Source organism: Metopolophium dirhodum, chromosome 1, assembly GCF_019925205.1.
Source record: "Metopolophium dirhodum isolate CAU chromosome 1, ASM1992520v1, whole genome shotgun sequence".
Taxonomy (NCBI): Eukaryota; Metazoa; Arthropoda; class Insecta; order Hemiptera; family Aphididae; genus Metopolophium; species Metopolophium dirhodum.
In genome coordinates this window covers 26,547,030-26,691,208 of record NC_083560.1, presented here as the reverse complement: position 1 = coordinate 26,691,208, position 144,179 = coordinate 26,547,030, and the positions used below count along the sequence as shown (strand labels likewise).

The window sequence follows — 144,179 nt, the reverse complement described above, 5'->3', positions numbered from 1 at the left end:
TATTATATGCCGCGAACGACTAGTGGCGTATAGAATATCAGAGCGGTAAATTTACCACGGCTAGAACATTTAGAAAACAGACATTCTTAAAAGTAATATCATATTGAGAAATACAAAAAATGAGGAAACTTAACTTAACAAAAAAAAAAAGGTAAAAGGGGGATATATCCCCCCATTCCCCAAATACGACACTGGTCCCCCCTGCCACAAATGTCTGCGCACGCCTATGCCAAGTGCTTATTTTTTGAATTTATGGCGGGTTTCCTGAAGAAAAAAAACGAAAAAAATTATAGCTTTCGGAATTCACCCGGAAACCCCAACACCCCTAATAACCATTAAAAACACCCGAAACCCATATAACCCAAATTACTTTGTTTTCAAAACACCTGGATTAATCAAAATTCGAATAAAACATTCTGGTTAACCCGAAACCTGAATAATTTTGTTTTTTACAATGTGATTTATCATTTTGTATCTATTTCCTTTGGTGAGGAAAAAATTTAACGTTATTTAAAATTTAAAATTTTTTAAATACTAATAATTTGGTAACGCATATCGTAATGCGTGGCTATATTAAACAATTTTTCAGAAAGCGCGTAATCATAATTTATATTTTATTTTATTTCTCTACGGCTCAACGTACCTATGACCTACCTATTTTGAACATTTTAGTTAACTTATATTTGTCGACTTGGGAAGTGGTAAATTGTATCACACTACGACGCACCCCTTACGTAGTCAAGTTAGGAGTTATTGTTTTTTTGAATTATTTTTATTTGTTTAGTGACAAGTGTAGTTTAATTGAGTAATTGTTTTGTAATTGTCAAACCTTTTGCTGTCATCATTAATTCATCATACAATTTGTATGAATATATTTTTCATATAAGGTATCTAATATTTATAACTAGCTGATCCCACGCACTACGTTGCCAGTAATTGGGTTTTTTAAATTTAGGTATATTTTAGTTGGGCACTAGGAGCATAATAATAATAATAATGATATAAATAAAAATAATTACATTATTTATATACCATAAACTTGGTTTGAGAATCTGTATAAATATTTAAATGCGTTTGTACAATAATAATTCGCGATTTTTATCAATAAAAATGTATCTAGATGAATTCATTTAGATGACTAAAAAAATTATCTAAGATGAACGTTTAGATACCTTGTAACTATTTATCTAGATAAGATAAAAGATGAACAAATAATTATCTAGATATTCATCTAGATAAATTGATCTAGATAAGTCCGAACACTGGCAACTCAGCTTTCCTAGTAGGTAATCAGACTACGTCGGATCGCGGATCATTTCAAGTAGGCAATGTGCGATCAAAACGGCAGCCAATAAAATAATAAATATTAATTTCTACTAATATTTCTCCTATAACCAATATTAAAGTTGAGAATATTATAAAATACAACGTCAAATTTTCTCAACGAAACCTTAAAAAAAATCTCAAATTACTTACGTTGGACCAGACAAGGACTCTGGGAACGTCTCGAATAATTTAACGCACTTACCAATAGAAGAAAATCAAAAATTAAAAAATATTTTTTTTAAAAAAGCTACAGTAAGACAAAACAAATGTGAAGAATGGCATTTAGAAAGAAAAAAAAAGTTTGTTTTAATTATTTTATTATATAAAGCCGTAGTTGTATTTGTTTTTGCATAAATGTGTATATTTTTAAACTTTATATAGGTTAACAGCATCTGTACCTATTTGGTAAAATATGTAAATTCCGGGAATCCACTTCAAAATACAAAGCAGTCAAGGAATTATTGTTTGGGACTTTTACCGGCAATGCTACCACTAGGTATGGAATCCAGTACGAATACATGGCTAAAAAGCAGTTAGAAAAAGATATTGGGGAAAATATAAAAAAATGCAATTTTATTCAAATGTATCGAGTATTAAGTATCTATATACATAAACCGTAAGTATCGAGTATCTTGTATATCTCGATACTCTAAGCCTGATGTCTTAGTATCTTGTTCATTCCTGCTGAAGAATACATATATTATTAAGAAAGAAGAATCGTAAGTAGGAAAGTATAAAAATAACAGCGTAGTATATATTATAAAGAGTAGGATATAAGAACAATTTATTGCAAGTAAACATAAATTTGATAATTTTTTGATAAATAAAATATTTTAAACATTTTTTTATCGACAATAATTTTAAAAAACTAAAAAAATCGAAAATTTCATAAGCTTATAAATAGTTCAACATGAGTTAAACGATTTTGAAAATTTTTCAATATGTCTAATATTGCATTTTACCAACAAACTTTTGAATATGCAAATTAGGTGTAAAATGAAAAATGTAGTGCTAGAAGAAAATGATGATTTAAAAACTTAGGACAGTTGTTGGAAGGAATTTTCTTTCAACCCATTATAGGTACAAATTTAAATCTATGTGTTCAAATATTTTATATAAAATTAGCAGTTGGTCTTCATCTTCTAATAGCTTATTTGGTTTTAGTAAGTATTTTTTACATTGTTATTACATCATTTTTAATTGTGTCAAATATTCTGGAATAAAACCTCGCATATACTGAAAGGCTTTGAGCCACGAATGTAATGTACTATACTGTATTACACTATACTGATTCTTCATTTTTATAAAACCACACGTTTATAATGCAATAATAATAATATATTCTACAAAAAATTGATAAAAAGTATAATTTTAAATTCTGAGCGGGGCGATGATTTATTTATTATTTGTATGTCTGTCATCACCGTTTGCCATTTGGGGCAGTAACACTGCTTCAATTTTCTTCTACAGTATCTTGTTCGATAGAAAAGTGAGTCTAGTTTATGCATTAACCAAGTCAAAATTTAAAGTTCCCAATAGTTTTCAAAAGCGCCGGGAAAAACAAAAGAAAAATTAAAGAAAAATGGTAATGAAAAAATCGATTTTGGTTTATGGTCTAACTCTAAAACAAATTAACGTAGATACATGCAATTTTCACTGAATTTCTATTTTATCAATTCCTATACTTGATACAATTTTAAAATATTTTGACTCGTTTTGAGCTGTGTGTAATAATATTAGGAATATATAGGTACTATTTAATATTTATCAAAATCTAAATTGTATACAAATTATTTTAAATCACGTTCGTGGACAGTGGAACATGCTATAGCATGATTTATAAGTTTTACTTTCCGAAAAACTGTTATAGCATTTCAATTATAATCATTCATTAAACGCTTCAAAGAGGACTGATTTGTGAGGGAATGCTATTGTAGTCTTGTCTGTCAACGTGTTAAAAACATATATTTTGTGTTTTAAAATTATATTTTTTACTAAAATAATGCAATGCTTTTTATTTAAAAGCTACAAATTGATAAAAAAACAAATTCGTGATTTAGAAAAAATAACAGTAAGACAAAACCAATGTAAAGAATGGCATTTAAAAAGAAAAATGGGTTTGTTTTAATTATTTTATTATATAAAAATATATTTATGTATTTATTTTGTTGTTGCATAAATGCGTATTTCTTTAAACTTTATATAGGTTAACAGCGTCTGTAGTCGGTAAAATATGTAAATTGCGTAAATCCACTTCACGATACAAAGACACCAAGGAATAATTATTTGGGACTTTTATCAGCAATACTGCCACCAGGTATGGAATCCAGCATGAAGACATGGCCAAAGAGCAGTTAGAAAAAGTTATAGGGAAATAAATTTAAAAAATGCAGTTTATTAAAATGTATCGAGTATTAAGTATCTAAATAAATAAATGTAAGTATTGAGTATCTGGTATAACTCGATACTCTAAATCCAAGAATCTAGTATCGTGATACTGATGTTTTAGTATCTTGACCAACCCTGCTGAAGAATACATATATTAAGAATCGTAAGCAGGAAAGTATCAAAATAACAGCGTAGTTATAAAGAGTAGGGTATAAGAACAATTTATTGCAAGTAAACATAAATTTAATAATTTTTTGATAAATAAAATATTTCAAACATTTTTTTATCGACAATAATTTTAAAAAACTAAAAAATCGAAAATTTCATAAGCTTATCAATAGCTCAACACGAGTTAAACAATTTTGAAATTATCTGGTGTAGAGGAAAATCCTAATATAATTACCACATTTATAATTATAAGACTACGGTCAAATATCTATATGTAAGAGAACTCTAGTTCCCCGCGATTACCATCACGCACACCTGAACTTCGAGACGGTCCCACATTTTGGTAAACTTTGTTCGTAAGTAACTATAAACTTTTATATCTGATTTCAAAAAGGTATGAACCCACTGTCGCAATCCATTGAGCACGGTTACCCATGGTTATGTGATTTGCGTCTTCATAAGTGACGTAGTGAATTTTTGTTTCATTTAAAAGGAATTTTTAACGAAGTAGAGAATTTAACACAAAGTGAGAAGCGGAATCAATACCGCATCGTTTAGTTTGCGGATTATTTAATATGGTGCAGTATATGTTGATAAAAAAGGATGTTGGCATCAGAAATGTTATACATACGATTTATTTTAGCTATTTTATTAAATCTTCTTTCTCTATTCAGTTATTATTTATTTTGTCGCATAAAAAATAAAAATAACTCAGATTTAAAAAAAAAATATTTTCATATTATTAAGTTTTTGTGTCTAACAACTTTAAAAAGTGGTCCAACAAACTTGTTAACACATCGTAGAAGAAGAAAAATTACTCCGACAACTTTCCTAAGTTCTTAAATCACCATTTTCTTCTAGTATTACATTTTTCATTTCACACCTAATACCTATGTATATTCAAAAGTTTGTTGAACCAGTTTTTGAAGTTGTTAGACACCACAACTTAATAATATGAAAAATAAAATTTTTCAATATATATAATATTGCATATTACCAACAAACTTTTGAATATGCGTATTAGGTGTAAAATTAAAAATGTAGTGATAGAAGAAAATGGTGATTTAAAAACTTAGGACAGTTGTTGGAAGGAATTTTCTTTCAACCCATTATACAAATTTAAATCTATGTGTTCAAATGTTTTATATAAAATTAGCAGTTGGTCTTCATCTTCTAATAGCTTATTTGGTTTTAGTAAGTATTTTTTACATTGTTATTACATCATTTTTAACTGTGTCAAATATTCTGGAATAAAACCTCACATATACTGAAAGGCTTTGAGCCATGAATGTAATGTACTTACACTTGGTAGAACAATATTATTTTTTTCTCATAAACTTGTAAGCAGCTGGAGATTTATAAAACATTGAAATAGCTAAATTTTTTTAATTTTGTAACCAAGGTTTTTGTTATTTATGTAATAATTACATAGTGACTAAGGATTTTGAGTTTTTTTAAGCAAACTTTGTGTTAAGGGTCCAGTTTGTTTGGTTTTTGTTTATTGTTTAATTGTTTTTTTAAAAAACAAATTTTTGCTCTTTTCCTAGATAATAGTTTTTTTGTTTTTCATATTTTTCCAATAATTCTTCATATTGCATAGTCTTATTTTTATTAGGACTAGGAAGTTGTATAAGTTGAGACACATGATTTCGTACCTGGTGATACTGAATACGTAGAACTTCCAATGATATCAATCATCAAATTGATATTATTCATGTCAATTTTATATATTTTAAATAATACAATTCTACTTAAAAAATGTGACCAATTATTATTTATTATTATGATATATTTATTAATTATTGTTAAATTTTTATCATTATAGTATATAATTCCCAACAACAAAACAGGGGGAAGTAGGTAACTGCTCTCTTATATAGTTTGGTTCATAATTGAGAAAGAAGTTACTTTAATGCAAACTTTGAATTCAATGATAAACCATTGTATAAGAAAAAAAAATTCTGAGCAAAGACTGTCTGCCAGCCTGTATTACTAAGTATATTGTATAATATTATTGTTACTAAAGTAATTAATTTTACTATTATTTATAGAAATTATAATTATTAGACAAAATTAGATATTTTAACAAAGTGTAACAAATTTAGTTATTTTGTTATAATTGAGAAATATTATTCAGGGTAACATTAAATGTATATTTTTACATTTTATACTTAACAAATTTAATGTCAGATGTAATATAATTTACTAAATTTTCAAAAAAGTAATTCGGCTGAATTCAGCCTGCAATTGTAGCTATCCGCGGTTCACAATGGTCAAATATAATACTTGACTACAAGATGACACGAAACTAGTAAAAAGTATCATTGCTATTGGAGTTGAATTTTGAGTATGTGCTTGTCACGCACAACGTTTTACTGTCTAATATGCTAAATTAATGCTTGATTATTATTATTTTTTTAGAATGTACGTTATTTATTGATAATTTCTATGAGTTTAAAGATTAATTTATCTTTAGGGAGATGTGGCCTAAGTCCTGCACCCCTCCTTAGTTGCGCTTATGTAAAACACTAAGTTTAAGCACTCTTTAGCAATAGTCGAAATTAATAATATTTACTTCATCAAAAATTGTTAAATGTGTAATTTAATTACAGTATCGGATCTAGGGGAAGGCAATCCGAGGCCCATGCCCCAGGCACTAATCATAGAGATGAGCAAATTTAAAATTTTAAACTCATAATTTTTATTACATTTTATTTTTTTTTTAAACAAATTGAATCTTTTGTCATATTATTATAACACAAGTATTTCAAATGAAATAGTTTTTATTCAACACTGGTAAAAAGTTTTATTCAAAAGAAAAAAATCATCAATTTGAATGAATAGCTTAGTGAATCAACAAAATCCACAAACATCATCATGGATTTTGTCGGAAGTACAGCAGATCTAAAATCAGCTTTACCAACAATCAACACCACAGAATCAATCCGAAATGCATCAGATTCAAAGTCGACCACATCCACAACAACAATTAAATCAGTACCAACCACAACGTCAAGAACCAGAACCAGAAACAAAACTAAGTACCTAAGTACAATAAAAAAAGAAAAACAAACAAAACCTCTTACAATTCAAAATAAAATAAAATAAAAAAAAGCACAAATAATTTTATTTATCATTTATCACATAAATTAATTTTAAACTATTGACCACATTTATTTAAAAAAATTAAAATAAAATTACATCAAATTAAATACTTATTTAGTCAATTAATTAAATTACTCAAATCATTAAAATATAAAATTATACTGAAAATATACACAAATTAATTAAATGTTGTATAATTTATAACATGTAAGGATATATTAATAGGTACACAATATATTCGAAAAATTAATTGTATACTCAACACCATTTTATTGTGAAAATTTTATTATTTTACCAAATACTTGATGAAATCTTCATTTTATATAACGCATAAAGATTATCATACATTTCTTTGTATGTTAAGGCACAACACACGCATATATACATACATTATTTAATAAGAAAATATAAAATGAAATCATAATTGTATATATGTTTCTTCTGAAGTGGAAGATGATCCTGGATATGAAAGATTTCTGTTGGTACTGGGTTTTGAGATTATGAATCATAGATATATTTTTATTTTTTTTTCATTTTTTTCTTAATATCTCGAGATTTTATATGAGCTATTTGAGAACCTTGAGTAGCAAAATATGGATTCTTGATCATCTGATCAATTAGGACTCCCTCTTCCTACTTGAGATTGAAATGATATTCGAGGTAAATCAGCATATTCAGATTCCATACTAGATATTCTTCGTCTCCTTAAATAAATTATATCAATCCAATGAAACAAAAAAATAAAATTATACACCTTTATATATACCCAAAATTTATTAACAATAATTTTCTTACCTGTCAATTGGTCGATCTAATGAACCTCTTCTTACTTGAGATGGAAATGATATACGAGGTAAACCACCATCTTCAGATTCAAAACTAGATCTGTTACCATTTGACATTTCACTAAATTGCCGTATGTTATCTGGACTTGGACTTCTTGGACTTCTTGGAATTGGACTAGAAAAACAAACATTGTAATACAATTATTGTACATTTAAACACTTTAATAAAACAATGTTATGTAATACTGTATTTCTTACCCTGGTGTTCTGGCTATTATAGGAATAGTGTATGTCTCATGGATGCCCAGATCACCAAATGAATGATAAATATAATTAAATGTTTTCTTACATAATGGACAAGTTGGTTCAGACTACATAATAAATGTGTAAAAACATAACATTATTAATTAAGACCGTTTAATTAACTGTTTTATATATAAATTATATTAGATTTTTTTGGACGTACTAAGTTAAGACTTTAAACAAGAAATACAATTCAGTCATCTTAGTTTTTAAACTATTATTGGACCCTTTTGTAGAAATTTAAATTACCTGTGTTTTATTTCAATGTTCATTAAAATAAAATATAGTAGTAATAATTAAAGGAAATGTCTTAGCAAATAAAATTGACTTAACTTTCATATTTATAATTAGAAAAGAACAATATGTATTCCAACACAAACCGTATAGTAGAAGTCAATTTATATCTAAGCCTTTTTTTTTACAATATGATTACATAGATTCAACAATTAATAATTATTAAGGTTTAACTAAACTCACATCTGACCATCGTTGTAAACAGTCAAAACAGAACAAATGAAAACATGCATTTGTATAACAATTATTGGTTAAATCATCCAAACAAATTGAACATCGTGAATCTGGTGTTAAAGGGCATCCTGCAGTAGGTCCGTTATTAAGAATGTCCATTATTTATGATTAGTAATTGATATTTCTTCTTCGCCCTAGATGACAACTCCACTACAATGTATAGTAAACCAATTAGCTGGAAAAAAAATAAACATACTTTTAGTATGTAGTCCAATTTTAACTTTAAAAATAATTAAAATTATTTTGCCTCTTTTATAATATGTTTTGTGGGAAAAACAATTTATTATTTTTGTTTCGTTGCCCCTATAAACTGCGTTTTTACTGTGAGAAATTATGTAAATTAATTTGGAACGATACTAAATAAACTAGGTTTTACAAATGTCAAAATCTATTTTCAATAAAACATAAAGAAAAAATTAACAGCATTGAAATTATATTTTAAAATTAATAGCGGACAAGTCAAAATATATTTATTATTTGTCAGTCTATTGGCATAATTTATTTTTGCATAACTTAATGTACAATAATATTTATGGGGGACGGAGTGGCCGAGCGGATTAGGGCGTCGGTTCCGAAACGTGCAGTCGCCGGTTTGAATCTCGACCACGGGTGGCTCCTCTCTCTTGGCAGGCAACTGTCTAGAAAGAGAGGCCGCCATCCCCTGACCGGCGATCAGGCATGGCAGAAACCTATCCGGAAACGTAAAAACAGTAATCCCCATAATAGCTAATGGCCATTGTTGCCGGGCTCTAGACCAATAAAAAAAATATATTTACGAGAAGTTAAATATCAGATACAAAGTTCTGAAGTACCCAAAAAACACAATTTGAAAAATATTTATCGATAATTTGACCGCTAGACAAAATTATTAAGTATACTAATGTACGACAAGAAAATATGTTTAGAATAATAGAATACCTAAATATTATAAAATTCAGAAACTAACTTAACGAACAATTTAAATTATTTTAAATGTATATACTTACAAAATATAAGAGACGAGAAGAAGGAGACGTGTTGTTTCTAGATGTCAAAGGTGAACTAAACCAAATTGAAATTTCTCAGCTAATGAGATACGTGGTGGCGGTAATGACTCATGGATAATATTATCGTATTTACAATATGGTCTAGCGTGGTATCGGAATTTTTACATATATTTCCTGTCTGATTAACGAAACAACAATGGTATGTACAAAGTACAATCAATATAATAAAATATTTAACTGTCGTATGAAACCATCAACATTCTCTTGTAATCATTATATTTTAATCACCGTCATTAAAATGTAGTTTCTAAATAATATTATAATATAATATACCACAGACGTTCCATTATAGTAAAGCTAATGACATTTTGAAAAATAATAAAAGTGATTATTGGACGAAAAGCATAATACTAATTAAGACACGACTACTTAGATATATTTTGTCGTTATCCTAAAATGTCAAATAAGATAATAATATTTTAGATATGTTGTCAAAAAGACTACAGGACCGCAGTCCAAATGTATAACATAACTTTAATACGAAAAGACCAAACTCGTATCTTATAGCCCCATGCCCTACTGCTCCATTTGAAATAGGAAAAATTGGAGTAAAGGGACTTGGAGGTATTTAGCCACTCCAATATTAAAATTATCCCCTCCATAAATTTTTATTTTTATTGAAGCATTAAGTTCTACATAAGTCATAAATTACCTAATCTAGATAATACAGTAAATGTTGTTTGAAGAAGTTAGTTTCCAAAGTTTAAACAACGATTCATTATTCGTATGTTATCCATCATAGATATCGGATCATCCACAGAACATAATATAAGTTTAAGAATAGTAATACAAATTAGTGATTACAATACATGACTGATAATATTTCAATGTTTCTAGATTATATTCGATATAGTAATGTATTTTTACGATTGGTTTTAGTTTTTAAAAAAGTCCCATTCATTACGTTAAATAGGTTACTAAATTATTTCATATAACCTATATGTGTATACATAATGTATTACTTTATTAGGACATGATATAAATCCAAATATAGCCAATAGTTATAGCAATATAAAATAAAGACATGGGCTCAACAAAACAGTCGTATTGACAGTCGTGACCAAAATATCAAATACTTATTACTAGGGCTCGGATTTTAAAGCATAATAAATAACAGTACAAAATTGTTTTAAAAATGCAAAAATGAAGCATATTTAGTTTTTAAAAAAGCAAAAAGAAAAAGCATGACCAAAAATGTCTAATAAATATATATATATAATCATTTTTGTATTGATTTAAAGTTCATAAAACTATAAAAGAAAGCATTTATAAATTTCAAGCCATCATAAAATGCAAGGCTGGGAAAGTTAATGATTTTTTTTAACTCAGTTAAGTTAAGTTAATATGCATCAATAACAAAAAGTTAAAAGTTAAAAGTTAATTTAATTATAGGTTAACTCAGTTAATATGTAATGATACAATAATTTTGAAGTTAAAGTTGAAAGGGGGCCCACTAAGTGTATGGTGTCTCGGGGCCCAATTGATCCTTAATCCTACTATTATACTTCTGATATAAGTAGAATGTAATTAAAATGTACAAAAAATAAAATAAAATGTTTAAGATTACCTTATTATAAACAATTTATTTAACCTATCTGAAACATTAAGTGATTATAAGTAGTGATGGGCTTTTTCGATTATGATAAAAATAATCAAACAATCAAATAATTTCGATTACTTATGAGTAAAATAATCGAATAGTTCTGATAGGAGTAAAAAATCGAATTGCTCTCTAGATCTCGAATTAATCGAAATAGTTGGAATGTTTTGAATTATCGAGTGTCGGGCAAATATTATTATTTATTACTTATTTATTTACTTTATTCAGTAATTGAATTAGTATATTTTTAATATGAAAATTAGTAGGTATACAAACCCGATAATTAACTGCTAGATACCAACGTAAAATACATTTACAGTAACTATAAGATAAAGATTAGTTATATTAGATAACTAAGTATGGTCATTTGTTTTAGTTACACAAAAAACCGAAATCGATTTTGTCAAAAACCTATTTAGGGTAAAAATTCCCGGGTTTCCTTAATTTTTTTTTTTTTTCGGCGCTTTTGAACATTAATGGGAATATGGGATTTTTTACTTCCCCATACAATGTACCAACTAGATCAGCGGTTCCCAATTTTTTTTTGCCACGGAACCCTAATCGATTATACATTTTTTTGCGGAACCCTAGTTTGATAACATAAAATTATGACCTAGTAGTTTTATATTTTTATGTTTGATATGAAAAGAAAGAACAAATATAAATGAAAAACAATTATTTAATGTATTAAAAAACATTTACTGTACAAAGAAATACAATGTAACTAAGTGCCTGTTTTTATTAAAGTTTTGTTTAATTTTTGGACGGTACGCGGAACCCTTGAGGCCCTTCCACGGAACCCCGGGGTTCCGCGGACCACTTTTCGGGAATCCCTGAACTAGATTCACTTTCCCATCGAACAAGATACTGATGTTGAAAATCGAAGCAATATTTCGACTACTTGTCACATACACAAACACAAGTGAAAAATTTAAAAATTTAAAAAAATAAAAAACACATTACAAAATCAATAGGTACATTCATCGCTCCGCTCAGAATATAATATGAATTATTATATATTTATATCCATAATATATTCCCCATTTTAGAGCATATTACATTGTTGTATCTTGTATAGCTTTACTGCTATTGCAGCGTTATAATTATTATAGCTATAATTTATAATACTTACAAAATATCAAGGCTGAGCAAGTGAATGATATTTTTTAACTCGTTATAAGTTAAGTTAAGTATTTTTTTTCAATTAAGTTAAAAGTTAAGTTAACAAATAATGTTAAATTAACTTACCTTCAATTAACAAGTTAAGTTAATAATAATAAAAAAAAAAATTGCATTGAATAGGTATCAAAATAACTAATAAGACGTGTTAATCACTTGGATACTAATATACCTATGCATAAAGATACATATCATGCATATTTCACTCTGAGTTCATTTAAATTTAAATTTTAGCGTGAATGTGCTTAGGTAGTGAATAGTGTCAGAAGTAGATACGATTTTCTAAATTGTAATTTTGAATATTCAACTTAAAACAAGTAAGTAAGGTAATATAAAGTCAAATAAAAAAAATACGCTATGTACATCTACTGCCCTATGATAAGAAACATAATTATATTGAATAAAAAAACCGATGAATTAAAAAGATGGTGTCCCAAGTTACGCTTAAAATAAAAAAAACATCGATAACTTTAAAAATATTTGACATACGATGATGATTTTTTTTTCATCTCTAATAATGACACAGAGAATAAATATGTTTCTTAACAATATTTATGTCAAGTCAATTATTACATGTGTAAACCGTGGTTGATTTTATGCTGTTAAAGCTCTTAGTAAAGATCTACTTTTTAAATATGAATATTTAGTTAAGATCCCTTAAACTTACAATGACTTTGATGTGTTCTGGACCAACGCTAGTTCAATTGTAAAATTAGCCCCGCTAGAAATCCCACAGTTTTCCGGGGCATATACCGAATGGGCGGCATAAACAAAAAAATGTACAACTGACCACAATATAATACTGATCAATATAGCTATATGAAATGCAATGAAATATTAATTGTACTGAAACATTTAATATAAACAAAAACTAATTATAATAGGTAGGTTTTAAACCACAATAAAAGAAATATTATAAAACATTACAATAATTATGATTATCTAGGTACTATATAAATGTATAATTATATATAAAATACCTTTAGTATACCTACCATATAATATATAGTATACACTGTACTTTATATATATAATTTATTCAACCCCTTTGTATATTTTCAATAATCTTATGTTCCCTCCCTTATAAATTAAAAAAGATCGATGAACTTTTTTTTATATATACTTTAACCTAACTTAACTTTTTTCCCAATATATCTAAAATAATTTAAAAGTACAAATTTGATGACTGCTTACGCCTCGCTAGCAATGTGCTCACCACCCCCCCCCCCCTTCCCCCCACAAGATTGGGAAATACTGATATCATATATCGCTAGCATATAATTATAGGTACCTATTAGGTATCCAGAATTAATATAATTAATATAATATTATATACTGGACTTACATTAATTTATGAAGTGAAAACTTCTACTATATTGTTACTATGATATTAGAAAGATATTAAAAATCCTTAGTTACAGTTTTTATTTATAAACATTTAAAGTTCAAATCTCGACAAAATACGGAAAAATCACGAATATTAGCAAATTATTTTGAGTTAAGAATTCATAACAATTTTTCTTTTTAAATCTAAGATTTGAAAATGTAATACAAGATTATTCATAAGTTTGTCTACCTTTATCAAAAAAAAAAATGTCTACAAGAAAGTCAAATTTTATGAGCGTTTGAAAATCATATTTTTACGACATTTGATATTCACTCGATTTCTCGTGTAACGATTTTCTTATTTTGTTGTAATAAAAAACGTATGACAGTAGATACTTAAAAATTTCACTGAATGTTTATATTAGCATTTTCTATACACGGTAAAATTTTGAAAATAATTTGACTCTTTTTGAGCTGTTTAAGAACATTGTCAGTTTTTAATTTTTTTGTAATTTTATTTTCTATAAATACCAATAAAATTTTATTTGTTGGGTAGAAAAACGTGAAATTTTAATTCAAGGCTCCTGATATATTGTTACTATAGCTGTTGAAAAAAATTAAAAATACATATGCACAATTTTTTTTTATAAGCATTTTAAGTTCAAATTTTGACGAAATTAATCAAATTTAAAATTTAATAATTATTTTGTAGTTAAAAATTTATAAAATGTTCAACTTTTATAGCTAAGGATCGAAAATTTAAAACAAGGCTCCATGTAGATAGGTTATATATTAACTATTTTACTCACAATTTTATCATCAAATATACTTGGTAATATCTAATATCTAATATCTAATAGGCTGACTGACCGTTTTCGCTCAGAATCGTTTTTTCTTATACAACGATATTTTATCATTGAATTCAATATTAACATCATCCATTACAGTGACCCACTTGTATCCTACTGTACAGTAAAGCGACATCCACTTACCCACCTTTTTTTAATTTTTTTCTCTATAAATAGCAATAAAATTTTTTTTAAAAATACACAAAAATGCACATCTATTACTGAGATAATTTTATTTATGTTATGTTCAATAGAATAAATGGGTAAATGTTAATATAAGTAGACACACCGTTTAATTATAATTATGTAGGTTAAATAAACTATAATTATATTACATCAAATTATTTGTTTCATAAGAAATTATGAATATTCAATTATAAGTTTTTATTTTTAAAATAATATTTAGTACAAATTTAGAATTTTCACTATCATAAATTATGCTTTAAAAAATGGTAATATTAAGAAATATGCAAAAATATGCACTTTTGATGATTTTCTTGAAGTGTTTAACTGAAATTCTAGTTTTGAACAATCCAAAAAATAGCATGCAAATACATTAACTTCCGAGCCTTACTAATAACATTTAAATACAAAAAAAATTTAAACTTGAAAATCAGAAATATTTTGATATGGTATAATTTACTATAAAAATTGTACTGCAAAAATTATATGACGTTTGATTATATAGATATTTTGCAAATTTATTTTAGATTTAAATTTTATATAATTAATAATTTACACTAATTATTAGTCATGATTATTTATATTAGATCTGAATGTATTAATTTTATAATGATGTGTATTTTTTTTATTTATTAACTTTGTGTCTGACGAAACCGTTTTGAACTGTTAAAATGCTTCGATTTTCAACTTCAACAAATTTTCTAGTAGGAAAGTAAATCTAGTTGTTATTAAGAGAGAGGAGAGGGGGGAGTCAAAAGTAAAAATTCCCAGTATGTTTCTTAATAAACAATAAAAATAAAAAAATTAAGAAAAAATCGATTTTTATTTTTGGTGTGACTTAAGATAACAGTAGATTCGTGAGATTTTCACCAAATGTTTTATTATGACATTTCTATAAATCATACAATTTTCAAAATATTTAATTTTTTTGAACTAGGTTGGTTATGTACCTATAGACATAAGAACATTTCGACTTCTTTAGTTTTTTTTAAATTATTGTCAATAACAAATTGTTTGCCCAGGTCAAAAAACTTGAAAATTGTATACAAGGTTCCTAATAAGTTTTGTTAGTGGAAATCAAAAAAAAAAAGTTAAGCGTAAATTTACAAAACTTCTTGGAGTTAGTAATACATGAAAAATGTTCTTTTTAAATCTAAGAAAAGTTGATACAAGTGTCTTTAAATGTTTGCTATAGGGTTTATGTGTTTATCAATATTAGGGATTTACAAGTCATTATGCGGGGCTTTGTTGCGTTCAAACCAAGCAGCATCTGTTATTATGCGGAGTTTTTTGTTTTCTTATGTTTGTATTTTGTTGAAGTGGCTTTTAGTGCAACTGCCCCATATAGGACATGCATATAAGATAAAAGGTCTCAGTACTTGCTTATATATAATAACTAATAAGTGAGCATCTTTTATTAATAGTTGATTTATTATTGAAAAGAGAACTCCTAAGCGTTTGTGTTAGTATGCTTATTGGATAGATGAGGCCACCAGCTAAGTTTCTTACCAAGAATAACACCTAAATATTTTACCGACGATTTCCATGCTATTGGCTCGTTGTTGAACCTAACTGATTGAGGTGTGTGTGTTCTAGTAGGGAAAAAAATTCTGCTTGGCTTTTTGATGGGCTTATAAGTATTCTCCATTTTTGACACCATAATGAAATTTTATGGAAATGTTTTTGGAGTGCAGTGGTGATTATCTGAGTATACGAAGGTTTGCAGTAGATGGTGGCATCGTCGGCAAATAGAGCATTATTTATGCCCATAGTTATATTAATATAGTCTTATAATATAAAAAATGTTTTCCTGGATATATTATTATACTAGCTGATCCCGCTGGCACTTCGTTGCCCGTTAAATGTACCAATTCTATAAGACTCAAACTTTGTTCAATTCGTTATTTAATATTCGGTGTATGGTGTATGGTATTCACAGTTTATCCTAACTTTTCTGTTGCCCGGAATAAAAATTCTGATTCGCAGCAGCATTTTAACAGGTAGGCAATCTACCTGCGGTAGATCGCGGACCCCGTGCTGTTTGTACGTAAGTGTATGATTTAACTCTAAAGTATAAAAATTGTACCAAGTTTGTCATTTTTACTTAATTCCACCCACGGAGGATTAATATAATCAATTAATACAAAAGCCTAACGCGAAATAAATCCGACGAATAAAAAAAAAACAAATTTAACACTTTTTAAATTAGCCTATCTTCTTTCCAGAGGTCTAATCTACACACAACCATTCATTTTTAACACTTTTCTTAAGTTTGGTTTCACGTCTGTCTGTGATCAAATCTTGCGCGCTCGATTTGAGGCACTTTTTGAAGATGAAAAATTCTGAAAATTGGTATAGACCTTGGTCTTGGATGACAATACAATAATCCGTTGTCATTTTGGGACATGGACCAAAAAAAAAAAAAAGGATTGTCCCCACGACGTCGCCGTAATATCTCTCGCAGATATTGAACTTTCTCTCTTCCCCAAAAAAAACCGCAACCTCTTACGAAGCAAGTATAGGCGTGTCCTATCCATTATTATAATATCTATGGTAACAACGGTAATTATTACCAAATAACATTATACCGGTATTCTGATATAGGTACCGAAAACACCGGATACCGATATTCTTTAAACACTACAGTCAGCAGTGAAAATAAGAGCAACAGACTGTTCGTAACTTCATGTTCTTAATTATTTACTTTCAACTAAAAAGTAGAAAATAAAAAATAAAAAAAAAAATTTTAAAAACACACTTTTCCATAAAAACATTTAAAAAAAAATTTTAAAAATTGCACTAAAAAGACAAAAATAATTCTCTGTACTTAAAAATAATGAAAAATTTATTGATGAAAAATTTAAAAGTGTGTGGTGCATCATACAAAACATTAAAAGCCGATCTAAGTCTCACATACACTTCTTTGTTCAATCCTGTTTATAAGATAGTGACTGGCAGTATATGTCAAGTATAAGAGCAAAATAATGAAAAATTTACTGATGAAAAATTTAAAAGCCAAGGAAAGTCTCACATACACTTCTTTGTTCAATCATGTTTATAAGATAGTGACTGGGAATATATGTCAAGTGTATGAGCACCACACACTTTTAAATTTTTCATCAATAAATTTTTCATTATTTTTAAGTACAGAGAATTATTTTTGTCTTTTTAGTGCAATTTTTAAAATTTTTTTTTAAATGTTTTTATGGAAAAGTGTGTTTTTAAAATTTTTTTTTTATTTTTTATCTATACCAACAACTCTCAGCATGCCTACCCCCCACTACTACTCCTGCTGGAAAAGCCTGAGTGCGTCGTCGATTATGGCAAGCGTTATAATAGAATCATAAATGATTCATGCATCATGCCACCGTGTTATTTTAAAATCGAAATTAATAATATAATGTGTTATCGATAAAGTGTTGAGTATCCGACATCCCAGACATATCTATATATCTAGCTGATCCCGTGCACTTCGTTGCTCGTTAAATGTACCAACTCTATATGACTTAAACTTTGTTCAATTCGTTATTTAATATTCGGTGTATGGTGTTCGAAATGTATCTTAACTTTTCTGTTTCCTGGAATAAAAATTCTGATTCGCAGCAGTATAGGCAATAGGGTAAGCAATATCAGGTAGGCAATTTATCTGTGGTAGGTCGCGGACCCAGTGCTGTTTGTACGTAAGTGTAGGATTTAACTCTAAATTATTGAAGTTATACCAAGTTAATTTTGATATAATAATATAATTCGAATTGATGCCAGCTATTGTACCTGATCCGCCCGAATAACCAATGGCAACCAATAATAAATAATTACTAATTTCTACTGTAGAGTGTAACCAATGGCAACTATTAATAAATAAAAATAAAATTTCCAATTTCCATCTTGAACCTCAATGTCCCTGTTTGAGCAGCTATTTAAAATGCGAATTTCGAAAAATCCTTTCTTAGTGCGCCTATACATAGTAATAAATACATTTACTGAAAATTTCATATCCATAGCTTCAGCAGTTCCGGCTAGGCGATGATGAATCACCCAGGACAAGTCTTTTTATATATATAGATATTATAGTATTATACATACAATGAAATTTTCAAATGCAATGTTTTTGGACATACATTAATTTAACCTTCTGTATTACTAATAGTAAAATAAATTACTTTAATAGCAATAATATCATACAATTATTATTAAAATAGTAATATAGTCCGTATTAACTCAGAATCGTTTTTTGTTTGGATTGATTTATCGTTTAATTTAAATTTAACATATACATTACAGTGACCACTAGACTACCTTTTTAAACATAGTTTTCAGCATAAAAAAAGGAAATAATAAATATAGATTTTTATTTATTGTATTATGTAATAATAACAAAAATTATATAAGATTACAACTAGGTACCTACATAAATAATATATAATACAATTTATAATCGTCACCATTAATATTTTGAATGTTTAAATTTAATCTATTTTCAATTTTGTGGTCATCTTACATATTAATTTAAAATATTATATGTTGTAAAATCAGTCAGCAATTTAATGTTAAATAAGAAAAATAATTGTTATCCAAAATAAAGATTTAAAATATCATTTACAATTTATTATTCAATATTTTATGACTTAAAAAAAAAAAAAATAAGCATTTGTCTCCATTTCAAAATTAAAAAAAACAAATTTATAATAGACAACAAAACAGAATCAAAATTAAAAACTATACAAATCATATATACAATTGTTGTTATTAATATATTAACGTTTGAATTTAAATCTATTTATTTATCTTATTGGGTAGGTACTTAATAATTGAAAAAGTTATGTATAATTAGTCAGTAATAAAATACAAGTAAAATAATTGTTATCCTAAAGAAATTTTTACAATATCATTTGACCTAACTTATACTAACGTTATGTCCTAGTTAATGCGTGTGAGTGCGTGCAATTTATATATTGACCATGCTGTTCTGCACGCAATGCGTTACCCGCATGCTGCAAAATACAAGCTATTTTGTTTTTCCCCGCAAATCAGCTATGATATGGTGTTTCTGTTTTATTTGCCCTTTACCTCAGACCCTTTGCCCCCCGCCAAAAAGAAAGATTCTTAAAGGTTAAGAATCTTTTACAATAATTTTTTTAATAGTTAATTTTACATTACAATTTTGTTATAGTTGGTTTTACAATTTTGTCATACATTTTACATTTTGATTTACAATCAATTACAATCTTGTTATAATTTTTACAGTTTATAATTTTGTTATAAATATATTTACGACATTTTACAATTATAGTATCATTTACAATATTTTACTTTACATCCTTTTTTTATATTTAATAATATATAAGAGAATATTTTATTTACCTAAAATTACAATATTAGGAGTGTTAATATATTAGTTTAAGTATATAATATAAGTGTTTTTATTTCCCTTTGATTACAATATTATTTAATAATTATAAAATCATCCCCCAATTGATGTTAATTACTATATACTATATCTGTATGAATAATATAATAAAATTATTACACACGTATGTTCATATATATATATATATTGAATTATTTTGGGTAATTGAGTATGTAACTTGGGTCCCTTGTGGTTTCTATTATTTTCAATAATTCCTTACTCTCTCTTACAATGTTCTTTCATGAATAATTCATTATTTCTAGTTATTCTATTTAATTTCTTAAACTTAAATCGTTCATTTAATCATTTGTTGGCTTTTAACATATGCCAATTAAACATACTGACTCCATATTATCTCCCTTAAGTTTATAAATATGTACTTTGGTGCTTATTGTTTTTTCTGCTATATATATATATTTTTTTTCACTTATATTTATTGTATAATGTAAAATGTCAAATTAACTGGTTTGCCAAAAATTTTACTTTATATGGATGGGATTACAGTTTATACATTGTGCAAGGTCAACCACTGTGCTCAGTTAGCATATTATAATATTAATACGTAGAGTCTATTTGCGCTTTACAATACCAACTGGGAATTGAATATTAAATTTAGTTGGATATTGTAGAGTCATACATATAAATGTTTTATTATCATCTGGCAAGTAAGGAATACTTACAACATTTTTTTTTGGTGAATCAATTGAATTTTTCTGGTTTGGTGAACTAGAAGTAGTCTTAATATCTTTAATTATAAGTGGTTCAATATTATCAGATGATAATCGTTTGCTGTAACGATTAATATGTGATGATGGATGAATAAGCGACTTTGAGGAATTAATACTGTCTTTAGGGTCACCACCACAATTGTATAAAGTTGCTTTTTGTTCACATGTACCATGAGAATTTAGCTCGCTTTGATTATTTTCTATTTCATTGTGTTCACACACAACTTGGCGGGAACCAAAAATCCTTGACTCGTTTTCCACAATTTCTACATTGTCAACTTGACATAAATTTTGGAGTGAATTATCATATGTCTTAAAATATTCTTCTTCAAGTTTTATAGTATCAAGTCCATCTTTTAACTCTAATTTAGGTGTACATCGATTTTGTTTAGCTACATTTAATAATGCAGAGCCAGTTATTGATTTTGTATCATTTTTATCCATTTCTATTTCATAAGCTGGTTTTATTTCAAATTTAGACTTAATCAATTCACTGTGAGAATCTAAACTCAAATCATCATATGAGTCCAATATTATGTAATCTGTTTCTTCTTTTCCACAATCTGGTAATATTTCTTCACTGTTAGTTTCAGAAAATATTTTAGAATCTAATATATCAGAATTTGAATCATATTTATTTTTACAATTGTAAGTCATTTTCAAAGAACTTTGTAGATTTATACTTGAATGAGCAATATTTTTATTTTTGTAGAATTTGGTATTATTGTCATCTGTGGAATTTTTTTCATAGAAACTGTATTTTTTATTTTTTCTTTGTTTCTTTACATCTTTATTAGAAATCGTATCGCATATAACATTGCTTTGTTTTCTTTTTATTGAAACAGGATTAACTATTGCATCAGATGGTTCTACTGCTGCAATAAATGAACTCATAATATTGTTAGTATCAAGTCCTTCATGTTTTAACTCTAATTTAGGTGTACACAGATTTTGTTCAGCTTTATTTTTTAATGCAGTGCTAGTTACTGATTTAATATAATTTTTAGAACAGCCAATTTCATAATTATAAATTGTAGTTATCAAAGGATCAGAAAACTTAACTTTTGTCAAACGTACAAATTCTTTTTCTTCTTTAGTATTGGGAAAAACAATGGGAGATTCCAAATATGTTGATTCTTGACATATATTGAACAAGTTATACTGTGATTCCCCATATAATTTTAAGCGAATTGCATTGCTGAAATTTAAATAAGTTTAATATCATAATAAAAATGAATTCATTTCTATAAACTAAATCTTACCTTTTAAGGATATATTCTCGTAAACGTGGCAAATCAAAAGTTGGGAAACCTGGACTTGTTTTAGAAATGTGTCTTTTACAAGTCACACACATAAACATAGCTGGTTTCAATATTAAAGGAAGATGGTTTTCAATCAATACAAAATTCCATATTTTGTACATTAACCAGTCTTCAGTGTTAAATGGTGCATTTAGTTTGTCACCACAGATTTGACATGTTGACATTACCAAGATCTAAAGAAATAACAATTATACTAAACTATGTTCAAGACCAATATTTAATAAGTAGATAGTAATAAATTTTAAGTATATTTACCATATCGCTATGGATTTTACAAAGACGAAAGGGAAATTTCAAAAAGTCTTTAGTTTGTTTTGTAGATTGAACGAAAATTAACTAAAATAAAAATAGATAGTCTTATATTAGTCTTTTTTAATTTATTGTACAAAACATCAATATTATTAACTTACATGAAAAGATTCAACTGTTAAAAATAATTTTTTAATATTTTCACACTCATTTACTGTCATTTTTTGACAATAAGGTCGAGAGCATAAATGTATTGAACATCTCCTAGCTTGATTTTGATTTTTTGAAACATTTTTTTTTGCATAACGTTCTAACAATCTATACTTTTTTTCTGAATATGTTTCTTCTTTTCTATTATTAGATTTAATGGATTTATAAGTTTTTTCCAGGTCTTTCCAGCATAAATCACAAAGGCATGAATCATCACATAATGATGGCTCAACTAAAATCATTCAATTATTAAATATTTAAAATTATAAATGTACAAACATAATATGTGTTCCACTAATTGATACATACCATTTTAGATGAAGTCAGACAGACGCTTGACACAATACAAAATTAGTCATTAGATTCTTATATTTAATATTGAAAATTTAGTCATTATAAAAAAGTTTTTTGATTTATTAACATTCAAACTATAAATTATAGTTAAAATGAGTTTAGTGGCAAGCATATCTCAACAATTTGTGATATACTATTATTTATGTACCATTCTGCTGGGTTGCATGAACAATCTCTAAACATTTGCTTAATCAATAGTGAGTTAATGATCCCTTAAACATGATTTAGTGGCTCGTGATTAGTACATTAAACTTAATTGAATCATTAAATTACTACATTTTTCGTGCAAACTGGTATTAATCATTTAACATTTAATTGTTCAAGGACTTAAAAATACTTAAATTTGCATGCGCTAATGAGATAAAATATAATAAAATACAAAAGTATAAATTTAATAAGTGATTTAATATGTGTTATGAAACATATAGTTATTTATTGAGTTATGGAAATGCATTTAATGTTTCTTTAAAATGTTTGGAATTGCATTTGTTTATTTTTCAACTAACATTAATACTATTAATAGTAAATATTATGAAAATAACCAATAGCACCCCCCCCCCCCCCCCAAAAAAAAAAAACTAAATTACGCCTATGAGCCGCTATTGTCTGTAGTTACGATAAATTTATATATGGTTGTATCAAATATGTTAAGAAAAATGTACGATAGAAAATGAAACAGACATTGTATGTGTTCGGAAAAACTAATTTTAGATCAAATATTGTGAAATAAGATAGTACATATTATTATATATATTTAATTTAAAATATTCTGAACGCTTACTTTTGAAAAATTCATTTTTCTTGTTAATACTTTGTATCCGAATTATATGTGAAGGATTGTCAAGTACACGAAAAACTTTATTACATTTAAAACAGCATTCAAGGCAAATATGTGGTCCTGATTTTGGTGATAATATTTTCCTGAAAATTGTCCATACTATAATCTGTAACTTCCAACACGTAAATTATAACTGCAGGACTAGGATGTGTATGCAAGAGCATGTTTTATTTTTGTTATTCCAAATGGTGTTTTAGTAAATAATGTCACAATTTATATTATTCTGATAAAAATGGTACTATTTTTATTTTGCATGTTTTTGCATAATATATTGAGCTTAATGCATATTTTTTCAAATTTAGTATGATCATATATTTAAGCCGGTAATAATAATTAAACTAATCAAAGTATATAACTTGGTATTTTTGTCACACATACATTTTATTTGCATAAATAAAATCTTATATGGTTAAAGAGTGAATAGTTTGACGTAGAAAAATAAACACAATTAATAAAAGTATTTAGGTATCAATATAAAATCCTAGATAAGTTATAATTTGTCGGGTATTAGTGTATTACACATAATCCTAATCTTCTTAATTCTCCTAATCTAATATTGTACAAACTGTTCAGCTGTCCGTTATCATCTGTCACCATTTATTACACTATTGTTCAGTGTTATTTTGGTAAAATGATGGGAATTTTTATTTTAAAAATGCCAAATGTTAAAAATGTAAGTGCCAAATTATGAAAAATTGTTGTAGAATTGTAGACAAAAAAAAATGTGGTCGTATCATGTAGCACACATATTTCCACTGTTGAATGTGAGTTATTAATTTTATTACTAAAATAATAATTAATAAATATGCATTTGAAAAATTAATAATTTTTAATTTTTAATCTCAACTATAGTATTAATATTATATTAAGACAATCAGCCAATAACTGATGTATTTCAATAAATAATTTTTTTTTTTGTAACTATTTTTGAGTGTATTTTTAAAAAATTAAAATGCACATGTTTGCATATTTTGGTAAATAAAATGCATAGTTTACAATTTGTATTGCATACAAATCCTAGCCCTCATTATAAGTCAACAATTAAATTTAAAGATACTCACATTATTGGCAATACAGTTGACGGAAAACTTTTCTGCATACTTACAATTTTAACTGAATAAAAATAGAAAAACTCATATATAAAATGCCATAACAGATAATATAAATACAAATAATAATGTAGATTAATTAGTATTTATGTACTATTTAAAATCTTAGCAAATCAAGGAATGTATTTATTTTACGAAGACATTTTTTTTGTAGTCAACAATACTACAAAATACTAAACTAAATACTAATAAACTAAACAATTATTTAATTTTAAATATTGAGGTATTCAAGATGTTCTGGTATTAAATTGGATTTAATTTGTAATTCCTCAAGATCTTAGAGATATTCAAGCTATAGAAAATGTAAAGCTCAATTTTTGTTGTATTTATATTATCCCAAATATTCAAACAAAAAATAACAATTTTAGTTAGTAAAAAATATTTATTATATTAAAATGTTTTGATGTTCTGCATATTAGTTACGTGTTGCACACCAAATAGGCACTAGGGGAGTTCTAACAGATAACAACTTTAAATAAAAAAGTATTGGGTGGTAATTTGTGGATTACACCGGCACCTGGGACATTAAAGGCAAATTATCCAGACTATAACATTTTTTGTAAATAACTTTAGGAATAAACAAAAAAAGTAAGTCAACCCTAACAATAAGGGTAGTAATCGGACTTTGTAAGGCTATCACTATTCTTTGTGGACCAGGAACACAAACAACAAATACATTTATGATATTAAAAATTCATCACAAAAAGAAAATAGGTGCCATGGCCCATGATGCAAAATTGGCAAACTTTTGGTCACACTCAAAACCCGTTTTAGTATACCAAAATGTGTGAAATGAAATAAAGGCACATTTTGCTAAATTTTCTTAAGTCTAAGATCTCAAAGGTAAAATGTGCAAACTGTGGTAAAGCACATACTGTAAATTGGAAAGGATGATCCGCTTATAAAAATGTAATTGAAAAAGCACGTCAAAAAAATATTACAATAATACAATAGTACAATAATACAATATTACAATAATATAAAATTAAGAGATATTAATGAATCAGACATATTGGAGATTAGAAACAGGGATAGGTGGAGAAGTTTAGTGCTGCTAAAAGACTAAAATGTTTGTAGAAAAAAATAAAAATGTTATAAAATATAAATAACACTTACCGTCAACTAATTTTGTATTTGTAAATTCCTATGTAAAAAAAAAAAAACAATTATTCAGTATATAATATAGTGTTCAAAATGTTGATATAGGTATGTATAACTCATGTTATATTTAAATACAATATAATAGATTAGGATAGTTACCTGCGAATTTGATTCAGAAACATTGACATGTTTTTCATATGATGTAAAGGCTAATTCACATTTTACATTTTGTTGTTTTTCATTTTTACTATCAATATACATACAAGCTATACTGGCAGAATATTCTGAATCACTTGATTCATCATGATTTGGTAAATAATTTTCTACATTGATCTTATTTACAAAATCTTCAAAATTTTTTTCAGTAAAATAAGAATTATTTGTTGCGTGGGATACATTTGGCTGAGAACAGTTATTTAATAATCCTTCCAAGCTAGCTTCAGTTATACTACTAATATGCTTACTATCCATATTTATTATTATTATTCTTATTTTCGTCTTTAAAAAATATCTGTAAATAATAATACTCATTAAAATTATGTTTAATGATTATTTGGTACAAACATAAATTTATAATTAATACAACACATATTTTTATTTTGTTTTCTTGGAAACATATTAATATATATGTCATAAAATTGTGGTAGCCCTAATCAATAATTATGATGAATATATTTAAAGTAGCTAGTTCAGTACAAGCACGTGATGCTCACTATTTTAGGACATATAACTAAAACATTTTGGTCAAATTAAAAGAAAATAATATAATTTATAATTTATAAAATAATAAAATATTTTATTTTTGGTTTTAAAGAAATATTTAAAAAAAACCCAAAATAGGTAGACCATATGTGTTTGTACCACATTAATCTGAACAAAATTGTAGGTATTGACAAAACCCAAGTTTTATAATTTTATAGGCTCTCTCGATACAAAATAAATTGATGGCTATTGAATACATATGCTTACAGAAAATGATGGGCAAGTACTTTTTTAATTCGTTAAGTAAAATTAAGAGAACCCTACACATAAATTTGTTGTCTCCGGCTTACAAGTGCGTATATCAAATGTACGCTTAGCAGATCACTTTTGGGTCTGTTAATTTAAAAATTAGAGTGAATTATAGAGTTTCTATTATGAAACTTGATGCTAATAACATTATATGTGTTATTATGTAGGTTTTTTTTACGATAGTTCCATTTTTTTTGCAAGTTATGTGTATATAATAAAGCGTAAATTAAAAATGCTACTAACTCACTTAAAAACTGAGTTACTGTAAAAAACCCCACATAAAAACACAAATAATGTTCTTATCATCAAATTTTTATATAGGTCAATTCACTTTAATTTTTATGTTTAATATAATATTTTATGATAAATAAATTATAATATTCTGGGAATGTGTGAACTATAACCATTGTTATAAATTATTCTGTACATTATTTTGTAATACTTTTACAATTTAATATTTCAGATTATTGTTATTTTTAGATTCTGAGTGGAACGATGAATGTATTGATTTTACAATGATGTGTGTTTTTTATTTTTTTTATTTTTGTGTCTGTCATCACCTTTTAGGACAGTAAAAATGCTTAGAATTTGTTCAACAGTATCTTTTCTGATAGGAAAGTGAATCTAGTAGGTACTTTGGGGAGTTGAAAATAAAAATCCCAGTAATTTTTAAAAGTGCCGTGAAAAACAAAAGAAAAATTAAGGAAAAACGGGAATTTTTACACAAAATCTATTTTTGAAAAAAATGATTTTGGTTTTTGGTGCAACTCTTAAACAAATGAGCATGAAATTTTGACTGATTGTTTATATTAGCACTTTCTATACACCATAACATTTTCCAACTATTTTGAGCTGTTTATGGACATTTACAGTTTCTATTTGTTTATTTTTTTTTTCTATAAATATCAATAAAATTGTATTTGTTGTTTAAAAAAGCTTAACTTTTATAGCTAAGGATTGAAAATTTACAACAAGGCTCCATGTAAATAGGTTATATATTAACTATTTTATTCACAATATTATCATCAAGTATACTTGGTGATATCACAGGCTGACTGACCGTTTTCGCTCAGAATTGTTTTTCTTATACAATGATATTATATCATTGAATTCAAATTTAACACCATCTATTACAGTGACCCACTGATAACCTAATGTACAGCAGAGCGACATCCACTTACCCACCTTTTTTTTTTTATATTTAATTAATTTTCACAAAATAGGAATATAATATTTTAAATCTGCGGTTTCAAGAAAAAAATTAACTTAACATAATTGACAATACAATTAATTAACTTACTTAATTTATTTCATAACATGAAAAAAAATTTGACTTGGTACCTAAGTTACAAACTGTTTCTAAAAAAAAGTAACTTGTTATGTAGCCTAACTTAAAATGTTTAACTCGATAACACCCAGCCTTGCTTATGGGTTATAAACTATACATAGTAATCATAAGTGTGGGCACAGGGAAGGCAAATAGGCAGCTGCATTAGAAAAACGAGTGTTTACTTAACACCAGTTTTCGACAAAATATTATTTGATTTACCGGTGCTGTAATTCAAAATTGAATGACTTTAGGGGGACTTGAATTATTCACAAATAATATAGATACTAACATTTCTTAGATAAGATAACATTTTAGCATTTTATGGACCATGTTTTATTAAACAATTTTTATTTTTTATTCAGGTATGTTCATTGATTTATGTTGATAAATTTCTCGATCAAAATGCTTGAAAATGTAATACAAGGTTACTCATAAGTTGCTATAACTAGGGCTCGGATTTAAATGCTCTAAAAATCGTCAAAAAATGTCTAAAAATGTTTATAAAAAATGTATTTTATCGCAATAATGCCCCTAAAAATTGACATGTAAAATTGTTTTTATAATGCAATGTTTTATTAAATATACCTTCCTAATTTCAAAAGTAAAATACATTTAAAATAATTAACTCAACAATTATTAAAAAAAAAAAACCGAAATTTGATTAGAAGTTCTGAGTGTCTATAAATTATGATTACCGCCTACAAATTTTACTGTTAGATACATGTTTTCCATCTTTATAGGCCCAAGTTGGTAAATAGCTAACAGCAGAATTTTCGGACCAAAAGGATATTGCCATATGAATAAGTATATTGTCATATGTTTATGATAAATTTATTCTAAATACACCAGAACATTTGATTAAAAATATCCGTTTTTTACCAAAGTACAAACTATACTCATTTTCCTATCAGAAAAAATGTTAAAATAGAAAATCAAAGTTGTTTTACTTAAGGTGAAGAGTTGATGACAGCCAGAAAAAAAAATGTGGGAAAATTGGTCTGCTGTACATTAGGTGTCGTGTGAGTCACTGTAAAGAATATGTTAAATTTTAATTAAATTATATAAATTCAATGTACATGAAAAATGATTCTGAGTGAATATAGTCTACTCGCCTATATTACTAAATATATTTTTTGATATTATTGCTATTAAAGTAATTAATTTTACCATCAGTAATACAGTAGGTAGGTTGAAGTAAGTTATGCCGAAAACATTGTATTTGTTAATGTCATTGAATGTATAAAATATAATAATATACTTTAAACGTTTCAAGTAGGTACTCTCAAATAATATTTTTAAATTACTACAAAATAACTAAAATCATAATTCTTTGTTTTAATATTTAGTTTTGTCCAAATTTGAAGTAGGTATAATATCTATAAAAATAACTGTGTTTATATATCCTTTGTTTTTTTTTTCAATTACTTATATGAAACCTTGTTTTATCTAATTACCTTTTTACCTACTTCAGTACTATATTAACTATTATTTAAAAAACATAAGATTTTGGTTTTCTTAGTAATTGTTTTTCTGTAATATGATATACTTAGTTCTAAATATTTATAATTGCTAGTCAGAAATAATGTATCTACTTAATGGAAAGAATTTGATACAATAAAATAGTTAGTATTTAAAATGTACACAAATATTTGTTGATGTACAATATTTAAAAAACGTATTCATAACTTGAAAAATTATTCAAGTACAAATACTTAAAGGTACAAGACTTCAATTTAACTTTACCGATTGAAGAAGAATTCAGTAAATATAATTAATTCATAAATGTATATAAAAACAATATGTTTACAAATAATAAAAATGGGATCAGGGTTGGTCAATTAAATTATAATTAAAATATGCAATAATTTGCATTATACTAAAAGTATATGAAAAAGTATATAGCTTATGTATATCAATAGGATGCAATTCATGGTTATCACTATCCAAATTTGTGAAAGAAAATTTTTTTTTATTTATTTCCAATTTACTTAAGTACAATGTTGTAATCAGTCAAAATATCCAAATTTTAAAATGTAGAAAAACATTTTTTATAAATAAACATAAACATTTTTAAATGTCAATAATCATTATACTTAAATAATTCAATTACGCTGATTAGATAACATTTTATTTTCCAACAAAATAAGCTCGTAAAATTCATTTAACCTAGAAATTACTTTGATAGCAATAATATCACAGAATATACTTCACAAACCCTAACCGTTATTGTAAATTAATATATTATAAAATATTGTTATCATTATATTTTTTTATCATAGCTTTCCACACAAACTAAAAGTATAACTCTGGGGCGGAAAGGGGAGGAGAGATATCTGCCCAGGAGAATACAAAAATACCAGCCGACTTACTAATTTACCAAATATTAAATTTTGCATTACTATTGATTATTATACTAACAGTCTTATTACCTATATCGCTATATAACACAATACAAGTGAATAATTATTTGAATTATAAATATTACAATAATTTTATATTTAACTAGAAATATTATTCAATAATAGTATGCTTTTAGACTTGAGTATTTTAATAATTTCATCATTATATATTTCGTATAGAACATCCTTTTCTATTGGCATGAGCTAAAAGCTTTTAGTTTACTTTATGTACTACAAGAAGGAAACCAACTCACAAAATCTGAGTACATATTTTTATTTTCTAAAAAATATTATTCTACGATTTTATAAGTTAATATTTGAGCTAATTTTTATTAAAAATTTAGTATCATCTACAAACCTATGTAATTTTACGTTTTAACATTTTATTTATAGAAATGTTTATCTACATTTTTAAAATTGGGTATTTTGTCCAAGGATATTTTGACCTAGATTCATACAACCTATAATTACATTACACCTAATTTTTTATTTTTAAGTAATAAACAAATATTATTAATTTAATATAATAAAAATGTGCAAGCAGAGAAAAAAGAATGCGATAAGTTTGACGGAAGAAGCCTATTAGTGACACTACAAACATTATAATAAAAATATAAAATATAATTTTATTTAGTTAAATTTCAATATTCCCCATAATTCTTTGAGATACCTAATACTTTTTTTAAGTTTTAGTAAAAATACATTCAATACAAATAAAACAATTAAAACATGTTTTTGTCTTTTCTAATAAAATACTAATATTTCCAAATAGATAAGATGGGATGGATAAATGGATAATACCTAAATACTTTAACTCATTGTCGGTTAGATTACCAAAACTGTCTCCTCTGTGTATCGTGTCTATGATTATAGGTACTACAAACAGAATCGGTCTGGTCCAATCCAATTGTTGAAATTCATTATTTATACAGAGACTAAATTTAAATCGTGAAACCAGTAGAAGTGATTCCGGATCACGAGCCCAAGTATTTCCCAATACAATAGATCAAAACAATCATGCAAAACCAATGATTAACAATAAGATACCAAGAGCGTCCACAGGGGGGCAAGTAGGGGCAGTTACCTCCCCCCCTTGGCTTTTTCTGGGTTGATTATCATAATTATTATTGATTATTGATTATTATTGATTAATGTTCTTAAACTTAAAAATTCCCTAACCATTCTAAATAGTGCACTAAATTATTTTTATTTTTAATATTTTAGATATAAATTCTAAAATAAGTTTGGTATAAATTATGATATACATTTTAAACTTTTAAATGATTGTATACAAGTTTTACAGACAGAACTTATTATTTGGACTACTTATTTAATCTGAAATTTAACTATTTTTTTTTTCTATACCTATAGGTTTAGGCTGTAGATCATAAATTTATTATAAAAATCATGAAAAAACATGTGCACATTTTAAAATAAAATTTAAAAAAAACTTAAAAATGCTCTAAAAATCTCTAAATGCAAAAATTTAAAATCATCAAATAATTCAATGTAGGTATGTTATGAAATGAGTTTCGCGTAGCTAGATTTGGAAAACAATACAAAGTGCATCGTAATCCCAACCTCAATCATTGCCGTTGTAATATAAAATATCGCAAAATTAACTTTTTTTAAATTAAAAATAAAAACACTTTTTTTATGGATTGATTTTTATTACACTCGATTATGAACTTCAGAAGTGAAAACGTTGTTTTTATAGATTATGAATTTTCAAGTTTATGGTATCAATGAATGGTATCAATGACTGAATAAGCTAGAAATATTTAATTTTATAAATTACCTAAAATTATAAAATCAACGTTCACATTTTATTTATTAAAAAAAATGTATTTGATAGTTTAAAATTACATTACAATTAATTAAAACTAACGCTGTAAGATAAAGTTTTAACTAATCATCTACGTTTAATTCATAAATATTTTTACATTCTTTGTCTATATGAAAGAAAACATGTCACAAAAATACTTTATAACTTACAGGATAGTGGAACAAAAAATGTAAAAAGGAAAATATTTTGCCCTCCCCTTGACACATTTCTGAGGACGCCCCATGTAAGATACAATAACTGTATCTGTGGATACTTACTTGTGAAGTGGCTCAGAGTTTTCTTGAATTTAAATTCTCGAAGTGAAAAAATATTTTATACTTTGTCCAACAAGTCAGATTTCAATGGTGACACACCCTCGCCTCGGAGGTCTTTGTGGACAGGACCGCACAAATAGTGGGTACTTACTGCTTTAGAGTTTAACTGTTTACAGTTTTTATTAGAACATCGATTTACCTATTATACAACTATAATGCTTGTGGTCATATAGATTTCGACGAAAAAAAACAGTAAGGAGTTTAGAGCAATGCACTTATTCCGTAATTCACAATAGACATTGGACGCCGACAGCAAAACACATTAGGTATCAAAAATTGTAAGGTTAAAACACGATGTAAAGAAGATAAGGTGACGCCGCTCCTGTATGTTTCAATGGTACCCAGTACCTACCTACAAGATTGACGCAAGAAATCACGGCAGTTTAGTAGTTCAGAATTAAACACCAGAGTACGCCACCCGTCGCTCAAAGGCCGACTTTTATATGAGTCGTAATGGAGATTTATATTGAAATTTTATTTAAGTGTATTAAATATTAATTGTTGTTCAAATGTCAATAATCTGCATGCCAACATAATATGTTTTATGTTATATCACGTTGATGGACAGTCTCGTGGCCGCCGTCGAAAAAAAACTATCCTTAAAACGTCAATTTTCTTTACTGCTATGGCAGTAATTTTTTCATTACTGCTATAGCAGAACTGCCCCTATACATCAAACTGTGTGAAGTACGTATGTCAAAATATTTATAATACTGCTATAGCAGTAATAACAAATAAAGTTTATAAAGTTAATCTTTATTAAACATATAGGTACAACATAACAGTTTTAAAAGAAATTAAATATGCATCTTTACAGGTAAAAATTATTTTTAAACAGAAAAATATTATTTTTTTTTTGTACAAGAAAAACTCCGAAAAAAAATTATACACATTAAGAATAATAGTAAAAAAACAAATGAATTCTTTATTCCAAATTTTTGTCTATATGGTAAACTTCGAAGCATTTTCCAGCACATAATCCAACCTTCCACGTTTTGCATTGAAATGAAGTTTGTTTTCGAACTTTCTTTTTGAAACATACAACGCAGTTTTTGAAGTATTTTTTTCTTTTGTAACCTTCAGGAAGTGGAATTGTTTCTTGAAAGTGTGCATTATCTGGTATAACAATGTCTGATCTTTTGGGTTTTATTTTTTTAAATAATTGATCACAAGTTGCATCTACAGGAATTTGTATGAAATTTCTTATAAGAGAGTCTCTGAAGTCTTTAAATCTCAGATTATTGAGAGAAAAATGTTTTTTATAAATAAAAAATGTATTACATATTATCACATCTAATAAGTGAAATAAGACTTTTTTATACCACCTTGCTGACTTACGAGGGCAAGAATAGTAACTGATCATCTGATCAGCACGATCTACCCCACTCATAAATTCATTGTATTTCACGATTTCAATAGGCTTAAATCTTTCTTGACTATATTTATTTGTTGATAAAATAATGGTTGGTTTATGATTAGTGGTAATACATACTACATCTCGTTTATTAAACTATATCGACAACACCGATAACGATTGTTAATGTTGATTATTATTATTATAATATATTAATGGAAACACACGAACAGGGATAAAAATAGACAAGAGAAATTAAATTTACTATTTTTATTTTTATTTGGCTTTATTTTGACAGTGCCCGATGGTTTATTGAAATCTACTAGGGCAGAACAATATGCTCTTTCATATAAGACCATAGAATTAATTACTGCTATAGCAGTACTGACATTTTTTCGACGGTTTTCGTATTACTGCTATAACAGTAATATTTGAAAGTGTCCCCCGACATCAATTTTTGAAATTACTGCTATAGCAGTACTGTCCACCAACGTGATATTGTATAGATTATTAAAAAAAACCAATGTTTTGGAATCATATACCAATTGTTTTGTAAAAATTGTAATAATATTATGGTGTATAGCCATAACGTACAAATTTATTGATTTAAATTTAATGTATATTTATTGTTACGTCCCAACCGACGTCAATAAATACATCAACGCAGAAATGAATACGTGATGTAGGTACTAGGTCAGTGGTCTTCAATCTTTTTGAACTCGCGACCCAATTTTTTAGGCCTACATTTTTCGTCTACTAAAAATATGTATCACGACTTATAAATCATAAACTAATTTATAATAGGTATTTAATGGTAAGGTAAGTATTATTATGTTATGAATTTATAAATTATAATATATACGATTTACGTATTCGGTATTCGATAGTAATATCATCACTCATCAGTGTATCAATTTAATTGTCCCGCGGTTTTTGATATCCATTGGCACAAATAGAGGGGCTTGTCAGTTAGGGGCATGCAAATATCGGTCAAGCCCCCCCCAGTTCAAAATCTAGTAATGAGTACTAATTTTTATATTCTGTGGTACTAAGCAATATGGCCTATGGGGAGAGCGCCTATGTTGATATACATTGTTAAGTTCATATGCAATAATATATATGCGACATAAAATTATTATAATAACAATAATATATACAAGTACAATATTATAGATAACACATAACTATACTTATTATTATTTACTATTATTACTATTATACTATTATTTATTAAAATTGGCATGGCTCTTATTCAGTCAATTTTGAATTTAGAACCATAGTTGATACATCAAAATTACTTAACAGAAATAGGCCTATCCAAATATGGTGTTCAAAATAGGTGTTGCTATTAAAAAAAATAAGTTTTTACTGCGCATACGCAGACCAAAATTATAAAAAATTTGAAATGTATCTATAAATGTGTGTTTATATACCCACCAACTTGTAAAATAAAAATCGATTTAAAATAATCCGGCAGAGAAATGCAGTGTTCCCTAAATTGGCGAACACACTGTATATTATATAACTCTAGGTAACTGCTCAAAATGTATCTTCAAATATACATTTACTATTTTAGATATTTTAGCTTAGACTACCAGTAAATCTGTAAAATCAATCCATTATTGAAACATTAGTGCTAATAGATTAATTCAAAACTACAATGGTATTAAAATTTATAAGGTACAATATTAAGTTAGTAATACCTAATTATAATATTATTATATTGAATATAAGTAGGTATAAAGTATACTTAATATACTAAATATTTAAAAATATTTTGCTTACTTAGATGTTGTTCATTGCCATTAACTAAAGGAGATACACTTGCAGGTGTATTTGTTGCATCACTGGTTAAATATGAAACTTGTATATTCTTAATATCTGATTCTTGGTGGTTACTTGTTGAAGGTGGTTAATTTTCTGTATCTATAGACTGTAAATGAATTGGAAGATACAGAATTACCTGAAAAACCATATAGATTAGATAGGCATAAAGTATTATTAATTTTATTATAACAGTAAATATTCAATGTTGAACTTTTTTCATCTAATAAAAAATACGCAACTGAAAATATTAAGTGATACTTAAGTTTAAATTAATAATATGATACCTATACATATATTGTTTGTTTAAAGCAGGGCTTGAAACCGATTGAAAAAATTTCGATTTCGGTTTCGATTTTGGATACCGGTTTCTAATTTTTTCGATTTCGGTTTCAATTTTTCAATACCGGTATTATGAAATTTCGGTTTCGGTTTCGATTTTGGATACCGGTTTCTAATTTTTTCGATTTCGGTTTCAATTTTTCAATACCGGTATTACGAAATTTCGGTTTCGGTTTCAACTTTCCAATACCGGTATTAGGAAATTTCGGTTTCGGTTTCAATTTTTCAATATCGATATTAGGAAATTTTGGTTTTGATTTAGGTTTTGTATGCTGGTTTCTACATTTTTAAAAACGGATTTAAAGCAGACTTTAAGTTATAATTATAAATAGTTTTATTATACTTAAATAGTTAAATACTTAATATGATTTTTTAATTTTTGATAAAAATAAGAGCAATATTTCAATAGGAGTGATTTTGTAAAATAGGTTTTATACATCCTTCAACAGTACATATTTTGGACTCATTTGTTTCATTATTAAAAGTGAAAAATAAACGGCCAACAGGATTGGTATTCTTTTTACCCATGATTTCTTATGTAATTAATGAAACAACCTGATGTAGGTAATAGGTATCTTTATTTATAGTAAATAAATCATTTAGTAAAAATAAAATTGAAAAAGTTTTTGTCGCGGATGGACTCGTAATTATAAAGTTGCAAGTTGTACATAAAAAAAGTAAACCGATAAGGAACTACACTATAATGAACGACTAACACGCTGACTGCACTACTGCAAACACAGTACGAAAATTTCAAAATATTCTATATCGAAATATATATTATATAGGTACACTATACAGTGTATGGGCACTAGGGAAAAATTAAAAATACAGTTATTTTTAATAACTAAATAATTCTTAAACAATATTATATATTTTAAATTTATTTTTATATTAGTGTTATTATTATTGTCTCTGCTCCCCACGGCCTACAGACTGCAGTAGCGGTGATGGTCGTACGATCACTCACACAAATTAAAACCTGTGCTATTTTCAGTTTTTCCTGGTATGATTTTCTTATTATTTATATTTTATAGTTTGATTATAATAGTATTGTACTATTCAGTATTTAATAGCTTAATACTATTAAATAACAATCTAATAAATTAATAGACCCATATACGGGCCATCATCTGTCAAATGTGCTGCCCAATAAATAATTAATATCTATTATTAATATTATTTATTATTCATAACTGTTATAATAAAAGTATAAAACAACTATAATAATTTTTCAAATAATGAAATGGTTATCAACATTTTAATCATAATCCCATGGGTGTATCAATGCAATTTACGTATTTACGTACAGTTTAAAATAATTTACGTTAATTAAAAAAAAAAGCATTATTTAAAATATTAAAATTAAAAAAATTGAGTTATAAGTTATAACAACGGTTTCCAATTTTTTCCGATTTCGGTTTTGAATTTATATTTAATACCGGTATCCAATTTTTTGCGGTTTCGGTTTTAAATTATAATACCGGTATCCAATTTTTTCCGATTTCGGTTTTGACTTTAATACCGGTATCCAATTTTTTTCGGTTTCGGTTTTAGATTATAATACCGGTATCCATTTTTTTTCGGTTTCGTTTTCGATTTTGATTTCGGTTTCGGTTTTTTAACGGTTTATACCGATTTCTGAAACCGGTTTTGAAATCGGTTTCAAGCCCTGGTTTAAAGTTGATATAGCTGCAGTGAAAGTATCATCATTTTCAGATCTAAACATACATTTTTGGTAAATATATTAATAAACTTAATGGTAAGTACATTATCTGTGTTTGTTTGTGGGATTTTTATGATAGTTAATTTTTTAGTATGTTATGCGTATATATTATATTGCAAATTAAAAATGATCATAACTCACTTAAAAACTGAAATATTGTAGAAAACCCACATACAGCAAATATGAGATAATGTTCTTACCATCAAGTTTCAAAATAGATCGATTCACTCTAATTTTTAAACTAACTGAGTTAAACGTGATCTGCTGAGCGTAAATTTACTACCTATGTTATAGACTTGTAAGACGGAGACAAAACAGAAATTTCAGACTGAAATTTGCTTGAAATAGGAAATAAAAAATATAGTATTTTATTCAGCTGGAAATTCTTAAATTTTCGTCACCTACATCTTCATCAAATAGCAGTATTCGCAGTATATCTAATTATTCAATGTTAATGCTAAACGTACGTGCTCCATTAATTGGGGTAAAATGCATTTTCTTGAACCCAAATCATATTATATCCAACGAATAACACTTTCAAATACCTAAAACAATAAATATAGTTATAAATTAGTTAGACTACATATTACATATTAGAAGGTTACTGAATTTTTCCTTCGCCAATAATAAAATATAACAATAATCAATTTTAGTTTGCCTACTTTTTCTTCAGATGATACTGGTAGTTTATCACTGGATATCAACTTAATTACTTGTTCGGATGATATGGATAGAAATTCGTTTATATTGAAACAATTTGTAGGACACAGTTGTGCTTTTTCACGAGCAACGTGCATCTTTTTGTAACTGCAAGAGATTTACAGCTGATAACAAAACCTTGAGAAATAAACAATATACTATTTAAAGAATTTAGTTTTCTATAATTAAATCAACTGATAATTTAAATGAACAAAACTAAAAATAAATTAAAACCTAATTACAAACGGAAAAGATTTAACAGTTGTTGGTGAATAATATAAAATACAAAAATCCTAAAATTATAGGTAAAATCAATAGGTAAATTATTTTAAAATGAAATCAAAAAAAAACTAGGTAATTTCGAAAAGCCAAAATTAAAATTAAAATCAAATAATTTATTTAAATTTTAAGCTCTACTGTTCGAATTTTTGGTTAAGTGAATTGTATAGTATAGACTTATGGTACGTAAAATTAATAACGAATTAAAAACAAGCTGATTTTGGTTGCCGCAATCACTGATCTACGGAATACTATCGAAATGAATCACATTGGTATTGTATGGGGCACAAATTAGTACTTTCTAGCAAAATGAGGGAAATAATGCACAAGGTAATAAATATATACCTGATATATGCTCACTCTATTTTTTGCTTAAATTATGAACACATTCTAATTCTTGGAATTTATACACTTGAAGAAATGAAGACTATATCTTCAAATCCTTGAGATTTTTTGTACCACTCAAGAATGACAATACAAAAATCTGTTTTTATACAAAAAGGACCCCCTCCCCCCACACCGCCGTTTTATCATTTTAAATGACTAAGCAGATTTTAGATTCTGAGCGAAGCGATGAATGTATTGATTTTACAATGATGTGTGTTTTTTTATTTTTTTATTTTTGTATCTGTCATCACCTTTTAGGACAGTAAAAGTGCTTGGACTTTCTTCAACAGTAACTTTTCTGATAGGAAAGTGAATCTAGTTGGTACTTTGGGAGTCAAAAGTAAAAATTTCTCAGTAGCTTTCAAACGCGACGTGAAAAACAAAAGAAAAATTAAGAAAAAATGAGAATTTTTACGCAAAATCTGTTTTCGAGAAAATCTTCAAGCTTTTTTACCCAACAAATAAAATTGTATTGATATTTGAGGGGTGACAATCCAAAACGTACTATTGGTATTTTTGACGAAATTGAGTTATACACGAAATCATATTGTAAAAATAGCGGGAAATCGATTGGTGTGATAAAAAATAAGAAAAAATGATTATTTTCGGTATAAATCACTATGTGAGAAATAGCAATTAGACCAAAACGTACTATTTACAGCGATTAAATCTTACAATTTATATATTCTCCAAAACGTACTATTGGCTATGTTAAACCATAGATATCATTATAAAAGTTAGAGCAAAATGAACTATTGGCCATATTTTTTCCAAAAGGTACTATTTCCACTGTACGTCAAAACGCACTATTTCCCATGTTAATATACTGCCAACAAGGTTTCATTAAGCCAAAACGTACTATTTCCTAAGTTTATACTTGGCAATATTTAATATTTCATTTAAGTAAGTAGTATTAATTAAATAATATTCAAAAGTTAGGGGAAAATTATCAACAATTAAAATGACATAATTTTGGTTATTATCAATAAGAAATTATTTTTCTTATCTATTTACTAATGATATCAAATTGTGTTTGAACGTGGTTATCACTACCTACTATAGTATATAAATAGCTTATAAATAACTATTATTGCAATGTAATCATGATAATCCAGTGTCAAATTATTCTGCAGTGTCAATCCATTACAGAGTACAGTGTACTCAGTATAGAAGACTAATATCGATTTTCATTAGTTCTGAATTTTTTTTAACTCTTTATTATTTAAATTTGCAATGGCAAATAAAAGAAAGCGATGCGAAAAGATGTTGGAAAAAGCAACTGGAAAACAGGTAATTATATATATTTTTTTTAAACATGACCAGTAATGTGTTAAATTTTGACATATTATAGTGTAATAATATTATTATTATTATCATCATAAAAGGGTGCCTATTTATGCATTATTAAGTTATAAGATTTAAATAGGTACTGTTTTTAAATCTTAACACAAAACTCAGCTAAGAATCATTTAAAAGCAAAAACAAAAAATTATAGTATAATGTTTATATTATAAATCTATATGATTGAATTATACTTAAATAGGTCATAAAAACATGTAATCGTCTAAATACCATAGTCCAAAGATCACCCACTGTCATGAATGTGTTCCAGACAAATGCTGCATTCAATAAAGTTAAACATTGGCTAAAAGTATGTACCTTCTACTTAATTTGTAGATTATACCTATATATATTTATATAAACGTACCTATTAAATATTCCTATAAAATAATGTATTCATGTAGGTATATTTTATTGTTTTTGATATGGTAAAAATTCAATAGCGTCAAGAAATATTCTAACTAAATTTATTATTTTCAATAAAAAGGTAAATTTGATTTAGTTTATTTTGAATTAGGTACAAACATATTATTAAAAGTAACTAATAATTAGTGATTATTAGACTAATCAAAAATATTATTTTAGTTTACTTTGAATGCAATGGCTAATGCATTGTTTAAAGTGTTAATATTTAACAAAAAAAAAAAAAATGTGAATCATGGTTACAAACATGTAACAATCAGTTCAATTCTTAAAATTCTTAAAATATAATTATTATTTATGATATTAAAATATCACAGGTATAAACATACACAATTAACTGAATATACTAACTCCATTTAAAGCATAAACAGTATTGTAAAGTGTATTGATTATGTTCCTATAGTATGGTATTAAACAGTGCATGTAAGAATATACAGTTACATTAGAATTAATTATTCTTATACTTACCTATTTAATAATATAATTTAATTATGATTATCTTACCTATAGGAATATAAATGTGATAATTTTCATATAGAAAATGTCTGGTATTAATATTTTGTTTAGTTTATATAGGAAATAATTTGATAACATATACAATTAATATCTAAAATATACACATTTTAGAACTGTCAATGTGTTTCAAAAAATTAATACAGACAATAACAGTTTTTAAAACCAGTGTTATTTTATATTGACAAATTAAAACAATTATAATCTAAAATCTAAATGCATATTAATACATATAATAATATATAAAAATACTATACTAAAAAAATTGTATACATTGTCAATATAAAATAACACTGGTTTTAAAAACTATAGTATAGTATAATAGTATACTATAGTACCTATAGTATAGTATTTTTATATATTAATATATGTATTAATATGCATTTAGATTATTACACACTATTTATTATCATCAAATAAATAAATAATTATATTAATTACATTAACTAATTAATTTTTAATGTTGCATTATTTTATTAGATTTTCGCATTCAATAAATTAATATAATATTATAATATTACCTATATATAAATTAATTGTATAAAATTATAAAAATAAATATATTTGAAAAACAAATTTTTTCTTACTTATATTATAATTTATGCATATATTTTTATTTAGAACTCGCCTGACTTAACATCACCAATAAAAATGGACGAACCAGATAATAAAATCATTGAACTGTTTTCACCAGCATCACAAGATTTAAAGTTGGACCTTGAGGATATGGAAATAGTTATTGGAAACGATAACTCATGTTTACATGAATTAAAACCAAAAGCATTGTTTAATGAGACTAACCCTCCAATTGTTATTGAAATTATTTCTGACCAAGTAAAACCATATTATGATCTAGGCTGCAAACCACTATCAAACTCTGAATATAATATACCTTCTGTATCTGAACCTACCCAAAGCGAAACACCAACAAAAAATAAAATAATTCCAGAAGAGTATGAACCAACTGATAGATTGGTATTAGATGAACTAGAATGTAATGCACTTTTTACACCTGAACATGAAAATACTCAAAATGAAATTCCAATAATAAACCAATTATTTCCTGAAGAGCAAGAACCAAATGTTAGATTACAATTAGGTTCATCTATTGTTATTGATCCTGAATATATTAATCCTATAGTAGTTGTTGAAACTGGGCGCAAAAGGAGCATAAACAATAAGAAAAAAGATAAACAATTAAAAAAAAATAGTCTACCTTTTACTTATGAAATTCGCTGTGCCCATAAAAATATTTCAAAAAATAAAATATGCTACATTTCAGAATTAACAAAAGATGATTTAGATGCATTTAAAAGTTATCTTTGTAGTTTAACCAGTAAAATTGAACAAGACAAATACATATTAACTTTGATGAGTATAGGCATGGCAAAACGAACTGAAAGAAAAAAAACAGACCGATCAAGTAGGATATATGTAACATATTCAATACCATCCATGTTCACTATTAATAAAGTAAACACAACTGTCTGTGCTGAAGCTTTTAGTTCAGTTACATCAATCAGCAGAAGAAGGCTTAATATGGTAAGTAAAAACTTCCAAACTTACCATACAAGTCCCAAAGAGATAAGGGGAGGTTCCCGACAAACAGATAAGGACACTGAAATAACAATATCAATAATAGAACATATTCAAATGTTTAAATGTATAAAAAGTCATCACACAAGACGAGACACAGACAGAAGCTATTTACCACCTGGTCTGTCTTGCAATTATATGTTTATGCACTGGAAAAAAAAAAGACTGGATGATAAACTGCCACTTGCATCTTTAAGTAAATATTACCATATATTCACTACAAAATTTAATTTAAGTTTCGGCCATCCTCGACAGGATGTTTGTAGTTTTTGTACGGAACAAAAAGTTAAAATTGGACAAGAAAAAAATGAAAACATAAAACAAATACTTACATTGGAGTTGAATTTACACAAGAAAAAAGCAAAACGTTTTTTTGAGCTACTAAAAGAACAAACTAATGATTCTATTAATTGTTCGTTTGATATGATGCAAACACAGCCACTTCCTAAATTGTCTGTTACTGATGTTTTCTATAGCAGACAGGTTTGGATTTATAATTTGACTTTTGTAGTGTCTGGTTCAGATCAATTGAATGATAAATGCTTTCTTTATACTTGGAATGAAGCAGAAAGTGGCAGAGGGCCCAATGAAATATGTTCGGCTTTGATAGATTTCCTTGAAAAATTAGAGTATAACTTACTCAACTCAGGTAAAAGTGTCCCTACAACACTAAACTTATTTTCAGATTCTTGTTCCGCACAAAACAAGAATCAGTACACAATGATGACTTTACTACATTACATAAACTATAAGTCTAAGGTATTTAAAAATATTAATCACATTTTTCCAGTGAGGGGACACAGTTACATGCCTCCTGACCGTGTCTTTGGACGGATTGAGAAAGAACTTAATAAGAAAGAAACAATTATTTCGCCACAAGAATACTATACAGTTTTTGAAAAGTATGCAACAGTAAACATTTATAACAAAGATTTTAATGTTTTTGATTACAAAACTTCTATTAAAACTATAGTGAAAAGTAAAAATGATTTCAAATCTACACAGCAAAAAGTATTTACTTATATTAAAGGTGAACATACAGTGGGAATTTCTGCAACATACGGAGGACTTCTAGATAAAATAGAAGTTGTTAAAAGAAATAGCAAGCTTTTATCAATGACTGATAATCTTATACAGCTTCCAAAAACAAATCACATCAAATTACCAAAACAGAAAGACGTTAAAAATCTCATGAGATTTTTTGAAGTACCTCAACATGCAAAACAGTTTTATGAAGATATATTTCAGAACGGTGGCAATGATGAAGGTCCTGATGAAAATATTGCTTTATATGAACCAGATGATGACTAATGGACTGATTTGTTATTTTTTTTTAATGATAGTATTATATTTAAATACAATAAAAAAAGGACAGTGCTATAATTATTTTGTATAAGTTTTAATTATAATTTTTTAAGATTTTACTCCATTTATATTTTATTATTTTCATTAAGAAAATTTGTGATCATACATCATATATTTATAATAAAAGTACTCTTTTGTGTAACAATGTAACATAAAATGTAACCTATTACCTATAATAGTAAACAAACATTTCTAACAACCTTATACTTATAAAATGAATACTATAATATACAACATTCTGATCAAATCAAATGAGTTTTCATAAACTAAAAAATGATTTTTGGTAATAGTACGTTTTGGAAAAAAATGGCCATTATTTTTCCAAAACGAACTATGTTAACTAATTTATTCAAAGTGTACTATTGGTAGGAAATAGTGCGTTTTGACGTAAGTTTATCTTTAGTATAGTTGATTTATTGACTTTATAACAATTTTAAAAATTGCTTTACTCCATAGGCAACCTTATAATATTTTACTGAATTTATTGATGGTTTATTGTTAAATGTACGACATTCTAGAGCTTCAAAACACAAAATTGGCCATACTGAAAAATATGAAAAATACCAATAGTACGTTTTGGATTGTCACCCCTCATTTGTGGAAAAAAAAACTAAAAAAAATGGAAACCGAAAATGTCCGTAAACAGCTCGAAATAAGTCAAAATATTTGGAAAATTTTTTGGTGTATAGGAAATGCGAGTATAAACATTCAGTCAAATTTTCTTGTATCTACGTTCATTTGTTTTACAGTTACACCAAAAACCAAAATCGATTTTCTATAATCATTACTAATTAGTGTTTATTTATTGTTGGTGCCAATAAGTTATTCGGACAAGAATGCATCAAATCGAATTTTCGCACATTGTCTACCAAGGTGGCTAAGTTGCACTTATAGCAGGTGGATTGCCTACTCGATATTTTGTCGCAAATTGTCCGTGATTATAATATTTTTTTGTAATCAATAGCAACCATTTAAATAAACAAAAAACAAAATAAAATAAATGTATTATAATTACACAATCACACATTTTCTACGTACGACTTTGTTTTATTGTGCCGATATTCTCATTAACAATACCATGCCACGACCAAGACAATCAAATACTTCACGTCAAAGCCGTATTGCATCTAGGATTCGAACGATTGCGAATGAAAGGACTGATATATATATATATATAAATGAATGTTTGTGTGTAGATTAGACCTCTGGAAAGAATATAGGCTAATTTAAAAAGGGTTAAATTTGGTTGTATTTTATTCATCGGATTTTAGTACGGTATTGGGTTAGGTAAGGATTTTGTATTTTGTATTTTTTTTTTCTTTAAATTTTAATAATTTACTATCAAAACAACGAAATCACATATAGTGTAACAATGTTACAATAAATTATTAATTAATCTACCTTATTAAGCAATGCTTGTGGCGAGGTTGTTGATAGTGTACAATAGAATATAATATTTAAAAAACAAATAAAAATAAAAATGAAAAGATTAATTAAACAAGACTTAAACAAACTAAATTTGTGATAACCAACAATATTAAATACTTAAATACTAGATAATATACACTTAAGTTCAAGTAATAAGTAATTAACAATAGCTTTTTTATGAGTTATAGAATTATTCTTATTTAAATTAATAGAAATACACTTTTGCAATGAATTAAAATTAGTTGGACCTAAATAGTCCACAAACTTTTTCCCACAACTCTTATTAGTGTAGTTTACAGTGTCATATGACCTATTTTCCCTTCTGTTATTTTTTTGGAAACAGAAGTTTTGAAATATTTTTCAACTGCTATTGTAACATTATATTAGGAGCCTTGTATTGAATTTTCACGCATTATTACCCAACAAATAAAATTTTATTGACAATTATAGAAGAAAAACTAAAAAAAATTGAAAACTGACAATGTCTGTAATTACGGCTGTTTAAACAGCTCAAAAAGAGTCAAAAAATATTTTAAACATTTTATGGTGTGCAGAAAATAAAAATATATACATCTAGTGAAATTTTCATGTATTTACAGTTATTCATTTTTGAATAACAATAAAATAACAAAATCGCTTCTAAGTTACATTGTTTCACTGTATGTGATTTCGTTGGTTTGATAATAAATTATTAAAATTTAAAGAAAAAAAAATACAAAATACAAAATCCTAACCTAACCTAACTTCTGTACACCATAAAATGTTTAAAATATTTTGACTCTTTTTGAGCTGTTTAAACAGCTGTAATTACAGACATTGTCAGTTTTCAATTTTTTTTAGTTTTTTTTTCTATACATGTCAATAAAACTTTATTTGTTGGTTAAAAAAGCTTGGAAATTGAATACAAGGCTCCTACTATATTGTTACAATGATACTTGAAAAATATTAAAAATCCTTAGTTACAGATTTTATTTATAAGCATTTAAAGTTTAAATCATGACAAAATACGGAAAAATCACGAAAATTAGCAAATTATTTTGAGTTTAGAATTCATAAATTTTTTTTTTTTTAATCTAAGATTTGAAAATATAATACAAGATTATCCATAAGTTTGTCTACCTTTATCAGAAAAAAAAATAATTTCTATAAGAAAGTCAAATTATCATCGAAAATCGTATGTTCATGAGAGCTGTATGTAATTAAAAAATGTACAGTGGAACCTCGATTATCCGTGACTTGATTATCCGTGTTCGCGATTAACCTATATAATTTTATATTAAATAAATACAATTTTTATGAAATTGTATACAATTAGTATACAAAAAAGTGTTGTAGGTATAATGGGCAAAAAATTCTATAAGAAGCTACTAATAGAACATTTTTTAACTGTTAAAAAAACCAACTGTCCCAGAATGAATATATTTTTTGGCACAAATAAGCGCGACTGTCTCTGAAGTTGACATTTCACGATTTTTCCTTACTTTCACACATTACACCAGCCCCCCAAAACAGGAAATAATCACCTTGATAGTTAAAAATTGCATGGACCGACTTATTATGTCTAATTGGCTTATTCGTGTCGATGACAATAAATATATTTATTCTGAGACAGTTGTTTTTTTGAACAGTTAAAAAATGTCCTATTAGTAGCTTCTTATAGCATTTTTTTTGCCCATTATACAACACTTTTTGGTATACTAATTGTATACAATTTCATAAAAATTGTATTTATTTAATATAAAATTACATAGGTTAATCGCGAACGCGGATAATCAAGTGACGGATAATCGAGGTTCCACTGTACATTTTTTAATTACATACAGCTTCCATGTACATACGATGTTCGATTACAAAAATATCCAATTTCAATAGCACATGCGAGCACCTTCGCGAGAGACAGTATAACGATTTTGTCAATTTGGACTAAGAGTGTTTTATGAAGAACAATTTTAAATATACAACTTAAACTTTTCAACAAAGTCTAATTATTTATCAACCTACCTAAGAAATCCTCTACCAATGGTCTTACTACCTGCAACTTATAAGCTAAGCAATTAATCCAATTGCTAGTTTATAACACTGGCGCAGTCGAGTACGGAGTCTATTGGAGTTCAAGGCGAGTCAAACAGGTGAGTCAATCAAAATCAAACTAGGAAATTGATTTGGGAGACAGCGGTTCTTTCGACTTTACGAACTCCACGGAGGCAGTTCAATACGAATCATCGTTGGAGGGTAATTCACCTTTCAACAACTCAAAGACAACGAACATTAAAAGTCAGGCAAGCAGACCAAAGAATTAATCAAGTAGCAAGTACTGGTGTTATGTAAGTTGGATTAATTAAGTAATATTAAGTTGATTTTATTGAGTACGAAAATTGTAAGCTTAGGGAATCACGTCTCCGTTGGATTAAATAAATCCATCGAAAAATACACTTTTTTTTTTTGGTGAAGGTTAGTTGAAAAATAATATACAATAAAAGAAATAAAATAATAAATTGTTAGAAAAAGAAATAAATAAATAGACAGTGGTGGACTGATATAAATAAGTAATATATGAAATAAATATTTAAATTAGATAGAAATTGAAAAAAAAATAGTGGAAAATATTATATTAATTGTGAAAAATAAATAGAAAAAAATATATATTAATGCACACATAGCAATTGAGTAAATTAAATGAATTTATGAATAATTTTTATTAAAGTAATGATGAAATATTGAAATAAATTTTGAAATAAATTGACTGTTGAATAATTGAATACAATTTTGAAAAATATAGGTATTGAATAGTTGAATTAAATAAAGTATAAATGATTAGATGTTTTTTGAATTGAAGTATTGATGAATAATTTTTTGTAATAATTGAATATTGAGTAATAATATATAAAAGAAAATTGAATTGAAATATTGTTGAATAAAGAAATATGAAGTGTTAAAATGTTAAATTAAATAGTTGAATAATTGTTGAATAATAAAGAAAAAATAATTTGAGATATTATATGAAGAATAAATTGAAATATTAGATAAAATTGTTGAATAATAAATAAATTGAGATATTATAGAAAATATAGAAAGATAAATATTTGTTGAATTATAAAGAGAAATAAGTTGAATATTCAATAAATTATAAAGATAATTTTGTGTTTAAAAGGCAGTATGTGACCTTATATTATATATTATGTTAAATGAAAAAATTGAGTAATAAGTAAATTTTGGTATAGGCGAAGAATAAGTCTTTACGTGTTGATTAAATAAATGTTATAAGGGATATATAAAGATAAAAATATTTGGGAAAATCTTAAAAATGATTTTAGATTATTTGAGTTATATGAAAATAAAATATTTGAAGAAGTCTTAAAAGTGATTTAATTTGGTTAAAGAATTTGATATTCCGGAATAGAAGTAATAGTAGGCAGTAGTCGTATTGACAGTAGGAGTAATAGTAATGAAAATAGTTTAAAGGCACCTAGAATAAGTGTATGTTATAAGTTAGAATAAAATAATTAGTGATACATTATTAATTTAAATATAAAATATAAAATATAGAAAAAAAAGTATACTACTATAATAGCGTATAAAACAAATAAATTGATAGAATAGTAGTATAAGTTTAGATAAATAAAGTAAAAAAAAAAAAAAGGTATTGAATATTGATTATAAATAATTGTTTAGAGTAGCTACCCAATAATGATAAATAATAATATTCAAAATCGTGTTATTTCATGACATAGTGATAATAATTACGCATACTTGGAAATTACGTAAAACTACGTGCATACGTCGCGACGTTAAATATACAAAATGTACAAAATGTACAAAAGGGTGATTCATAAAGCGTAAAACACTCATTATCTCAAAAAGTATTAATGTTTTTGAAAATATTTTTTTACATAGTTTCAAATTGTTAAAAAAACTATGTTTTTGTTGAAATATTATATTTTTAAATATTTTTTATCTATATAATTTTTTAAGTTTTTAACCTTTTTGAAAGACAGCATAGAGTTTTAAATTCATATTCCAAAGCAGAATATTTTACTGAGTATTTTGATTCATAAAAATCTAATTTAGGGCGAGTAGTCTATGAGGTATAAGCATTTAAAGTATAGATGGGTGGAGTGGAGTGGTATGGGGTTACCCCGCAAATGTGTGTCCACTACTCCGCTTGTCTAAACCTTAAATACTTATAACTCATAAACTACTCGTCCTAAATTCGATATTTATGTATTAAAATACTTAGAAAAATATTCTGCTTTGGAAAATGAAATTAAAACTCTATGCTGTTTTTCAAAAAAGTAAAAAACTTAAAAAATTATAAGGATAAAAAATATAAATTTTAATAAAACTGTTGTTTTTTAGAAACTTGAAACTATGTAAAAAAATATTTTCAAAAACATAAATACTTTTTGATATAATGAGTGTTTGGTCCCGGAGTACGAATAAGTGTCGGAAGTAAAAATCTATTATAAAAACAAAGATAGAGTTTCAGGAGGTATGATAAGAGCAACAAATCATCAAAACAACCGAATAGTTGTATCACAATTTTGAAATAATGAGTGTAATATAGAATCATTACAAAATATATATGTTACACTCCATATGGAAAAACAATTGGTGATGTTTTACGTAGAAAGGTAATTTGTAAGAAAAATCATGTACAGTACACGTAAACAAGAAATATGAATGGTATAAATGAACAAGTCAAACATGGATTACTATTTAACAGTCAATCGGGTAGGAAATTTAAACGACAGGAAGAATAGAAATTACCGAATAATATTAACATATCAATAACTGAGGAAAATTACGAAAAATTAAAAATAATAATTACGCAAAATACAAGTAAAAATAATATCAGTCACGTTAGTACTACGGAAATGAGCATAGATTACGACATCGTAACGAGCACAGTAGAATATAATATTACACGAATATCGGGAGTTGAAAACACACATTCAGAAAATGTAATGAATACTACGAACGCAGTACAAACAGACGGGACGTCGAGCTTAGATTTTTACATCACGGAAAGTGAACCGGAAGCAAATGAACACAAGGAGTCACAATATTTTAATAACGAAACCGAAAGTACAATTAAAATAGAATGAAACAATTGCATATTTGCATGTAACCCGAAGAACGTGAAACAGAGTATGTATACATAGTCTACATAATATATGTGATACTAGGAATAATATTAATAATAATTGGTATAGCGAAATATGATAAATTGGTAAGAAAGGAAAGATACCTATATAAGTATACCTAGTTTAGAGTTCGCAGGACAACACGCCGTACGAAACAGCGATAAAATAGCGCTCACAAGACTTTAACGAAAATAATATATGTAATAAATTAAATAATAAAATTAATAATATATAGCTATAAAGAGTCAATGCGAAGTAGATGAGATAATTATAAATAATTGTAAAATAAGGTATGCAGGGTGATACAGTTTCCTTATAGATTAATAGCATACTATAATAGCAATAATATATCATGATTAACACTACAATCGTTAAAGATCGATAAATAAATAGAAATACTATTATAGGTTTATGATTGCAATAAAATTCAAAGGACAAAGGGCAGAAAATTAAAATTTAATAGGAAAAGTAATAGAATTAATATTCAGAGGCCAATTGGATTTAATTAATGTCACAAAACAAGTAGATGACGAATTTTATATTCCAAATTTGAACTACGAAAACAGCTATGTTGAAATTATACAAATAAAATGCGAACTGTGCGAATCAAAATATTATAATGGATAAAATTCTAAATAAATCTAGAACATATTATATGCAAAAATGTTGTACAATTCAATAGGCGGAAAAAATAAAAATTATAAAGTAAAATATTTAAACAATGTCGACGGTACGATTGAGGGAGTAAATAAATAAATAAAAAAAAAAATTAATTAATTAATTGTAACAATGAATAACACATTACAAAGAACAATGACACCAAAAATCAATGTTTATGAAATTTTAAACAAATAGTCAAAAATAGGACGAGTTCAACAACGTCAGTTGAAGACGATTATCGGAAAAATTTTGTCAAAAAGGTTAGAAATTAGTACAGTAATTAATGTTATTAAATCAGATCAGGTAAAAGAAAATGAAATAAATTATACAATGCTGTAATACTAGTTATAATAATGTTGATCGCAGTAGTGGTGTTAGTAGGTGTAGGATATATATATAAATGTGGGAATGAAAATAATTATAGGTCAACGGAACAACAAGTAAATGATAATCCGGATGTAGCGACAACGGAATTTTAGGAAAATTATAATAATAAGTACATGAAATTAATTAAATTATTATAGTTATAATTGAAATAAAAAGTATAAAATTTAATGTTTAATGTTATAAAATGATTGTAATAGATAATAATAGTAGTAGTTATTGAAGTAGAATAATACAGGACTCAAACACCATTGAGTGAGTAGTTTGACATTAATTAGATGTTGTATGTAAAAATACAATTATTAATAAAAATTAATAATATTGTAGGGACGAAGTACTATAGGAAATTTTAGTTACACACAACGATGCAACAACGGGAGTAATTAATTTTACGGGAAACGAGTCGTTTAACGAAGAATCAGAATTTTGAATTGGCTTGGGTCGAACGAGCAGGCGGTTGTTAATTATTAGTGGTGGTATTGAAGAGAGCGGGTGAATATATAAGAGAAAGGGAGTTTTTTTCCAATATATGGGGGCGGAATCTTTCGTACATCGGGAGCGGCATTCATTCAGATCGATTTTTATAAACCAGTATGGTGGACTGGATGGTCTACATACACATAGTTTAGGATATCGAGAATTTCGAATATCTGTGGTTGGTTGATCGACCAGTTCAGACTTCTGAACTCCCGGATGATCTCGGATAATATACCGATTCAATATCATCTGGCTATAGATCGACCACTGCTGGTTTAGAACAGAGCTAGACCGTAATATTTAAACAAATGGAACCACCTGCCGTGATAAGGGAGGAGACAGACGAACAATTAAGGGCGTCTATGAACCTGGCACAACGTGTACATAATGAATTCTATAATAATGCAATGATATTAATGTAAAAACGGGAATGAACTTCATGACATTTTGATAGTAAATAGAAATAGTAAGGACAAGTAGATTAGAAAACTCAATCCACAATACGAGGAAAATTAATAATTATGAGTTAGAAGTAAGGTATATAAGAGAAAATAATTAGAAAAATAAAATTTTTTTTTGTATGTACGAAAATATTAATAGTATGACAATACAAACAGTAGTATCTTCTAATACTTGTATGATGCAGTTGAATCAAAGGTTGAAATCAAGGTTAAATAATTTAAATTTAGTAATAATTGAAAAATACATTTTAAAAAGTAAACAAGACTTAGGTAGTAGGTACGGAGGTAGTAGTATGTATTGTAATGGACATTCCGATAGGAATAATTTGAAAAAAAATTTATTTAATAAATAAAATATTAATAAGAAGTTTTAATAAATAAAGAATATAGTAATAATAACAAGAAGTTATCATCAAATTAAAATAACAATACTTCTATGGGAGATTGTGAATTAAATAAATTATATTACAGAAAGTAAAGTGATTAGGAGGGATGTTCAGTTCGGAATATAAAAAGTGCCGATCTGATCTAAGATTGATAGTAAATTTCGATTAGCAGCAGCTTTTTGTATACTGAAATAGACAAACTATGCAAAACAAAATAACGAATGACATTTGAGTGGTTGATGAACCATTTAAGATTTTTGAAAAAAAAAAAATAAATAAATAATAGAACTATTAGATGGAGAACCTTAAGTTAAGTGAATCAAATAAAGTCTCAATAAGAAAAATAGGTATAGATAAACATAATAAATTTAATAAGTCTAAATGTTTGAACGCATCTTTAAGTGAATAGAAGTTGTACACTCAAATTTGGATTAATAAGATAAAAAGTGAGCAAACAAACATTAATATAGAAAAAAAATTTAAATAATTGATAAGTATATTAATAATAAAAAGCCATAATAAAAAATAGAAATAAATAAAGGAAATAAAGGTATAAATATATTTCATTAAAAATAATACAGCCCCTGCTGGATGGGATGAAATTGATGTCAACAATTAGAAAGATTTAATAGCTCCTCCTATGTCAGAAACATTTTGTTTATTCATTAAAACAAGTTATTTTCAAGTTATTTAATTATGACGTGTAGTAGAATAAAAATACGAAAAGATTAAAGGAAAAGGAAAAAAAACAATTACCTACATAGGTACATAAAAAATGAAGGGTTTTGGGATAAGGTGATATATTCCACGTATGATTTCATAAAAAAAATCGTTAACTTGCCCAGCCTTGATTATGGATGTACATATTTCATTGGTTTAAAGAGCACGTATAATTATTTTACTACTTTATTATATTTCGTATCTTATGCTAACGGATATTATATACAAATATATTATGAAATATTATAATTAAATTACATGAGTCTGTAGGTCGTTGTATTCGTGGACACGGTGTTTAGTTGGATGCTCGAAGACACTGCGGCGTATAATACGTATATTATATTACAATTTCTAAATTTTTATATATAACACTTATATTTAACACTTATAGTATATTAAGTGATATTTTTCTCCTTAGTTCTATGAATGATATTGATGTGATTCGAACAGCAATATTAAATGAATCTGTTATCTATAATTTGGGACGTGACTATTATCGTATGCTCACAAAATTCCTACATTCGTACCAAGAGGACAAAAAGTAAATTCAATATCCGAATGTAATTTAAGTTAAAGAGCATTTATTATTACACAATTATATTCTAAACACAGCTTTAAAAAAATCCCTACATTCATAGCAAAAGTACAAATAGTCAATTCAAAATAGATAGTACAAGATAATTAATTTAGACAGTCATACCGAATGCTGGAATAACTCAATATACATACATGCCTATATGAACGTACTCGCTTTGAATGGCAAAAATATTGTCCAAGTGCATACTGGCGTGGACGCTGTACATCGGATCCTCTTGTGTGAAAGACAGTCTGCCACGACGTCTTTTAAAGATTTACTTATAATCGACAGTTTTAAATTCAGAAAAGTTTATGAAAGTATGTCTGGTAATGTAACTTGGCGTTGTACAATGAAATCGTGTTTAGCAAGACTAATTAAAAATGGAAATGTAACTGTAAGTAGCAATTTAAATCATAAACATAATACTGATGAAAAAAAATTTAATCGTCAAATTATTCGAAGTGCGTGTAAAAAAAGAGCCAAAGACATGACTGATCGTCCAATTAAAATTATACGTTCTGAAATTACAAAGAATAATTTTGACACGTTAGATTACGGTGACGTTAAATTAATTCGTGACAGAATGTACCCGTGTAGAAACACACAAACAAATATTCCAAAAAATATTGTTGAAGTTCAAGAATTTTTAGTATCAAATAATATGTTATCATCTAAAGGAGAATCAATGATTGCAGTAAATGACATAGAAAAAAATATTGTAATTTTTACGTGTACCACAAATTAGCAATTTTTAAGTTTGGTTAATACTATATACGTCGATGGTACATTTACTTACTGCACAATCCATGGATTTTATAATAATCATTACATACCTCTAGTGTTTTGTTTGTTACCATCAAAATGTTGTGACGTCTATGAATATGTATTCGAAAATATTAAACGTTTATGTTCAAATTTGAACTTTGAATTTTGTCCTGTTGAAATTTATTCTGACTTTGAAAAAAGCATTTTAAGCTCTGCATCTAATTTGGCCGGATATAAAACTTTCCACCTGCAGATTTCACTTAGGGCAATGTTGGTACAGAAAAATTCAAAGTCTTGGATTAACTAATATGTATAAATCTAATAGTCCAGAAGGAAAATGGTTACAATATTGTTTCGGTCTTCCATTTTTACATCAACAAGAAGTATCAGATTGCTTTTTGGAACTAATGTCTGAAATTCCAGCAGAAAAAAAAATACAATCATTTGCTGAATATTTAGTTGAAAATTTCGTAAGCGAAGATAGTCTATTTCCCCCTGAATTATGGGCAAAAGGTCGTAATAACCTAACACAGACAACAAACGCATGTGAATCATTTCATAAACATTTTAATTCATATTTTTTTAACGCTCATCCATCAATCATAAAATTTGTGGAAGTTCTAATAGAATTTCAAACAGATACATATTTAAAAATAAATCTTGCTAAAACAACAATAAAACAAATAAAAAATAAAGCAGTTATAAAAAAACACCAGGTTATCAACGAATTAAGAGATACATCAACATCAACAATTATCTTCATAAAAAATATAAGTAACAAAGTCAAAGTAACGCGAACAATTTAAATAATTAAATTTTATTTTATTAAAAATATAATAGGTGCCTACATAAGAAATAACAACGACGCAACAGAACAGTGAAGAAAAATTTAAATTTAAATTTATTAATAATATAATAGGTACAATAAAAAATAATAACTACACAACAGAAAAGTAAAGACAAATTTTTAACCACACCAGAATAATTCAATAAATTTTATTCTGTCAGTTCGAAGTCTGAAAAAAGTGGGATGAGAAATTTAAATTTTACTGCAATGTTGCCAAATTTATTTATTTGTAACCTAACTAGGCGCAAATAAGTATTTAACGTATTTTAATTTTATTAAGCGCAATCGAGGTTTTTGCATACAGGTGCATATACGGTATTTAGGCGCAAACACGGCCCTCCCATTTTAAATTGCATTGGACCGATTAATTAGTAAATCACGTTTTGGGTATATATGTTGTATAATGTATCACACCTAAGACTAAAAGAATATACCATTATAGTCAATAGTCATTTTATAAAATGTAGTACTTATTGCACTTAAGATAATAAATTATTTGTTTATTATCTTTATTATAAAAAGAAATGGTGATTTTGGAGACGAAGTCATCCGTTTTTATAAACAGCTGATTATACTATTATAGTATTTTAATTTTGTTTTCTGCCAACTGTGTTTTTAAATATTATGAAAGTATTATACGAATAATTAACAATAATAATAATAATTGTTCTCAAATTACCTATCGTATTATCATTTATATAATTTGTATAAGTGTTATATATTTATTTTTTATTTTTTATGTACTTATTTATTACTTTAATACAAATCTATTCCATTCATTATTATTTATACTATATTTATTATCTATATTATAATAATGAATCGTGATTTTGGAAACGAAGGCATCCGTTTCTATAAACAGCTGATTATAGTATTTTTATTTTGTTTCCAGCCAACTGTGTTTTTAAATGCTATACAAATATTATACGAATAATGAATAATAATTATTATAAATTATATTTTATCTAAAATTTCCTATTAAAAGCCACTTTTTTTTGAATTTATATCCAATATTGTACATTTCCCAATAAACAAATGTAGACATTTAATTAATGAAATTGGACCGATTAATTAGTAAATCACATTTTGAGTATATATGTATAATATATCACACCTAAAATTAATACATTATATCATTATAGTCATATTATAAAGTTTAGTACTTATTACAATTAAGATAATACATTATTTATTTATTACAATTTATAAGTAAACAAATGCAATTGGATACAAATGGAAGTGCAAACACAATTAGATATAACAATTAAACTTAGTATGCTATATGATGAGTGATGACATATAGGATATTATTACATATAATATATAAATAAGGTAATAACATGATACAGTGCAATATTTATGGTTTGGGTAGATATATAGTGATATTTATTATGTAACTAGCAGAATATGTATAGTTAAAGAAATTGTTAATTTTTTTTTTAAATTTATGATTCTGGAGTGTTTTAAATTTTATTTAATTGGCTTTTAAACGACGTCTAGGTATAAAAAAAGCAGACACTGGAGATTGAGAAATATCTATACCATTTTGAAGCTTATCTGGCAATTGAATATCGTGCGGAATTCGTATCTCAAAATGTTGAATCAATTTTGCAATGAACATAAATATATACGTCTTAGCCAATTTCTCTCCAAGGCACCTTCGTCTACCTAGAGATTAAAAAATTTAAACTACCTGTTAAATGTTTGACTTAAATATTAATGATGATATCAAAATGTATAATATAATAATATATACTAACCAACACCAAATGGCATAAGCCAACTATCATTTATAATTTTTCCTTTACTGTCCAAAAATCTTTCCGGTCGAAATACCTCAGGATCACCCCAATGCTGCCCATCCATATGAACACTCCATATACTCGCCAATACTAGTGTATCCTGAAATTTTTTTTCAATAATTATTTATAACACTTTTATAGATACTACATTTATATTGTAAGCAACAGCGCTATCATACTTTTGGTATTATATAGTCTTGTAGGGTGGTTTTTCGAATAGATCTATTGGTAGCGATTGCTAACGGAACAACGTTACTAAGTCTCTGAACTTCCATAAATACGGCTTCAAGATAGTTCAATCTATGATGATTACGAATTTCGTTTATAAGAATTTTCGATGGTTTATAATAAAGCCAAAAACTACCTTTTTTTATCTGAAGGATGAATTTCTTGATCTCCAATTACCGCATCCAACTCTGCACGTACTTTGGATTGAACCTCTTGATTCATAAGGAGATGTAAAATTACAGATGATAACGTGATGCTTGTGGTTTCCGAGCCAGCTAAAAACAAATCCAATAATATAACAACAAGCTGTTCTTCTGAAAACGACCCCAGAGATTCTTTATTTTTCTCAATATCAATTAAAAATGCACTTATAAAGTCTTCCTGATCATTTTCACTGCATTTGTGCTCTTCTACTGATTCCTATAGGACATTTCAAAGATTAATGAATAAATAATAAAACAAAACTATTTGTATAATTTGAAATTACTTTTAATAGCATATATAATTCGTTAATTATTTGTTTGAGGTATTTATTTCCAGAAAATTTGGGTGCTAAATACCGAATGAATGGCCACTGGTTTAATATCCCTCCTGGCATATTTAACATTCTAAGACTTTCATGTACTAATTCTACAATTCGTGCAAGTCTAGAATCATTCAATGAAAATCTACCACCAGCTAACATTGCCCAAAGACCGTTTAAAACTGATACTTCAAATAAACCATGCACTTCAATTGATTTACCATTCTAAATTAAAATTTAATAAAGTAATTTTATTCTTTAATATTAATTGGTAAAAAATGTATTAAAACACATACCTCATATTTTCTTGTTATGTCTAATATGAGATCGTTAACTTCTTCAATTACAATTTTTTCCATTACATCACCACAAAATCCCAATTGTCGTAAATGTCGCATGCAAAATTTTCTCTGTTCGGTCCACATTGGTCCATCAACAAATACTATGCCTTATTTTTAAATTTCATGAATTATTGATAAATATTTAAAAAATTGTATTTGGTAAACACACCTACCTAATCTCTTATAAAAAGCTCTGGTTCTGAAAAAAAATCCATCTGATTGTCCATCAAAGTCGTCTTTGGACAAAACTTCCCGTACTGCGTCATATCCAGAAACTACTACTGTTTCTATTGGACCAAATTTTACAGAATACACTTGGCCGTAACATTTGGCCAACTTAGCCCAAACCAAGTGATAGAATCCTAATTTATTCTTGAGCTTTTGAATTTCTAGTAAGTTGCCAAGCAAAGGAACTCTTGTTGGTCCTGTAAATATTTGTTTTGATTCATCCGTTTAGTAGTAATTAATTACTTAGTTATAATTGTGTTCTACTATTCTGTATTTAACCATATAAATTGTGACGGAGCAGCCGTCGTAGGACCACTAATCAGAACACAGCTTTTACGAAAACACACTGTACCGACAGTAAACACGGGCACTCGCGGCGGCACACTCATGGTTTACTAGTCGGTACGGAACACTGTACCAGATACATTCACGACCATAACATCCGTCTTCAATCAACTTACATTCCTACAACACTATAACGAACACTATAAAACCCGAAGTCCGCAATATTAGAAGCGATCCAAGCATCGACCTCCAACGTCCAGAGCACCGGCGCTCGTCCAGATAACCCAGTGCCAGCCAACCGGTGACCTACAACAAATCGCCCACCTGCAGTACCGGGCTCTTGCTTAAGTAGAGCCTAGTCCACCGGCAAGAGCGGCCCATCAAAAAACGCATACGGCAATCGACCATACGACCACCCATCAAAGTGCCTCATACCGAGCGAAAATCATAAATTCGCCAGCCACGGCATATAGAGGGCTCTGTCGTGTTACGCCGGATCATCAACGCCATAAGCAAAGACCATCACACCGGAAACCCCAAGCTACGGCAGGAAAGACACCAGGAAGCATTCGCACCGAGCAGCGCTCGGACAGTTACCCATCCGCCCGCACCGACTCCATCGTCAGTGGATCGTCGCCCACTACTTCACTATTCCCCCCCCCCCCCCCACCTCGCCACTTGTTTAAGTACTGCCATCCCGAGCCCTAATCGCTGAGCAGTAGCTAAGCTTATCTAAGCTACGCACTGCTGGTGGACGACTCCATCCGCCTGATTGTATCCTCGCTTATACAATATTATACCGAAAATATTTTAATTAGGATCCGACCGAAGTGTTGTCGAGTACGGATAATCTCGCCCACGTCGGCTCGCTTGCGTAAGCCTGGCCGACGCAACCGAGACACTTGTTATCTTTATCTTGTAAATAAATAATATAGATAAATATAAATAAGACGCAATACCAATAAACCAATTCGTTTATTTATTTCACGAAGCCGCTGATCAATCAAAGTCTTGCTGTTTCAAAGTAATTATAACATTTCTACGAACTTCCGACAAGTGTATAATACATTTTCGTGGGGTGAGTGTGCAGAGAAATCTTCTAAAAGCGTTTGTTTTCACCATGTTTAAGTAAATGTGCATTGTGCACCTGGCCGTAGATCAATGGATTATACCTCTCCCGACTCCCAATTGCTGTACCTACACAGATATTTTAAATGGGAGGGGATATAGAAAAAAAATTATAATATGTAAATACATCAAATTATTTTTAAATTGTGTTAATTTTTATGGATCTGCATTCTATAAATAAATTAAAAAAATACCAATCGATCCTGTTGAACAACCCGGCCATCGAGTGTTTGACACTGTGGCTTATCCCAACTGTAATGATAGCCACTCTTTATAACTATAATAGCTAACAAGAGTGTCATCCTAATAATCCTTAATATATATTATATCATATATTATATACTGTCACAGAGATGTTTATATTATAATACAGGTATAGACATCAATGATTGTTCTTATATAAATAAACTGTTGTATAGGCTCGGACGACACCCATCGACCATCGGATTGATATTGACAACAGCCCTCTCACTGTGTATGCTCATGGCATTGGTTATGCATAATGAGCTATGTAATAGAATATACATGTATACAAATATACATGTATTTTGTAAAATATTTTGTGTCTTTAAATAATAAATGTATTGTTTCAAATTTTTCTGATAATATACTAATTAAATATTGCACTATGTGTTCACACATGTGTTCTTGATTAATATTCAATTTTTAATAAACCAGAATCAAACCTATTTCTTCTTCCTTTGTTCATCAAATATATGACAAGTCTGCAGTTAAATTAGGGTAGATTAATTTATTATACTATTAAATTCTCATATAATATATGAAAACGTAGTCAACTAGATTGTCTAGGTTAAGTTTATTACGCATACGTAGGTAACATGTTTTACATTACTACACAACCCACTCAATAACATCAGCTAAGACTAAAAATACCTACCTATATAATAATATACAATGGATCGTCGATTATCGGCACTAAATGGGATCGAGGTGGGGAGTGCTGGTAATCGATTTGTGATTATAATCAAACAACGATTAAATATATACAATGTACATGAATTTAAATGTCTTATTCATTATATAATTAAAAATACAACTAATGTGGGGGGCACCTACCGTATGTATAACGTACATACCCATTGAGTATAATATATTGTATACCTACATATATATATATATATATATAGATACACATTGCATTATCTTTTAAATTTAAATTTTCATAAAAACTTATGATATTTTCATGATTATCCGCCAACAGTAAACACATCGTAATATTTGCAAAATATGGTACCTATGTATTTGTAAATATTTGTAAAATTTCATAGCGCGGATAGTAATTTGCAGGTGGATAATAATCGATACTCCACTGTAAATACATTTCTGGGCCACCTAATACTTATATTGTCGAATGTTCGGAGTTTATTATTTTTTTAAAGTTATAATATTATTAATGCGCATAACAGTACGAGTTCTACCTATACCTTGTAAAACACAATAGCGAATACGAAAAAATATCTATCAATGGTTATAAGTATGGCACCAGCTGTAGCGATCGTATCGCGGAACTTATAATATATTTTATTATAATAACGACATAGCGGCACGACCAATGAACCCAATGAATAAATCATAATGCATGATTCAGGACGTTCGAGATTTTTGAAAACATATTTCTATCGACTGTATAAATTATAACCTTTTACAACCTTATAACCTATTATAACGTTTATTATTTCGATAAAAAGTGAAACCATAACAATATTATACTACAAAACTACAAAAATCATATAGGTACCTATGGACAAAACGTATATTATCTGCGACACAGACGAATTCGAATATAATAACTTTCATGGGTTTCTGCTATCCAGATTCTATAACACCGTGAGTACTTGAATACATTTCGACATTAATATTCGTGTTCATGCGCAGATAGATCAGTTAAAACTGAATATCAAGTTGTCGGTGAAAGTTTAAATAAAGAATTATATTTTTATACCAATTTTAAATGTGACCAAAGCTTGCATGTATAGATAATCAAGGCTCGGAAGTTATTGCACTAAAAATCGATGAAAATTGAATACATAATTATTGCAATAAAAATGGGCAGAACACGATTGCGTATGTTTGTTATTTTGGCAACACGATTGCGAATGTTTGTATATGGGTTAAGAAATACCTTGAAGAAAAAAAAACATGATTGCGTATGAAATTGAATGCAACGTTATCTAATGTATTAATTTTACCATATACGATATACCAATACATGGACAGTTCTATAATAATCAATATTAAATAATAAAATATAATAAGAATAACTGAATAATAGTAAAATAATTAATAAATAAATAAAATCATCAATTCTTAATTTGATAAAATAATTAAGAACTGTAATACCATCCATTACAGTCACCCACTTGTAACCTACTGTACAAGAGAGTAAAATCCACTTTTTTATTTTATATTTTAATAGTGACAATTAAAAAATTAAATCTGATTTAAATTTCTTTTGAAAAATTCAAAATTGCTAATTTGTACATCTGATGTTTAGAAAAATATTGATTATAATAACATTTATCGAGTCAAGTAGTTTATGTTGACTTTGAAATAGTTATACATTACGCAATAAATTAAGTCTGGCCATTGACTAAAGTTCGTGTTTGTTGGTTTCATCTTGGCAATCTTGGTAAAGACTAAAGAACAATAAGAAAATTTGATCTTTTGTCGAAAAACGTGCAAAATACAGAAATAAGTCAATATCTAATTTATTCCTATAACATTTGGATTGCCATTTCTAGATACCTACAGCTAGTCACCAGTTGGGCATTTAATTTCCGATGAATTAGCTGAAATACAATACTTATAAATGAAAAACTTACAATATTTATTGATTATTTAGTAGGTATTTTTTTATTTGTCATTAACTTGATTGAACATTTCCGTCTGAAATTTGGGCAGATAAAATCAATAATATTTACTGTATAACTAACTCATTCGAATATTTCAATTCCAAATTTAACTCTCAATTTAGTCACCACATCCAAATATATTTAACTTTTTAAATATGTTATATGGTATTCAAATTTATTATTGTAATAATGTTAAGTATACTATTTTTATTAAACTTATGAACTTTAGGTTTCTAAACATATATTATAATATACTATATTTGGAACACCTTATATCCCCATTCCCCGTTGTTTTCGTCCGTCTGCCAGTTAATAACCAGTTACGATAGTTACGAATGTTTATACTAATTTATTTATTGTCCATAGTTACTTTACATAAATCACAGTACCTATATAGAATTATAATTTATTGCGTTGTATTAAAATACGTTTAGAAACCAGGAATTTAGCACGCTCACAGAGTGAGCTTTCCTAACTTGTTTATTTTACCGGGTGATTCATTTAACATTGAACACTCATTAATCAAAAAGTATAAATGTTTTTGAAAAACAATTTTATACATACAGTTTTAAGTATTAATTTCAGCTTTGAAAACAGAATATTTTTCTGAGTATTTCAATACACAAACACAAAGATTTAAATTAGTACGATTTAGGGTTTACATGAGCCTGAGTAGTTGACAACATATTGCGGTGTAACTGAGTACCACTCCACTCCGCTCATCGAAATTTTAAATAATAAGTTTTAACTTATAAACTTCTCGTCGTAAATTTAATTTTTATGTTTTGAAATAGTGTTAATATTAATATAGGTATTATTATAGGTATATAATTTTTTTTTTTTTAACGACTAGACACCATATAAAGATTTTTCCATACATTTTTATACATTTTGAAATAATGAAGGTTCAATGACAAAATAACCGCTCGGTACCTATATTATAAAGATTAAAGATAAATGCATCTATATTAAAAATGACCCTTGTTTGACAATTATAATTGTATATAGTTAATTGTATAATAAACGTGAATAAACTTTTGGAAATAGAAAGTATAGGTATACAAATTTGTATGATTTTCTGTCTGTGTTTGAATTGTTTACCTATTTTAGGGCTTTCCATTTTTTTCTACCTTTGAGACATTTTTATTAAACCTTTAATTTTTTTCTATATTATATATATTTATGATTCCAATTTGGTAATTTTTAAATAAGTATTTTTCTTATAATGATCTTTAACATACGTTTCGTAAAAATTTGTAAAGTTGAGTTACGTCCCTCTTTATTGGGGGAGTCGAAATGCATATTAAATAACATGTAAAGAAAAAGTTGCTAAGTCTTATTAATACTACCCACCACAATTGGATGGCCCATTTCGGTTTTATTCTTCCTCGGATAATATCGAGTAATATCTACAGCTAGTTTAATATATTATAAACTAACCTAGTATGTTGTACGAGTAATTATTTATGAAAGGGAATACGGATAAATAAAATATTATCAATAATACCATAGGCACAATTAAGGGGAACTTATTCGGTAGTAGCACCCTCAATTTTAATATTAGCCCTCTCCAAAATTGTCGGTATTAATGTATTGAACCCTCTACTTACAAAAAAAAATAAAACCAAAAATAGCTCGTCGTCAGATATCAGACTATAATTGGAGTATAATGAATAAAACAATGTTATTGGACAATTGCATTTTTTCGAATTCAATTACATGTATAGTACATTATTTATTATTTCTATATTCTACGAAACCCGGTCGGTGGTCAAATGATCACGTTCAGCAGCGAATCGACGCTACTAAAATATTATGGCGGAGTGTTTACTAAATAGTAAAAATTAATGTAGTAGAGTGAAAATAAGCGAAGAGGATGGTGGAAGTCTTTTGGTAAAATAAATGTATATTAAATTCGATGTAATGAGAATACACGTAAAATACGATGAATATGCGGGGTTGATGACCCGTTTCAATGGCAGCTGGTGAGACCGGTTGCTTGGGTCCTTCGAATAAATGACAGTTCAAAGACCCGCGGTATGACGTAGCAATGATACTACAGTTATGCTATTGTACCATGATAGTCACAGAGTTTTATATTGGGAATATTTTTTATTTAATTTTATTCGTTTCTATGGTGATAAACAAAGCGTTTTAAGAACAGCTTAAGAACGATTTATATAAATAGGTAATTTATATAATTATAATTTATAATTAGGAAATATCATAAAAATATATAAAAGAAAAGAAAAAGCTCATAAGTTGCTCAAATGTTTTGAAAATTTTACCATGTCTAGGTAAGGCTAATATAAGCAATAAACAACCCAAATTTCGTTTAATTTTAATTACATTACCTTTTAGAAAAGGTGCTATACTTGATACTTTTGAGCAAGTTTAGAGGGAGAAAAAGTATTTGCAGAATAAAAAAGAAAAAGAAATAAACATCATTATAAAACCATTGCATTCCTCGTTCTGCTCAGAATCTAAAATTAAATCGATTATTACCAAAATAATAATAATTTTATATTTTTTATAATATAGAAAGAGATTCAAAATTTAAGAAAAAATATTTAAAATTTAACAATAGCCTATAGGTCTATTATGTGGTATTTGTGTAGATAATAATAAATAACTAATATGTCACACAAAAGATGACAGGTGACAGTGTAATATATAATATTTATATAGGTACTTAAATGAAAAAAACATGATAACTAATTGGGACGGGCTATATAGAATGTGGGGTGATTCAATATACATACATACGCACTTCTTTTACACACACAGCGACTCTTGCAACGGATAAATTATAATATTCAACACCTCTCCGATCAGACGTTTAGTAAAAACATCACAATCAAGCGGCAGACGACATCGTTGTAACTCATGTTATATTATAGGTAGGTACCTACTGTAAGACCTCTTCAAAAATCCTACAACCAAGACATTCGGTAAAAACAACACAATAAATTATCAGCGGCACCTCTGTCACAATGCACAACATAAAATAAAATCATAAACACATCAATACTTTAACATTTCATTTTAATCGATGCATATCAAAAGATGACTTCTCGAACTGTCCTTTACACTAGTGGATCCGGTGCACAACGTCCACGCGAGTATGCACTTCGACGATATTTTTGAAATTCAAACGTTTCAATATATCATACATTCGGTATGACTATCTAATTAATTATCTCGTATTACCAAACATAACTCACTTTGTTAATATTATTCATTCACATATCTATTCACCTTTTACATTATAAAGTTTTGTGACTATCATCAAATTATAGAATAGTTATAGTATTATTATATAGTTATATTATTATCATTAGATCATAATCATAATTATTTATTTGGATTATAAGTATAATAATAAGTGCTCATTAGCTTGAATAACATTCGGTTGGCCATTGACTATTTACAAATGCTACGAATGTAGGGATTATTAAAAGCTGTATTTAGTCTACAAATTACAATATAATCATAAGTGCACGTCAACGTAGCTTATACAATTATATTATAATTATCGTTAAAATTATTGTCATAATTATTTATCTAGAATATAAGTACGTATAAGCTATAATAGTAAATGCTCATTAACGTAAATTACATTCGGTTGGCGAATAAACTATTTGTACTCTTGCTACGAATGTAGGAAATTTGAGAGCATACGAAAAAAGTTACGTCCCAAAATAAATTCATATAATATTGCTGTTCGAATCACATCAATATCATACATAGATCTCAGGAGAAAAATATTTACGTAACTTATACGCCGAAGTGACTTCGAGCATCGAACTTTATCATATTTTTTATTCTACTACAACAGGTTTCTCGCAGTTAGAAATCAAAATTAAAATTGTAAAAATGTAAAATTGATATTTTAAATTGAAAAAAAAGAAAATGATGTTCAAAATCTAATTAAAACCCATGGTACAACTAAATCGATAATTCGCAGCAATATAAAAATCATAAGATTATAATATCATTATATTATTTTAAATTTAAATCAGAAAAAATAAATATCGATATGTGGAAATTAAATTTAAATTAAAACTTTCATTTAATTTCAAGCCCAGCACAATTCAGTATTCACTAGATAGTTCCAAGATCTTGATTTGATACATTTAAAAAATATGATTTAAAATAATATTATATTATATTTACAAGTTGTTACAAATAATTTATTGAACTTTTTTTACAATATTATGAGTAATATTAATAATGAAATAGAAATAGTAATGAAGACTATATCAACTTCTGGTGGAACTCACGCTACCGATTAGTTCGGCCGAATGTTCAATGTTATACTGTTATAACTTATAAAACATTTTTGTTCAAAAAAGATATTACTGCCTCAAAATTATAAATTTCCAGAAAAAGCAGATCTTAATAAACATCGTCATTTTCTTTTATAGAAATTGGGCCAAAATTCACCATAAAAAAGTTAGGACTTTTCGAACACAGTTGTCCTTGAATATTCTTTTCTACGTATTAACAGTTACTAATTTGTTGGAATATTCTTCAAAACTACTTTTAATCAAATTCATCTGACTCTAGTTTGCCTACATATTTTAATACCTACCACATATTATTATGTATCTATTATATTATATTTGTTAAAAATGAAAAATTAATTTAGGAGTTTACTCGAAATCATTTTACTAATTAAATTTATAATTAAGTAAATTACCTATCTAGTGAATTTTTAAATATTTTAATTTTAAATCAAGTTAAGATTATTTTAAAATATACAAACAGTATTCAATTTTAACTTCATTATTTGGCAATTAATACAAAATGGCATTATTAACCAAGTCACTGGAAATTTTTTTTTTTGTTTTATAAGTAAAAATGATTAAATTGAATTAAATACATTTTAATGCAGAGTTTATGCGTGTAATATAATTTTAAATTAAAAGTAAGTATACGTCAATTCAATTTAATAGTAGAATAAATATAAATAAAACCACTACTGGCTATTATAAAGTTTTAATAAAAGATATGAGACGTATGCAGTTAGGCTGAAGATATTATAGTTGAATTTATCGAAATTTATTCAGTGGAATCTGTAAATTATATTTAGTAATTATAATCTTAAAAAATTAAATCGTCAAAAATATTTTTTTAGACCTTGACCATTTAAAAATATTTTTTAATAAAATAATAATATATAATAATTATGGTTATGACTGTTATGAGTATATAGCTAATTATATAAATCTCGAAAAAATATATATAAAAAAAGCAGGTAAGTGGATGTCGGTCTGCTGAAGAGTAGGTTACAAGTGGGTCACTGTATTAAATTTGAATTACATGATATAATATCATTGTATACGAAAAATGATTCTGAGCGGAGACGGTTTGTCAGTCTGAATTTATAAATTTATAAAATGTAAAATATTTATTCTCGCCAAGAATTCGATAAAATTGAAAAAGTGCTCCAATCGATGCAAAGTAAACTTGTTTACTAACACAAACATCTTTACATTTTTTTAAATCGAACCACTAGAAGTACCTTAATTGTTGTTAATGCGACGGCTATTTCACGTCCATAAATTGGTTTTCTAATGACGTTAAATGACTGGTGCATGTGCGTGCGTCCGACCATAAGCCAAATATGAAATGACAATGAAGTGTAAATTGATGCGGTTCGCGGGTGATGATAGGGGAATATACATACACTAATGGTCATTTACTACACACACAAAGACGATCAGTAATCGCAGGAACGAAATAATTGCCTAAACACAACTCCTTAAAAATGACACATTTGCAGGGGCCTTAACCTACCTATTGGCTATTATAGTGCATCGTGTGGTACCTACCACACCTAATACCTATTACTATTTTCTTATATTTTATATAATTTTTCTAATGGGTAAATTAAATAATAATCTTACCTGATGGATATTTAGGCGATGTAATAATATCTAAAAAACAAAAAATTATAAAAATAGTTATAACTGCGGCTGCAATAAACATTTTAAGTTGATTATAAAAATTATATTATATGACATAGGTAGAAAGGTTTTTTTGAAGCGTGCAGTCTACTGTCTGTACACCGAATGAATGTATTAACGAAGAGTAGAAGACATGTTGACTGATCTATTCGTTTTACTAATACAACTATATTACTTGGAAGGAGTCTTTATATCTTTTTATGTAAACTATATTTCTTTATCTACGATTCTCTCTGTATTTTGGGGGTACCATTCACAAATAAATATAATTACTTTTTGTTAAACACTGAAGACATATATTTAACATAACACAATAAATTAGGTATATAATATAATATGCATAATACAACTATCCTATATGTATATTATATTCTATTATGAATAATTATAAAATCGAAACTATTCTCATTTTCAACCTAGAACATCAATTCATCTGAAAAAAATTATAATATATTAATGTACCTACCTAAAAGGTGAATAAACTATATTATTGAACAATAGTATTATAATATGCGTACATGGCTGCATAGATTAGTATTTAAATAGCGGAAAGTGTACAATGTCTACAGTTATAGATAAGAAAATAAAAATAAATATAACAATACCATTATCTACTATAAAATGTAATGTAGGTGCTCAATACACATATGAATAATAAGAACATGTATTTATGGAATTGTTAGAAGCACCAAAATAACACAATACAAAAATATACACAATGAAATCAATTTTTTCAAAAGCTATTGTAACTACTAACCTATATTCACACAAGTCTACGGTATATCGGAATATTCGGAATACGTTAGTATCAGCTAGTAAAATTATATACTGTAATAATATTATTAGTTATGCAGGTAGATATAGGAAGTACTAATGTACTTTGTTTTTGGTATAAATTAGTAGGTACAAGAAAACTAAATTACTTTAACAGCTCAAGTTATTGAAGTGAACACTTCATAGGCGACACAGTGGACCTTCTTATACGCTGTGTCAAATCCTCTCGTTGACAAACGTTGCAGACGTAAATGTTTGTTCATATTTTGTTAATTTAATTTACTAGACTGTCGAATGCCATGCTGGTAGATAATAATATATACCTGGATGGAACATACCACATGTCATGTATTTAAGTGTGATCAAGTTATCAAAGTGGTTATTTTAAATATAATTAAAATATGGACGTGTGGTATCATTAATATATTATTTATTCATTAAATTAAACATATTGACAAAATAATAGGTAATTACAATGGTTAAAAACCTGTGTGTGTAAGTACGCGTGACCGAAGAGAATACCTAAATTAATATTTAACTTTGATTGGATTTATATTAAAAAAGGTGGACAAGTGGGTGTCGCTTTTTTATACAGTACGTCACAACTTAAAAGTGGGTCACTGTAATGGATGGTGTTAAATATGAATTAAATAATTATTTTGTTATAATGTTTGATTTAAAACTGTTACTGGGTTTTGCCCATTTGAGTTAATAAAATAAATAAATGATATAATATCATTCTATAAGAGAAACCATTATGAGCGAAGACGGTCAGTCAGCTTATAATATATTTTATGATATTATTGTACAAAAAGTAATTTATATGTTATAACCTATTTACGTGGAACCTTGTATTAAATTTTCAATCCTTAGATATAAAAGTTGAACATTTTATGCATTTTTAACTACAAAATAATTATTCAATTTTAAATTTGATAAATTATATCAAAATTCGAACTATAAATGCTTATAAAAAAAATTGTGCCAATGTATTTTTAACATTTTTCAACTATTATTGTAACAATATATCAGGAGCCTTCTATTACATTTTCACTCATTTTTACCAAACTATTAAATTTTTACTAACAATTATAGAAAAAAAAACTAAACAAATTTAAATTTGAAATGGTCTGTAAACAGCTCAAAACAAGTTAAAATATTTTGACAATTTTATCAAGTATATAAATTGATAAAATAAACATAAGATATAAATCTCAAGTGTCTACGGTTATTCGTTTTTGAATTACAACAAAATAAGAAAATAGCTGCATGTCAAATCGAGTGAATATCCAATGTTATAAAAATATGAGCTTCAAACGATCATAAAAATGTAATTTGATTTGCTTGTAGACATTCTTTTTATAATAAAGGTAGAGGAACTACAGAATCTTGTATGACGATTTCAAATCTTAGATTTAAAAAGAAAAATTTTTATGAATTCTTAACTTAAAAAAATTTGCTAATTCTCGTGATTTTTCCGTATTTTGTCAAGATTTAAACTTAAAATGGTCATAAAAAAAAACTGTGACTAAGGACTTTTAATATTTTTTAATTGTCATTGTAACAATATAGTATTTTACAGTATGTACCTTTGGGCGTATTTGCTTTTTAATATTTACCCTTTATCCGGACGAATGGGCCAAATTTTTAGGGTCAAACAGGATATTTAATGATTAAAGAATCCATACTTCGCTATAAATAGTATTTATTGTTATAGGCAAAACCTAATGCGCCAAACAGTGTGTATACTGTCCATTAGTTATAACGCTAGGTAGGTACTACCAAACAAGAGTTCACGCACAGTGCGACAAAATGAGTTACGAGTTAAGTTTACAGACGCCCACAATAAACTATATAATTTACAAAACTGACGGATACTGTGCATACTTGGGTATCACAAAATATAAAAATCAACAATGAGGTAACAATAGGTATGCCAAAATATAAGTTTTTCCCATGTAAATTGCATTAACAGATCAGACGACCCGCGCGATGCAGTTCGCGTCGTGGACATATACTAAATGGTACAAATAAAATGCATATAATATTATGTACCTATGAATATGATGATTTGCGATAAAACTAAAATAACTCACAACAACAGATTGTGTTTAAGTGCGTGTGTGTATGTGTGTATGCGTCAGCTACCGAAAAATAATTATTATTTCGTGGACTGTGTGGTGGAGTGGTGATCGCGGAGGAAATTACTATTTTACACTTCGTAATTATATTATTCGGCCTGAACAATTTTAAATGATAATTTAAAATTGCCATCGTTATCCTTCAACAATCACATTGAATACATCACATGTAAAGATTTACGTAAACTTTGGGTTTCATTCGCCGTTATGCGACAGACTTTGACGAAACTCAGTGATCACTGTCTTATAGCAATATATACGTCTTCGTTAGTAAGATCGATCCTAGAATATGGGTCGGTAGTATGGTCTCATTACACTCGAAAAAACATGGCGTCCAAAAAAGTTTTTATTTTACTTTACCGGTTATGCCTTAAAAATTAACCACGCACCACATGTCTATATACACCGGTTACTAAGATATTGAATTTAGCTAACCTTGACACCAGCAGGAACATACTGGAACATACGATTGGACATACGATTCATTAACAAGATGGTTAATGCAAAATAGATGCTACTCGTATATTAAATAAACTTGCAATTCGTGTACCCAGGATTGAATCACGAACTATACATTCATTTCAACTCAGTTATCGTTCAACAAATTACTTATGTAATGATACAGGGAATAATAATGCGTCTCTTTAATTCAGAACCCAATCTTTTAGACTATAAAACCTTAGTGTATAAAATCTATACGATACTATAAGATCATAGTTCTGGACCACAATAAATGTTTATTTTAATTTGTTTTAATTTTTCTGTACAATAGTCATTGCTGTTAATAAATTATACATACAAGTCAATATTGTTAGTAAGTACCTATTTTATGAGTCAGCTAGCTGCACCAAGGACCACTCCAGTCCAGCTAAATTTCCACCGTCCACCGTTCCGAAAATCATCCAGCCAGCTTCAAGGGGTGCTAGTTCTACCAAACTATACTAAATCGTTACAAAATCAAGTCTTCCAACTCCAAAAAAACTATCACACATACAAAAAACTTATTCCCCGAGTCCCTCCCCATTGACCCCTCCTCTCAATCCATCCCATCTTATGCTGCTGCTACTTCTGTATTCAAAACTGAACACTAATCCGCAAAACTCAAATTTAAAATTAGCTGTTTCAAAATTCTTATCCGATTTAACCTCCATAATAAATTCTTTTCTTTCTCCTATATTAATAACCAATTAATTATGGCATCTACTTTTAATATTATTTCTGTCATTATATACATTAATATTCCGTTTTGTTTATTTCTTATCTGACATTATTATCTTATTTATTATTATATCATTATGCTCATTATGTTTAGTTACCAATTATTACTTATTGTATCACTATATCTATCAATATTGTAATTGTTGAACTAAATAGTTGTACTGGAAGTTCTAAATAAAAATAAAAAAAAAAGTACCTGTTTTGTAACTCTTATTTTAAATCACAAAATTAACGTCCACATTTGAGGTTAAAACTTGACTTCTTTTTAACTTCTAAAATTTTGTTTTGTTTACTTATAAGTTATAATACTATTAAAAATGTATAAAGTTATGTTAGCTGATTTCTTAGAAACTTTTAAGTTTAAACTATGGGAATTTGGTTGAATTGTTAATAATGAAGTTATGAACAAATATTTGTAATTAAAATTATTAATAATAGGTACAAAGGGTTCAAATAAAATATGAAAAAATAAGCTAAAAATAATATTAGGTACACGACTTTTGAACTGAATGTTTATATCAGCATTTTCTAAAGACGATATAATTTTCAAAAAATTTTGATTTGTCTTAAACTGTTTAGGGACATTTTCAGTTTCCAATTTTATTAGTTATTTTTTCTATAATTGCCAATAAACTATATTTGGTTGGTAAAAATCCTTGAAAAATGAATACAAGGCTCCTACTATATACTATAAAACACGTAAAAATTCCGAAAATGTGCAAATTATTTTGAGCTAGAAATTCATAAAAATTTATCTTTGTAAATACAAGATTTCAAATAAGTTTGTCTACCTCTAACAAAAAAAAATGTCTACAAGCAAATCAAATAAAATTTTTATGAGCGTTTGAAGTTCATATTCTTACAAAATTGGATTCGGTTTCTCATGTAGCAATTTTCTTCTTTTCTTATATTTCAAAAACGAATAACTTTAAATACATAAAAATTTTCACCGATTGTTTATATTAGCATTTTTTATACACCATATAATTTTGAAAATAATATGAGTCTTTTTGATCTGTTTACGGACATTGTCAGTTTTTATTTTTTTTATTTTTTTTTTCTATAAATATCAATAAATTGTTTTTGTTGGGTAAAAAAGCGTGAAAATGTAATGCAAGGCTCCTGATGTATTGTTACAATAGTAGTTGAAAAATATTAAAAATACATTGGCACAATTTTTTTTTATAAGCATTTAAAGTTCTAAATTCGACAAATTTATAAAATTTAAAATATAATAATTATTTTGTAGTTGAAAATGTATAAAATGTTCAACTTTTATAGTTAAGGATTGAAAGGTTCCACGTACATAGGTTCTTTATAAATTACTTTATTGACAATAATATCATCAAATATACTTAGTAATATCCAGTGTTGGGAAAGAACGTCGTTCACGATATTGTCACTCGTTTTTTGCAAATTCCAGTGTCCCCGGCTACACATACAAGAACAATAATATTATGATTTCTACATATTTGTAATAAACCTTATCGGTTTATCATAATAAGTACCCTAGTATTCGCTTAATTTTATCACTAGGAAATCCTTATCAAAATGTAACTCAAATAACGTGTCAGATAATATTAAAAATTAATTCAGTTAATTTATAAATTGTATTTTTATTTTTTGGTTGGGTCGTATATGTTTATGGGTTTTTAATTTTATATTGACTGCAGGCTAGCTCCATGTCCCCAGCCCCCCCCCCCCCCGCCCACTTTGGAATTTCAAAACAAAATTAACTCCATTCGTTTGCGCTTTGTTTCTACTGATTTGTGCTTTCAATCCCGTCGTTTGTGCTCAATTCATTCCAAAGTTATTCAACTTACAAAGTCGGGGGGACATGCTTAGCCTCCCACTTTAGAATTTCAAAACAAAATTAACTCCATTCGTTTGTGTTTGTTTGTGCTTTTAGCCCCGTCGTTTGTGCTCAACCCCTTCCACAGTTATCCAATTTTGAAAGTTGGGGGTTAAAATTTAATCCAAGTTACTCCCCTTTATCTTGCGAATCTGATCAAAACTGTCGACATAGTAATTTTTACCTATATGGTCTTTAGTGGTAAAACATTCGGTTTGTCCGAAAACCCATACACTTGTGGATTAGAAAATTATTTTTATTTTTTTTTTTAAGTTTGTACCATTTTAGGAAAACAATATTTTCGACCCAACAAATGGACTTACAGCCTAATACTAAAAATATAATTGTGATACAGGTGGTACTTTAAATACATTCTATGTATTTTGGAAAATCAAATGATGTGGATTTGAAAATAGTTTTTATTATAAGTACACGATTGTCGAACGTTAAAAAAATAATTTCGACTCAATCAATGAAACTTAAGTATAACCAATATAAAATATTTTTATAAATATTATATTCTATACCCAATTTCATACCAGATAAGGACATTTCTAACTAATTGTTGTTCCTGTTTTGTGTCAATTGCAGTGTTTATATTAAAAATAATATATTTAAACATAATTTAACTATAAATATACCTATGCATTGTAATAGTAATATTCTGTTATAGTGATGCAACACACCGATACAGCGCTTGTTTAGAGTTTGTTATCCTCATTATAGTTATTGTAGTTTATTCGAGAATTGTTCAATATTTATTGAATTATATTTATTTATTGAATAGGCATATATTATACAAATGCATAACCTATATAAAAAAATACGAATACAAATGTTTGTATTGAATTGTTATATTAACATAATATTATTTATTATTATTTTTTGTACATAATATATTAATTGATTAATTAATATTATTTGATCGTCTTAGGTTTTTTAAGACGATATTTAAGTTACAAATAATAGTATTAGGTATGCATTATAATATTATAGTTTAATTTGTAAAATTATTTATTGTAGAAATGGTGAAATACATACGTTTCCTTAATACCTTGTTACACGTACCATCAAATACGAATTACCAAAGCTGGGCAAGTCAATGATTTTTTTTAACTCAGTTAAGTTAAAAGTTATACACACTTTTTGTTAACTTTTTATTAAGTTAAAAAAAGTTAATTTGTTTATACAACGCTAGCGTACTTAATTTTTTTCCAACCCAAAACTAAATTATAGACTATAGTGTTTATACGTTATATACAGTATTTCCATATAAGTTAGATTCAAATGATATAGACTTTTAACTTTTAACAATTCACGGTAAATATTTTTTGACATGAAAAATAAATATATTAAAAAAGTGAAATATAATAAAATTAAAAACAAAATAAATTAACTCAACTTACTTCTTAAAATGAAAAATTAATTCGTTTATTTCACGTTAATTAAAAAAGGAATGTAGTACCTATGTTAACTGTAAAGTTATTTAAAAGCCAAAAGTAACTAGTTAAGTTAAAAGTTTAAATTAAATTAACTTTAACTTTTTAACTCGTTAATTTAGCCTTGCGAATAACATACATTTATTTTTAAATATAGAATTTTTCAAATTTCGTATTAAAATTTAATAGTAGCCAAAAAAATCACCTTAACATCATTTAGCACGTTCTGAAACCTCCAGCACCACTCTAATTTTATTTTTTTGTTAACAATAAACTGATGTTATAAAATAATCATACAAGTTGTACACTAAATATATATTTGCAAAAAATAAATAGTGAAATGCGTGTGTTGTGAAGATAAGAGAATATACAAATAACGTAAAAACACATATTTATACCAATCACAATCACATAAATACTAATTGTAATCAAAAATGAAATAGTTCAGTAATTGTAATTAAAATAATTAAGTAGTTAAAATAATGTGTATTAGGTATTAATTAATTGATGTTATAGAATATTAATTTTAGAATCTCACTTTAATCTGTTGGCTGTTCATTATAATGTATAATCATTTTTTATATAACATTTTTCTTAAATTTTACTTACATTGTACTCTTAAAAAACCTTTATTTGAATGAACGAATGCATTATATATTTATATACATTTATTGGGTACGGTAAAAAACACCATAAAAAATGTGTTCGTATAAGTGTGTAACTATAGTAGGTACTACTTAAATAGTAATGTTAACTTCAAATGATAATAATTATTCGTCTTAAAATGATTAATACCTGATAAATTGATTTTTTCGATATAACATTGACGTGCGTAAAGTTGGCATCCTAAAATTTTCGTATCATCTTCAAAATACATATTATCTATATTTTCTTTCCAAATCAATTGCAACCATTTGTAACATAAAAACAAATTTTTTAACTTTTATTATTCTTAAAACCTGTGTACGAGTCTGCAAATACCGTTAGGTTAGATAATAACTTTTTGAAATACGCTTTTTAAATAATAATATAAGCATAATAAGAAAAAGTTATAAGTCCCTAAGAATAACAAATTTTAAATTACAAAAAAATAGTTAAAACCTTTACTTTTTAATTAAAATAATATGTACCTAGGTAAACAAAATCATACAAATTAAAACTTTGTGTCTTTTAAAAAATTTGATTAAACAGTTTTCTAATCCACATCGGTTTGATTTTCCAAAATACATTGAATGTATTTGAGTCGATGATTGCAAAAACGACACGAGTCACATTTTTTGTGAAATTCAGATATTAGCAAAAACACATGCTAGTCATCTGTTTTTATGTGTTGAGTGGAAAAACGGCTTCAGTCATAACGTTTTTACCTATAAGATTTCTATCAAAAGATCGTTAAAGACTTCTTTAGTCAATGACTTGTGTCGTTTTTACACTCAACAGTAAATAAACTCTTACATGTGTCTATTTTTAAATCAGTAATTTTAAGATTGAATTTGTCATGTTGATACGGGTCGGTTTGAATTAGTAGAACATTATTTTCCTATACGAGGGCATTCTTTCTTAGATTGTGATAGAGATTTTGGTGTGATAAAACGTACTTTAAGATAAATTGATAGAATTTATACACTACCTACGTGAACATCTCAAGTTAATAATTTAGTCTAGTAATAAAAACAAATTCAAAGTCCAACTTATAACACATTCAGACATTTTTGATTTCAAATCATGGTGGAATAAATATTATAAGAAAACATGCAATTCGGTAGAATCTTCAAAAAGATCAGTTCCTCGTGTCGCTCGGTCGTCTTATCTGTTAATGCAATTCGCATGGGAAAAACTTATATTTCGGCATACCTATTGTTACCTCATTGTCGATTTTTATATTTTGTAATACCCAAGTATGCGCAGTATCCGTCTGCAGTTTTGTAAATTATATAGTTTTTTGTGGGCGTCCATTAAATTAAACGTCTGTAAACTTAACTCGTAACTCATTTTGTCGCACTATGCGTGAACTCTTGTTTGGTAGTACCTATACCTAGCGTTTATCTAACGGACAGTATATACACACTGTTAGGCGCATTAGGTTTTGCTATTACCTATTAGTTGTTACTATATGTTTTCTCCGTATTAAATAACAATAAATACAATTCATACCGAAGTACGGATTCTTTAATCATTAAATATCATGTTCGACCCTAACATTTGGTCCATTCGTCCGGATAAAGGGTAAATACTAAATACCAAGTATGCCAAAAGGTACACACTTTAACACTTTAACACTTTAGCATGCAGGTAAACACTTTAAACCCGTAAAGTGTCTCATTAGAATAACATTATCAACATTGTTGAACGGGAGCGCGTAAAATGTCCGAAAATATTTTGTCCGAACAGTATTTTGGCCGAAAAATATTTTATCCGAAAAATATACATTGAGAAAAGTATTTTCTCAGAACTATATTTGATACGAAAAATATAATGCCAGAAGCATATCTTAGCCGAAAAATATTGTCATCGAAAATAATAAAGCAGAAAATATTTCATCCGAACCGTATTTTATCCGAAAAATATACTATAAGAAAATATTTACAAAGAAAAATATTTTATCCGACCCGTATTTTAGAAGAAAAATATTTCATCCGAACCGTATTTTAGTAGAAAAATATTTCATCCGAACCGTATTTCATCCGAAAAATATTTAATTCGAAAATGTATCATCCGAACCGTATTTTAGTAGAAAAATATTTCATCCCAAAAATATTTTAGTCGAAAATATTTCATCAGAACCGTATTTTATCCGAAAAATATTTTTGTCGAAAATATACCATCCGAACCTTATTTTATCCGAAAAATATTTTAGTCGAAAATGTATCATCCGAACATAGATATTAAAGAATGGAGCCATTTGTGCTTATCATACGGGAACGAACATGAAAATATTTTGAGGTTATAGAGGTCTTAACACAAATAGATATATGTATAATTGTATAACATTTATGATAAGACCTCTGTTAGAATGAGAGGCAATGATAAAAAACCATAGACCTTATACTATTTTAATCATAGAGTAATATATACTATATACTATATAATAGACGGTGCGTGGTTTTAGTTCCGGTGTCCAAGAGTGATAGCGCTGATCAAGGTAGTACAACGTACACCACACATGCGCTCTAGATGAAACAATACTCTGTATATTACTGTATATAATATATATATCAGGGCTTGCATTTGAAAAAAAAATTCCGTTTTACGTTATTTACAATTAAAACGTTACACAATTTTTTTCGTTTATCGTTATTCAGAATTAAAACGTTACACAATTTTTTCGTTTATCGTTATTCAGAATTAAAACGTTACACAATTTTTGCGTTTATTGTTATTCAGAATTAAAACGTTATCCAAGTTTTGAATTTATCATTATTAAGAATAAAAACGTTATTTTACCCAACATTTTCCAACAATCCAGTAAATAATTTACTACTTAATTTTTTCCAACATCGTTACCAGAAAATTATAATTTATTATTTTATTAATATTCAATATTGGTATAAATGGTATTCTATATACCAAACACCTAGGTATTTTATATAATTACGTTGGTACCTATACTATACCAATTATTATTTAATATTTTAATTTAATAAATTACCTAGGAATTATATAAAATCACTACACATTATATTACCTATAATAGCAAAAATAAAACCATTAATTATTATTGTTTTATAAGTGTTAGAATTATATAGTCATTTTTACAACATTTCATATTATGTAAATATCATTTAAAATTAGACAGTAATTTATGTTTTACACATTTGCACTGATTAGTTTGACATATACCTGAAATGTACATGAAATACATTACTTGAAATGTATTTATACCTTGCTACAATTGCCTAATAAATTATAGAAATATTGAGTATAGACTATAATATTATAGTATTCCTATTACTATATACACAAATAATGGAATAAATACTAACACCAATATGTAAGTAAATAGTAATGTATTCAAGTATATATATGATACTACCCATGATAGCGTTTTTGTTTTAATATTTAGCTAGGTAATATAAATAAAACTATAAGACTACAGAGTAGACTAAGTACAGAGTGAATAGTGAATACAAAATAAGCCTATACTCTATACTTCTACAGCGCAATTATCGGGGCATTATTAATCATTAATAATAATAATAATAATAATAATAATTATTATTATTATTATACTAGGTATTAGCTATTGACAATTCAGTTTAAAAGTTATCAATAACTCCAAAAAAATGCGGGTAGGTAATGTCCCAGATACGGGATATAATATAATCAATTCTTAGATTTTTTTCTAAGACAAAAATAAATAGCATGAAATAAAATATATTTCTACGAAACCAATATACCTTAAATACCTTTAAATAAATGGATTTTAAATTTTCAAATAATTTTGTTTTGCGTTATTTTTCGTAATGATATTCTATAAATTACGTTTTGCGATATTTTTTGTTTAATGATATATTATATATATTGTTAATCGTTATGTTTTGTTTTGCGGTATTTAATTATTTTTGATTATCGTTTTCCGTTATAATTACGTTTACAAATTTCAATCGTTATTTGTAAAATATAACGTTATAATCATAACGTTATTATAACGTTTGCAAGCCCTGATATATATATATCACTGTAGCACAGACCGCACACCCACCCTCATCCCGCCAGGATGTTCCGACTATTAGTATAAATTCCATGTAAAAAACAGTCTTTCTCTCTTCCCCATTCCGGCACACTTTTATCTATTTTATTAATGTATCTATATTCTATGCCATAGAATCTATGGCCTATCCATTCTTTATAATATCTATGCATTTTGTTCAAAAAAAAATATTTCATCAGAACCGTATTTTAGCCGAAAACGTAGGTCAATGGGAAGGAGTCACAATTAATAAACCAAAGTTAATGTCACTTCGGAACCTACTTACAATACTTTATGTGGTTACCCTAGTTATCCCAATGATGAAATAAAATAAGAAATTTAAAAATATATAATGTATAATTATAATAATAATAATAATAATAATAATAATTTATTTACGGAAATAAATTCCAATTACAAAAATATTGTAGTGACAGTTTGTGTTAAGTGCACATAATATGGGTTACAACTTAAAAGTAATGTGAATACAAATAACATAAAACAGAACAAAATAGAGAAAAGAACAAAGGAAAAAAGAAGAAAAAAAAAAGTATATGTATACAAATCTTAAATATTAAATAACGATTTAAACTTAAAGATATTATATAAAAGCAGCATAGTATGAATAAATAATTATATAGAGAGTATAGTGGTTATAAATGTAGGTAAAAAAAAATAAAAAGGGGGAAAATATGATATAGAAAGCAGAGAAATAGAAGAGGATAAGAGATGATTAGATCAAATATTAGAAAAATTAAATAAGGTAGTGTTAAATAAATCTAAGTCTTTAGTTGAATTAGCTGCTGACATAAGTATATTTGCAGGGGTATATAGCATATAGTTTGAAGAGAAAGAGGAAAGATAAAAAGTGGAATTATTTCTGGAATTAGATTGGTTTACTCTAAAATTTAAACGTTCAATTATTTCGGGACAATCTATAATATTATGTAATAATTTATATAAAAATTTACAGTTTAAGTTAATAAATCTTTTATTTAATGGCATTATATTAAAGAGATTACAAACGGTTTCATATCCAGAATGAGGAGTTCTTATATAATGATATTTATATGATAGGTATCTTAAAAAGTTATTCTGTACAGTAGATAGACTATGGTTTTGGATAATATTATTAGTACGCCAAATTATAGAGGCATAGTCAAAGTTAGAACGAACTAGCGTAAAGTACAAGATTTTTAGGGCTGATTCATCGTAAAAATCTTTACACATACGTTTTACTAAGCCAAGTTTCTTGTAGGATTTGTTTCTTATATAATTAACATGAAAATTGAATGAAAGTTTTGTATCGAAAAAAACACCTAAGTCTTTAATTACATAATTACGAGTTAAGATTGAATTATTTAATGTGTAATCAAAAAGTAAAGTATTCTTTTTTAAAGAAAATGAGACTATAGCACATTTATCAATATTCAAAGACATATCATTTTCAATACACCATTGATAAAGGCTGTTTAAGTCACATTGTAGTTCTAATGCATCATTAGTGCATTTAATATTCTTATATATTTTTGTGTCATCCGCAAGTAAAAGACAACTTGAATGTTTTAAAATTTTATTAATGTCGTTTATGAATATCGAGAATAGTAAGGGTGATAAGTGATCACCCTGAGGAACGCCGGATAAAATATTAATTCGATCTGAAATATAATTTTCATATTTTACGGCTTGAGTGCGATTGGTTAAGAAGGAATGAATCCATGAAAGAAGTGGGTCATAAAATCCATAAGCTTTAAGTTTTGTTATTAGAAGAGAATGATTAACTCTATCGAAGGCTTTTTCAAAGTCCGTATAAATAACGTCAAATTGAGATTTGTTATTGAAAGATTCCAGAATTAATTGCTTAAATATACTAAGATTAGTTATTGTTGAACGCCCTGGGCGAAAACCATGTTGTTCATTTGAAAGAATGTTTTCACATAATGGAAAAATTTTATTATTTACTAATTTAGAAAATATTTTTGGTAAGATTGAAATTTTAGAGATAGGTCGATAATTAGTAACTAATGATTTATTACCTTTTTTAAAAATTGGTGTAATAAATGAAAATTTCCACTTGTCAGGAAAAGATACTAGTCGTTAGAGATTTGTTAAATAAGTAAGTTATAATAGGTGATAATATAAATGACGATTCCTTTAAAAATTTTGCAGAGATACCATCAGGACCAAGTGATTGATTTTGGTTAGTACACCAAAATTCATTAAAAACATCCATTATTGAAATATTTATAGAGTTAACACAGAATAAAGAGTTATCTAATTTACTGATATTGGAAATATTATAACTATTTAATGTGTTTGGCTTATATACGTTTGAAAAATGTGATTTAAAAAAATTGACTATCTCGGACCCAGAGGAAGTTTCTTCATCCAGATATGACATTACTGCAGGTAACTGTAACGATGATTTTTGTGATTTATAAAATTTCCAAAAATGTTTTGGGTTAATTTTAACTGAGTTTTTGAGTGTTATTAATATATACATTATAATCACGGTATCTGATATTTTTACATTGGGTTCGAAGATTAGAAAAAGTGATATATGACTCGGGTAAATTTAATGTTTTATAAGCAAGATGAGCAATTTGTTTTTGTTTGATTAAGATTTTTAATTCCTTACTAAACCATATAGGATAAATTAGTTTATGTCTACGTTGTTTTGGGATAAAATGATTAATTGCAATATTAATATGTAAATATAAAAAGGAAATATCATCATTAATATTTGAATTAGAATTAAAATAATTGAACCAATTAATAGAACCTAGATAATTTATAATACTTAAGTAATTGCCTAAATTCCAGTTAAAAACATAATTATTGAATTTTAATTCACTAGAAAATAAATAATTATAAGTTATAGTTATTGGAGGATGGAGGGGGTCAACAGGAATAATAGGAAAATTATTTTTTTCAACGTTTATGGATATTGAATTAGATATAACATAATCAAGTATTACATTATTTAAGTTAAAAATCTGATTGTACTGAGTAAAATTAAAATAAGATAATTTATCATTAAAGTGTAACTCAATGTTAGAATAATTGGCTGAGGGAAGATTATAATCACCCAATAATAAAATATCATGATTAGGATGTTTGTTATATACAAATTCTACATAATTGAAATAGTCATTAAAAATATTAATATTAGAACGAATTGGAATATAAACTGAGCTTATAATGAGAGAGCGATATGGTAATCGAATAATAACAAATAGTAATTCAATTTTATTTTCATGTAACAAGATAGGTTTTGAGACTAATGTATTACGGACAGCAATTAGAACGCCACCACCTCTTGATAGAGAACTGGTTTGTGAGTTTCTGTCATATCTGTAAACTTCATATCCATGAAAACCCAGTTCAGATATAGAAATGTTATCAGTAAGCCAAGTTTCAGTGAAAATAAATATGTCATATATTGAATTTGGTATAAGTCGTTTTAAGCTAGAGAGTTTGTTGTTTAGACTTCGTGCATTCTGATAATAAATATTAAGATCTGACTGGGATTTATTTAAAAATTTTTATTTTTGTTAATTATACTTGGAATGCCTTTATTGTATTTAATAATTAGATCGTTCTCGCCATTATCTCTTCGTTTCTGTAATTGTTCACGTAAATTTCTCATATGATCACGTTGCATTGTTGTGCGATCGGAAGCCAGGCGAATATTAGACCAATTTGGAGAATTACGTAATTTTGCTTGCGAACGAAGTAATGTGAACACTTCAATGGTATTGGATAATACAACTTTTAAAGGACGTGACTTATTTTCAGTATTTGAATTTGGTTTTCCGAGACGATGACAGGTAAATTTTGTTGGATTTGTTTCCATTGTGTTAAATATGGTTACGAGTTGATCATAATCAGTTATTTTAGTTTGGGAATCTTCCTTAGATTCAGGTAAATTAAAAATAATTAAATTACATGAGCGTGATTGTCTCTCCATTACTTCAGATAATAAGTTTTCATTAGTAGACATTTGAGAGGTAGAGATTTTTTTTTCTAAAAGATCATATTTATTTTCCAGAACAGACATTTTTTCTTTGAGCATCTTATTTTCCTCGGATAAAATAGATATAGTTTTAATTATATCGTCAAACTTTTTATTCAAGGCTTTAATGTTATTATTTGAAATATTAACTGATGAGATTATCTTACCTTGAGAGGCTTTAAGTTCATCTAATGAAGATTTGATATCATCTAATGCGGTTGAATCCATAGTGTGCGTAATAATTGTTAGTAATATATAGTAGATAAGAAGTAGACACAACCGGTGAGCACGACTGTCTAGATTGAACTATGGACAATATAGTTACCTAAATCAGCCGTTGAATTTTGATAAATCAATTTTTACCTTTGCAAATTTTTATTACTTTCTAAAGACGTCTATATAGTGGTATACTACCAAAAAGTCCGAGGTAAAAATTAAGAGGCATAAAAAGTCAAAGGTGAAAAAGTCCGAAACATATAATAAATAATTAGGTAAAAGGAAAAATACCGTGTGATGCACTATCAAACTTCCAAGTAGTGTAAATATACATTGGAACTAAATTATTTACCTGACAAAATTAATAAATAATCGTGTATGTACTAATAACTACTTTTTTGGACTTTGAACACTGCTTGACTTTTAGTTGCATGTAGTAATCAAGTACTTTTTCTTTTATCTCAATTATCTGGTTTGTCAAGTTTTACTCGTACCATATATTATAGTCTATATTATACATCCGATATACCTAGTTAATATGGATTTATTACGACGGACTTTTTACGCCTCGGACATTTTTCCTAGGACTTTTTTACTACAGACTTTTTTTACCGCGATTCCTATATCGTATATGTGTATATTAAAATATTTATCTTAAGGGGAAAAACCAACTTAAGCGTTATAATATTATGATATATACTAATTTTACAGACTAGTGTCTTATCACAAAAATGTAAATTTGGCTTTTGAGTCTTTGACTATGTACAGTTGTCACTCGATAATTCGAACCTCGATAAATCGAAAAACTCCATAATTCGAACTAAACGCCGAGTCCCCTGAGAAAACCTCTATAATTAGAAGAAAATACTTGTATTCCGGTCTCCTCGATAAATCAAAATGTCTGTCGGTGGGACACACTTTACAATTCTAATTTTTGTTTACGAACCTCTATAATTCGAATTTACTTAAACGCGATTATATGTAAGTTCATAAGTAGGTATGTATATATAAAGATTATGTACAATCTATTTGACGTACTCGTTATGAAACTAATTACGACGGTGGTTAAATATTATCGTAATTTATAAATGTTATCGTACCTTACCTACCTAATCTAAAATTTAATCGTATTATTTTACCAAAATAAACCTCTGCAATGGGTAATCCGTTGCTGAAATCGAATAAAACGTAGTCAGTCGCAATATGGGTCCCGTAAAGTACAAGACGTGTTTGTCGATAGCCGACAAAAAAAAAGTGATCGCGGATTATTCAAACACTCGATAAATCGAATTTTTAACTCGGTCCCCTGAATTTCGAATTATCGAGTGACTACTGTAATACCTATTGTTATTTTTGTTTATTTATATTTAAACATTTTTTCATAAATTCGTGTACCTAATTATAATAATTTGTATTATTAATGTCATGCTTTAAAAGGACATGAAACATTGAGTTGATATCTTTGGTCGCATTCACATTCGGAATGGTTGAGATTTTGAGAACGTCTGTAATATTAAGAAAGAATATTAAGAGAGTAGATAAAAACATACTAAGAAATACCTAAATACCTAATAATGCTGCGAATCATGCATTCAGGAATGAAGATGATTGGTTTTAGTAGGTATGTAATTTTGTACAAATTTGAATTTAAAATGTTTGTATAAAATTACTGTGTTCATATATTTTTTGGATTTTTTGGTTACAGTATGAACTATTTATGAAAATCTTTGTTTTATAATTTTTTAAGGTACTGGTCTAGTTGACCCCCGCCAGGAAGGCAATTCCCCCGCCACTCGTATTTTTGATGTTATAAAATGTATAATAATATACTGATATACTATGCATCATTTGAGTGCAGATAAAAAAGGTACGAAATCATATACGTTAGGTATTTGTGTGAAATTCTTTAATTAGATATTTTAAGAATTATATTTGGTAAAATCCGTGTAATAAAATGAATAATTATATAAGATAGGTATAACAGCGGGTGCTGTATACAATATTATGAAGTACCTACCTCAGTTATTCAGTTGTCGTCATCTGAACAAAAATAAAATTAATTTCCGAAAAATTTATAGTGACATAGTGCATGATGTTTCATCGGCAATAATTTTTTTGCAAAACCAAAATATTATCCATAAGACTAGGACTTGTGACAGTGAACAAGAAATGGTTTTGGATACACAAAGGGGTCGGTGGCAATGTCATTTAAGATCATGTCGAACAGAAAAAGGTCTTTTATTATATTCATATTTATTATTATTATTTTTATATTTTATTATATTAAATATTTATTCATATATGAATTATTCTGGACATAGCAGAGTTTTGGCCACCTGCATAATTTTTATTATTATTTTTATTTTTATTTATATTATTACCATATATTTTATACATTTTTATTTTGATCGCTTGAATTGTTCTGTATAATCATAAATGTATAATTTTTAATAAATGTATAATGTATTATTAATCGTACATTCTAATATAAATTATTGGTTATCGAAAATACAAAATGTAAGTGGTGGCCGTCAAGTAAACTTGAGTGGCGGGGGAATTGCCTTCCTGGCGGGGGTGTCAACTAGACCAGTGCCTTTTTTGGTTACAATAATTGATTATTTTCGAGATTTTGATAAACTTTGTCAAAATTCGAACTTTAAATGCTTATAAAAATTAATTTCGCATAGGTATCTATTTTTAATATTCTTCAACTGTTATTATTGTAACAATATATCAGGACCTTGTATTATATTTTCACGCTTTTTGACCCTACAAATAAAATTGTATTGACAGGTATAAAAAAAAAAGCTAAAGAAGAAAATTTTGTCATGAAGGTATCGGAATTTATAAAATAAACATATTATGTATATTTCAAGTATCTACAGTCATTTGTTATAGAATTACACCAAAAACCAAAATCAATTTTGTCGAAAACCGATTTTACGTAAAATTACTGTTTTCCTTAATTTTTTTTTTTTTGTTTTTCCCGTTGCTTTTGAAAACTACCGAAAATATAAATGTTGATCACCCCAATCCGCCAAATAGATTCACTTTCCCATCGAACAAGATACTGTTAAAGAAAATCGAAGTAGTTTTACTGCCCCTAACCGTGACAGACACAAAAATAAAAATATAAAATAAACACACATCATTGTAAAATCAATACATTCATCGCTCTGCTCTGCTCTAACAACAGATCTTTACGCACTATAAAGATGTGATAACATAAATAAATACTAAGTTAATTGAATTAAAGCACATTTATTTTGTTTTAATAATTTATTTACTTGGCAAGAAATTAATTTCAGTAGAAATGTCCATTGTAATATTTTAAATTATAATGACCTTCTAATGCCTTTTGTTTATTTTGTTCACGTTATTTTGTGTGCTGTGTTTATAAAGTATATAGGTAGTGTAGAAGTTCATTATCATTTAAAATATTATAATGGACACGAATATTATTTGTAAATTAAAACAATATAACTAAAATTGTTATCATCCATTTAAATATATTATGTTTTATTTGTTTAAATCAATGAAAAAAAATTTTTTAAACAAATGCTCTAAACGTAACAACCCTATCGGTTATCTCCTTGGTTCTCGATGATACGGAAAAAAACCATCACAACCCTGGGAGGAATACGTGGCCTACAGTTGTATTGAAATCCTCCTCCTAGGTACGATGATACTATACGGTGTATTATTATGAAAGTACGTACCTATAAGTAGGTATATACTTATACCTAACATTGGTCGACGGATGTGTAAAAAATTTGGCTTCCGTAAGCGAAACAGAAGAAATGTCGGATTGATTTAGGACAGATGAACAGTATTATATTATAATTAATAATAATAGCCCTATCGTGAAATTGAAAATTATATTATTATATTTTACACAATTGTAAATGCATTTTTAAATGGTGGGCGGACTAAAAAATAATAATTGAAATATTATATTGCGATATTATACTACATAATATTATTAAAATAAAATAGACAATGAATGAAGAACTTGTAATATAAATTAAATAAAAATAATATTATATTAATTATTATCTATAATCACAAAAATTGATTTTGAATAAATTTAATAAATACAAGTAGGTATACTTGGCTATCATTAAACAATATAAGTAGTACGTAGATTTACCGAAAAATACTAATCGTTATTTAACTGTTGATCTCAAATGTGTGCTTATAAACATTGTTAATTTTTGAAGCAAGAAATATCACAATTTACCTACATTAAAAAAAACTATTTTATGATACAGATGTCCTTAATATGTGGTCCGCGGCCCCCTTAGATTCCTCAATACTCATGTTGGGGGTCCGTGTCAGCATTAACCCATAACATACGTCAATAAGTGACATGAGTGCATAGCATTATAATATTGTTGGATAATTATTATCTTTTCTTATATAATATATCTTATTAGTTATGATATAAGAGATTGACCTATTTTATTTTTAGAACTCCAATGACGAGATATAATGGAATTCGATGCAATTAAGTATTTACAGTGTTAGATACTAGGTGTAGATTCTATGTCAATTAATTTTATCATTAATATTTATTTATTAGAATATAATATTATGTACGTGGTGTGGGTGTGTGTGTGTTGTGGACAGTCAAAATGTTTGCCCTTCCTCATTGGACCTACGACGGGTCATCGAAAACCAAAAGTCACCAGAAAAATTACCGTATATTAGGTATGCCATTATAAAAAATGAATTATAATTAAGTCGTTTTCTCGATTTTTGACCACCCCCACTCCCGAGACGATTGACCTACGAGGATTGGACACCGACATGGTTGGACACTCTTATATTATGATGCGTAGTGAAAATTGCTGAACTCACGGCACTTGTAATTATTATTGTTATATATTTACGACTAAGTTTAAATTAAAATAATTAATAATATTTATAGAGGACAGTGATAGTTACTTCCTCGTGGTTCCTTATGGGTAATGCTAATATGATGATCGTGGTATTGTCAAACAAATTAAAAAGGAAATATTAATAATAATAACAATTCAACGACTTCAGTTTGTTATAATAAATGGATTGTAATAAAATATAAATACGCTACACGAAAACCAATTCGTATTTCTTATAAGATTATAAAAATATGTATATTTAATTACGTAATATATTCTTTTATATTAATTATTAAACCATTTTTTTGCGTGCCATAATAATATACGCATTCGTTTCATTTAAATCGATTTAAACACACTATATTATACGTTTATCATAACATTAAGAGTCATTATTATTCCAGCAACAAAAAGTGAATGAAATAATATCAAAATTCAGATTTGGATTTAAAATTTGGTTAATGGCTAAAGAAGTTCAAGGAAAGTAAAAGATACATTTTCACTTTAAATGCCATTGTCCTACAAGTCATATTTCAAAATATAAGTTGAAGAGTCGTCTAAAACACCGCACGAACCATGCCAATGAGCTAAATCAAATACATAATCAATCAAAAATATAGGTATTATATTATATTATACGTAAAAATTAAATTTTATATTATAATATGTTCTTAATTATTTTCTATGTGATATCTGTATAGCTTTGTCAATTAGGTAGGCTGACTAATCATAAAACACAGTAAACGACATTATTATCAATTTACGTATTTTTCGTTCATTTTGTTCCAAATATGTTGCAGTTATTGCCAGTACCATATACTACCATGTATAGATAATATAGGTACAAAGCAGAAAAATATTTTGACTGTGTGACCAATAAATATTTTGTGAACAAATCAGGGCTTACATTTGAAAAAAAAAATCCGTTTTATGTTATTTACAATTAAAATGCTATTCAACTTTTGCGTTTATTATTATTCTGAATTAAAACGTTACCTATCCAAGTTTTGCGTTTATCGTTGTACGGAATTAAAACTTTATCCAAGCTTAATGCTTATCGTTATTTAGAACTAAAACGATAACAAGTCTTGTATTTAACATTATTTAAAATATCTATTAAATCTAAAAATAATAGCTATGTGTGTAGGTAATGGCCCGGTTTCGGAATATAATATTATAATCAATTCTTATATTATTTGCAAGAAATAAATGTTTCCATGAAACCAATAGACCTTTTAAAAAATAGATTTTAAAATATTTCGTTTTGCGTTAACTTTTGGTCAATGATATTCTATAAATTATGATATTATATAATACATTTTGTTAATCGTTATGTTTTATTTTGTGGTATTTAATTATTTTTGACTATCGCATTTTTGATTATCGCTTTCCGTTATAATTACGATTACAAATTTCAATAGTTTTTTGTCAAACATAACGTAATTATAACGTTTGCAAGCCTTGGGACAAATACAAATGAGTCGTCATCAACCAATTTGCGGTGTCTTCAATACCAGCAACAGGTATACGGCATATAATATCAAAATACAGTCAGTTGTAGGTATAGTTAACCAAGGCTTGGCAATTTAGTGATATTTTTTAACCCAGTTAAGTTAAGTTAATATGCACCATTAACAAAAAGTTAAAAGTTAAAAGTTAATTTTACTATAGGTTTACTCAGTTAAGTTAAAAGTTAATACCCACTCTTTGTTAACTTTTTATTAAGTTAAAAAAAAGTTAATTTGTTTATACAGCACTAGCGTACTTAATTTTTTTCCAACCCAAAACTAAATTGTACGATATAGTGTTAATACTTCATACAGTATTTCCATATTAGTTAGCCTCGAATGATATAAATTTTTAACTTTAAACAATTTACGATACATATTTTTTGACATGAAAACGAAATAGACTGAAATAGTGAAATATTATAAAATTAAAAACAAAATAATTTAACTTAACTTACTCCTTAAAATGAAAAATTAACTCGTTAATTTCACATAAATTAAGAAACAAATGTAGTAAGTTAACAGTTAAGTTAATGAATAGCCAAAAGTAACTAGTTAAGTTTAAAAGTTAAAATAAAATTGTAGTTAAATATACTTTGTAATTTGTATAGTACAAATAAAGTGTAATAGTTGATGAGTCGGCTTCTATTTTCATTTCACATGATTTTTCGTATTTTCGTATTAATATATCATATACCAGATACCTACATACCTGACACGGAATAATGTATAATAATATAAAAAGTACCTATTTGTATTATAGAAATATTTAATACCTATGCGTAGATTGTTATAGTGAAATCCATTTTATGTAGTTAGTTTTAATATTTCAAACTTGAATATATATATAGGAGGAAAGAGGTATTCTCGTATAGAGGTTTTTAAATTCTTGTGCGTCATTTAAATAAATTTATATTATTTACAGTATAGCTAGTATTAAAACTAACAATGCAAAATGTACGCATATAAGTTACTAAATGCAAATTTGCCATGCTGTACGCGTTTGTAAGACGGGGTATACGGAGACAACATAATGTAATAAAATGTTATTGGAATTTATTCTGTAATGAACAATATTATATTATATTTTGGGTCTCACGTAGTATCAGTTGTTATAATATAAGCCGCAGTATAATATAGTAACTACGTTATAAGAGAGTGGATTTAAATATTCTAAAAATAAAAAAAATTAAGACTGTTAATACACGATCGTATAAGACCCTAAGAGGTCATCATATTAATAGGTATTAATTCATAACTTTTTCCAAGGCCTGTCAGTCTAGCACTATTAATACATTTTTTTTCGATTTCATTAAAAATTACTATACGTAGTATAAGTACTTACTCAATATAATATGCAGTATAAATTTATATAATGATCTGCAGTAATAAAAAATTCAAAATTTGTAACTTCAAAAAAACTTACTATGTGCATCAAACAAATGTTTTTATACTCAGGATGTATTTCTTTGGCTTTAACCAAAGTCTGAACACGAACTTCAAATATATGCGTTTCTTATAGTGATATATTATTATAATATGTAGGTATGTGGAAATATATATGACAGCAAATCATACAGCGTACCTACCTAATTAAACGTTATAATTAATTATATGTAAACTTAAAAACTATTAATTTAAGTCAGTCGGTAAAATAAACAAAAAAAAAACATCGAAGTTTGGGTAGGAAGCTTGATGACGAAAACCAACATCTTAGACATGCAATATTATAAATTCGGGATCCGTACGATGACAAACACACGGTGAAGAAGTTAAAATATACACGTGCTAATTTTTTTTTAAATGTATACTACCCATATCTATATGGGATAACTTTTAATGAAATAGTCATCGGAAAATAGCATTGTGTACGGATCTAATATTAACAAATATACGAGTAGGTACAGTAGATAGAACCTCATTGACAATAATGGAGGCTCTATGTTGTCCGAATTCATGATTGTCCAAATGAAACAAAATAATCTATGAAATGAGCCTAGACACAAATTTATAAAATGTGTTCAGTAAAAAAACAATGTATACCTATTGTAGGTTTAGGAAATAAAAATGTTATTTTGTAGTATACAATGCCTAATTGGGCACTACAAAATACAAAATAACTATGGTCCGATTAGCCTACTTTTCTCATAATATACTAATATAGTACCTATGCGTAATAATATTACAATAATAATAAAATGGATAGGTGCAACATGCATAATATTATAAATATTAATAATCGTCAACTACATTGAATGTTTTATGTATGATATTGTTTTGACCCTAAGAGTCCTTAAACTATTAATTTATGTCAGTAAATAAAAAAAAAACTTATTATAATATTATAATACCATGTTAACGTAAATTGTAATCAATGATTTCTGTAGATACCTATTGTTTTAATATGGTTGGTAGATCCTTGGTTAATATTGTGCATCATCCAATACACCGACCCGTAACTATTTGGTCACACTCTATCTATTAGTGTAATTATGAGGAACAACTTTATACTGTGTAAAGCCCATACTATAATATCGCATAGTCTCCTTTACGCAAAAAAAAAACAGGACTACCTTAGGTATATTTTTGCTATCTGCGATACCTAATTAGTATGTGACTATAATAGCGTATAAGGTATGTACTTCTTTATGCAAAATGTTCGTTGTTTGTTATATTTTTATGTTATTTCATATACTATATTTTTAATTCCTAAAATATTATCAGCACATTTAAATGATAATAATAAACGTAATATGATACGTAATACTCTTGACGGTTACCGATCAATATCATTAATAATATACATATAGTAATAATAAATCAAGGTAGGTAAATGTATGTTGTATCGGTCAGACCCACAAAATAATAATAATATTTCACATGCGCATATTGCATATAATATGTAAACATTAATTATTCAAAAAGGGATTCGTCGATATCTGATCTATCCGTCATTTTCATAAACGTTCTTCTCGGGGATATCGCGGGGGAAGACTTAAGCTGCCGCTACTCCATAATATTTTAAATGAAAAACACGACAAGAAATATAATAATTATAATAGTTTGGACGTATGTTGCGTCTCCGTAGGTAGCAGGAATGAGAGTGAATGAGTACGCAAACCGACAGGTGGGCGTTAGCCGGTCATCGGTCGTGGAGACCATTGGTGGGCTGCCGGTATTATACATAATATTTAAATATTTAATATTATAATTAAACAAACCAAATATTAACATGTGATTTTGGGCAGAAAAAATGTATATTGAATTTATGCACAAACAAATGAACCCAACATATATAAGACGTTACAAAATGTAGAAATTATAATATTATATTTAATAATAATCATAAAATGTCTACATATTATGTTTTTGAATATTATTATCTACTAGGTTATTATGAGTGTGATTTATTAAATTATCAGTATCATATGTTGTCGACATTATCTAGTAGGTATTCGATTATATCGGTCGGTTCCTATATAATTTATATTATGCTCGTTAACGTCGACACTGATAAATATTCGAATTACAATAATAATTTATCGGCATTACTTACTACCCGCCGCCTTGTCAACGGCCTCTAACCTTTGATGATTATTAGAAAGTTTGACATCCGTGGCGATCGCGTAATAACGTAATATTATATGGGCAACAGCACAGTGTTATACACTTATTAGTTTTCGATAATTAAAATAATGCATTTATTATGTTACGCATTAACGATTAGAGCGCGGATAAAAAATATCAAAATAATTTGGAAATATTATATAAAGATGTCAAAGTCATGAAATTATGAAAGAAAAAACATTTTGAATTTGTAATACCTATTATGGTAAAAATAACAGCAATTTTTAATTTATAATTATAATCATCAAAATAATTGTGTATAAATGTATATTGAGTCGTGGGATATTAAAATAATTTAACACAAATTTTACAAATTATAATTACGATTCTACCGAAGATGTAAATAGGAAAAAATATACAATTGCATGAAAATCAGCGCTCCATTAATAATTATAATCATATTATTATTATTGTCATTAAGTATAGACTATATTCGGTTACAACTGGTAATCATATTGGTTTAAAAGTTGAGCTATAGTTAATTCTTGGTTTACTTGGTTATTATATGATACCAAAAAGTAACTTCTAATCACGATGCGATTTAATCGACACGAGACGACACACAACGTTGATGTGAATGAGCCTTTACTACCACAGGTTACTACACTAGCTCAGGGATCATCATTTAATATTTTAGGAGGGCTGCAAAGGAATTTTGACAATTTTCGGGGGCAATATTCAAATCAAATACATATTTTTAACATATTATAATATAATGCAAAAGTAACTTATTATAGTGGTTATGGCCGGCATTATACGATTTTGACGGGGGGTGGGGGGGATCAAGTATTTGCCGACTGTAAAAATGTCGATTCGTAATTTCTTAAAACAAACTATGTAAAGTACCTATAAAAATTCCTGGTTTTTCTGTATAATAGTTAAGGTGAGCTAAAATAATTAAAATTTGGTAAATATAATACTGAAAAAAAAAATTGTAAAAAAAATTTAAAAAAAATTTAACTAAAACATTTTGAACAGTTCTATGCATATAGTCTGTTATACAACTAATTGTTACTTGTATATCATACTGCCGCTAGCCGTACAGGTACAGGATTGTCTGGATTATTTAAACTTTAATAATTGTGTATATTATTAAATCAATATATGATAAAGGTTATAGGAACAAAAATCTAAAATAAAACTTCGGCATCTGCATGTTACACTTATGGAAGAACTTAAGTAAACCACCGCCGTGTAAAAATTGATCAAGAACATACTAAAAAGGAACAGATTACTTTAAAATAAATAATTATTAACTAGAAATTCTATAAGAAAGTGGTGGACTATTTGAAAGAGGATGTCTCAAGTAAATATTTATTTTTAATTTAATATATTAATTTTTAAAACAAATTATAATATCCTATATTTTTTTTATTTCAGACAATGAAAGTCAAATGTAAGAAATACAATTTCTTTCAGTTACATCCTATTTGAATTCTGCTTCATGTAATTTAAAATCACATAGACCTACTCAAGCAAAAAATGATTGTGAGAATGTATTAAAACTTGAACCATCAAATGTCTAAGCAATGTTTAGAAATGGGGAGGTATGTATTCATTTTTTAGAGACATTTTTATTTAAATATACATCACATTGTCTGCAATTATTTATTTAAAAAAGCCAAACAGAGTTCATAACCTAGCTACATATGAAAGCAATGATATACTATTATAATAAGAATTCTGAACTGAATTAAATTTAAAAAAGGTGGACTGGGGAACTGCTCTGCTGTACAGTAGTTGTCAAGCATGCCATTGTAATTGATGTATTATATTTTAATTTATATTATATATTATTTACAATATATTATATACGAAAAACAATTCGGAGTGGAGATGTGTCAGCCTAGCATGCTTGTACAAATAATCAAATAAATAATTTTAAAAAAATTTATAAAAGTTGAAAATATCTCGTGGCTTAGAGATATAGAGTAACTTTTCAGTCATTTTTTTCGCTTTGATAGGGGTAGAAACACTTGTTGGGAACCTTCTATTAACATTTCTAATGTTAGTTATGAAAAGAAAAACTTCAAATGTTCCATAACTGGAAAATGCTAATTTAAATATTTGGTAAATATTTCAAGAGTCTATGGTTATTCGTTTTGGAAATACAACAAAATTTCAAAAATTGATAGGTGAAAATCTAATATCGTAAAAATTATAACTTCAAACGCTTAAAACAATTAATGTTACTTTCCGGTAAACTATTATATTTTGTTTAAAGTAGACAATTTTGTGGGGAATCTTCTAAAAAAATTTCATATGTTAGCTATGGAAAGAAAAACTTTTATAAATTTCTAACTGAAAAAGAGTTTGAACATTTTCAAAATTTAAAGAATTTTTCAACATTTGAACTTTAAATGTATTTAAAAAATAATAGTGGCAATGTTATTAATATTTTTGAGCTTAAATTTTTATTAAATTAAAAGTGAAAAAGTTTTCATCTATAATAATTAAAAAAATATTTACAAATTTCGAAAAATTCCTCAAGGGTATATCGAGCACAAAGAATCAATATATTTCGAAATTTTAGAATTTGTTGAAAATGCTAATATAAATATTTGATGACAATTTCAAAGGTCTACGGTTATTCTTATTACTTATTCGTTTTTGAGTTAATCAAAAAAATAATATCGATTTATTTCAAAAATTGGTAAAAATTACCACTTTTTGCACTTTTTTTTCTTCTTGATGCTTCCTAAAACTAGTTGGAATTTTCAAATTTCATCCCCAAAAAGTACCAACTAGATTCACTTTTCTATCAGAAGAAATGCTGATCTCAAAAATCTGAGCGTTTTTCCTACCCAAAATGTTTATGACAGACAGAAAAAAAACCACACTATTAAATCAATACATTTTTTCGCACAGCTTTGATTTATCACACTCACGTAGTTAATTATTTTTTTTTTGTTAATGCTGTAATTAGTTTTAAAGAAAAATATTTTTTGTTTTATGTAAATAATATTTATTATTTTCAAAATGTACACTGTCTACATTTTAAAATTAATATTCTATTTCCTGGAATTTGGACATGAAGTGTAACTGTTAGTAAAATATATGCACTAATATTATTTATGTGATAAAATACTTTTCATTCTTCTATAATTATTGAATAAAATCCCTATAACATGTAAAGTATTTAATATTCTTAGATTACTTTTTAATTTAAAAGGCTATAGTTGGTTTACATTAATTAATAGCTGCAAAATAAAGTTTTGAAGCTGTTTTACAACAATAACCAAACAATTGTGCAGCTATGACAAAAATAATTGAATGTGAGAAAAAACTTAAATCACAAAAACAAATAGAAAAATCTGTTTATTCAAATATGTTTGATAAATTTGCTAAGAGAGATAGTTAGTTATTTTTGTTTCTTAAACTTCTTCATAACAATTTTACTAATTATTTTGTTTTAGCTGAAAAAGAATAAGAATTTCTAAGTCAACAACCTGATGATATGAACACACTTGGAGAATGGGCAGATGATGAACGGGAACGAGCTCCTACTGAATTTGAGAAAGAAAATCCTAATATATTGATGTTAAACACAACAGGCCATTTCAAAAATATGTAAAATATTGATTCTATGATAAATAGTTAATTTTGATTGTTAGGATTTAATAGATAAAACATAGAACACAGAAATAAGATAATATTGTATAACTAATGTAAATTGTTCAATGTTACAATTTTTATGTTAGTTAAATGTATTTCATATTTTTGTTTGTTAGTTAAATGATTCATATTTCATACTTTTTATGTTTTTCAAAATAATAATTATTTTACAGTAAAAAAATTCATTGTATAATATTTAAAAACAAATTTTTTCTTTGAAGTTTCACTTTGTTTTTGAAAACAATATATTTTGTTAGGCATATCTATTAACTTGTTAAATTTTTTTCATTTTCATTCAGTAACCAATGCCAAAATAATTAGAATATGGTGATTGTTTAGTTCCAAACGAATGTGCTTGGGTCAAATTAACTTGAAAATAATAAGATAATACTGTTGTAAATAATTGTACATAAACATAAGTACCTACATCAAAACATTTACTTACTTGGAGATAACTTTTTCTTTTAGACATAAATGTCATTATAAAAAAGTTTCCTCAGACATTAGAAATATTGTCGAAGTAACTCTCAAGACCCATTCCATTAATATATATCTCTACTCGAATTAATTAAAATTTGTGTTTTATATTATACATAGTAAAAGTAGTTTTTCAAAAGCATTATGTCTAGTCAAATTGTACATATACTAGACTTTCTAATTTGCCCAAAGTACTAATACATTATATAAATTACTTTGAAGTGTTTATGCTGTACGCACTGACCTATACTTACTCATATATTATTCCTTCATACTGTGAATGTTGTATACCAAAAGAATAGGATGGTACAGACAATTTTAGCATTGTCATCTAAAATGTTTTATATATTGATTCAAGAATATTATGTATAATATAGTAATGAGTATTGACTCGTGTTGTCTATGTTATATTTGTTTCGTATGTTAATTCATGTGTATAATTGTGTAATAAATAAACCGTCAAATGCTCAAATTCAATTCATATATCAATTATTTAAATTGTTATTTATAATATAAAATTACGTAAATATTACGAATTCAAACTATATTTTTTTATAGAAATGTATTATTGTTATGCTGTGCATTGGATGTATGTCAATGAAAACTTATAGTCCATGGTACCTACACTGTTATTCGTCTTGAGGACTAAGGTTCTTCCAGGCTCTAATGTTTTATCGTGGTCGCAGTAAACATTTTTATACATTCCATTTTAATATTTTTATGGTAATTATATATTTATTAGGTAAACAAGGTAATTTAAGAGTAAGAAATTAGTTCAATTGAAATATTGTCTTAATAAAAACTTGATTTATGAGTTAAATACAACTACTGAATTAGTAATTTTTGACGTTCATTATTTTTTACTGAATATTCATTACATATGAAGTTAAGAGGACGCAACCCGCATGCGTTGTCTTCGTCTTAGAAATATACAACATAGCAAAAAAACTGTTTTGCGCGGGATAGGACCACTCTTTCGCTATTTATAGTTGAATTACCAAAATTTCACAAAACATAGGGAACAGCTTTATGTGTGTCGTAGCGTTTTTATTTTTTTGATAGCATTTACCAATAATTTTTAATAATTAAATAAAAAAAAACAAAAAAAGTCCTAATGTTCTCAAACTGATAAGCTTAATTTTATTTATGTTATCTAAATAATAAAAACGCTACGACACAAACAAAGTTGTTCCTTATACGTTGTGGAATTTTGGTAATTCTACTATATATTTCTCGAAGATGATTGTAAATATAAAAATGTTATACTATGGGAGGGGGGGCTCCATACAACTGCATTTTAAGGAACATTTTATAGGCAACTTCTTATACATCCGGCTGACATCCTTGTCTGTGTTACACGCTTTTCATTTTTCAATGCAGCGTTCAAAGCGCTCAAAATAAAACCAGCGCGTTTAGACTGCGGTTTTTTCCCTGTCGTTAACATGGCTATATGTAGATATAGATGTTTAATTTTGGACGTCCGAAGCACTGCATCAAAAACGCAAGGTGTGTACCTAACCGCTTTCAGTTGTAGATGATCGCTTAACAAAAAAATCGCGCATTTTTATGGGCCCTTAACCTATTAAATACTTTGTACATTATATTTCAGTATTTGTATAATATTTATTGTATTAACCTAGTACAGCGGTAGGTACCTAACCTATAGTAGGGGGGGCTCCATACAACTGCATTTTAAGGAACATTTTATAGGCAACTTCTTATACATCCGGCTGACATCCTTGTCTGTGTTACACGCTTTTCATTTTTCAATGCAGCGTTCAAAGCGCTCAAAATAAAACCAGCGCGTTTAGACTGCGGTTTTTTCCCTGTCGTTAACATGGCTATATGTCAGGGCTTGCATTTGAAAAAAAAATATTGTTTTACGTTATTTACAATTAAAACGTTATACAAATTTTGAGTTTATCGTTATTCATAATTAAAACGTTATACAATTTTTGCGTTTATCGTTATTTAATATTTAAAAGCATTTAGATACCCGTTTTAAAAGTACACAGGCCGCAATTAAAAAGTATATGACTATGACCTTTTTTGGGGACATAATTTCCCTATTCTGAGTTTTAAGTAGGTATTGTGTAATTTTATTTATTTAATTAAATGGGTTAGATAACCCAATTACATATTATTTACAAAATATAGAGTACAGTGATACAGATTAAATTACAATATACATAGTTCGTAAAGAAATGGAAACAAAATAAATGATAAAACAGTATGATGATAATTAATCTTAAGTTATAAGTGATAATGTATTATTGAATTTAATAAATTGCCTAGGCTCTAAGGACTTTATTATAAAATAATAAATATAAAATATACAATTACACAAACACTGACGACTGAACAAATCTGAGCAAACTGATCACCGAACACAATAGTTGAATAACTTGAATGGTATAAATTCCGACCGTAGTACAGATAGTACAGTACAATATTATCAGAGTATCACTATTATTAGCTATTGGTAATTAAATTATTCTATTAATACCTTCTTATTAAATTTTAAAATAAATCTAATACGGGATCTCTCGGATAGGCCGGATACGGGATAAAATTAATTCTTGGATCGAATAAATAATTGAATAATACTAAGTCTTATTAAATAATTGGAAATTAATTATTTTGTTTAATGGAATACAATATATACCGTTTTGCGTTATGTTTTGTTTAATGATATATCATATATTTTGTTAAACGTTACGTTTTGTTTTGTGTTATTTATTTATTTATGTTTATCGTTTTTCGTTATAATTACGTTTACAAATTTCAATCGTTTTTTATCAAATATAACGTTATAATCATAACGTTATTATAACGTTTGCAAGCCCTGCTATATGTAGATATAGATGTTTAATTTTGGACGTCCGAAGCACTGCATCAAAAACGCAAGGTGTGTACCTAACCGCTTTCAGTTGTAGATGATCGCTTAACAAAAAAATCGCGCATTTTTATGGGCCCTTAACCTATTAAATACTTTGTACATTATATTTCAGTATTTGTATAATATTTATTGTATTAACCTAGTACAGCGGTAGGTACCTAACCTATAGTATATACTCAATAAAAATCAATTAGTGATAATTAATAATTTTAATTATAAAATAAAATATATGCTAGCTAAAATATGTTAGTATAATGGTATTGTAGAGTTTTGGAAAGATTTGTAGCAATTAGTTATAGTAAGAAAGAACACTACGAGATTTGTACGTCATACTGACGAATTGTATACTTTATTAACAACAAAAATAAAAACACACTGGTTTTTACTTATGATCGGGGTACGAAGTAAAAGTGCGCACGTCGGGGGATTTGGAATCTACCGAACAGTATGACAGTCGGTGCAATGCCAGAATACTCCGACTATTGCCCCATGAACTGCGGCAGATATATGATCAGTGCAATGCCGGAATACTCTGACTATTGCACTATTGACCGATATAAATACCGTCCGATAGATTCGGGTGTATAAATATAAAAATAAGGTACGATAAGCGTGAGGTGGACGGGAGGGCAGTGGTGTGCGTTATCTTCGCCGCGACTCTGTGTGTGAACAGGAATGGTAGGTACTATTACTATACCTTGGTACCTCTATAAAAATTACAAATAGGTTTACCGATTGCAATATCTCCTGAGATAATAAATATATCATAAATCTGTTTTTTTTATTAGACTCACAGAAACAAGGACTACACATATTTCATTTTTTAATTGAATTACATTTTTGTGAACATTTAGACTTTTCAACATTTTATTTTTATTAATCTCATTGTTTTTAATATTTTTTTTAGTGTATAGGTAAAACGGCAAAACCCCGGTTTTTCTCCAGGCAGGGAGTAACGATAATGGGTGTATCTTCACAGGACACCCTGTACAGGTAATTGTAAATTTAAAAAAACTTCATTTAATAATTAGTTTGATAATACAAAAACAAATTATTAATAAATTTGCATAAATCAAAATGTATTAGTTACTAAATAATAATTTACTTTAATATTTTTCAGGGCCAACGCACATGGGAATTCTACTGGTCCTAAGAAGTACAATCCTACTTTTTATACTAAGCGTAAAAGATTTGAGTATCCACCACCTTATCCCATTACACCGCCACACAATACTCAACCATCATGGAAAGATGTACCACCAAAGCCTGAGTTGACAATCCAAAGTTTAGGAAATAAAGTGACATTAACTTGGCACCTAAATTTGACTCGGAAGATAGCAAAAATTCAGAAGTACGAACTGTTTGTATGCAAAGAGACAGATAGATATCCATGCACCTCAATGTAGATAAAGAAGAATATAGAATCACTTATGTTGCCTATGGCTTGTGAACTAGTTTTTGATTTTGGATATACTTACTATTTTGCTCTGAGAGCGGTAGATGTTCATGAAAGGTGTGCACCTTTTGCTGTCAAAAAAACTATGGTTTAGATTAACAATTTATAATAAGTATCTGATGTAAACCTTTTATTAAACTTAACTATTAGCAATTAGCCAAGTAGTTAAGTATTAGAAATTAATGTTTTAAAAAAATATTATTAATACTAATAAAGTTATATTATTAAGTGTTTCGCAAATAATTCAGCTTGTAAAAACAAAAATTTGCCTGGTCAGCCATGATATTATATAACAAGCTATAACAGGGGTTGCCACAACAAGGCTTGCAAACCGCATGTGGCTCTTGAGTCAGTTTTGTGCGGCTCTAAGTTATTTCTATAAATAAATCATAATATAGCTTAATCATAATATTAAAATTATTTACATTGCATTAGCTCAATTGTTAATTAACTATGGAATTTCTAAGTTTTTAAGTAATTTTAAAGTAAATACACCCATTACAAAAAAGATTGAAAATAAAATTTTAGAGGGAATGACATATCGGTTTTACATTTTATTGTTATTTGACTTTGTATTCGACTTTCAAAATAAACAAAAAAATGTTGTTAATTTTAATAATGTTTAAATCGTTTTGAAACAATATTTGAAGAAATCGATATGTCATTATATTCTTAACTCCTTTGAAAATTCACAACGGAAAATTGTTTACCTACTGTCCTAAATGTACCTAATTATGCCATTTCCAATTTTTGATTACATGTTCTATAATGGAGAGAGTACTTGGTATAAAATATACAATTTCCAAATATTTGCAGAAAGAAAATATAGATATTATAACTGCTACAAATTCAATAGAAACAACAACTATAAAAATACAACATTTGAGAAATGAAGTAGGGTTTCAAAAATCTTTGATAGAGCTATCAAAATTGCTGAAAAGGTTGGTGTGTCCAATTATCCCTCGGACAGTAAGAATTCAAAAATACTGGGCCGATTATACTGTAAATAATGGCAAAAACAGCACATACTATAGGGTATCAATTTTCTATGCATAATTAGATGATTTGCTCTTATCTTTTAATGAAAGATTTAATTCATATTCATATTTAATATCATCACTTTCTTGTTTGTATTTTGTACATTTGAACTAGAAATGCTTATAAAAAAATTGTGGTTTTGTATTTTAAATATTTTCCAACTGCTATTATATATTAGGAGACTTGTATTAAATTTTCAAGCTTTTTAACCCAACAAATAAAATTTTATTGACATTGAAAGAAAAAAATTGGTAATTGAAAATATTCATAAACAGTACAAAACAAGTCAAATAAAATCAAATAGTAAACATAGTAATTACAAGTTATTAATTCCACTATACATTTACAGTTGATGATCCAGATCATGTCATAATATGCATCACATTGATAATTGTCCATAATTAACATAATTATTATTATTATTTTAAGTAGACACTGAACTGTCTAAGACCTGAATTAAATGGGTACAAATAAAATGTGTGACAATGGTCAAGAATTAACAATTAATGAAAAATCTTTAGGAAATCATTTTATTGATATGCGTTTATTTAGGTTTAATTATTAAACAATTTATCATTATTTGTTCCACTATGAAAGTTTTGTTACGACATAGGTACTAGATTAACTATCATTTAATTTATAGTTATAATAAGTAAAGACCAGATATAATTACCCACATTAAAAATATGTAAAAATTATAATGAAAATATATATCAAATGTGCAGTATTTATTAATAATAAACATGTTAAAACTGTAATGAAAAATACATAAAAGTTCCATAAAAAAATAATTTATCATATAAAATATATAATTGCGTTAATTACTTACTCAAATAACATGACGGACATTAATATACTACAGAATTATATAATAATATTAAAAAAAATTATAAAAAGTAAAAAAAGGATTTAATAATTAAAAAATATTACCTTTATGAATTAAAATGTATAATTATATAAATTTCTTATTTAAATTGTGTTCTTGAAAATTGTTTCATCTATTACTAAAAGTGTTGGAAGTCGACTGAAGATTTTCTTGGGAATTCGTTATTATGGATGAGTTATTAATTATGGTTTTCATAAGTGTATATTTGATGTCGTTCCAATTATCTTCTACTGTACAATTAAGTTTGAATTTTGGAACCATACAAGCAGCCACTCACATGGCACATCTTTGACTTCATTTATCTCATGAATCTAATAACAAAATTTTTATTGACATTATTTGAGTTTAATTAGGTATAAAACAAATAAAAATAACTATGATATTAACAATCTCTGTTTGTTACATTTATTTTTTTTTTTGCACACCGTATCTTCTTAACTTAAGTATAACTCTTGGTGCAGTAAGTGAGTCAATATTAATACTTCTAAATCCTTGCTCGTAATATATTTTCCCTTCAGTACAGACGTTTATTCTGGTTCTAAACGACTCTGTTATAACTAATTCCTATTGCATTGAATGTCCGTTACTCAGGTATGTATTTTAGTCTTTAGATAAACGACTCAAGTGGGCCTACCATATTAAAGTAAAAAGACTACTACTCAATTAAAGACACAGAAACCTCTACTTTTTATTAAATAAAAAAATCAAATATCAATCTTAAAAGACAAATTGATTCTTTACAAAACATTATTAATGCCTATTTGGAATTACATATTCAACTATAGGGAACAGCTAAACCATCAAAATTACAAAAAAAATCCCGGTATTTCAATCAACTTCACTCCACCTAATAACAATATTAACAGGCCTACTACATACTTTACACCAAGAGATCAATAGAGCAAAAATATTTATTCACCATTAACCCTTAAAGCTTTAAAAGTTTTAGTTTAAAATGTTATGATATAGTAATATTATTTATATTTGTATAATGTGTTATTAAATCAGTGTTAAAATATGAAAACATATATTAGAATTCATGTTCTAAAAAAATAAATGTTTGCTATTTAAATAATAAATCAATTAAATCAGAAAATATATTACTTTTTATTCAATCCTCTCTTAAGAGCAATAACCAATGTTTTGTAAAAAAACTATATTTTTCATATCGTTCGACGATTTTTGTACTACATTTATAGTAGGGAGCAAAATATATCCCAAGGGTTCATTTTTATCACCCGGTAATATGTCTAAAGCTCTAGGGATGGTTTTATGACTTAAAATATAAGACAATCTTTAGAATATATTTTAAACATATCAGGAAATAAATATTAAATATACATATTTATGCATAAAATTTACATTGCAGTATTCTTGTAAGAATAAGACTTCCCGAGGTATAATTAGTAGGCAGTTGTAAATCATTACGCACATTTTCAATCTTATCAATATTTGCAACAATGCATTTTATAGCATTATAATATGAATTCCATCATTCTATATTAATAAATATTTATTGTTTAAATATTTAATAATCTAGCTGACCTCAGACCTATAAATTATTAAACTCTATAAATTACTTTATAATTATGCTTATTAAATATATTTAAATTCTATGTTGGCATGTACATTTAAGTACCTACATATATACATTATATAAATATATAGTTAATAATTTTATGGATACTAATATACTATATTTTTTTTAATTACCAGTGTATCAAATATTATTACCTATCTATTAATTTGCAATAAGTGGATCACTTGTCTCTTAAGCTAATAACAATTGAAACCAAAATCCTAATCATTGAGTGTTTATATTATTTTATTATCTTATATAAATTATATTTAAGTATTCGTGTACATATAAGCTATAATTTTTTTAAATGTTTTGAAAATGCTAAACTCAAAATTTATAAATTATTATTCTTACTTATAAGAAAAAATATTTTAAATAAATATAAATACTAAAATATTAAAAAATAAAAAACACAAATGTTATTTTTAAATACTTACTATAAAATGATATAACTATATAATTAAGTATTAATGTACATATTGCATATCTGTATTGTTGAACAAAAATTAAATATATTATTTAAATATTGTAAGTACAAAATTGTTTCCAACAAAATCTATAAATGAGTTAGGGTAGCATAAATAAAAATATACAATATTTTTAATTGATTTTTAAACTAAACCATGAATTGTAAGTTATAACTAGGGCTCGGATTTTGTAGCAAATGCTTCTTTTGAGGGAAGTGTGATAGAAAGATAATTCTTTTATATAAATACGTTTTGAATCGTTCTGATTTTAATGAAATAAACTTTTTTTTGCTTTTTTTTGTTTTTTTCCATAAAATCTGCTTTTAATGCTTTCCCCCTATTTGGTTATTTTTTCTTGATTTTTATATATTTTTCTTGAAAACTTAGCTTATTTCTATGTATATTATACGTCTTGGACTATATTAGTATTACCAGAAATTATAAAACCAGTGAAAAAACCAATAATAAATATATGACTGATAAAATAACTGTCGTTATTGTGCCGAAATAGTTTTATCTACAATTATCTATAGTTGTATTTACGACTCAAGGAAAGAGAAAATTATCTAAATTATACCTACGTATTTTTATAGCACGTGCTAATACTTTAGTTGGCCGGTAAATATCAATCGACAATCAGTGAGGTATAAACGTATAGTGTTCTAAATAATTTCTTTAATCGTCAAAATGCCAAAAGTTAAAAATTTAAATTTAAAATTAAAAAAAATAGGCATTGTGTTAGAAGCAAAACAAAAGTTAGAGGAAGCTAATGGCGAAGTAGCGAAATTGATTTTAGAAAAGTGCAATCGTGTTTTTTCAAAAAATAATGGATGGGCAGAACTTCAAAAAGTCAATAGTATTCATAATGGCACTGCACTAAACGTAAATGTGGAACAGTATGATTCAAATTTAAGTTTAAAATCGAACGTCCACCACATTCAAATTATAACGGAGTATTATCCTACTTCAATATAGAATCGTTAAATACAAGAAGAAGTAACCTCCATTATTCATTTTTATTAAAACTATTAAACAACTCAATAGATTGCCCTTATTTACTGCAACGATTAAATTTTCGAATAAATACTAAATCCACCAGAAATCTAGAAAGCTTTTTAATCAATAATGTTTCTAAAACATACTCTAAATCATCTCCTTCAAATATACTGATGACTATAGGAAACACTATGAATATTAATTTTAGTTAAAATTATTATAGCTGTAAAATTATATACCACATAATATGTAATTGTTATATTAATTGAATGTAAACTTTATACTATTTGTACCAACATTTTATTGTATTCATGTCACTACACAAAACAAATTTTTTTTTTATATATATATTATTCTGTAAATGGAGTTTTTTTTTCCGTCAATAAAGATAATAATAATAATAAATGATTTAGTTTATATGAAATATGCACCGATTACATCGGTTGACGTGGAAAGGTCTTTTTCTATGTATAAAAATATATTAGCACACAATAGAATGAGTTTCAATGAATGTAACTTGACTAAATATATGGTTGTGAGTTCCTTTTTTAATATTTAATTTTATGTGCAATTGAAATTTGCTTTTTTAGAATTAAATTAATAAATGCTTTTTTTGGCTACTTAAAATGCTTTTTTAAGGATTTATTTTGCTACAAAATCCGAGCCCTAGTTATAACTAATGATTGTGAGATTGTTTTTTGAGCTCATAATTGAATTTAATAAGTAATTATTAACTAATTCACATAAAATATAAATATAAAATAAAATTATGTAAGATCATTAAAAAAGAATAATTACCTAAAACTTTTGACAAAATTTGCTGCATTGTCAGTGACTATTAATGTTGTTTTATTCTGAATTTTAAATTCGTCGAGTACTTTGTCTATAGATTCAGCAATATTGGCATATGTGTATGTCTTCCTCTCATTTATCTACATGCAAATCCTTTCAAACATCTTTCCAACGTTTGAGGATTAATCCAATGGATAGTAAATCCTATGTATGATCTAAAATAATAAAAGATAATAACTTAACAAAATATTATATGAAATAAGAAAATTTAACAGATACAAATTGTCCAAAATATTTACTTGTGGAATATGCTCCAGCAGTCTGCTGTAATACATCCGTATTTAATTGTATCTAGTTCATTGACCATTTTATTGTATAAATATTCAACATCACTATTAAGTTTCTCCGCGATACAGGCACTTTATTTGATGTAACTTGGATGTAAAAGGTGACACTGTATTAATTATAAGTTTTAAATTTGCCTTATTAAACTCAGCTTGATCTAACTTTTTCGTTGGTTGAAATTTACCAACTTCACTTAATTTCAGTTGTATAAGTGATATTGATGTAGAATCTGTTGGTCTCTTTTACACACAATTGTTAAATTCTGTCAAATAATTTGGATGCTTAATCTGAAAAAAATTATAAATATATTATATTATATTATGCAAGAGAATGTACCTAGACAATATTCTAAAACTTTTTCATTTTCATATATAAACAACAACAATCAGTACAAATTATTTAAAAATATCAGCATTACAATATAATAATTATTCTTCTATAACATTGTTTTTAAGATCCATAGACACATAAATCATAAATTTTAGTTACTACGATGTATGAACAAATTAAAATATGAACATAAATGACTATGTTTTTAAATTATCTTATAAAACGAAGGTAGGTTACTTAACTATTTGTAAAGTAAACACTATTGTGGTTTTTTACACATAAATTAGTAATTACAAATTCAGATACATACTTTAATATGTGTTCTAAGATTTTAATTTGATGATTTAGAAGTAGAAATTTGTTTATCTTTTGGACCACACAAAATGCATTTAAAGATCAAATTATTTTTGATTAAATTTGAATCGCTTGATTTTAGTTGTTCGAAATAAGAAGTTATTGTTGGCCAATTTAGCAGATCATTAGAGCTGTTTACTTGATGCTCTAGATTTGTACTAAAAACTGAAAAAAATATGTAGATATTACAGTTTAAAAAAAATGTAAAACATTATTTGGGTCTGATGTGTGAACATAATATATTATTATGAGGGATGTAAATCCAAAACGTAGGTACTATTGCCATACAACTAATGGAAATGATAGTTTTTGCATTATTGTACATTTCAAAATGCAAAAAATATGGTTTTTTATCTGAGTTTATAAGTACCTACTTCAAAATGAATACTATTTTAAAAAAATTGCTATAAGTTATAACTTATTTAACATTAAATTTATTGAGCTTCAGTTAACCAACTTTGGTTATAGAAAATGAGATGCAGAAAATAGCTTCTCCTTAAAAATCAATATTTCATTTTGGATTTCCACCCCTCATATAAACTACCAACTTACTAATTCACAATAAATAATTAATTATTAACAACTTATCATGGAAACTGAGTACTGACTGCAAGAATAAACTAGTAGTGAACATAAATAATAGCTTACAGACATCGTATCTATTGATGTCTTTATAAACGGAAAATTAGTGTTGGATACATCATTACCCCCATATTATTATTAACTATTTCCTAATTAATACGACATATTATTGATATTAGTTTTTATTTATAAAATTACATAATAAAATTCTATGTGGTAACGGTCCAATATGCGACCTACAAATGTTAATCGACCTACCGATAAGATTGAGTTGATCTACAGGTTTCTTTATCGCGATAATTGTCATTATGGGCATTTTATTCTATTTCATTTTATTTTTGTTCTCCGATAGGTATCTACTTACAATCATTTATAATACTTTACTGTCCTCAGTCAGTACAGTTCCGATTTCATTCGTATGTGTCGTGCGCTCGTTTTGTGATTTTGTATTTGAGTTTTATTTTGAGCGTGTGAATTTTTATGTTCTAACTCAACATGACATCTACTATTGGTCACCTATATAGGAACATTATTAGAGATGAAGTGGTATGTGTTCAATATTTAAAAGACCGAGGGCCGATAATCCGATGACATGTATAAAGGTGAAAGACGGTGTTGTATGTAATGGCCAACTTGTGGAATATTTAAGAAGTAGTAAAAAACGAAATTCTGATGGCAATATGAAAAAAGTTGTAACATTATGATGTTCAAAACAAGGTTGCCAAACTTACCAATCGATTCGTAAAGATAATGACTTTTTTACCTACACGGATCTTAACGGCCGTTGTAATAGTCAGCTATCATTATGTGAAATAATGGAAATAGTTTGGTTCTGGGTTAATTTAGTTCCAATAAATCAAGCTGTAAATTGGACTGGAAGAAGCAAAAACACCATCGTTGATTGGTATAATTTATGTAAAGATATACCAGTATATTTTTTTTCAAAAAGAGAGAAAATGGGTGGTACTGGTTGTACTGTCCAAATTGACGAATCCCTTTTTCAGGGTAAAAGGAAGTATAACCGTGGTCGATTACAGCGTGGGGACCATCAGCCATTAAGAGAAATAAGTAATTCCAGCAACGAAGATTCTGACGAAAATGAAATAGTACGTACAAATTAAAATTATGGGAATCGTATAGTAGGCCCATGGGTATTTGGAATTTGTTGGAAACGGCCAGACTTATTATTAGAACGGAGATTTTTTATAGTAGAAAAACGGGACCGAGAAACTCTTTTACAAATTATTAAAAACGAAATAAAAACTGGAACGACAATTTATAGTGACCAATGGAGAGCGTACTCAACATTAAATCATCATGGTTATATTCATCAAACAGTTAACCATTCAGAATTTTTTATTGACCCGGAAACAGGAGCACACACTCAACAAATTGAAGGCTTATGGAGAATTATGAAATCCAAATATAACTGAAACAATACATATTATAGTTATTGACGACACTGAGAAGTGGAATGAAAAAAAGATTAGTTAAAAATTAAAATTATTTGTAAGTATTACATGTATTGAACCATAAATCAGTGTGTAGGTCGCATATTGGACCGTTACCTTTTATGTAAATATACCTTTTTTTTCTGATAATATTTTCTATAGTCTACGAACTTGTATGTATAACTTATATAAATAATATTTTTCTGAAAAATGTCTGTAAATTCAAAATTAACTTAATTGGGAATATTAAAAATAATATAAGTTGATTTTAAGTTAACGTAGATACAAATAAGTTAAGTTAAAGTTAAGTTATCTAAGACAGCAAACTAATAAAATAAGTTAATAAGTTAAAATTAACTTAACTTTTAACTTATGGACTCGTTAATGCCCCGCCTTACTTAGAACGCTTCTAAGGAAAAACCATAATGTAAAAATGTACATCGTAGTTATATTTGTATTGAAATATTAAAATAAGAAATAAAAATTCGTATATTTTATTACGTGAAGTATACAAATATTGCAAACATAACAAAATTGTTCTAAAACCAGTCTTATTTCCAGATTTTCAGGGAGATGGGTATATTAAAAAGTGACCAAAATATATCCAAGACGATTTATGCATGCCTGGGACAAAACTTGAAATATTGTTACTTCAATAATATTATGTCTTAACTATATATTTACTGAGGGCAAAAATGTCTATAAACTAAATTTTTTGACTGTCCACCTGATAATAAACTAAGCTTAAAATACCAGGAAAATGCAAAACCTTATATTTGGTTAATTGATGAGTGGTTTCGTTAAGCTATAACTTTAAAAACAAACTCAGATTTCTTAAAGCTGTAATTTTTGTTTTTATTTGTCGACAATCTTTCAATAGTTCTAATAAAACTTTTCATTCATGCATCGCTTCCAATTTTTTTCAGCTATATGACCAGGTATGAAAAATACGAACATAAAAAAAGATAGAATTGTTCTGATTCAATGGAACGTTTGTAGATACTTACCTACCTTTTGGTTATTCATAAAAAAATTTCAAGTTCAACAATGAATCCATTTTAGCACCAGAAGATGTATCTTTAATTCTTTCTACAGTATCGTCAATCATCTGTTCTGGTTTTGAAGTTTTTCCATCTATCCTACAGCTATACAAAAAAATATGGGAATATTTTAATCACAAATATGAGCAATGCAACAGTCAAAACAGTCAGCCAAACACTCACGGCATGTCCTGAGGTGTCCTGCTAGCACGCAATACATTTTCCTTGCCCGCGCTTGATGGCTGCATACTTGCATGTTGTGTAAAAAATTACTATTGCTTTTTACTGACACCTAATATATGAAAACAATAAAAGATTATTGAAATTTAATTTTGGTGCGGACGAGCATCCATTTCAACGCCCGCTGAAGCTCACTTTACTTTATTGGTTTCCTCATTCGAAACAGTTGTTTTTAATATTAGCGACTTTGGATGAGTGAACGGGTGTGTATACAATACATCTTGACTAACAAGCGAGGCGCGGTGACTAAAAATTAAAAAAGGTTAGATTAGTTTTATTATTGTAATAACCACGACTTAAGATTATAGATAATAATTAATAAAGAATAGGTACGACATACTTGAGGACGGCGCGGTCCTGAATCAGCCCGTATTTAATCTTTAGTGAGGAGATTTGTTTAGATTTCAATTAGGTATATTGTGATAACTGAATATTTATTATTTTAAACACTAATGAATTTCGTTGCAGTTACATATTATAATACATTTGAAGACAACTGTAGTCCATAAAATTCATAAAGTGGTAGGTAAAATACAAGACGTATTGACGCAATCATCGTTAGAATTATAAAGTATAAACACAGATCATATACAATGTTCATATTATAATCATTAATCTGTAGTGTAAACTATGAATTAGAAATCGCTTTTAGTTTTTTTACCATAAGTAACTGACTTGTCGTAGTTTTTAATTTTAATTCACATATCGATATCGTACGATGTCTTATCATATTATCACATGATAACATGATGTTAACCATGAAGATTAGAGATAAGGACACCAAACTCCTATACCTGCCCGTTCATAAAGTAGCACGAAAAAAGTTGCACGGTTAGTCGTTCGATAGCAGTACTACGCTTTACAATTATTATTATAGCATATTATTGTAGTATATGGTCTAGGGATTATGTATGTTTTTAGAATTAAACTTGATTTATTATTCCTTACAAATACTTTATGATCTGGATCAGATCTAAAACATATATAAAGGAGTAGAGGGATCTCGGTTAAAATTGGTTTCAATAATAAAAACAAAATATCTATTATGATAATTAGCTATTAAACACATTGACAGTAATTTGTATTTTGTATTTTTGCACCTACACATTAAAAATGGTTAAGTGTTGTTTTGTACCAGGGTGTAATACTGGTTATGCTCTAGATGTCAAACTTGAGTTGACTTTTTTAAATTAAATTTTGAACATAATTCGTATTCTGTTCATTTTTCGTTACATTGGTTAGTCATTGTGTTAATTTCGTTAAGTAGTTTGTCGTGTCTTTTGTCGTAGTTTTCTAATGGGACATAGGTAACCATTTGCCATTGCGCTCCTATAATTCTTACGTCTCCACAATTTTCGTAGAAAACACTTGTTTGATTTTCAAACTCTTCAATTGCATACGGTAGTTGTCCTTGTACCACCATAACTATCATTAACCTACATATAATAGAGAAATAATACATACATGATGTTAGATTATATAATAATATTATACTACCTACTCTGCCTTCCTTATACAACATCTGTTACCGTTTTGAATTTGTCTGTTTGTTTAGCGCGTCGGCGGTTACCCATACGGCTAGGTTGAACGCCCGCCGACTGTATGCAGTGTCGTCATAATATTATTGTATTCTAATAGTTTGAGAGAGAGAGAGGTAAAAACAAGTTATTGCGTGTATATTCCGTTTCTTTATTCCTATATGTGTTAATTATCCTATCGCGTTCTCGAGTCTTTTTATTCTGTCGGTGCACATTTCGAGAAACCTATTCCAGATTACTCTTGACATCCTTCCTAAGTTGTGCCCTGAGATCCCGACAGTCTGTTAACAATTCTTCGCCTACCCTTTTTAATACCGTTCGTTGTTCTTTCGACTCGTTACCCGTTAGGTTTGGTGGTAAGCCTTTTTGCATGAAGATCGCTGCCACCCCGATTGGTCCATGTGGCCCTCTTTGTTGTAATGGTGCTGGTGCTTGTGCTTCAAAGGGTGCTGGCTCGGGTACAAACGCTGGTGGTGGTGGAGTGGGTTCTATGATTTTGCACCCGCCTTGTCCTGGCGGCGCAGTAAGCTCTGCCAAAACACATCTTCCTATTTCCGCCAGTACCATGTTCCCGTGGCAATTTTGGTGCATGGCCCAACAAAATCTATCGTGGGCTTTTTCAAATGTGTGGGGCCCATAGTACACGAACGGTGTTGGCGGCTGATGCTTGTACACCTCTATTTCTCGCACCCGCTCGTTGTTTTTGTTTGGCACCATCGTGATACGACGCCCCCCGTTATGCTCTATCACGTAGATCTCGTGCGTGACGCCGTTCGTATCGTATATTACCAATTCGACCCGTTGTGAGGATCGGGCCGTATGCACTATAACGGTCCTAATCTGTTCACTACTATAATATTAACGCTTGGTATTCTTATTTCACCTCTTTATTAAGCTACATGCAGCTTTCGATCATGCTTAGCTTGATTATCATCATCTAATTATCAAAACAATCTACTTTCATGTCCATGCATGTTATGGTTCTATCCTTACTATATAATTATTACTACGTATTTTCTTATTCTACCCTTATTGCGTCTATATATTTTTCCCTTTTTTTTTTGTTTAGTGCCTATAGCTTAACTTAATTCTAAATTTATTCCGAGAGAAAAAAAAAATTTAATTACTTCTGCTATTAAATTCCGTTTTCCTTATTATATCCCGGGGTCCTGTTATTACCTCTACCATATACCTATATCTATTTCTATTGACGAATTTAAATTTATAAATTACACTTACTATTAACATCATTAACGCGAGTACTAATGTTCCTAAAATTATGATTAAAAGTGCTTGTGTTGTTCTCGTTTAGTGTGGTAACATTTGTGTTTACTGCTGTCTCGTTATTCGATTGTTCCGTTTTATTTAATAATATGAATTTTAAAAAAACTATATATTTGTTGAAGTTCTATAGGTTTGTTTGTTTGTATATTTGCTGTAAACTACGCATGATTTTAATAGAAAGTAAACTATTGATTCATTTAGGGATGCTACTTTTCCCAAAAATGGATCTTGTGTTGTGAGACATTTTATTCTCATTGATTTTAACCCGCATACGTTTTTTATTGTAACTGGTAGTATTATTTCGTCATTTGATTCGGCAGCTGTATTCACTATAGTGACGCTTCCGTTATTTTTATAATACGACACGACACCTCCTATCATGATTTCATCCGGGGCCCATTGTCCTTGGACTGCCAACAGTGTTCGGATTAGATAAGTAGTTTTTTTTATCTAGATTAAAATAAAGATAATGCAACTCTAATGTATCTAGATAGAGATAAAAGATAACTTAACTCATATTTATTTAGATAAAGATAAATAATTTTTTATCTAGATAAAAAATAAGATACAATTTTTTTTTTAAATGGGTTTTAAATTTAGGTATTTATTTTAGTTGGGCACTAGGAACATAATAATAATAATAATGATATAAATAAAAATAATTACATTATTTATAAACCATAAACTTGATTTGAGAATCTGTATAAATATTTAAATTCGTTTGTACAATTTCGCGATTTTTATCAATAAAAAATGTATTTAGATGAAATCATTTAGATGAGTAAAAAAATTATCTAAGATGAACGTTTAGATACCTTGTAACTATTTACCTAGATAAGATAAAAGATGAACAAATAATTATCTAAATAAGTCCGAACACTGACTGCCAATATAACCCATAACCTATAATATTACGTTAAACTATTATTCTAATTATTATGTTTTAACCTATACTTATAAATAACTAAAAAATTTTTTTTTTCTTTTCATTATTGATTTAATGATTTACGTAATCTAATAATATTTCTGGTTCAGGTATATAATCCATGAATTCAACTAGATCCATGCAACATTGTCTACCCAATCTCCCTTCTTCTCTCGTAATATCGTACAGAAAAGCCGTGATGTTTAGTATAATATCTTTGATTTCGTCGTCCGAAAACGGTTCGTCTAGCTTGCTATTTGCTACTTCTATATGTGTATGTAAACACTTCGGTATTTTACCATCTTCTATCGGATTCGTGTCATGATCCCCTTGCAATATGGCAAACTCCAATTTGATACAGAATATTCTATTATTTTCCCTATCATTAAAATATTTGTTACTTAAATCATAATGTTGATACTAAAATAATCTAACTTAACCCATTATGTTTTTTTTTGTATTTTTCTATCTTTTCCCCTTAAAATTTCTAATTTTAGTTACCTATTACCTGCTCTATGTAATAATCTTAATTATTATTATTTTTTTTCTCTAATTTACTCGTAACTATAATCTTATTATTATACGTTATATTAATTCTTATTATATTACGTTTAATTAATTACTCACGACTGTGCTTATGCTACATTATTAATAATGGATATGCGTCAATTGTTCGCCGAAAATAGTTCGCGCGACAATAATTGCTCGTGCGTCTAATGTTCGCCTGGAAATTGTTCGAATACGAAAATTGTTCGTGCATGAATCGTTCGTAAAAGAAAAAAATAATAATACTTGATTATCGCGTAATATATTTTGTAATTTATACGCTAGTATAAATAACATACTATTTGATTTCGATCATGGTACAGATATACTCGTACATAAAAGTTACATGTTCTACCGCGAAAAACAAACGGAAAAAAAAACTTTTTGGAAATGTTCATTGTATAAGAAATATAAGTGTGGTGGTCGTGTTCATGTGGAAAATGACGAAGTTGTCAAAAGTTATGAACATAATCATGTACCAGATAATGCTCAAGTGGAGACAAAGGAATTAATGTATAACATGAAACAAGATGCACAAACCTCCGCTGCTACAAGTCATGGGGTCATAGGAAATTTAGCAAGTCAGGTAAATTGAATTATCTAAATATTTTGAATTTTAAATTACAATTTTAAAAAAGTGCTCGAAACTTGCGTAAAGAATTTGAATTTTAGGCTGAATGTTTATAGGAATAATATACATGTCATGTTAGAACTATTAAACATTTTCCATAAGTTTGGTTTACAATAAAAAACTTATCATTTATTTAAAATTTAAAGCAATACGTTAACGTTTATATTTTTCTTAGGTTCCCTTATCGGTTGCAGGTCAATTACCCAGCATATCTAGTTTGAAAAGAATACAACGCGCTCGTCGAACTAAACTAAATGCTTCTGTAAACCCTTTAAACTTTAGTTTTGATATTCCTGAAAAATTTACAAAGACGACAAATGGCGACGATTTTCTTCTTTTTAATAACAAATCGGATACAAAAAGAATATTATTGTTTTCAACGAAAAATAGTTTGGAGTTAATGAATAATTGCCTTAATTGGTTTTGCGATGGCACTTTTACTTGTTCACCTATTCCGTTTAAACAGTTATATTATACCATTCACGCTGTACATTATTCAAATGTTATCCCTTCTGCTTACGCTCTTCTACCCGACAAAAAAGAAAATACATATATACAAATGCTGTTAAATCTGAATTTCCAAATATTTCCTCAATTAATGGATGTTTTTTTCACCTATCACAATGTATTTGGCGCCACTTGCAAGAAGCAGGGTTACAAAAAAATTACATACAAGATTCTGAATTTGCCTTACATATTCGTATGTTACCTGCTCTTGCTTTTGTGCCACAAAACAAAGTTATAAAATACTATGAACAACTTTTAGACTCTGAATACTTTTCTGAAAATGAAGAACTTTTAATGCCCATTATAGACTACTTTGAGGGCACCTGGATTGGCCGTTTGCATCATAGAGGCCAAAGAAGAGATCCGATCATCTCCATTAGTGTATGGAATTGTTATGATTTAGTAGCGGCAGACCTTCCACGAACTAACAATTCAGTTGAAGGATGGCACAATTGTTTTTCGTCTACATTTAATTCATCCAAACATCCATCAACTTGGAGATTTATACATGCACTCCAAAAAGAAGAAAGTATTAATACTTTAAAAATTCAGCAGTATGTCGCGGGTCAAGAACCACCATCAAAAAAAATGTATAAAAATAAAAGTGAAAATTTAAAAAAAATATGTGCAGATTATAATAACCGTGCAACAATTGTATTATGATTTAATAATTTCCAACTACAAATATAAAAACTATGTACTTAATATTATTGACATCCACAAACGTGGAAAAATACTTAACATTATAATAATTTTTTATGTATTATTAGTAAATTATTATTATTATTATAACAATTATTTTTATTTAATGTTATGTGAACATACGAACAATTTTTGCACGAACAATTTTCGTATTCGAACAATTTCCAGGGGAACATTAGACGCGCGAACTATTTTCGGCGAACAATTGACGTGATACCATTAATAATTATTATATATAAATCTTTTCTTTTTTTTTTTGTATTTTTTTGTTATCTTATATATTTTTCTTTTTGTTATTCATAATACTACCTACCCCTAATCTTAAATTATTATTATATTTAATCTTAAGAACTATCGTGATTTTCTATGCCGTAATGTTCATTCGTTAACTCCGTTACTACAATGTTTCCATTTCAGAACTAATCTTTTTGATGATTCTCCTACGAGTCCACCTCTGTTCCTCAGGTTATTGACTACTCGGCCAATTTCCGTGGTTCTTAAGTTTTACAGACTGATAGGAAGTTGAGAAAGCTTGTATAAGCATTCGCATATCTGCTCATTGTTATTGGCTGCAACAGCTCTGGTGATTTTTCTGTCGTCATGTTTGATTACTCTGTCTGACCTATATAAATATTTTTTTATAGAGGTTGGCTGAGTTTTTTAACATATGTTCTATTACTATAATACTATGCTATATTGCTATCTAATATAATCGCTGGGACATAGGACCGAAAATCTAATGTAATATTGATTACGATGTTTTTCAATGTTGTAGTAATGTTAATAAGTAAATATCAATACGTCGAAATATTCACTACCGAATTAAATTCAACAGTTATAATAATAATGTAATGCTAACTTAAGTCATATCTCGTTAAAATGGCTTTCGAATCTTTATTATGAATGAGGCAATAATATACTATGCTATTAATTTATAATTGTAATTATTATTCTTATATTTCTTATATAATACACGCTTATCAGGTTTATTACATATTTACGTTTATTTAATTATTCGTCATATGAGGGTGCTACTGTGTTCTTATGAAATTTTTTCACGTCATTTCTATGGACTGTTACCCGTTTCCTATTTCTTAATATCACTACGTTTTCGGTATCTAAGATGTCTAAAATTTCGTATGGTCCTTTCCAGGGCCTTGCACCCGAATCATTTATTCGGGTTTCGGGTTTCGGGTGCTGGATGTATTTGGGTGTTCAAACACCCGAATAAAAAATTTAAACAAACATTTGGGTTTTCAAAACCGTTATTATTCGGGTTAATATTGGTTAATATGGGTGCTGAGAAATCTGGATAAAACAGAACTTTTGATGACCCCCCCCCCCCCCCCCCCCAAAAAAAAAAAAACAGAAAGTGTTCATGTTTATGTTATTTATAATAAAATATAAATGTTTTACCCAAATTCGCAACGTTTGTTTTTAACTAAACTAGGTTAATTAATGTACAGTAGTTACCTTTTTCTATGAACTATAAGAAATAAGACAATGGGAAACTAATTATTTAACTACCTATTCGTTTTATTATAGGCATTAGAGTCCACGTAACTCATTTTTTTTTTTACCATATAACATGTCTAAAATCTAAATAGGTACTGGACTTAAATATCATACTAGTATATTTTAAAAAAAAATTGTAGGTACTTATTAAAAATATTCAGAAAAATTTTATTTGATAAGCAAACAAAAAACAGTCATCAAAAATCAAAATGTTTACAAGGCTTTCTGTGGTCAAAAAATAGTTAACTTGCTAGAGCCTAATCCCATTTAAAAGTAAATACAAAAACATAATGAATAGGTATATTTTGCAAAATCAACAGTTACAACAGATTGATATTTTAATTTTGCATAATGTTACGTACCTATTATATAGCAGAATAGGTATTGATTATTTTGTGATGACTTAAAAATTAAAAAAATTAATCTTTATAAATATTATGTATAATATTATTATACTATAACTAAAAGGTAATATAAAAAATATATAGGTATTCACAAATTGTACGATGAAATAATAATAAAATTGAAAATTGAGTAGGTACGTATAGTGAGAGGCGCGTCGTAGACTCGTAGACCGAATGTGATACAAATTAAAAATGTACAATTTCCCCCATGCCAAGTCGATGGATATAATAAATAATAAAATATTAAAATGTTTAAAATAGATGGCCATAGGGGCGCTGACTGTTGAGCCATAGACAAATAAAATAAAATAAAATATAAATTATGATTTCGTGATTACCGAAAAACTGGTAAATAATAAATATAGCCCCGTATTACGATATTCGAGTTACTAAATTAAATATTATAGGACATAGGTAATTCCGCTTTGGAAGTTCGTCGCAAATAATGAAATAACACAAGTTATTATTAGTTATTGGTCACGGCTGTCAATACTTTCAGTTTTGTTGAGACCACGTCTATTTTATATTGCTATTGGCTATATTTGGATTTATTTTACTAATAAAGTAATAAAGTAATAAATTATATCATATAATAGGTATAAGAAATAATTAAATACTTAATATTTTAATCAGAATCAATTAAATTATTAAACATTTTAATGGATTTCATTTTTAAGAAATTACCTATGATTGCTTGTTAGATTGTTCCTGTTATTATTATTATTGATTATTTAACTCTACAAAATCGAACTCACCACAAGAAATACATACGAAATGATATGTCGCATGAAGAATGAGAAAAAAAATTATTCGGGATTTCGGGTTTTGGTTGACACGGGTGTTTTGAAAACAGAAACATTCGGGATATACGGGTTTCGGGTGTTTGATTTTTTAAAGGTGTTTAGGGGTTAGGTTAGTTTTTATTAGTTTTATTTTCTTTTGTCTTTCAAAATTGTATTTAGTTTATTTCTGATAAAAAAAAAAAAATGTTTTAATTCTTAAATTATTTAAAAGTTAAGTAGTTATTATTAAGTATAAATATATTAATAAAAATCAACCTCCTTCATGACAAAATTGTTTCTTTAAACTAACTCATAAATTCAATTAAATCTTAATGTGATATGAATGACGAAGAACTTATAGCGTTAGGTTCAAAAATTACTAAATTAACAGATATTTATTCGCATAAAAAATCAGAACTTATTTACCTTTGCAAATCTAAGCAATTAAAAAGCGTAGGAACCGTAGATAATCTAAGGGCTAGATTATCAAAATATTATAAAGGGATCACAGAATTAGACAACATTGAAGAAACCTTAAGCGAATTACAAAAACACGAAGTTCAAAAGAATTCAAAAAAAGATAAAAAAGACATTAAAGATTTACTCTTATAAAGTAACTTAATCGATTCAAGTCCAGAAACAAGTAATAGTACTAAAAATAAATTATTACTAACGACATTAAAAATATAACTAACAATTTAGAAATTAACGCAAATAAATTAATAACTCAGACACAACATTTTAGACACTATAGTAATACTTTATATCAAAATAATTTAGAGCAAACCTCTGACAATAATTATAATAATTTAATAAACTTAAATCCTAACGAATCAACAAAAAGTCCAATTAAAACTGAAACGAACTTAAATACCACCTTCTTTAGCAACTCAACATTTGTAATAGAAAGCACACCTAAAATATTAAATAATTTAGAAAATAAAAATCCAAAACACAAAACGGAAAAAATGATGATAAAACCAGATACTTTTTCCGAACAAGGAGACATCAAAACATTTATTAGACAATACGAAAAAGCAGCACAGATAAACAATTAGGACGATAATGAAAAAATGAAATTCTTATCAATATTTCTGAAAGATACTGCTAACAAATTTTTACAATACTTGGAAAACAAAAAAAGAAACTGGTCATGTGAAAATCTAAAAAGCGAGTTCATAAACGAATTTCAACCAATAGGATACTTTATAATACTGAAAGAAAATTAGAAAATAGGAAACAAAACGACTTAGAATCAATTTCTAGTTTTGTTACGGAAATAGAATATTTATGTAGTCAAGTAGACAAGGATATATTATAAGAATTATTAGAATTATAAGAATATTTGTGTTTACATACTAAAAGGTATAAGGTAACCTATATTACACGCAATTTCACTTCACGACAATAGTAACTTAAAAAAGTTAAAAGAAAATTTAAAAAAATATGAACTTATGCAATTTAGAATTAATTCAAGAAGCTTAGGACTTAGCGAAAACACGGACATTTTGAACAAACAAGTAATGGAATTAACTACCGAAACAAAAGACAGCAACCAAGAAATTAAACGTTTAAATACAAAATTAGAAAGAATAGATAGTTATTATAAAAATAAAATTGATCAACTATGTACCGAAATGAATAATTTAAAAAAAATACAACAAGACAGTAAATTTTGAAGATAGATCACGCAACAGAGACAAAAGTCCATATCCAGGCAAATCAGATTACAAAGGCAGGAACAATTACAGGGAAATAAGTCTTTATCTCGATAGGTATAACGACTATAAGTTCAGAGAAAGTAGTAAAGATAGATATAATAACCATACATACAGAGATAACAGCAGAGAAATGAGCAATAATAGAGATAGGACTTATTCAAGGGATAGGGAAAACTCGTACGACAGGTCCAGAGATACAAGCAGAAATAGATATAACAACAGAAATCGTGGAAATGACGCAAATAGAAAACAGCACAGTAGGGACAACAGCAGAAAAAGGTACTCAACACCGGATAAATTTAATGGAAAAGAAAACATAACATGCTACAAATGCAATGAAAAAGGACATTATGCAAACGATTGCAATTTTTCAAAAAACGAATATCACCCGAGCTAAGAAAAAAATCGGAATATCTACCTCGGGGAACAAATAATATTATTTTAAAAATCGACAGCTCTAAATTTAACAGAGATAAAAAAAATTAAAAAAATAATTATATTAATTTTGTAGAAAGTTGGTACAAATCAAAAAATTCAAATAAACTAATAACTAATGAAATAAACGACGATGACGAAAAAGCTATAGAGAACATTGTAATAATAAGTAGTTTGAACCCAATAAACGAATTTCAAAAATTCCTACTCGGCAATAACGATAGAACCGACTTCCTATGCGATTACAGTGAACAGACGGTAAATATTTTTTCATTACAAAATGATATTGCAATCGGCCATTGCACAAGTCAATGCCTTACTATGTCGAAGGGGATCGCATTACAATTTAGAAATACATTTAACAACGTTCAAAATTTAATAGACCAAAGAAAAAAACGACTGAAATTGCGTATTTGAAAAACGGAAGACAATGGGTTCTATATCTCATAACAGTCATAACTATAACTATATCTCATTGTTTACGATTTCGCGATATCATGACGTTTTCTGAATCTAATATCTCCAAAATTTGTATGGCCTCTTCCAAAGTGGACTTAACTTATTTCTCTGTATATGATTTTTAATCATATATCTATTTTTTATTTTCATTTATTTTATTCCATTAATTATATTATTATTTATTAATCCGCGAGGTTTATTCCGTTATAGTTTTCTCTAGTAAAATGTATCATAAAATGCTAAACATTTTTTTTTTTCATATGCATTTCTTCCTACTAATTATACCTAATACTTTGTTATACCATTTAATATTATTATCGTTGTAAATATTACTACTCTTCACATTACACAATGTGTATGTCATATTGTGTATATACTTTTTTCTAATTTTCCCTGGATTGTCTCAATTGTTTTAAAATACAATTTGTAATATCGATTTATTTTCTTCGATGTCTAAATGCTCCTCTTAATCTAACTTTTTATTTTATTCACGCGGTCAATGTCATTGTTGTTATTGTTTATGTTTCCAAATTCGTTTTTAAATCATTGTCAACATGAGGTTCCTGCGCTATTCTATTAATTTAACCCACATTAATGCTTTTTCCTACATTCGATATCTTCAATACGTTAATCGTTATTTTTCTGTTTCTACTGTGTACCTATATACATTATACATATTAGTGTAGTATACATCCGGTGATAACTCCTGCCTGTTTAAAAATTTTTTATTATATATATTGCTCCATACGCAATTTCTATATTGATTATTGTTTCCGTGCGTGGTTTTCAAGTAAAGCATATAATATTTTTGTTTGTAATTTTATTTTTTATTTACTGTTAATGTACTATTTTCAATATCAATTACTGCGTGACTAATCAATTAATATTTAAGTCCTAATATACCATCACTCGTAATAAATTTATTTTACTTCTTTTTATCTACATAAAATCTGTTTTAAATTCTTTAATTTCTATTGTTAAATTAATTTTAGTTTGCCCTATTGTAAATTTAATTTTCTTTTTAATATTTGTCAATTAATGTTTCCCTATACTCATGAATTTTTGTTTCCCCCGTTAGTTTATTAATTTTCTAGTCGCTATTTGTATTTATTAGTAATTTTATTCGTTCTTTATTAAAGTTAGGTGATTTTAAAGTAATATTGTTCTATTCTAATACTGTTGTGATGTGTAAACATCGTCTTGTGGTGACCTATCTCTTATTTCATGCACAAACCTAACTCGTATCTTGTACCCTCGAATTTTTTGACATATTATTATTATTTCCCTCGTTTCTTTGTTTTGTAAGACAATTAAAAATTTCATGACCCACCTTATTACAGTAACTACAGTGTAATAATTGTGTATTAGTATTACTCATATGTGGACGTGTATTACCGTTATCAAAGTTACGGTTATTATTCGTTACTGACCGTCTATTTCCGTTTTGATAACAGTCCCTTGCGAAATGATTTGTTCTACCGCAGATATAACATCCACGTTCGTGAAGTTGGCCCCCCCACTTTGTCCCACAGATTTCAAACTGGTATCAACATTTTGCAATTTTTATGCAATTAATTGCATGTCTCGCCAAAAACTTTGCAATTCGTCGTGGGGCCCGGAAATCCAAAAATACTTATGGGGGGTATAAGTTCACGCAGCCCCCCCAGGTGGTCCCACTGACTTCAAACTGGTATCAAAATTTTGCAATTTTTATGCAATTAATTGCATGTCTCGCCAAAAAATTTGCAATTCGTTGTGGGGCCCGGAAATCCAAAAATACTTATGGGGGGTATAAGTTCACGCAGCCCCCCCAGGTGGTCCCACAGACTTCAAACTGGTATCAAAATTTTGCAATTCTTATGCAATTAATTGCATGTCTCGCCAAAAAATTTGCAATTCGTCGTGGGGCCCGTAAATTCAAAAATAATTATGGTAGCCCCCTCCACACAAATGATCCGAAACCAGCACAGTTAGTAAGCGGATAAATAGCAAAATAAATAGTAGTTAATCTATTATTGAAGTTGTCGACTTCAAATATTTATTTTTGCCGAATTTTTTTATTCAAAGATTTCCCATTTAACCTATAATTGGTATAAAAATAACAATAAACATAATTTTTTTTAAATATACTTGGTAACTATAACTAAAATTACCATAACGTAGGCTACACAGCCAATATTATGGTCTCACTGACTTCAAACTGGTATCGACATTTGGGAATTTTTCTTGGACTAATTGCATGTCTCTCGAAAAAAATTGCAATTCGTTTAGCGGATGATAAAACACGAAATTGTGCGTGGAGTGCAATTGTATGCAGTCCCTTCACGTGGTCACAAAAATTTCAAACTGCTTTAGCAATATTTTACATAATTATATACCCATAGGCCATAATATTATAACTAGGTTAACAATTTCAATTCATAAAAAAACTATATACAATCATGGATAATAATATTACTGTTAAGTTGACTCTACACAGCGTTTGAAAAAAAAAACAACGCCCATGAACATTTAAAATACTCAGTTTAATCCTATCCTACAGCCTTTGCTGGACAATTTTGACTTAAGGCCCTATTATATTTTTGCAACTTAGTAAAATATTTATGTAATTTTTTGTAAAGTCACCGATAAGTTTATACTATGTCAGTACAATGGCCTAGTATGTTTAATGTTTATATTATAATTAATATAAAATATTTTGTAATATTATAAACTATTCTACCATGTTAATACTCGTAATTCACATTCAAATAATTATATACAGTTATAATTTTAAAATAGTAGTATATTTTTTCTTGTTAAATATACCAACTAGTGTTATCAATTATGTTGTACAAACTACTAACAAAATCAAAAACATAAAAAATATTAAAAATAAAAATAACTTATATACTTATTGGTCTGTTTTATTTAACACTTAATATATACTAAGCAATGCGGATTTGCCTTTTTTTCTCCTGTGGAAACAAACCGTTTAATTTTTTTTTGGAGATCATTATGAGATTCCCATATGCCATCAATTCTTCGAATATATGATATATAATGACCCATTCCATATGCCACAACGCCATAAAAAACATATCTATCACAGAATTAAAACTCATAAATATTAAATAAGTAATTGTATAAATTTAATGAAAAATTATTTGTTTACCTTGATTTTTCAATAAACAATTCCAATGGAAATTCATGAAGTGGAATTTGTTGATTTTCAGTGAATACGTCAGTTTCAATAAATAAGTGTGATTGGAGAATTCTTGTTCCAATTACTGTTCGTGTACATTGATTTGATGGACATTCTATCTCTTTGGGAACTACATACAAGTTTAATGCATTATTTAAATCTTGCATATTGTTTTGTAATCGTACAATTATTGTGGGGCTTGGTATATCTCTAGTTGATTGAGGACAATTGATATTGTTAGAACATATCATATGATCAATTGCTGATGGAGCTGTTTTTAATAGTTGTGTGATAATAAATAATACGTTGCATCTAGCATCAATAACTCTAACGTTATTAATACTTTCTTGTTCTTCAAAAATGTCTTTGAGTATATCCAAGCGTGTCATATATGATATTTTGCTTGTGCCATTTACTGCCAAATGTTTGCAAAACTGTAAAAGAGTATTATCACTAACATCGATAAATGATTTATACTGAGGATGATCTATATATGCCATAGATAGTATGAAAGCAATAGAGTCAAAAGGACAAGTATTGTTAACGATGTATTTTTTTTTCATTCTACGAAGAGGCGTAGAAACATTACCATTAATTAATAATGTGTTCAAATTAGAACGTGTTTTTCTGTTTAAAATCTGATCAATTTCTGGTGCTGATTGCATGTACATTGTCAATCTCTTTTTTTTCTTTTTTTCTTTAACATATGGTACTACATCTTCATTTTTACCTATACCACGCCAATTTTCAGTTAAATCTAAAGATGATTTTGATTTACCAGAGTCACTGCTGTCTGATTGAGGAAACTGTGTATTTTCTATAACAGAATCTTGAATACGATAATTTATACTTATATTAGAATTTTCTGTTGATTTTAAAGAAGTATCTGAACTTTCTGAGTATCTATATTTTTGTTCATCACTCTTGTTATTGTATTCATGAATATCAACTTCATCACTGTTCCAATCAATTACATATTGTTTTTTTTTTTTCAATTGGAATATCAGTAGTTGAAATTTTTGGTAACTCATTTCTTAGCTGAGAGCTTCTAAAAAGCTTGGTATTACTGTTGATGGATATTAAATGTTTACATACAAACCGATCTGCTGTCATAGGTTGTCCTTCAAAACGAAGAATCTTGTGTTTTAGTTCTCCAAAATCGCTTTCAACAGCTGCCGAGGAAGCGATATTAAATGGAGAATTAAACTTCGGTTTCATGACTCCAGTCCAAAGAGGAAAGTATTTACATAGCCTTTGTACATTTTTTGCCAGGTTGGGAAGATAATAAGCAGAAATACGATTCCCCTCTTTCTTAGCATTATCAGAACATACCCTATCAATACCACTCAAAAAATCTGCAATAGAGTTTGGAGTTTCTTCAAACTCAGTACCTGGTTCTTCATTTGGAACTATATCAACATCTTCATCATATATATTCTCTATATCATATTTAATACCTTTAACTAAATCCAATATATGTTCCTGACTTGATTCAGCAGGAGAAATAGAGTTATCGATTAACCAACCATCTTTTTCACTCATCATTACAGTTAATAATGACGTTAAAATATTTTTAAACTCGTTAATTTCATACGATGTTAATAAAAGTCGAAGTCCTCTTACATAAAAATGTTTAAGATGTTTATTTTTAATTCCAGTTAAGGATTTCAATCGACAAAATATTTTCATCATATGTGCGACATCAATACGTATAAAACATTGGGGAAATAGTCTCTCTTGACCCAACAATATGTTAAAACAATTATCCAAATAAGAACGTAGACTGCTTCCATCACAAAACGCTCTAGATATGGCACCTAAAAGAGCCATAGAAAAATCACATACAGCTTCATTAGGTGGCTGAATACCAGAATTAAGCCAATCACTAAGCCATTTGTATATCGTGAGACAATTTTGTTTTTCAGATATCATCTGAGTGATTGGTATCTGTCCATACCCAGTGTTTACAACAGCTTCGTACAAGAAAATATGGCTTGATAATAAATGAAGTGACGAACGCTTAATTTTTTTTACTAATCCACCGGTTGCATCAATAGAGATTTTTGTGTAAGATTTACATAAATCTTTATAAATAACTAGTTGATGGGTGCTCCAATAATGCACAATTAAAGGATCAATGCTTATAGAGTGTATTGATCCAGCAAACTGCGAATTATGCTTCAACTCTACTAGTGACTTAAAAGGACACTTTTCTGTGATACTTAAAACTTTATCCTTATATTGCTGTTTAGCTTTACGGAGAACTGAAAGGCCATATAAATTTGGAGGAGAAATACGACCAAATTCCATATCAGAAACATTTTCTCGTCTCCAATTACTGGCTAGATCTCTTGATAGCTGTCTTCCAATTTCAGTTCGTTTTTCTCCTTTGAGTGGCCTCTTAGTTATATGCTCCAACTCACATCCTTTAGTGTCTTTGGTTCGTATATTGATATACAGTGGATCTCCGTCAGTAGGTTCGTTTTCACTCCATCCAAATAGTTTACTGCCGCAATCTTTACACTTGGCATTAAATGTGAAGAAATATTTACTTCGAGTGTTATCAATGGATACTTTATTTCTCTGGTAAATAAAGTTGCAAGGTAGTTTATGTTCAGACAGAAAAGCATCATTAATTACATCTGACCAGATACATGGTTTTAAAACGTTATATTTTCTTATCTTATTCTTTTGTCGGTATTCTACTATCGAAGGTCTGAACTCTAAGTACTTCTCAAAAGGAATACAAAAATTAAATAATGTAGTATCATCATCAATAATTCTTCTGCTATCTAATGATTCTACACAATCATCTATTTTCTTTTCATAGTTTACTTCATTTAAATCACTAGGTGAATCTTCTTCGTCAGTTATTGATTCTTTTAAAATGCACGAATGTTCAATATTTAGACTTTTCTTTAGTTTTGTTTGAAAATTATGTGGATCTTTGTAGACAGAAATGAATAAATTTAGAGACGTGACTTTAAAATTTAATTGTTCAGATATTTTTGTCCATATTGTGTGTGTATTTGATTTTAATTTTTCATCCTCAAACAAGTCATATTTATTTTCTTCTAGAACTTGGAAAATAGTATCTGAATCAATCGCTGGCTTACGTCCTCTTTTCTATAGATAAGTACAATAATGGAAAATTTATATTATTCACTAATTATATTCCAAGCTGAAAAATGCAATGTTCATATTGATGAATTTCATTCATAATTAAAAATAGAAGGTGATTATGTGGGTGTCGCAGCTGCTTTATAATAGGTATGAATTACTCACGTACATTTCCCCACCACCACCCATTTTAATTTTTCATTCTTTTTCAATAATTATTTTAGATTCTGAACAGAGCTCTGAAAATATTAATATTACTATAATGTGCTTTTTTATGTCTAGCATCATCATACCTATTCATGAAGCTGGCCCGATAACTTTTACAAAGAGACTATTTCTTATATAATAAGCAAAATTGAAGCAACTTTTATCAACCAACATGAAAAAATTTACAACATTGACATTGTGACCAAAATTGGCATGATAAAACTGGGACCTAACAAATTTTTTTAACTAATTAAGAATATTGACTAACATTTTTTTTTATCAAATATAGATATTTTATTGATTTTAGATTTGTATCAAACAGAATTATTTATCAATTTTTTTATTACACAATTTTTTGAATTTTTATCAAACAGAATTTGTATTATGGTTATAATTCAATTTAGATTTTTTATAAAATAAAAATTATTTATCAAACAGATTTTTTATCAATTTATTTTAAAACTGATTTTTTATAAGTATAGATTTTTAAATTATTAATTTTTCATCAGATAGATTTTAATTCAATTTCCATTTTTTTATAAAGTATGAATTTTTTACCAAAATCATATTTTAGATTAATCAAATTTAGATTTTAGATTTTTTAATAGTTTTTTTTATCGATTTTTATCCAATAGAATTTTTTTAGAATTTAATTCAATTTACATTTTTTATAAAAATATAAATTGAATACTAATTTGTTTGATGAAAAATTCATAATTTAAAAGATTTATATTTAATAAATAATGTTTGATAAAACAAATATATTTTATAAAAAATCTTTATTAAATTGAAATCTTAAAAAAATTCTGTTTGATAAAAATCAGTAAAAAATGTGTCAAAAAATACAAAATTAATAAAAAGAAATGGAAATTGAATTAAAATGTATTTTGTGAAAAACTCATAATTTAAAAAATATATAATTGATATAATACTAATACAAATTCTGTTTGAAAAAAATCAATGAAAAATCTGTTATAAAAAAAATCTAAATCAATAAAAAAAATTATATTTGATAAAAAATATTTTTGGTAAAAAATTCGTATTTTATAAAAAAATGGAAATTGACTTAAAATCTATTTGATGAAAAATTCATAAATTAATAAATCTAGTTAAAACATTTTTATAACTATTCATAAAAAAATGTTTAAAACTTAATTAAATTAAAATTCTGTTAGATAAAAAATCAATAAAATATCTGTATATTATACAAAATGATAAAAAAAATTTTTTAACAGATATTTTATTGATTTTTTAACAAATACTATTTTTATTAGTATTTTTATCAAGTAAAGATTTATTTAATTATGAATTTTTCAGCAAATAGATTTTAATTCAATTTCTTTTTTTTTTATAAAGTACGAATTTTTTGTCAAAAGTTTTTTTATTAAATATAGATTTTTTTTTTGATTTTTTATTTTCTTATTAGTTATTACAGATTTTTTATTGAGCATTTATCAAACAGAATTTTTTTTAAGATTTAAATTATAGATTTTTTATATTATGGATTTTTACCAAATAAATTCTTAATATTAAGATTTATTTTTCCATTTAGATTAAATATTGATTTTTTATATGCAATAAAATAAAAAAAGGTGGATAAGTGGATGTCGCTCTGCTGTACGGTAGGTTACAAGTGGGTCACTGTAATGGATGGTGTTAAATTTGAATTCAATGATATAATATCATTGTATAAGAAAAACGATTCTGAGCGAAAACGGTCAGTCAGCCTATGATTTTACCAAGTATATTTGATGATATTATTGTGAATAAAGTAATTTATATATAACCTATTTTCGTGGAGCCTTGTTTTAAATTTTCAATCCTTAGCCATAAAAGTTAAAAATTTATAAATTTTTAACTACAAAATAATAAATAAATGATAAATTTGATAAATGTTGTCAAAATTTGAACTTTAAATGCTTATAAAAAAAAATTGTGCCTATGTATTTTTAATATTTTTCAACTGCTATTAGAACGATATATCAGGAGCATTATATTAAATTTTCACGCTTTTTTACCCAACAAATAAAAATTTATTGATATTTATAGAAAAAAAACTAAAAAAATTGAAAACTGACAATGTCCGTGTATAGAAAATGCTATATAAACATTCAGTGAAATTTTCAAGTATCTACAGTCATTTGTTTTTTAATTACAATAAAATAAGAAAATTGTTACATGAGAAATCGAGTAAATATCAAATGTTGTAAAAATATAAATTTCAGACGCTCATAAAAATTTAATTTAAGTTTCTTCTAGACATTTTTTTTTTGATAAAGGTAGACAAACTTATGAGTAATCTTATATTACATTTTCAAATCTTAGATTTAAAAAGAAAAATTTTTATGAATTCTCATCAAAATAATTTGCTATTTTTCGTGATTTTTCCGTATTTTGTCAAAATTTGAACTTTAAATGCTTATAATTAAAAACTGTGACTAAGGATTTTTAATTTTTTTCATCTGCCTTTGAAACAATAACCTGGGAGCCTTCTATTAAATTTTCAAGCTTTTTTACTCAACAGATAAAATTGTATTGATATTTATAGAAAAAAAATCTAAAAAAATTGAAAACTGACAATGGCCGTAAACAGCTCAAAAAGAGTCAAAATATTTTGTAAATTTTATGGTGCATAGAAAATGCTAATATAAACATTCAGTCAAAATTTCATGTCCCTACGGTCATTTGTTTTAGAGTTACACCAAAAACCAAAATCGATTTTCTCGAAAACAGATTTTGCGTAAAAATTCCCGTTTTTCCTTAATTTTTCTTTTGTTTTTCACGTCGCTTGTGAAAACTACTGAGAAATTTTTACTTTTGACCCCCCAAAGTACCAACTAGATTCACTTTCCTATCAGAAAAGTTACTATTGAAGAAAATCCAAGCACTTTTACTGTCCTAAAAGGTGATGACAGACACAAAAATAAAAAAAAAAAATAAAAAAATAAAAATAAAAAAATAAAAAAAAAAACACACATCATTGTAGAATCAATACATTCATCGCTTCGCTCAGAATCTAAAATTATATAAAATCTTTATTTGATAAACAATCAATATTTGTTAAAAATTAATATTTTAAATAAAAAATCGATATTTCATAAAAAATCTACTGAATAAATAAAATGTTAATTAATTATCTGTTTAATAAAAAATTCATATTTTCTAAAAAAAAATGCACACAAAAATATATTTGTTGTACACTCCAAGCCTTCGCGTGGCGTAATGATAAAATAAGATTTTTTTGGCAACAAAGTGCGCGGGATCAGCTAGTAGTAGTCTATAGTATAATTAATATAAAACAAATAGGTGAACGTTAATAATTGTAACAAACTTGGTTTCCATTGAATGGCCATTCATGTCCACATAGTATATAAAAATTCACGCATTGCTTAGCACACATAATATGATACAAAATAATAGTCGTAATTAATGCCTAAAATATATAAAACGATGACAACGCTGATTTACTCTTACAAATTACAATATACAACATTATGCATTGAAGTACCTACGTAGCGTACCATTTGATGAACTTAATTATACTATAATAATAACAATATTAATATTAATAATAACAGTAATAATAATACAAGAGTTATAATAATATATATATATTTGATATTAACTAAAGAAAAACACAAAAATCAGATACAATATTTTATAATTTATTATTATATTATGTCGTGCGAGTGAGAAACCCGTCGACGTTACATATGCCTTATAAAGGATAGCATAATTTTTAAATACATGTTATGTGTTACACTTTGAAGTGTTAACCAAATATAATAAACACATACTTCCCTATACACCTAATATACAAGGAATAATGTGAGCGAAATGTTTACTATAAAAAAAAGTTACCGTATTGGTTATTTGCGGTAAAAGGTATATTATAAAGAACATTTTTTATCAATTGTATTTACTAATCATTTTTATTATAATCTTTGAGTAAATAACTCAAAAATAATTCATAATATTTGTTTACTATTCTACATTATAATATATACCATTATACCTACAGTAGGTTCTATACAAATTAGCACATTTATTATTGTAAAATCAATACATTCATCGTTCTGCTCAGATTGTAATATAATATATTATTGTAAAACCAATACCTTTATTGTTTCAGTTGGAATCTTAAATATATTATAACATATTGATAATTTAATTTCAATTAGTTAAAGTTAATCCTGTAGGATTAATGTATCCTAATAACTAAGCAATATTAAAATATATGCTATTTTAACTTCTTTATGCCATACAACAATTAAATCAACAAATATGAAATTAGTGCGGACTATTAAAAGAATCACCTACGGCTGTATCATTTAATAAATTAATTTTAATAATAGGTACACACTATTGTGATTCAAATTTTTTTTTAACTTACCATTATAAACACGGTGTATTAAGGTTAGTAAAATGCAAGGGTATGCGACTGGACGTCTGGACTGCAAATGACAACACAATCACTTTAATTTAATAATATTTTTATCAATTGGTAAAGTCTAGCCCATAATATTATTGTTGTCTACAGAAATCGTCAATGGCATATTTAGACTGTGCCACTACACAAAAAATAGGAAAACCCGAAGAAGTACAGCACGCAAGTAACGACAGGTCCACCATGCGATGAGAAATAACAATAGGCACAGTTTAAACACTATTATAATTTAATTTTAAGCTTGGGCCACATGATGCGTTATTACCACAAGCATTCGTAGGTTTTATATATTTTCACTAAATTTATACAATTACTTATTTAATATTTATGAGTTTTAATTCTGTGATAGATATGTTTTTTATGGCGTTGTGGCATATGGAATGGGTCATTATATATCATATATTCGAAGAATTGATGGCATATGGGAATCTCATAATGATCTCCAAAAAAAAATTAAACGGTTTGTTTCCACAGGAGAAAAAAAGGCAAATCCGCATTGCTTAGTATATATTAAGTGTTAAATAAAACAGACCAATAAGTATATAAGTTATTTTTATTTTTAATATTTTTTATGTTTTTGATTTTGTTAGTAGTTTGTACAACATAATTGATAACACTAGTTGGTATATTTAACAAGAAAAAATATACTACTATTTTAAAATTATAACTGTATATAATTATTTGAATGTGAATTACGAGTATTAACATGGTAGAATAGTTTATAATATTACAAAATATTTTATATTAATTATAATATAAACATTAAACATACTAGGCCATTGTACTGACATAGTATAAATTTATCGGTGACTTTACAAAAAATTACATAAATATTTTACTAAGTTGCAAAAATATAATAGGGCCTTAAGTCAAAATTGTCCAGCAAAGGCTGTAGGATAGGATTAAACTGAGTATTTTAAATGTTCATGGGCGTTGTTTTTTTTTTTCAAACGCTGTGTAGAGTCAACTTAACAGTAATATTATTATCCATGATTGTATATAGTTTTTTTATGAATTGAAATTGTTAACCTAGTTATAATATTATGGCCTATGGGTATATAATTATGTAAAATATTGCTAAAGCAGTTTGAAATTTTTGTGACCACGTGAAGGGACTGCATACAATTGCACTCCACGCACAATTTCGTGTTTTACCATCCGCTAAACGAATTGCAATTTTTTTCGAGAGACATGCAATTAGTCCAAGAAAAATTCCCAAATGTCGATACCAGTTTGAAGTCAGTGAGACCATAATATTGGCTGTGTAGCCTACGTTATGGTAATTTTAGTTATAGTTACCAAGTATATTTAAAAAAAAATTATGTTTATTGTTATTTTTATACCAATTATAGGTTAAATGGGAAATCTTTGAATAAAAAAATTCGGCAAAAATAAATATTTGAAGTCGACAACTTCAATAATAGATTAACTACTATTTATTTTGCTATTTATCCGCTTACTAACTGTGCTGGTTTCGGATCATTTGTGTGGAGGGGGCTACCATAATTATTTTTGAATTTACGGGCCCCACGACGAATTGCAAATTTTTTGGCGAGACATGCAATTAATTGCATAAGAATTGCAAAATTTTGATACCAGTTTGAAGTCTGTGGGACCACGTGGGGGGGCTGTGTGAACTTATACCCCCATAAGTATTTTTGAATTTCCGGTCCCCACGACGAATTGCAAATTTTTTGGCGAGACATGCAATTAATTACATAAAAATTGCAAAATTTTGATACCAGTTTGAAGTCAGTGGGACAAAGTGGGGGGGGCCAACTTCACGAACGTATAACATCCGGTATTATTTCTATTTTGATTATTTCTATAATTATGTTGATTATAATTGTTATTGTTAAAATTTTGACTATTATATTGATTATTATATTCGCCACGATTAAAATTTTTATCAAAACTACTATATCCGTTATTTCTTCTATTAAAATTATTATTTTCATTATTTTGACGTTCCGTATTATTAATTTGTGTTTCCTCCAGGGCTTGCAAACGTTATAATAACGTTATGATTATAAAGTTATATTTGACAAATAACGATTGAAATTTGTAAACGTAATTATAACGGAAAACGATAATCAAAAATAATTAAATACCGCAAAACAAAACATAACGATTAACAATATATATAATATATCATTAAACAAAAAATATCGCAAAACGTAATTTATAGAATATCATTACGAAAAATAACGCAAAACAAAATTATTTGAAAATTTAAAATCCATTTATTTAAAGGTATTTAAGGTATATTGGTTTCGTAGAAATATATTTTAATTCATGCTATTTATTTTTGTCTTAGAAAAAAATCTAAGAATTGATTATATTATATTCCGTATCTGGGACATTACCTACCCGCATTTTTTTGGAGTTATTGATAACTTTTAAACTGAATTGTCAATAGCTAGTACCTAGTATAATAATAATAAATTATTATTAATAATGATTAATAATGCCCCGATAATTGCGCTGTAGAAGTATAGAGTATAGACTTATTTTGTATTCACTATTCACTCTGTACTTTGTCTACTTAGTCTGTACTACTGCGATCCTCTTAATATACTGTTATTAAAACATCCGTTTTATTTATATTACCTAGCTAAATATTAAAACAAAAACGCTATCATGGGTAGTAATGTAGTATCATATATATACTTGAATTCATTACCATTTACTTACATATTGGTGTTAGTATTTATTCCATTATTTGTGTATATAGTAATAGGAATAGTAATAGTAATAGGAATACTATAATATTATAGTCTATACTCAATATTTCTATAATTTATTAGGCAATTGTAGCAAGGTATAAATACATTTCAGGTAATGTATTTCATGTACATTTCAGGTATATGTCAAACTAATCAGTGCAAATGTGTAAAACATAAATTACTGTCTAATTTTAAATGATATTTACATAATATGAAATGTTGTAAAAATGACTATATAATTCTAACACTTATAAAACTATAAATAAATAATAATGATTGATGATCAATTAGGTATAAATGTATAATACATTTAAAACAATAATAATTAATGGTTTTATTTTTGCTATTATAGGTAATATAATGTGTAGTGATTTTATATAATTCCTAGGTTATTTATTAAATTAAAATATTAAATAATAATTGGTATAGTATAGGTACCAACGTAATTATATAAAATACCTAGGTGTTTGGTATATAGAATACCATTTATACCAATATTGAATATTAATAAAATAATAAATTATAATTTTCTGGTAACGATGTTGAAAAAAATTAGGTAGTAAATAATTTACTGGATTGTTGGAAAATGTTGGGTAAAATAACGTTTTTATTCTGAATAATGATAAATTCAAAACTTGGATAACGTTTTAATTCTGAATAACAATAAACGCAAAAATTGTGTAACGTTTTAATTCTGAATAACGAAAAACGCAAAAATTGTGTAACGTTTTAATTCTGAATAACAATAAACGAAAAAATTGTGTAACGTTTTAATTGTAAATAACATAAAACGGAATTTTTTTTTCAAATGCAAGCCCTGGTTTCCTCCTTATTGAAATTCTGTTGTTTTACCCTATCCTGTAATTCCACGATTCTTATTTTGGATTGGTATTCCATTTGTTCATCTATTGCAATTTGAAAAGCTGATTCCAATGTTTATGGATTCCTTGATTTTAATACTACATATAAATGATGTAACCCTGTTATAAATACATTCATAGCTTGTTTCTTAGTTTGATTCTTAATCGTTCTTATTTCAGTTTCCGATAATCCCACGGTACTTGCATTACTGAGCTTATAATATAACTCTTCAGTTCTACTAATAAACTTTTTCAAGCTTTCTCCTTCATTCATTCGCGCTGTATTTAGTTCTAATATTAAAGCTCTTTCTGAAGTTTTATGTTCAAATGCACCTTGTAAAATTGACTTTAAATTTTCCCAAGAATTTAATTCTCTGTATTTACACACTTTTAACGCGTTTTCCGACAATTTAGAATTTATTATTTTCAACAAAAGTGGTTTATCTACATCTGGTATGTCTCCTAATGCAATTTCGCATGTATTGATAAATTCCGATATATTTTTCTTACCAGTACACACTGGTATAATAGAAATGGCTTTATCTAAATCCATTTTAATTATTGTTTTTTCACCCGTTTTCTAATTGTATATGTACTACGCCGGGATCAGACCTAGAACCCATTCTCCCAAACTGTCTTCGTCTCGAACTACTTTTATGTGTAATAGTTTTATTTGATGATTCTTTTTCCTTAATTGCTCTTAGATATTATTCCCTATTAAAATTTTGTGAACATTCAACTACTTTTGATACATTTAAATCGATTAATAATTCTTCTTTTATGGACTCTCTATTTTCTACGTTCGCGTTCGATTTTTCGTTTTCGCCTAGGTGTAGACTTAATTTCTCAGTTGTATTATCGTCTATATTATTGTCCGTATAACTATTTCCTTCGACTTGTGAGTCATCTGATGCTTTATTCATCAATAAAATACTTTTTACTTTTTAGCATACACTTTTTCAAAATAAAATTTAAAATTGTTATTATCTTTGTTTATTTAACTTTATTTTATTTATTTATTCTTTAAAAAGAAAAATGTATTTACTTCCTCTATCAAGTATTTTTATAAATTCATTTGTATCTTAATATTTACAAAGAAAAAAAATTTATATACGTATTTACGTATGCCGACAAACAACGCGGCTTATACTAGTGTATAGCGCGTATATTCAAGTAATTTTTAAGACTGCGTCAATTATTATGCTATTGACTATTACTAGGTATTTATTATTTTCGGTTAATTACTCCTAAAATCGACTCTTTCGTAGAATTATTACTTTCAACGTTTGAACTATCTGAATCCTTATTCAAAGATAACTCTATTTTGTTAATATCATAAAATAAAAAATAAGTTTTCCTATTTCCATTCACTTTAATTTATTTATCTATCTATTTTTTTTTTCAAAAACAAAATGTACTCACTTCTTCTGTATTCCTATAATTACATACTTCAATATTTAAATAATCAAATCTTTACACTTCTATATTATTTATATTTATTTACGTACGTCGTTTTATGTAAATTCCAGGTATGCGTAATTATTATCAATATGTAATGAAATAACAAGCTTTTGAATATTATTATTTATCATTATTGGGTAGCTACACCAAACAATTATTTATAATCAATATTCAATACCTTTTTTTTTTTATTATTAATTTATTTCATACGCTATTAGTAGTATACTTTTTTTCTTTATTTTATATTTAATATTTAAATTAAAAATGTTTTCACTAATTATTTTATTCTAACTCATAACATACACTTATTCTAGGCGCCCTTAAATTATTTTCATTACTATTACTCCTACTGTCAATACGACTACTACCTACTATTAGGTACTTCTATTCCGGAATATCAAATTCTTTAAACAAATTAAATCACTTTTAAGACTTTTTCAAATATTTTATTTTCCTATAACTCAAATAATTTTATCTTTATATATCCCTTATAACATTTATTTAATCAACACGTAAGGACTTATTCTTTGCCTATACCAAAATTCATTTATTACTCAATAAATTATTTCATTTAACATAATGTATTATATAAGGTCATATACTACCTTTTAAACACAAAATTATCTTTATAATTTATTGAATATTCAACTATTTCTTTTTATAATTCAACAAATTTTTATCTTTCTATATTTCTTATAATATCTCAATTTTTTCTTTATTATTCAACAATTATTCAAATATTTAATTTATCATTTTTATTCTTTATATTTCTTTATTCAACAATATTTCAATTCAATTTTCTTTTATATATAATTACTCAATATTCAATTATTACAAAAAAATTATTCATCAATACTTCAATTCAATTACTTTTATATATTATTCACAAAACATCTAATCATTTATACTTTATTTAATTTAAGACTAGAGAGTAATTAGTTAGATATTTGCATCTGCAAATTTAAAGTTCAAATCTAACATTAATTTTTACATAAACACAATGAGTACCAACCAAATATTAAATATTGACTACGAGGCAAACGGAATTTAATAAAATAAAAATACCTTATTAAATTCTATTGGTCTCGTAGGCAATATATATAATATTTGGTTGGCACTCTATTGGGTTTATGTAAAAATTAATGTTAGCTTTTAACTTTAAATTCGCAGAATCAAATATCTAATAAATTGATAATGATAAATCATAATCCACAATATATCAACAAACAATTTAATTTTTATATTACTTACTTAACACGATTTTAATGTCTTTTTTTATTATAGATATAAATGGTTTATAAACACTGCAAATGAAAAAGCACTTAATTCACAATATGAACAAAAATTAATACGTCAAATAATAGAATATTTGAGAACTGAAAGTTAGGTAGATATAAAATATAAAAAAACGTAATTCAGCAGTCAGCTTTAGTAAAAATATCTACCAATGAATACGCAACACCAAATTTCTAGAATTGATTTATCATCAAATTTAAAAGTTAAAATATATTATCTAGTGAATCCACGGGTTTTTTGATATACCTATATTTTAATTTTAAAACTAATAGTTTTAAAATTTAAAATTGTTTGTACATTTTAGAATGGCGGTATTTTGAAGTCAATCAGATAAAGTAGGGAGGCCGGCTAAAAAATTGAAAAATTCGTAAAAATATAAAAATTATAATTATTAGTAAGGGCGTAGACCATTTGGGAGATTCGAGCCAAAATGTGGTCTGT

The 144,179-nt window shown here is 27.2% G+C and overlaps 3 protein-coding genes, 2 long non-coding RNA genes and 1 pseudogene across 5 annotated transcripts; 1 reads left to right on the top strand and 5 right to left on the bottom strand.

Moving 5' to 3' along the window:
- Positions 1-7,365: 7,365 nt before the first annotated feature.
- Positions 7,366-9,715, bottom strand: LOC132933153 (E3 ubiquitin-protein ligase RNF185-like). Its single transcript, XM_060999473.1, has 5 exons — positions 9,590-9,715; positions 8,553-8,778; positions 8,031-8,143; positions 7,783-7,947; positions 7,366-7,691 (listed from the first exon to the last, which is right to left on the bottom strand). Exons 2-5 carry the CDS (start codon positions 8,700-8,702, stop codon positions 7,601-7,603), a joined length of 519 nt encoding a protein of 172 aa, XP_060855456.1. The 5' UTR covers positions 8,703-8,778; positions 9,590-9,715; the 3' UTR covers positions 7,366-7,600.
- Positions 9,716-20,761: 11,046 nt separating this feature from the next.
- Positions 20,762-32,998, bottom strand: LOC132935215 (uncharacterized). The gene is made up of 10 exons (XM_061001697.1): positions 32,947-32,998; positions 26,263-26,614; positions 26,119-26,146; positions 24,955-25,006; positions 23,837-23,976; positions 22,653-22,933; positions 22,498-22,578; positions 22,183-22,415; positions 21,604-22,118; positions 20,762-21,528 (listed from the first exon to the last, which is right to left on the bottom strand). The coding sequence occupies exons 2-10, from the start codon at positions 26,572-26,574 to the stop codon at positions 20,762-20,764; spliced, it is 2,409 nt and encodes an 802-aa protein (XP_060857680.1). The 5' UTR covers positions 26,575-26,614; positions 32,947-32,998.
- A 25,110-nt stretch (positions 32,999-58,108) lies between these two features.
- On the bottom strand, positions 58,109-86,438 carry LOC132935207 (methyl farnesoate epoxidase-like). The gene is made up of 12 exons (XM_061001686.1): positions 86,378-86,438; positions 85,760-86,221; positions 83,385-84,285; positions 69,292-69,327; positions 67,904-67,947; positions 59,769-60,020; positions 59,551-59,702; positions 59,219-59,479; positions 58,868-59,151; positions 58,683-58,803; positions 58,462-58,603; positions 58,109-58,369 (listed from the first exon to the last, which is right to left on the bottom strand). The coding sequence occupies exons 1-12, from the start codon at positions 86,436-86,438 to the stop codon at positions 58,176-58,178; spliced, it is 2,910 nt and encodes a 969-aa protein (XP_060857669.1). The 3' UTR covers positions 58,109-58,175.
- A 24,233-nt stretch (positions 86,439-110,671) lies between these two features.
- LOC132937202 (uncharacterized) lies at positions 110,672-111,836 on the bottom strand. The gene is made up of 3 exons (XR_009663632.1): positions 111,632-111,836; positions 110,946-111,278; positions 110,672-110,861 (listed from the first exon to the last, which is right to left on the bottom strand). It is a non-coding gene; the product is annotated as an uncharacterized LOC132937202 (long non-coding RNA).
- Positions 111,837-112,752: 916 nt separating this feature from the next.
- LOC132933694 (uncharacterized) lies at positions 112,753-113,378 on the top strand (annotated as a pseudogene).
- A 1,343-nt stretch (positions 113,379-114,721) lies between these two features.
- Positions 114,722-115,649, bottom strand: LOC132937201 (uncharacterized). The gene is made up of 4 exons (XR_009663631.1): positions 115,329-115,649; positions 115,124-115,234; positions 114,932-115,040; positions 114,722-114,853 (listed from the first exon to the last, which is right to left on the bottom strand). It is a non-coding gene; the product is annotated as an uncharacterized LOC132937201 (long non-coding RNA).
- Positions 115,650-144,179: the final 28,530 nt, after the last annotated feature.

What these genes read in the sequence shown, in the direction of transcription:
- LOC132935207 (XM_061001686.1), bottom strand. Translation starts at nt 86,438, where the DNA reads ATGGATTCAACCGCATTAGATGATATCAAATCTTCATTAGATGAACTT. An exon ending in GATAAAGTTCGATGCTCGAA is followed by an intron (nt 60,021 to 67,903) that starts GTCACTTCGGCG and finishes AAATATTTACAG; the next exon opens with GACCAACAAGAGTTCCTTTG. An exon ending in AGCTTTTTATAAGAGATTAG is followed by an intron (nt 59,703 to 59,768) that starts GTAGGTGTGTTT and finishes TTTAAAAATAAG; the next exon opens with GCATAGTATTTGTTGATGGA.
- LOC132933153 (XM_060999473.1), bottom strand. Translation starts at nt 8,702, where the DNA reads ATGGACATTCTTAATAACGGACCTACTGCAGGATGCCCTTTAACACCA. An exon ending in GTTTACAACGATGGTCAGAT is followed by an intron (nt 8,144 to 8,552) that starts GTGAGTTTAGTT and finishes TTTATTATGTAG; the next exon opens with TCTGAACCAACTTGTCCATT. An exon ending in TTAGATCGACCAATTGACAG is followed by an intron (nt 7,692 to 7,782) that starts GTAAGAAAATTA and finishes AATTTATTTAAG; the next exon opens with GAGACGAAGAATATCTAGTA.
- LOC132935215 (XM_061001697.1), bottom strand. Translation starts at nt 26,574, where the DNA reads ATGGATAGTAAGCATATTAGTAGTATAACTGAAGCTAGCTTGGAAGGA. An exon ending in TTTCTGAATCAAATTCGCAG is followed by an intron (nt 26,147 to 26,262) that starts GTAACTATCCTA and finishes TTTTTTACATAG; the next exon opens with GAATTTACAAATACAAAATT. An exon ending in GTAAAATCCATAGCGATATG is followed by an intron (nt 22,416 to 22,497) that starts GTAAATATACTT and finishes TTATTTCTTTAG; the next exon opens with ATCTTGGTAATGTCAACATG.